Source organism: Ceratotherium simum, chromosome 6 (assembly GCF_057802395.1).
Source record: "Ceratotherium simum simum isolate JZ-2026a chromosome 6, ASM5780239v1, whole genome shotgun sequence".
NCBI lineage: Eukaryota > Metazoa > Chordata > Mammalia > Perissodactyla > Rhinocerotidae > Ceratotherium > Ceratotherium simum.
Genome location: NC_141905.1, coordinates 31,695,463 through 31,817,358, shown reverse-complemented (window position 1 = coordinate 31,817,358; position 121,896 = coordinate 31,695,463). Strand labels below are relative to the sequence as shown.

At 49.9% G+C, this 121,896-nt stretch overlaps 2 protein-coding genes and 1 pseudogene across 3 annotated transcripts; 1 reads left to right on the top strand and 2 right to left on the bottom strand.

The window, feature by feature from the left end:
- The first annotated feature begins 671 nt into the window (after window positions 1-671).
- Window positions 672-53,532, top strand: TSPAN15 (tetraspanin 15). Of its 2 annotated transcripts, XM_004427037.2 has the most exons (8): window positions 672-857; window positions 28,589-28,774; window positions 30,049-30,123; window positions 41,793-41,888; window positions 44,484-44,600; window positions 50,489-50,536; window positions 51,965-52,081; window positions 52,695-53,532. In XM_004427037.2, exons 1-8 carry the CDS (start codon window positions 762-764, stop codon window positions 52,842-52,844), a joined length of 885 nt encoding a protein of 294 aa, XP_004427094.1. In that variant the 5' UTR covers window positions 672-761; the 3' UTR covers window positions 52,845-53,532. The 2 variants fall into 2 exon arrangements, with proteins under 2 accessions (XP_004427094.1, XP_087289077.1); XM_087432951.1 differs by lacking the exons at window positions 28,589-28,774; window positions 30,049-30,123.
- A 27,504-nt stretch (window positions 53,533-81,036) lies between these two features.
- LOC101405861 (small ribosomal subunit protein uS2 pseudogene) lies at window positions 81,037-81,908 on the bottom strand (annotated as a pseudogene).
- A 23,092-nt stretch (window positions 81,909-105,000) lies between these two features.
- Window positions 105,001-106,599, bottom strand: NEUROG3 (neurogenin 3). Its single transcript, XM_004427036.3, has 2 exons — window positions 106,457-106,599; window positions 105,001-106,295 (listed from the first exon to the last, which is right to left on the bottom strand). The coding sequence occupies exon 2, from the start codon at window positions 106,292-106,294 to the stop codon at window positions 105,668-105,670; it is 627 nt and encodes a 208-aa protein (XP_004427093.1). The 5' UTR covers window position 106,295; window positions 106,457-106,599; the 3' UTR covers window positions 105,001-105,667.
- Between the last annotated feature and the right edge of the window lie 15,297 nt (window positions 106,600-121,896).

Sequence of the window (121,896 nt, the reverse complement as noted above, 5' to 3'; positions counted from 1 at the left end):
GGCCACTGACCTGGGGGTGTGGCAGAGGGCTTCTTAGAGGAGGAAGCCTCGGGGCAGGGTTGGGATCTCACCAGGCAACAGAGAAGGGGATTCCCGGAGACTGCTTGGGGAAAGACAGACAACAAGCGACGTGTTACAAAAGGAAACTCGGGGCCCCAGCTCCATAAGGGCCCCTTAGCCCCACCGTGGTCTGCTGCACCTTCCGAGATGCGGCCCTCCGCCCCCCTCAGGCCGAGCAACTCCACTTCCTTATTCCATTCACGTCTTGCCCACTCTTGTGTACATTTTTAACACCTTAGTGGTTAATTCCTGCCCTTTTCCCCGAGTCTTTCCTCTTGACAACAGTGGAAAGCGCGTACTTCTATGGATCAGGCACACTCGCTCTCTCCCTAGCGCTCCTCACTACACACTCTCCCATGCCCTTCTCCTCGCCATTAGCACAAGCGTTTCTAGAGTTGCTCGCGACCTCGTTTGCAAAGCCCTCGCCCCCTCCCCTCCCTTCGCCTCCAGCGGGTCCTGGGTCGAAGCCCCGCCCCCGGCCCGCCCCCTCCCAAGGGCTGGGCTGTTGCCTCACGCCCATTGGCCGCTGGGGCTGGCTGGTCCCGGGCCGGCGCTGTGATTGCGGCTCGTCGATGTCAGTCCCCGAGCGAGCGCCGGTGGCGGGGCGGGTAGCCGGGCAGCCGGCAGGCAGCTGCAGGTGGGGCTGCTCACGACTGGGTACCTAGCCCCAGAGCCCTGGAGCCCCGCCGGGAGTGCCGACGATGCCCCGCGGGGACTCAGAGCAGGTGCGCTACTGCGCGCGCCTGTCCTACCTCTGGCTCAAGTTCTCGCTCATCGTCTACTCCACAGTGTTTTGGGTGAGTGATGCCAGTAGGGCCCCGGGATGGGAGCCGGTGCCTATACTCCCTTGACTGCCCCCATGCCGAGCCCGGGGTTTGGTCCAGACTTGGCTGCTCCAGGGAGGGTGCTGGGAGCGCACGCCTGGCTCCTCGCCCCACTCTCCCTTGGAACCGGGAAATTCTGGCGGCCCAAGCTCAGCCTGAATTTCAGCCGTCCGGTTGGGAGCATTAGAGCTAGTTGGCCGCGACGAAGGAGCGCTACGTGGCTCACCTGTGTGCACCTGACCAGCAGGTTTGGTCCTCGAGTCCCCTGTGCATCCGCTGGTGCGGTAGGCCGTGGTTACCGCGTTGGCAGCGCCCCCCACCCCCCACTTGCCGGGGATTGCTGAGTTTGCCTTCCCAACGGCCTGTGGAGAAGGAGTGGTCAGGCTCTGTGGTCTGGGTTGGGAGACCTGGACTCCCGGTCCTGTCCCCACTGTTTACTTGCTGATGCCCCTGAGCAAGATGCTTCCCCACTGTGCCTTGGTTTCCTCTTGGGTGGAAGGAGGATGTGCATGCTTTGTCCCTAGTGTGGCCAGGAGGATTCCACCAGACAACATCTGGGAACATCTCCTGTAGCTCCTAGGTGCTCAGTAACTATCTCCGGGCCACTGGGCTTTACTTCCTCTGTCTTGTTGGGGGGCAGGAGGAGGTGGTTGGACATGAACTAGGCTTCGAGTCCTGCTGCAGCCACTTTCTAGCTGAGTGATCTTGGGGAAGTTACTTCAACTCTCTAGGCTGTAGTTTCCGTATCTGCAAATGGAGATAGTCATTATACTCAACTTTTAGGATGGCTGTGGAGATTAAATGAAATAGGCCAACTACAGTACTTAGCACAGGGACCAGCCAAGAGCTCAAGAAAAGTGTGAGCCATTATTATTGTGGGCAGGGAATCTGGGCCTAATGGTAAGCTGACCCAAGAGACTGGATTTCTTTATGGAGATTTCAGACCAGGCTGGGCCTGCTCCTAGAAATGAGGACATCTTTCTATAGGCCAGTGCTAGCCCTGCCACTCTAGAATAGTCCTCTGCCCCAGTATGCCACAGGGCAGGCTTGCCAAGGGGCCTGAGGGGGGGGTCACCGACACCCATCCTCCTCAAAACACACGACACTCCTTGTCTCCTTCTCAGCCTCTCATTGGGTCTGTTCTGCTAGCAGGAACTGCTAGATCTGCCATCGGGCTTGGCTTTCCTTGTGACCCCTCTGTGGTGTGACCGTGCCTGGTGGTCAAGAGATCCAGATTCTGGTCTTGTTCTGTTACTGACTCACTGGGAGATCTTAGGCAAGTCACTTCCCTGTTTGGGGCTTCAGAGCTGTTAATTGACTTGCTCGGATCCTAGTCCAGTTGTGACTCTAGGTAACGTGGCAGAGAGATGAGCAGGGTGTGTGGGGGCCAGAGGATGGAGCACGGACCTGTTGGTGGAAGCTCCAGGGAGGCAGAAGGTTGCATGTGGAGTTGGGATGGGGTGATGTGAGCTGTCATTCAGTGATTCTCTCCCATAGTAGCATCAGAAGCAACTGGAGAGTCTTGAAAACACTACAGATGCCTGGGCTGTGGCATAAGTATTTAGGTAAACTTATTCAAGCTCTCCAGGTAATGCTAGTGTGTAGTCAGGGTTGAAAACTGCTGGGCTAGGTGGTCTCATAGGCGCCTTGATTCTGATTCTGGAATTTTTTTTGCCTGCGCCTTGCTTGTCTGGCCTCCGGAGCTGTTCTCTCTGTGGGTCCGAGTTGAAAGAGGGAAGGCTAAGGTTGATGGGTGGGGAGGTGGGAAATACGGGAAGACCAGGAGTGGGAAGGTGGGGGTTACGTTTCTGGCGTCACCCCTTCTCTTGGTACGTAATCACTGACTGATCTCTTAACCTCCTTGCACCTCCATTTTCCCATCTGATACCCTGCCCCACAGCTCACCGGATTGTTTTTAGGATTGGTGATGGGGGAGATCGTGACACGTGGGCGAGCCAAGTGCTATGCAAAAGAAAGTTATGCAGTTAAGACTGAACTCAAATTTTCAAGGCCTTGTTCTGTCACTGTCCCCTGCAGCCCCGAGGGAAGACCACCCTCTGGCCCTTGCTTTCCTTCTTGCGGGGCAGGGCGGGACTCAGAACTCAGAACTCAGAATCCTTCCTCTCCAGCCACCTGAGATTGCCTTACCAAATCCTTTGCTTCCCATCCCTGGAGGTATTTATGCTTAAAAATCTCCCCACCCATGCCAAGAACTCAGCCACCTGCCGACTCAGCCAGGGCAGCTCTGAGGTGCCAGAGTTTGACTGCAGGGCAGAGGCCCAGTGTGAATAAGTAATTTGTCCTAGACCAGGTGTGCTGCTAATTGAAGCCATTACAGCATTATCTCTGGTGCCATCCCTGGGCAGGGGAGTGGGGTCAAGGGTCACTTGCTTTATGAGCCCCAACCGCTAACACTTTCATCTCTGTCTTTAGGTCTGGAAGGGGCCTAAGTTTTACCATAGCCGTGCACTTTCTGTAAGACTTTTTGCTTTAAAACTTATTATCAATAGGAAATGCAAGGACATTGTACACAATTTAAAAGTACAAAAGAGTAGTCATCAATGACAAGCCTCCCTCCTACCCCTCTCCCTGGCCTGCCCTGTCTAGAGGAGATCTTTCTTAGCAGTTTCTGTGATTCTTTTCTGAGATAATATCCTAGGCAAAGGATGCCCTAGGCACAAACGTGTGCGTGTATTATATATATTCTTTCTTTTTCCCACATAAAGAGGCACACTATACACAGTTCTGCCCTTACCTTTTCACTTAAATTTAAATCCAGGTAAATTTTGGAGCTTTGCTAGGGGCGGCCTCGTTCTGTTTGATGGCTGCATAGAATCCACTGTAGACTGTGCCAGAGTTTATTGAATCAGTCCCCAGCTGGGGAACTCAGGTTGTTTCCAACCTTTAGTTACTGCAAACAGTGCTGCAGTGAGCATCTTTGAGCGTGTCATTTTGCCCATATGTGTTTATGTCTGCAGGGTATTTTCTAGAAGTTGAATTACTGGGTTAAAGGGTAAGTGAATGTATAATACACATACAGAGATGCACCCATCATCAGTGTATACAGCTTGACGAATGTTTACAAAGTGAACACACCTGTATAATCAGCCCCCAGGTCAACCAACAGAATGGACAGCAGAAGCCAGAAGCCCCCCTTGTGCCCACTTCAGTCACCACCCCTTCCCTCCAGCGGCAATCGCTATGGAACGTCTAATAGCATGGAACAGCTCTGGCCGTTTTTGAATGTGCATTTAAAATTTTGATAGATGTTGTTAAATTGCCCTACATAGAAGTTATACCAGGGCTGGCCCTGGTGGCTTGGCGGTTAAGTGCGTGCGCTGCGCTGCTGGCGGCCCGGGTTCGGATCCCGGGCGCGCACCGAGGCACCGCTTCTCCAACCATGCTGAGGCCGCGTCCCACATACAGCAACTAGAAGGATGTGCAACTATGACATACAACTATCTACTGGGGCTTTGGGGGAAAAAAATAAATAAATAAAATTAAAAAAAAAAAGAAGTTATACCAATTGTAATATTATTTACTATATTTCTCTAAACTGACTCACTTTATACTTAAATTTATTTTTAAAAGGAGGCTTTATATGACTACTGCCAATGGGAAACCAATATTCCCTCATCAAAAATAGCAGGTAACGGTTATAGTAAATACAGTGCAGGGAAAACAGATGTTATTAAATCCTAGCTCAGTATTGTGGTGCTGTAGGCTGTGAACCTGAGGCCTGCCCTCTTTGACCAAAAGGCAGGTTGGCGAGTGTTTGAGAGGCTTAAAGACAAACTGGCACCGAAACTGAGATTTGCTCCTTGGAAGGATCAGAAGGGAGTTGAGCAATGAAACTTTTCTCAGTCTGTGATTCAGTGTGAATTGGACCTTGAACCGTTTACAACCATCTCCTCTCCCACACTTGGGGGCCCTCTTGTTTTCAGAGGGGGACCTTGGGGCCCAGAGAGGATGTGTGTCAGGGTCACTCAGCAGAGCTGGCACGAGTGCCCAGGTCCCCTCATTTCCGGTTCACTGTTCCTTCCAGTAGGTGGCTGAGGATGTCTCCAAGAGAAATGAGCTCACCCAGAGGCACTGGAGCCTTCTCTTCCCGCCACTCGGGGTGAATCATTCCGACACCTGTGCCCTCAGTCCACTGGGGACACACCTCTAATTTTAGCACTGACCACAGGGTATCCTAGAGATCCGTTTACACGACGGTTTTTCCTTGCTGGACTGTGGGCTTCTGGAGGTCAGGGCTGTAGTGCATTCATATCCTCTTCCAAATGCTGGTCTGGGGCTGGGCACACAGTAGGTGCTCAGGGAAGGCACTGGGGTAGTCAAGTCCCACCCTGTGTCTCGTAAGCAGGGATCTGAGATGGGGCACCTGCATCAGAGGCTGAGCTGGGCGTGTAGCCAGCAGTGGTCAGGTTTGCTGAGGCCTTGAATTTGCAAAGTGGGCTGGGCTGATCCTGGCAACACTGGCTCCCTAGAAAGCATCAAGCCTGTTGCCTTGACGATGAGGTAGGGTTTCCAGTTGGGTAAGAGTGTCAGGGCTTGGGGGTGTTGACTAATCAGGAAGAAAAGGACTTATCGGGGTGAGTGGAAGGAAGTGGGCACGGGTAGGTGGGGGAGGTAATAAGGGTCAGAGGCAATGTTAACTCTTCCTCGCCTTCTCCAAGGCTGGACCCCCTTGTCATAGTTGGGCCTGTGATTCTTTATATTTTCCTATAGTTTAATGGTTAAGAGTATGGAGTCTGGGCCTGGCTGCCTGGGTTTAAATCCCAACTCGGGCACTTATAGGTTGAGTGACTTAGGCACTAACTTCCATGTGTCTCAGTTGCCTTATCTGTAAAATGGGTGATATTAGAACCTACCTGATAGTCGCTGAGACCATTAAATGGATTAATATATAGGAAGAGTGTAGAGCAATGCCTGGCACGTGATAAACACCACGTCAGCTACTGAAGGGTTAGCCAGTCTTTTCCTACCTTCCTCTCTGTTCTTCTAGGTGCTTGAGAGCCGTAGACTGAGAATTAGAAGGGCTCTTAAAGGCGCCTCTAGTGTGACCTTTTCATTTTACCGAGGAGAAAACAGAGGCCTGGAGAGAGGAAAGGAGTCACTTGAGACTCCACAGCAAGTTAGTGACAGACCGAGACCAGGACCCAGGTTGCCTGAGTCCAGTTTCTTCACTGGGTCACCGTCAGCTTTACCAGCCTCCCCCCCTTCTCCCCTCTCTGCTCCCCATCCCTCTGTCCCCCCCCCCGCCCCCCCGCTGTGGTCCCTCCCTGGTGTCAGGGCTCAGGGTGTGGGTGGAGGACAGCTCATCTGGAAGGAGCCAGATACCTGGCCTCTCAGTTAAGTACTAGATGAAGCCAGATGGAGAAGAAGGTAGATTTGGTTTCCTGCAGGAATTTCTAACTGTTGAAGAGAGCCTTATTGTTTTTGTGAAAATAATATGTGCATATAGTAAACAGGAATTTCAAGCAATTCAGGTTAAGTGCAGTGAAGACAGTAAAAGTCACCTTAGATTCTACCATGAGAGAACCACTGTTACATGTCGGTAAACACCCATTCGGACATCTCCGTGTGCATATATGTACTTATTTTATTTCTTTAACTTTTTATTGTGCTTGATGCATCAGGCGGGTCCGTTTTCCTCTTGTTCTAGGCAAGCATTTCACAGAGAAAATAGTGAAACTCAAGCAGCGAGTGAGGCTGCCTTCATACTGGAGCAGTGGTCACCGTGGCTAACAGGCTGTCGGAGATGATCTGGAAGCAGGGGGACTGGGCTGGGGTCTCAGGCACATAGACGTCCTCCCCCTCCCCAGCCTGGCCACGGGGCCTCTAACATCCAGACAATCAGGAAGGCAGCTCTGGAAGGGGTTTGGAGAACCTTTGACGCACTCATTTTCTGGATGAGCAAACTAAGACGCTGAGAAAGTTTCTTTGTTCTTAGTCTGGGCTTCTGTGCGTGATACCCTTTCTTCCTGTCCGAGAGGGATTGTTTTAAGTTGAGGCCTGGATTGGGACCTCGCTCCCTTCGCTTGTTTATTCCTGAGAAGCAGGAGTAACGACCTGCCTTCCTTCCTTCCCCTGCCCAGTGCCCCTTCTCTCGGGGTGACTCACAATGCCAACCTGGGGTGGGGCTCAGAGTAAATCAGATAAGGGACTGATAATGAAATTTTTGTACCTGCTGGCTCCACATACAGGGGAGAGCTGTCTTCTAGGCAAGCTGGGACACAAGAGATTGGAAAGATACACCTTTCCCAGAGAGAACCTTTGGATGTGAGTGGGTTTGAATCAACATCTTAGTGGAAGGTGGGAGAGTCGTCTTGACCTGCCATTCTCTCCAGGGTGGGGATGGTTCATTTGCTTATTCAGTCAACAAATAGTTATTTGATGCCTGCTATGTATGCCTGGCACTGTGAGAGTTACTAGGAAACAACTATGAACAAGACAGGCTTAGTGCAGGCCTTGGAAGACAGACCAGGAAATAAACATGACTTGTGATAGGTGCTAAAGAGGAAATTAGGGAGCCAATGGGAAGAGATGGGAGTTCCTACTTTAGAAGGTGTGGTCAAGGAAGGCCTTCATGAGGAATTGACATTTCAGCTGAGGCTCAAAGGGTGAGAAGGAGCCAGCCATAAAAAAAGCCTGTAGAGAGCACTGCAGACAGGGAACAGTAAGTGCAAAGGCCCTGAGGTAGGCAAGTATGGCTGAAGCAGATGAGGAAGCCTAATAAGAGCTATGCTGTAGGTGGAGAGGGTGGCAGGGGCCTGATCATATGAGGAGTTTGGGGTCTAAGTGAACAAGAGGGGAAGTTTAATTGTCAGGACCTGATTGATGGCAGTGTCATCTGGAGACATAGGTCAAGTGCTGGTTCTGCTGTGCCCCTGGGTAAAGGACCAGCTCTCTGAGCCTCCCAGACTTCTCATCTGTGGATACCCTAGAGAGCTGTGGGGAGGCTCCTGCAAGATAAGAGACATGAAAGTACCCAGCACACTGTAGGGCCTGGTGTCCACAGGAGGATGGAGACTTACCTGGGGAGCCTTGCAGAGCTCAGGGGGAGCTGGGACATAAGATGTGAGGAGAACTTCTGGAATTCATCTTGTCAGAGGAGGCTACTTTCTGCTGGGGATGCTCTGCCTGCCTGGAGCAGCTGGCTGTGGCCATGCCCTTGGACCGAGAAGTCTGACACCTTGGGGGTGCACGTGGCATTTTCCAGGGGTTGGGTCTTTCCCACTTCTTAGTTCCTGGGCTTTAGTGGGGCACCAGCAGAGTCTGAGTGTCACGTGATGGGCACACAGGCCCAGGCAGGCTGTCCTAGAAGTATCCTGCAAGGCTCTGAGGGCTGGTCCCAGCACCTGGAGAATCTGAGGAGGCCCAGCTTTATCAGGCAACCGGTTAGGAGACCGAGCGCTTCTTGGTTGATGGGTGAGGAGCAGGTCTGATTGGCTGTGTGACCATGGGCAAGTCACAGCTGACTCTGTGCCTCGGTTTCCTTGTCTGTGGAAAGGGGGTTGTACCTCCCACAAGGGCCAGGCTTGCATGGGGCGATGCCTCCAGGGCTCTTAGCGGAGCATGTGGCGTGATAAGCATTAGCACAGATGCCTGGAGGGGTGGTAGCACCTGGCAGGACCCGGCAGCTCCCTGGGGGGCGCGGGAGGAGACGCCGTCTTACACCTGCCTCGCCGTGCTTTGCTTCCCCTCTTCGGATCCTCAGAACAACCCTGTGAGCAGGCGCACAGGGGCACGCGTCCCATTTTACAGCTGAGGAGACTGAGGCCTTAGGAGGGCACATAACTAGCACAACCCACCATTTGCATCCACCCCCCAGACAAGAGCTCTTTCAGTGTGGAAGCGGAAGTGGTACCTGCCGTGTTTTAATTTTTTCCAAATGAGATTTTCTCATGAACGGAGGCATTTGCATCTTGGCTGGCAGGGAAGTAAATATTTGCCCAGAGGGTAGAAGGAAAACAGCCTCGGCCTGGTCGGGGTGCAGGGCCCTCCCCCTTCCTCCTGGGGAGCCCGTCCCTGGGTGTGGCGTGTGGCCTGGGACAAGTCACACAGCCTCCCCAAGCCCTTCCTGTCCCCTACCAGAGGACGGCTATGCTGGGTGCAGCATGGGACCCTGCGGAGGGGCTTGGGATCAGGCAGTCCTGTGCACCCATCACGTGCCGAACAGTGTGCTGGGCGCTGGGGGCCCAGAGATGGAGCAGTGTGCTGGACCCCAACCCACCTCGTACAGATTGGGGTGAAGTCTCCTGGCTGAAGCGGAGTGGAGTGGGGGGCTGGCCTCTGAGGCTGGCACCGAATTCTGAGGCTGGCTCACTTGCTGAGGTCAAAAGACAGGACTCTAGGCGAGCGGGCCTGGACTATGGCTTGAGGTCTCCCACTCTGCAGGATTTTACAAAGATACACGTCCAAGCCCCATCCTCAGAGCTGATGCCGTGGGTCTGGGGTGGGGCCCAGGCGCCTATAATTTTTAAACTTCCCCTGATGATTCTAACGTGCAGCTGGAGTGGAAACTTCAGCTCATGGCGGTACCCATGAGGAAATTCTGACGGGACTGGCCCGGTTTCCAAGCCGACTTTCTCTCCAGCTGAATCCTGAGTGATGTGCTGAATCTTTTCCCCGCCTCACCAACAATCTGGACAGTCTCCGTGGGCTGGGGCAGTCAGTGTGCACGTCTGGGAGGGGCTCACCTCCCAGGGAGAGAGCCAGCTAGCCAGGGGGGAGGGCATTGGGGGGTGGTTGGCAGGGCCCAGTCTGGAAGGGCTGGGGGAGGTGTGTGGAGACCACCAGCCTGGGGATGTGGGAGACCATGTGAGAGGCTGGGCCGGGACTGGGATATATGTCAGAGGAGGGAGTGGGGTCCACGGTTCTAGAATTTTGTTGTCCATTGGCTATCTTTACAACATCCTTTTATCTGCTCTAAAGGCAACACCTCTCTGTAGTTAACTTTGTCACTTGAAGAAGTTTCTACAGAACCAGACTTAAGTTTCTTGAGTGAGGGATTCACACACTTGGGGGTGAGCTGTGATAACGTTTCCCCCTTTAATTATGTCTCCAGTTTGAGAACTACCGGTGTGTAGGCATCATGTTGGAAAGCTGGTTTGTGATCTCTCAAGTATCAGCGACCTGCAGCTCTGACCCCGTAGGAGAGGTGCCTCAGGTGGTGGGGAGACAGTTCCAGATAGGTGAGATGAACTTGCTTGGGGTCGTGGTGATGAGCTCGTGGCCAGTTAGTGGAGGGATGGGGACTTGACTTCTGACTCTGACAGGTGAGCTCTGTGGTGGGTTGAATGGTGCCCACCCCCAAAAGATATGTTCATGTCCTAGAACCTAGGAATATGACCTTATTTGGAAAAAGGGTCAGAATCTTGGAAAAATGAAGTTCAGAATCTTGAGATGAAATCATCCTGGATCACTTGAGTGTTTTAAATTGAATGGAAAGTGTCGTTATAAGAGAAAGGCAGAGGGAGCTTTGAGACAGACAGAAGAGAAGATGGACACACAGAGGGGAAGGCCATGTGAATGCAGAGGCAGACTAGCCAAGGAACGCGGGGAGCCACCTGAGTTCGGCGAGGCAAGGGCCGATTTTCCCCTAGAGCCTCTGGAGGGAGCATGGCCTTGCCACACCTTGGTTTCGGACTTCTGGCCTCCAGAATTGTGAGAGAATACATTTCTGTTGTTTTAAGTCACCCAGTTTTGATAATTTCTTAGGGCAGCTCCAGGAAACTAATGCAAGCCCTTTCTGCTTCACCAGCTTGCCTCACTAGGGAGAGGCCCATTGAGCAGGAGCCTGACACTCCCTCTCCCTCCTGTGGGCTATGCTGAAGACTGAGGAGGAGATGGGGGTGGAGACAGGGAGGCTGGCAGAGCTGAGGCCAGTGGCCCCGCTCCTCCCGTGGCCCCGCCCCCACTCGTCCCCTGTCTGCTCACGCAGGTCAAAGGCTGTGCTCTACAACTGGTTTCTTAGGGGCTTCCTCTCTGCAAGGAAAGCCTGATGGAAAGAGGTTAAAACAGAAGGGAATGTGAGTTAGCTCTCAGGAAGGACTTCCGGGTTCTGAAACTAGTTAAATTGAAACTGCTTGTCACGGGCTGTAAAACATCTGGGACTCCCTTAGAACCTTTCAGAACAGGAGTGTCACCCATCACTGGGGCAGTTAGGATGTGGCTTGGAATTCCAGTTGGGCCGAACTTCGAAGGGCCATGAAGGGCATCTGGTGCAACCCCTTCCTTTCAGAGGGAGGAAAGTGAGACCAGACCACACAGCAAGAGCCTCAGGTTCTAAAACTCTGAGGCCAGTGGGACAAGATCCATCATTCAGAGGGGAGGGGACCATGGGCACTACTCAGTTATTTCACCCCAGTGTCATCCTCTCCAGCTGGGACGTGGATGTCCCCACTGTAAATGGTCCTGGGGACAGAGGCCTGACGTGTGACTTATCACAGACTGGCCTGTACTGCATGGCTGGAAAGAACTCAGGCAGCAGGAACCCCGGTTCACGCCTCTAGCTTAGTTGTGCTCAGCCCCAACTTGGGACTGCTGTTCGCCTGGCCCTCTGCTGGGCCCGAGGGACAGAGAGGCCTGCCCCGTCTCTGTCCTTTGAGAAGCTGGCACTCACTGAGTCCTAGCTGTGTGCTCAGGACAGCTGCAGTCGTTTGTGATGGTGCAGGGTGGGGCAGGCCAGCGGCTCCCGGGAGGCCCAGTCGGGGACACTTAGTCAGCAGTGGAGAGTGGGGCTCTGGGCTCCCATGGGGCGGCGGCGGCCACTTGCCTCTTCCCATCCTCAGGGAGAGTGGACTCGTGATCTGAGCAGAAACAAGGGGAGGACAGGAGTTGTTCAGGGACCCACAGTCCCTGAGACAGGAGTGGGACCTCTTTGCCTCTCTTCCTTCTCCGCTGCGGTCTCCCCCGGTGCTCGCCTCGCTTGGAATACAACTTTCCCCATTACAGTTAGAAACCGCCCCCTGCTGCCTCTGTTTAGTCTGCTTGTGTCTGCTGCTTCTTCCTCTTTTGTCTTCCTAAAGCTAACAATTAATGGCCTTTCCTGTTTGCTGGGCTCTGAGCTGAGTTGTTTTCTAGATGTTCTCTCATTGAATCCTCCAGCAACCCTAAGAGGCAGCTCTGTGATTGCCCCATTCTACACCAAGGTGGAGGGAGGCCCAGAGAGGTCAGGGAACAGGCAAGTGAATGCAATGCCTCACTATCTCTTCTGGTCAACTTCGCAGTGCCTTCCTGTCCCAGGTGCTCATCCCTGGGAGAAAGACGTCTTTTAGAGAGGTGGGCTGTTTGGGGATGGCTTGATTGTTCATTGGTTCCATCATTTAGTCACACATCTAACATTTCCTGGGCATATGGGGGCTTGCTGGTTCTCCCCAAGGCTCTGCTAGTGGAGCCAGGGCCCTGGAGTGGGGACCAGCTTCCCGGGACAGGGGCCCTAGGCTCCCCCAGGCAGGTGGGCTGACTGACACCCTCTGTGGGAAAGGAGGGAGCAGACCCAAAGTGGCACAAGGAACCACGGCCAGGTCCCCACTGGGCTCTCAGGAGCTGCAGGAAGGCAGAAATGGAGCCAGCATCGCTGTCCTTCCAAAACAGAGGCTATGCCAGCATGTGAGAACTCTTGGTCCTGATGAGGGCAGGCAGATTGCAGGGGGAGAGCACTGGCCTGGGAGTCTGGAGACCCGGGCACAGCTGCTGACCGAAGACTGATGTGACCTTGTGGGAGTGACAGCCCCTGTCTGGGCCTCAGATTCCCATCTGCAAAATAAGGGGGTCGGGCCAGAACAGCGTCCATCTGCTTAGTCCTTAGGTCCACAAGATGATTTTAGGAGGTCCTGGGGAACATTTTAAAATCTAATATATATGCACTAAGTGTAATGTGTGTTAAAGAAAATAATTGGTACCCAAATCTATAATTTCATAGACATTGATTAGGTTAGGTCAGGGCCATATTTATTTTAGTAAGAAAAATCTATCGATTTAAAGAAAAATAGTGGCACCTCCCGGTCAGGTGTGGGCACTTAACACAGTCTTGGTATCTGCTAACTTTTAAAGAAAGAATGGCAGTTCTCATGTTATAGCGCCCTAGAGCTCACAGAGGAGTTTTCCCATCTCACAGGGTCCTCTAGGTGGCCACTGGGCAGGTGTTACCATTCCTGTTGAACAGCAGAGGCAACCGACACTCAGAGAGGGAAGTGGTCTGTTCAAGGTCGCACAGCTCCTAAGAGGTGGAGTGCCTCAGCTGGCCTGTGCTCTCTACTGGGTCACACCAGCCCAGCCTCAGGGAGCGGTGGGTCACCGCGGCCTTTACCTGCTCTCTCAGCTGGCACTTCCAGCACCGGGGTTTCATCATGATGTTGGTGTGATGTGTGTGTCTTCTCTTGTCCTAATTTTCTTAAAGCAGAGGAGGAGGGGACTGAAGGTGATGAGTGACTCCCTTCCTCCAGGTCTCTCCCCGATGCGCAGGGAGCCCTTGGGGTCCTGTTTTCTCGTAGGCTTTCTTGGATGTATAATAGGTAGGTTCCCATCACAGCCTATGTTTAGCCCCACTTCACAGTTAGCGAAACATCTGGTTAGGGCTTTAATTCCAGGCCAGAGGAGGCTGCCCGCCCCGAGCCTCTGGTGAGTCGGCTCCTGGCTATGGCAACTGCGACTTCCCAGGCCAAAGGCAGCCTCGGACCTGTAAACAGACCTCCTCTTGGAAGAAATGGAACTTGGATCTTGCTTGCTTTCTCAATTTTTTTATTGTAAAAAAAATTAAACCATAGAAAAGGTGAAAGAATGATACCATGAATACTCCTATGCCCACCAACCAGAACCAATAATTGTAACATTTGGCCATGCCAGAGTAAGTTTCAGACATCTTGACAGTGCACCCCAAATATTCCAGGATGCATCTCCTAAAAAAAAGAACATTCTTGGTTATAACCACAACACCCTTATCATGCCTGAGAAAATACCAAGTCCATATTAAAACTTCTCCAGTTGTCCCTAAGATGTTTCTCACTGCGTTTAAAAAAAAATCAGGATCCAGCCTCGCAGTTCATGCATTGCATTGGATCTCATTTTAGCAAAAATATGAGGGGTGACCTCTGAGGCCCTGAATGTTCTCGAATCCTGGGGAAGACGGTCGTGTGTTACTTGCCTGCATTTGCCTGATCCACCAAGACCTACTAGGGCTTTACCCTCTTGTTGCTTAGAGGAAATTCAGACAGCGGGTAGGGAAAGACTTGCTGGTCCTGGAGAGGATGTGGAGCTGCGGGGCCCCTCTCAAAGCCTCTTGGCATTAGAAGGAGAGCCGGTCGGTGGCTGGAAGCCAGACTGGGACTCCCTGAGAGCCCACCCATTATCACCACCTGCACACGATGGGCCCTGTGCCAGGCGCTGGGGGAAGATGCTCTAAAGAGCTGCCCTGGTGTTGCTGGGTCATAGACGCTCTGTTTGCAAACCACCAGTATGTGCGTGCCGAGCCGGCTTTCCGGAAGTCAGTGTGCTCTGGGAGGTGTGGGGCAGAGCCTCTTTGTTCCTGGGCTCCGATGCTTGGGGTGTGTTTGGGGTGAGGCCGGGAGAGGCCCCTTCTCTCATGCAAGATGGAGAGCCCTAAATCAGGAGGTGATAATCACGCTGCGATAGGGGAAATGGACTTTTTAAAAAAAAATTTTAAACCCACAGAAAAGTTGAAAGAGTTCAAGGAACACCTGCACGCCTTTGAGTTACTGATTGTTAACAGCTTGTCCTAACATCTCTCCACATCTCTCTCCCTCATCTCTCTCTCAATAAATACAACAGTTCTTTTTTGGCCAACTCAGCTGAAAGGAAGCTGCAGCCATTGTGACGTCACCCTTCGATACCCCAGCATTCAGCTTTCCAAAAAGGGCATTCTCCCACACGCTGCCATTGTCCATCTGAAAAAAAATCACCATTAAATAAAGCATCGTCTATGTAGTCCATGTCCAGATTTCCCCAGTCATTCCCCAATGTCCTTTGTGGTGGATATTTTACCCAATCCGGAACACACTCAGAGCTCACACGTTGTTCTGGCTGTGACGTGTCTCCTGAATCTCCCCCAATCTAGACTCTCCTCACTGCTTTTGGTTCCTTTGAATCCTCCAGGCCTGTTGACCCGCAGAACATCAGTGTTCTGGATCTGCTTCACGGTTTCCTCGTCATTGGGTTCGGGCCACACGTTTCCTGCATGAGTGCACAGGGGATGTGGTGGGAGGCCCGGGATACCATGTTAGGAGGCACATGATGTCCGGCCACCCCACTGCTGGACCTGCCAAGCTTGACCATCAGCTCCCTTCATTGTAAACATACATTTCTTCATGATAACAAATGCCTAAGCTGTGAGGTGACACTTTGGGCTGTGTGAATATTCTGTTTGGAAAGCAAATCTGAGCATGTGACTCCCCTGCTTAAATTATTTCAGTGATTTCCCTATTCCAACCTCAGAATGCATTGAGTCTGCCCGCTTCTCGCCCCCTTCACTTGCCCGCCCGGGTCCGGGCCACCACGTCACCTTGTGGTAGATTCCTGACTGCTCTCCCTCCCACCTCCATCCCCCGGTCTGCTCTCAGCACAGCAGGCGGAGTGACATTTAAAAATCAAAGATCGGATCACTCTACAAACTTGTAGTGCCTCCCACCCAGTCATAGCCAAAGTCAGAGTCCTCTCCACAGCTTGAAAGTCTCCGCCTGGTCTGCCGCGCCCTGCCCCTGCCCTGTCACCTCATGTCCTACACTCCCCCTCTGTCTCGCTGTAGTAGCGATTCCTTGAACACACGGGCACATTCCAGGGTCTTGGTAGCTGCTTGGACATTCGTCCATATTGTCTACCACGTGGATGGTAGAGAGGCATTCCCTCTTTCAAGTCTTGGCTCAAATGTCACTTTCCTGGCTAGGCTACTTGAAATGACAGCCTCCTCCCCCAGCCTCCCTGGCCTCCTTTCCTGTTTTTTCCTCCATAGCACTTATGACCATGACAGACTATGTGTTTTTCTTGTTTGTTTCTCCCTAACTAGCTCCACCAGAGCTGGGATGTTGATGTTTGGTTTGCTGCTACAGCTGTGCTCCCTCCCCCTCCCCCCCTTCCTAAAACAGCTGCTCTCAAAGTGTGCTCCAGGGCTCCTTGGGGGGACCCTTTCAAGGGTCCAGAAGTCAAAAAGCCATTTTCATCATAATACTGAGATGTTATTTGTCTTTCCCATTCTCATCTCTCAGGAGTGCACAGTGGGGTATTTGAGGGCATGTGATGGTCACGGGGCTACAGACTGATGGAGGAACGGCTATGGGAATCCAGCTGTCTTCCCGTCAGCTGTTAAATAGCTGTTAAAATATTAACGTTTGCAAGAATGGAAAGCTACTCTTCTCAATTTGGTTTTTTTTTGGAAAATTTTTAATAAAAAATATACTATTTATGTTAATATGTAAATCTATTATTGTTATTTCTAAAGGAGTTAAATATTTAAAATGTCTGTTTTAATTTCTTATATAGTAAATAATTGATAGATATGCTATCATCCATAAAGCAAAAGCTCTAGGGTCCTCAAAATTTTCTAGGAGGGGGCCAGCCCGGTGGCATAGTGGTTAAGTGCACGCATTCCACTTTGACGGCCCGGGGTTCACTGGTTCGGATCCCAGGCGTGGACCTACTCACTGCTGTGGTACTGTTAAGTACTACCTGCCACGCTGAGGTGGTGTTGCACATAGAAGAGCCACAACTCTACAACTATGATACACAAATATGTACTGGGGCTTTGGGGAGAAAAAAGAAAAAGAGGAAGATTGGCAACAGATGTAGGTGCAGGGCCAATCTTCCTCAAAAAAAAAAAAAAAAGAAAGAAGTTTTTAAGAGTGGAAAGGAGTCCTGAGACCAAAAACTGTGAGAACCGTTGGGTTAAACAACCTCTCAGTAAAGAGATGTTGAATGAATGAATAAGCTTTTTGGTTTAATCTGAGGGACCTGGCCTTGGTGGTCCAGCTTCTGCCAGCTTCCCTGGCCTCCTCCCCACCCACATCTGCCTGTCCTTGGCTCCAGCTATGCTGACTGGCTGTTCCCATGGCACCTTCATGGGCATCTAAAACTTCCTGTCCCCTTCAAGAATTCTTGCTTGTCCATTACATTCATTAAATGACCTTAGTTCAAACATCACCTCCTCTGGGAAGCCTGCCTTGATCTCACCAGTCTTGCCCATGATTTAGTGTCTCCTCCTGTCTGGCCCCTCTGTACCCTCAGTTATGTCTACCCCAATGTTTCCCCAGCTCTGCTGCATTTGTTGGTGTGCAGCTTAGCAGACTGAGCTCCTTGAGGGCAGAAATGAGGTCTATCTTTCTATTCCCAGTGCCTGGTACATATTAGGCACTTAATACTTGTATGTTGAATCAGTGAGTGCTGCTTGGGAATAGAGAATAGGGACTCCCCTTCGCCTGAATTATCCTTGGACCAAAGTGCCCCTAAAGGGGAAATGGTTTCTGGCATCTGATATGAGTCTTGAAATGTCAGCGTTACAACAGCACCACCTTTCCCAGGGAGGGAGAAGTCACGTTTACTGAGCACCTGCTGGGGGCAGGGAACTTCCGCGTGGTGTCTTGTTTCAGGGGCACTGTGGTTTGTTAGGCCACTGTGAACGGGCTTGGGCCCTGACCACTTTCCGTGTGGCTTCTCTGGGGACAGTGTGGTCTGGGAGCTAAGCCACCAAACTTCTGTGAATTTCTGGGACCAACGTATTTGCATACTATGTGCAGACTGTGAAGTTGTTGAGGTCGGAGGGGTTATGTGTGGTGTTGGGTCCTGCCACCATGCCCTGCGTACGATAGGTAATAAATACCTGGAATTATCTGTTCAAGGGGTGTAGTTAATACTATAAATATCAGTACCATTGTGGGCTCTCCGTTGTTGACTTCGTAGGTGATCAGAAGTGGAGAGAGATCCCTATAGCCGGGGTGATCCAGGAAGGCTTCCCAGGGGAGGAGGACTTTGAGCTGAGCTTTGGAGCGTGGATATTAGCCCTTTTTGCCTTCATTATTTCCAAAAAACAGTTGGTCTGCTTCCCACGGCTGCTGTGGGAGCCAGGGCTGTGGGTGTGTGCCTTGATTGAGGCAGGGCTGGGAAGGGCATCTCTGTCCCCTGTATGGCCTTTCTCATGCAGAAGTGTGACATCCTGGATTAGGTAGGAAAGCAGAGGCAGAGCTACGGAGGGGGACTGAGGAGAGAAGACTCACGGCTGCCCACGGTCTGCTGATGGCCAGGGTTCTAGGAGGGACTGTCTGGGCATAAGTTTCCAGGGACTCCGGGAGTAGTGAAGGGATCCTAGGCGTTGTCTTGGCCAACCCCCTCCCTTTTGGGGAAGAGACTTGCCCAAAGTCGCATGGGAGCTAGTGACAGAGCTGGGATTACAGTCCAGGGCTCCCACGCCCCTGCAGTGCTGATTCCAACATAGGGTGCTGCCTCCTTTGCCCTTTGCCCCTGTGGAGTCATGAGCCCTTGGAGGGGGCACTTTATATTCTGTAAGGCCCTCCACATGCCAGGTGCTGACACTTGTGGTCTGATTGCTTCTCTACCTTCCAACCCTAGTTTAGGGCAAAGGGCTCACTTCAGATGGGGGATTTTGTGCCAAGAGGGAAAGAATGAACCAAGGACCACATATATATAAAAAGCAATCTGATTCATTTTTTCTTAGATATAAAACTACATCTAACTTAAAAAGCAAGAAACATGAAACACTTAGTGAGCCCTATCGTTACCACAGTCGTGTAGAAACAGCCCTTTATAGATGCCCAACTCAGCCAGGTGTCCCCTAGGAAATGCTCGTCCTTACTGCTCTCTGCACCTGCTGCTGAAATGTCCTTCATTTCTTCCTGCCTCCTCCCTGGCCCACTGCCTGCTCCCCCCGCTGCCTCCCGCCAACTACCCTGTCCCCCCACTGCCCGCTCCCCCCGCTGCCTCCCGCCCACCACCCTGTCCCCCCACTGCCCGCTCCCCACTGCCTCCCCCAACTACCCTGTCCCCCCACTGCCCGCTCCCCGCTGCCTCCCGCCCACCGCCCTGTCCCCGACTGCCCGCTCCCCCGCTGCCTCCCGCCCACCACCCTGTCCCCCCACTGCCCGCTCCCCCCACTGCCTCCCGCCCACCGCCCTGTCCCCCCATTGCCCGCTCCCCGTCCCCCACTGCCCGCTCCCCCATTGCCAGCTCCCTTCAGGCGGCTCCCTTCTGTAGTGCAGATTCTCCTCTCAGCAGCCCAGAGGATCAGGGAGAGGAGAGAGCACAGGGCGCGCCCTCCTCCCCACACCCCATCCCTGAACCTCCTCTTGCCCTCATTTGGGCCCCGTGGGAATAACTCCCATGCTGTCTCTGGGAAAGGCCCCAGGCCGGTGGAAGAAGGAGAGATGCCTGGCCTAGCTCCTGGGGATACATGTGTGCTCTGAAAGGCTGGGATTTGAACTGGAGGCCATTGTCTAGGACAAAGCCAGCTTGTCACCTCTGTGAGTCGGTGTCTCCTTTTAACGGGTCTGAGAGGAGAGAGAGAGAGACCTGGGCCATCTTACCCACTGCTGCTGGTGGCCTGCAGCTATGAGTGGTGGAGCCTTAGCCGACTGGGTGCTGCGGGCTGCAGGGGAAGGCACTCGTGGGCCAGAGGAAGGAGGCAGAGGGTGCACTCCTGAGTGGTTACCCCAGCGGGAAGCACCCCCCACACCCACCCTGCATAGCTCTTCACCCCTAGGGTCCCCAAGCCCATATCCCAGAATCCCAGGGTCCATTCCCCATTCCTAGCCTCTCAGCTAGAGCTCCAACCCTAGGCCTAGGGCATGGCCAGCAGTGGCCTGAGCTGGAGGACTTCCTGTCCCCATTGCCAGGGCCACCAAGTCCAGGGAGCATTCCTGAGAACACTGGCTTTTGTTCTGAATGGCCTCTGGCTAATGAGTCAGCCTGGCCTGGGGGCTGGCCTGGAGCCTACCTAGGGCTGAGGTCTGGGAAGATAATCACCCAGATGCGTGAGAACACAGCCCAGGGAGGCTGGTTCTGACTCTCTCGGTTCAGACACATGGAAGTGGGGGGGCGGGGTGTGCGGAATGGAATGGATGGAGAGAGAGGAAGAGGTCCAGAGAGGGAGGGGAAAAGAAAACCAGGAGAGTAGTGTGTTGGGTGGAGATGATTTACTTTTGGCTCTTCTTCCCTTGGCTGTTTCCATGGTTTTCAGATTAACCACGAGTCACTCTTATCCTTAAGCTTTGGAAGGCTCTGTTCTAGAATGGGATCACCAGAGTTTCTTTTCTGGGCTCATAGGCTTCTGCAGCAATATCGTTTCTCAGATTCATTCCTCCAACAGATATATGGGGCCACTCCCTGTGCTCATGGAGGGTCCAGTGGTATGCAGTCAAAGTCCTGTGCATCCTTCAAGGCTCAGCTCCGATGGGCCTTCTCTGATTTCCCAGGAGGAGTAATTGCTCTGCCTCTTATCTCAGAATATCCTGATCAGTTATTTGTTGTGCCACTTCCTGCCTGTCTGCCCCCGAACTCTTGCTAAGGGGAGTCCAGGCTGGGTCGGCTCTTACTCCCAGTGCTTTATATGTTTGTGGTGGTTCTTGATTAGAAATTCCACTCTGCCCTGGCTAGGTTAAACAGCTGAGGCTTGCAAACCTCCCAGCTTAGCTCTTTCACAGCCTGGAATGTGCTGTGTGCGTATGAGAGTCTTTTAAATCAGGTTTCCATAACCACTGGTGGCAGGACGGGTAGCAAAACAGACTGGTGTGCCCACTTTGCTTCCTAGAGAGGTTTGTTTTCCACCCCTGGACCTAGCTGGAGAGTCTGATCAGGCAGGCCTGGGAAATACTTCCAGAAATCTTTCCTCAGCTCTGCCCCGACAGCCATGGAAAAGGTTGAGGGAGGTAGGGAGCACTATTATTAGAAAAGTCATATTAAAGAAGATATAGATGAAGAAGGGATAAACCAGGCTTATGGGCAGGAAGACCCACTAAAGATGTCAATTCTCCCCAAAGGGATGCGGTTCTGGTCAGACCTCAACAGGTTTGCTTCTGGAACCTGATAAGATGATTCTAAAATGTATGTGGAAGAGTCAAGGTCTGAGAATATCCAGGATACTTCTGAAGGAGACAGGAGGGAGGGGCTTCACCTGCCAGGTGCCAAGATGTGTTATAAAGCTACAGTCACTGCGAGAGGGAGGTTTATTTAGGGATAGACAAATTGACCGATGGAAGAGACAGGGAGCCAGAAACAGACCTAGGCATATGTGGAATCTGAGTGTATGACAGTGAGGCCACAGCAGATCAGTGGGGACAGAAAGACTGGTTAATAAATGGTGTATATTATGTTACAAACAAAAGCAGCCTGTGTCAGAGAATGTCCTGGGCCAAGGATTGCAATTAACCAAGATCTCTGTACTTGCTGTCCAGTTTTTTAGAAAGAAGTCCAGGGTCAAGGCAGAGGTGACTGCAAAGTACCAGTGACAAAGACCGGGGACTGGCTCCTTTGCTGGCTGTAGGAGGCAGCTTCTGCTGCTTTCCCAAGGGCTGGCTTTGATTTGGGGTTGAGAGGAGCCCCATTCCTCAAGCACTGGCTGCCTGGAGTTAGGGCTGGGGCCAGGTCAGGGGCACCAACATCCGGGGCCCCAGAGCTTAGAATATTGCCCAGTGGTCCTGGAGGTGGGTCTGGTGCTCTCCGGGGGAGACAGAATGGGCCTGCTATCAGTTTGGGTTGGGGGCACCGCCAGGGCCTTCTGGATGTGGTCTGCCCTGCTTTTCTTAGAGGCAAGAGGACTGAGACAACAGGAACTGGGCTTTCTTGGGGCACATGGGTAGAAGAGATTGTTTTCTGAATGAAGTCGGTGAATATTAATTGACCTTCTCTAGCTAGTGGGGCGGATGATTAGGGCACATGATTTTTTTTGTTTTGTTTTGTTTTGTTTTTTTTGTTTTTTAATTTTTTGTTTATTGCAGTAACATTGGTTTATAACATTGTAAAAATTTCAGGTGTACATCATTGTACTTCTATTTCTGCATAGATTACATCATGTTCACCACCAAAATACTAATTACAACCCATCACCACACACATGTACCAAATTATCCCTTTCACCCTCCTCCCTCCCCCTTTCCCCTCTGGTAACCACCAATCCAATCTCTGTCCCTATGTGTTTGTTTATTGTTGTTATTATCTACTACTTAATGAAGGAAACCATACAGTATTTGACCTTCTCCCTCTGACTTATTTCACTTTGCATTATACCCTCAATGTCCATCCATGTTGTCACAAATGGCTGGATTTCATCGTTTCTTATGGCTGAGTAGTATTCCATTGTGTATATATACCACAGCTTCTTTATCCATTTGTCCCTTGATGGGCACTTAGGTTGCTTCCAAGTCTTGGCTATTGTGAATAACGCTGCAATGAACACAGGGGTGCATGTACCTTTGCAAATTGGTGTTTTCAAGTTCTTTGGATAAATACCCAACAGTGGAATAGCTGGATCATATGGTAGTTCTATCCTTGATTTTTTGAGGAATCTCCATACTGTTTTCCATAGTGGCTGCACCAGTTTGCACTCCCACCAGCAGTGTATGAGAGTTCCCTTCTCTCCGCATCCTCTCCAACACATGTTGTTTCCTGTCTTGTTAATTATAGCCATTCTGACGGGCGTGAGGGGATATCTCATTGTAGTTTTGATTTGCATTTCCCTGATAGTTAATGATTTTGAACATCTTTTCATGTGTCTGTTGGCCATCTGTATATCTTCTGTGGAGAAATGTCTGTTCAGATCTTTGGGCACATGATTTTTTAATAAGGGTGGTCTCTACCTTCTGAAAGGAGCCACGCGAGAGTAGACAGGGCCAGCAACCAATGAGAGACGCTCTAGAGCTGTGCTGTCCAATACGGTGGCCACTAGCTGCACGCGGTCAAGTTTAAATTTAAATTTGAAATGAAATCAAGTTCAAAATTCAGTTCCTCAGGCACACAAGCCACATTTCAAGAGCTTGCCAGCCACACATGCCTCGTGTCTACGGTACCGGACGTTAGCGTCATCACAGAAGTTCTGTGGGCAGTGCTGCTCTGCTATTGGCACTTTTGTATTTTGCAAAACATTTCAGACCACTTGTCTCCCAGGTCTTTGTGAAAACCCTGTCTGGAAGACTTAACTGGCAGGCCAGACAGACAGGTTTTGGTCATGAATCCTGACTCTGCCTCTCGTGTGTTCTGTGTCGCTCAGTCTTGTTCAGCCTGCTCTGTAAGGTGAGGCTGGTCGTTTGTGGGATGTGAGGGGATGTGAGGGGTAAGGGAGATGATGCAGGTGTAGCCCTTTGCAGGATGCTGGTGTGGCAGGATCCTCTATAAATGGCAGCAGGTTTGACTATTTTACAGGTGAAAAATGAGGCCCAAAGAGAAGTGACATGGCCAAGGGCACCGGGCTAATAGACGGAGGCCCAGAATGCCAACTCGCGTCTCTTGTCCTGCCTCTACTGCCCCTTCCAGCAGCCTGGTCTGCACAGGGGAGAAGCTGGTACAGAGCGTGCTGAGGAGGAGGTGGCTGTCTGTGGGGCAGGCTCGGCCCAGGGCCAGGCGGGGTTGGCCTGGGGCAGAATGGCTGATGGATGCAAAGTCCAGGGGTTCTCAGCCGGAAGCAGGGGCCCTGTCCCCAGTCTTATTTAAAATCTCTCTCAGGCCTTGGAGTTGAGCTACTCCCCACATCCTTTCAAGCTAGAAACTCAGAAAAGTGTTTTGTTTGAGCCCAACAGAGAGTCCTGGAGCCTCAAGTGCCCCATGAGATAGTTTCAGAATGGAGCAGTTTGTGGGGCCCTCAAGGAAATGCCAGCTCCTCCAGGAAGCCCATCCTGATTTTCTGACATTCCCTCTCTCCCCCTTACTTTTGTTCGAATTCCCAGAGCCCTCTGTACCTCTCCATGATGGGAATTACAGCTTGCTTCCCATAGCCAGGGGTTCTTCGCCTTTTTTGTGCCAGAAACATTTCAGTTAGAGGTTAACAGAAGATGTGACTTTTTTCTCCAACCCCAGTTCAGAGACCCCCTGAATTCTATCTGTAGGACTGTGGGAGTCATTTCTAGCCTCTCTTAATCTCCCTCCCCCAGTCTTCCCCTGTATCTAGTCTTGTGACCCCAGGGCCTTGAACACAATAGATACCTGGTGTGTGCTTTTTGGAGTGAAAATGGGCCTTGCAGGTCCCCTCAAAGTGCAGACTTGCCCCAGCCGGGGGTGAGCTGGTGGGGACCAGTGACCAGATGCTTCCTGAAGGAGGAGACACAGGTGCTGGAATGCCTCACAGGCCTCCTGCTTCCCAGCAGCTGCGTGGAGCTAGGCCTCTCCCTGCAGAGGAGGAAGCTGGGTCCCATGCTGCAGGGCTCAGGGGATGTTCAGGCCCCTTTCATCTGGGCAACAGGGCTCCTGTGCAGCCTGTTGAAGGTGCTACATGGCTTGCAAAGCTTGGAGATTTGGGCCTGGTCCGTGGGCTGCCAGCAGCATATTCTTTCTCTCTTTGGCCCCAAATGGGCATGGCTGTGTGCCCCCCGCCCCCAGTACTGTTTAGCTGAAGCTGTCCCGCTTGACAAATGGGCCATTTGCTTCCTGCACTGGAGTGGCCGGCCGCCTGGTAAAAGGCTATAATTAGCAGAGAAGAGCAGATGGGATTGCATGCTGGCATCAACAGTTAATTTTGTGCTCAGATGGAAACATAAACTGATGTCATCAGAGAAGTAAATATCATTTGGAAATCTTGAAGTTCCTGGGAAGGGTTACGCCGGCCTTTCCCCATGCCCACTGCCCCGCGAGCACTTGAACAAGGAGCCCAGATCAGCATGTGCTGTGTGGGGAGCCGCCTCAAGGGTTGCTTGCCAGGCTGCTCAGAGCCTGGGGTGGCAGCACATCTGGTTGGACCAGGAGAAACGGGCCTGCGACGGCTCGGTACACAGTGGTGGGGGAGTCGGGAGGCTTGCCTTGGTATTTGCCACGGTAGCTTTCCCTATGGCTTTAGTGGTTTGGAAATGTTGCAAGGCTGACTAGCAAGGAAAATGCAATGCTTTGCAATGGAAGGGAGATCAGACCAAAGGAAGTTTTGTTTCCTGCCAGCAAGGCTGTTCTGGAGTGGGTCCCTGGGGCTCTGGGGAGCTTGTAAAAATAGAAGAAGCCACTGACTGCCTTCGTGGGGAGGACTGGGGTCAGTGCTGCTCGGAATTGGGGCCAAGGACAGCTCTGGTGTTTTGGAGATGGTTTCCAAAGCAGGGTACCTTAATCCAGAAGCATAGCCTTGGGCGGGGATGATGAAGGGGGAGGCTAGGGCTATGGGAAGACGTCAGGGCCCGTGTCCATCCTGCCTGAGAAGGTTTTTTGTTTTTTTTTTAAACAACAGGAAGCATAGAACTCTCAAAAGTATATGGAATCAATTCTGAAAATATTAAGGTGTTATCTTGTTGGCTCAGTGACAGCATGAGAAGCACATTTTTCATCAAGATAGAAGATAAAACCCCCTGTGTTGCCCTCAAGTACACGGCATCCTTGCGTATTTAGTTCACCTCCCTCCCGGGCTCTGAAGACTTCACTTCTCTGTGAGACGGCTCTGTTCTCATAATCCTCAGGCCTGGGGTGGAGGGGTCTCTGTGCTCTGTGTCGGGTTCATGTTTAGGGTTGAGTGAGCAATTCCTTATAAGTGCAATAACTCAGAAGGGGCTGGCGGGGGGAGGATTTGGCTTTTAAAGCTGCTAGCCCTAGTTCTCAGAGGACCCATGGGGCTTAGGTCGCCTTGAACAATGATCTCACCAAGTTCTGGGTTTTGGAGCGTGAACTGACCTGGTAGCCTCTGGTTAATCTTTCTCTATCAAAGGTAGATTTTATTTCCTGTGGTCACTGTAGACAGCTGTGTGTATGAGTGTGAGTGTGTGTGTGTGTGTGTGTGTGTGTCCTGCCTTATAAATTTTAAAATTTACCCAAGTGGGTATTTTTGATGACATCATTTCACTCATGGTTTTCCCGATATGGCCAACTTGTCAGTAAGTGGCTCATGGCAGAGTTTGTCAGTGCCTCTAGCACGTCCTGGCCAGTGTGTACTGACTGGAAATGTGTTCCTTTTAGACTGGGGGTGGGGAGGTGGATCTCAGTAATCCCAGATTATCTTTTCAGACTAAGGGCATGGCGCTTAGCCGTGAAATACAGCCAAGCGCTGGGCCCGAGGGAGATGGCTCCCTGGTAATCCTCTGTCATCTGGTGTTTCTAAGTCTGCTTGGTCTGTCTGACTTTTGGCATCCCCACCACTTGTCAGAGCTTAGGGGGAGCAGGCACCCCCCCTTTGCCCAGGACAGTCTCGGGGCTCTTTAGAAGGAAGTCAAGGCAACGTACTTTGAGGGCACATTATAGCCAGTTTAAGGACCAGTCTAAGGGCCAGTGAGTAACGGGAGTGGCGGCCCCCTCGGTGTTCCGGATGTTGGCTCAAGAGTAGCTATGCTCCTGGCGTATCTTGCCAACATCTTGTCTGTATCATCCCTCACTTCCTTTATTCGGACCTTAGCTGACAGCACCAGGTTCTGGTTGCTCTCCCACACTGCCTTCTGCGCGGTGGAGAAGTCCAGTGTTTCTAAAGATTTGTTGCTGCCCTCGGGAACGTGTGGCCCGGAAGGTCAGAATCATGGAGGTGTTGGCTCAAACCCAAGGGGGTCTGTTGAGAGGCTCAGCTCGTGTCCATTCAGCAGACATTGACTGTAAATGCCGATTGGACTTCCTAAACATCAGGACTGTTCTGGGTGCTGGGGATGCCTGAAATAGTTGGAAAATCCCTCCTGGCATAGAGCTTATATTCTTATGGGGAAGACAAACCATTAAAAAATAAAAGGACAAAAGGTAGTTTGTTATACTGGTAAGTGCAAAGGAGAAAAATAAAACAGGAAAATGGAATTGGGAGTTTCAGGGGAAGGAACTTTCTACTTTTATTTATTTTTATTTTTATTTTTTTCCCTTTTTGCTGAGGAAGATTCGCCCTGAGCTAACATCTGCTGCCAATCTTCCTCTTTTTTTTCGTGTGAGCCTCCACCACAGCATGGCCATTGACAGATGAGTGATGTAGGTCTGTGCCTGGGAACCAAACCATGGCTGAGGAAGCAGAGTGTGCTGAAATTAACCACTAGGCCACCGGGGCTGGCCCAGGAACTTCCTACTTTTAAGTAAGATGGCCCCTTGCTGAGCAGGTGACAGTTGAGCAAAGACAAGAAGGAGGCGAGGGAGTGAGCCATCTGGATGTCAGGAGGAAGAGCATTCCAGGCAGTGGGAACAGCCTGTGCAAAGGCCCTGGGGTGGCACACTTAGTGTGTTCGACCAGTAGTGAGGAGCCCTGTGCAGCTAAAGCAGAGCGAAGGAGAGGGGGATGTGAGAGGTGAGGTCAGATGGGTCACGTGGGCCTCTGGCTGTGATTAGGGTTGTGGCTTTCACTCTTGGTGCACAGAGAACCAGCCTGCTCTGATTAGGTTTTACCTGGTTACTCTGGTGTGGAGAATGGGCTGAAGGGAGCCAGTTTGGACACTGTTGTGAAATCCAAGGGTGATGTGGCAGTGTAGCCCTAGACTCGTCTGAGGGTTGGGGGTGGTGTCAGCTGATAAAGCTCCCTGAAGATTTAATATGAAAGTTTTCAGGCTGAGAGAAGAAAGGGGTTCTCCAAGGGCTTTGTTGCCTGTTTTTTCTAATGGGTGTGATAGTGGTCATCTTTCAACAGTTAGGAAAGTTGATAATGAGGAATTCGACTTATAGATCCCCTCAAAATTCTTCCTGTTCCAACCTTTGGCCTTCCCGATGGTCATCCTGAAAATAAATTCTGTGTTTATGGTGCTGTGTGAAATGCCTGTCCCTCTGAGCAGTACTGAAGTGTCCTTTGGGGACCTGCCTGTGTAACATGCGTCCCAGTGGCCTGTGCTTTGCAGGTTTATAACGTTTCCACTTTGCTTATCTCACCAAAGCCTGGCAAAAACCTGTGGGGCGAGCAGGGCAGAAACGAGTGTGTTCATACCCATTTTTCAGATGAGAACACAGACTCGTGTGGTCAGATGCCTGTCCAAGGCCCAGGGTTAGCAAGTGGCAGAGCTGGGACCCGAACTCAGGTTCTCTGACCCTCTAACCAGTGGCATTTCTCCTGACTCACCGGTATGTTCCTCTAAAGCAGCATTTCCAAGTAGGGTCTGTATTAGTTTGCTTGGGCTGCCATAACGAGATACCACAGATTGGGTGGCTTAAACAACAGACATTTATTGTCTGATAGTTCTGGAGGCTGGAAGTTCAAGATCAAGGTGTTGGCAGAGTTGGTTTCTTCTGAGGCCTCTCTCTTTGGTTTGTAGGGTGTGTGGTTTCTCCCTGTGTCTTCACGTGGTCTTCCCTCTGTGTTTGTCTGTGTCCTAATCTCTTCTTATAAGGACAACAGTCATGTTGGGTTAAGGCCCACTCATATGACCTCATTTTAACTTAATGACCTCTTTAAAGGCTCTATCTCCAAATATAGTCACATTCTGAAGTACTAGGGGTTAGGACTTCAGCATATGAATTTTGTGGAATACAATTCAGTCCATAACATTTTCCCTCATATGGGGTCGTCTGAGGTGAGACTGCCAGTGGCAGGCAGCATAGGCCCCAAACAAACTCTTTGTAGGAAAATCAAGTGACTGCCAGTCCTTCTCCTCTCTCACTGCCTGCTTTCTTGCTAGCTGATTGGGGCCCTGGTCCTGTCGGTGGGGATCTACGCAGAGGTTGAGCGGCAGAAATACAAAACCCTCGAAAGTGCCTTTCTGGCCCCGGCCATCATCCTCATCCTCCTGGGGGTCATCATGTTCATCGTCTCTTTCATTGGCGTGCTGGCTTCCCTCCGTGACAACCTGTGCCTTCTCCAAGCGGTGAGTGGCCCCACGCACCCCTCAGCCAGTGGGTGGGGCGTCCTTGGAGTCCCTAGGAGAGGCCCTGGGCCCTCGGGCAGCCCAGTGTTTCCAGTTCTTGCCGCAAACCAGCCTTGTAGAGGGTTTGCTGGATCAGCCTGTCTGTCCATGTCGGCCCAAGAGTGCCCAGGCCACCTCCACTTCTGTGTACGAAGGCTGATTTGAATACTCTTCTTCTTCCTTGAACCCTGTGTGGGTCTGGACCCTCAGTTGGAAGTGGGAGAAACCCACACTCAAATGAGAGCAAGCAAAACCAAAAAAAGTGGTTATTGGTGAGTCATTAGCTCATGTAACCCGCAAACCCACACTGGGTCCTGGGGTTTAGATGGCGCTCTTGGGCTCTCGCCCTGCCTCTTGCCACCTCCCAGCTGGATGCCTGGCATTGTCCTCAGGCTCTCTTTGAGACGGTTGTCAGGAGCCTCAGGCCAACAGAGTCCTTATAGCTCTTGATCCCGGGGCATCTGTCCTGGCAGCTCTGGCCAGAGTCCCAGGACTCTGATGGGCCTGCTTGGGCCAAATGCCTGCCCTGGGGTCAGGGCGTGGGGTTGGCCACATCTGCCCCCCTTACTGTGGGATGAAGGATGGCTCCCCAAAGCTGGGGGTACCGGGGAGGGGGATCCATTCACTCTGCACCCATGAGTATGTTTGACCTTGTTGTCCCCCGACATGGGAAGTCCCTGAAAGCCCCGCTCAGTAGGGCGTTGGTGCTGCCTGAGGCTGGAAGTTGCTGCCATTAGTTTGGACAATGCCTATTCTGCCATAAAGGAGGGGTTGGGTGGGTGCCTATCTTCTAAGCCTCAGACATCCCCCCATCCACTCTGGGGCTCCGGGAAGCCACTTCTGAGGGGCTCTGCGGGCAGAGCTGGAAATGCTGCCCCAACCTGCCCATCAAGTCAGGCCCATCCCCTCTGGGTCAGCCGGAGCGAGGACAGCCCTCCTCGTGGTGGTGGGGGGCAGGGGTGTATTTTTCTACCTAGAGCCCACTGAGGACCCCTGGGACAAACCTCAATAACAGTCTGGCTGGGACGGCTGAGTCACGTTTCCTGACCACCGGCTCCAGAAACGGGCTTTCCCGGGGAATGCCTGTCTGCGTCCTGTGTCCTCACGGGAGGAAGGGGCGAAGGGCTGGGAGCCCATAAGAGCTCCCACAGAGATGATTCTACTTACAGCGCTTGACCTCGGAGCAGTTGGTGCTTCCCTGCCCCTCTGGCTGAATCTCTGGTTTTGTTTTTCAGTTTATGTACGTCCTTGGGATTTGCCTCATCATTGAGCTCATTGGTGGCGTGGTGGCCTTGATCTTCCGGAACCAGGTGGGCCTGTGACGCCTTTATCAGCCACGTGTATGTTGAACGCCCACTTGCCCTGGGCTGTAAACTGGGTGTGCGCAGAAAGCAGGGTAGATAATTCACCCTGTCCATCCTGCTGGGGAGACGGGCACAGAACAAGTAAACCAGAGAACAAGAAAACAAAACAGCGTGGTAGGGAGTGCCTGGGTGGGGGTGGGGAGGACAGTCATGAAATAATGAAAAGGAGCCTACCAGGTGAGGCTCGGAGGGAAGAGAAGTCCAGGCAGAGGGAACCACTGAGGCAGAAAGGAGCTTGGCAGGTTTGTGGACCAGTGTAGAGGCCGCTTGGCTGAAGCCGGTGAGGGATGGGGAGGGGCTGGAAGGTGAAGTTGGAAGGGCCAGCCAGAGTAGATCACGTAGGACCCATAGGCCATGATTTAGGAGCTCAGAATTGTTGCTAAAGGCAGTAGGAAGCCTTTGGAGAGTTTTATGCAGGGAAGTGGTATGATCTGATTTCCATTTTACTCGCTACTGAGTGAAGAATGGACAGTAGGGAGGATGTGGGGAGACCGGCGGGGAGGCTGTGGTGGTCAACCAGGGAAGAGGAGATGGTGGCTTGGACCGAGGTGGAGGCAGTGGGCCTGGACAGGAATGGCTGGATTTGGTGTATGTTTTGGAGGCAGTGCCAGTAGGACTCTGTTGTGCTGGATGTAGATAGGGGTGAGGGCAAGAGAGGGGCTGAGAGGGTGATGCCTGGCGTCTTGGTCCTGGAAGGGTGTGCAGAATCAGGGCCCCTGTGAGCCAGAGTGGTTCTCAGGGCTCCTGGTCTCCAACTCCTTCTGTCATAGGCTGTGAGTGCCTCATACTAGCTGTGTGACCTTGGGCAAGTCACTTAGCCTCTCGGACGCTCAGGTTCCTCAGGGGATCACGATTCCTAGCTCATGGAGTTTGGGGTTAGGATTTGATGAGAGAATGCATGTGAAGAACCTGGATTGGTTCTGGTCCCTAGTGGACCCTCATTACACATTACCTCCTCCACTCTGAAGCCTGGAGATGAGAAAAGACTTGCCCAAGGTCCCACAAGAAGCTAGGGGCTGAACGGGCTGACTTCCAACCCAGGGCTCCGTCACTCCTCCCATAGTCTTATTCCTGTGTCTTCCTCCTGGCTTTGGTGTTGGAGATGGGGCTGAGGAGGAGGGCATGTTTGCAGAAGCTCAGTTCTCTCTGTCCACGCCCCTGCCTCCACCCCTGCCCACCCAGACAGCTTGGTTCCTGGTGCTCCTGGGCATCGCTGTTGGGCGGGTGCATCAGGGCTGTGGCCAAGTTGTCTTTCTTGTCAGAAGTTGAGCCCAAGGCAGCAGGCGCTACCCCAGACACTGGGTTGTGCAGAGCCCTCAAACATCCCAGCGTCTGACTCCTGCCAAGCTCTTCACGGGTATAGCTGGTATGCTGGCTCAGGTGGGAGCGAGGACCACCTGTTCTGCCTGGGCCTCCTGTGGGTGGGCCTTAACCACAGGCCTGTCTACACCCTTGGAATCCAATGGTCTTCTTCCTGTTTTATGAGCCCCAAGAGAGGGGAGGGGAGATTCCCATCATATCAATGGAGTCATTGAGGCACAGAGAGGTCAGGAAGCCCTCCCAAGAGCACAGAGCAAGACAGAGGCAGCTCAGTCTTTTTTCCACCCCACCCCCCACCTTTATTGAGGTATAATTGACAAATAAAATTGTAATATATTTAAAGTGTACAATGTGATGATTTGATATGTGTATACACTGTGAAATGATTACCACAATCTAGTTAATTAACACATCCATCACCTCACATAGTTTTCCTATTAGCAAATTTCAAGTATACAATACAATAATTATTAACTATTATCACCATGCTGTACATTAGATCCTCCGAACTTATTCATCTTATAACTGAAAGTTTGTACCCTTTGACCCACATCTCCCTTTTTCCCTACCCCTCAGCCCCTGGCAACCACTTTTCTACTCTCTGGTTCTATGGATTTGACTTTTTTTTTTTTTTTTTCTGATTTTTAAAAATAGATTTTATTTTTTAGAACAGTTTTATATTCATAGCACAACTGAGCAGAAGGTAGATATTTCCCATATACCCCTGCCCACACACACGCATAGCCTCCCCCATTATCAACATCTTGCACCAGAGTGGTAGGTACATTTGTTACAATTGATGAACCTACATTGACACATCATAATGACCTAAAGTCCACAGTTTACATTAGAGTTCATTCTTGGTGTTGTACATTCTATGGGTTTGGGCAAATGTATAATGACATGTATCCATTACGGTATCATACAGAGTATCAACTTTTTTTTTTAGATTCCACATATAAGTGATACCATTCATATTTGTCTTTCTCTGCCTAGCTTATTTCACTCAGCATAATGTCCTCCATGTTCACCCGTGTTATCACAAATGGCAGGATTTCTTTCTTTTTTATGGCTGAATAATATTCCATGTGTGCGTGTATGTATGTGTGTGTGTATATGCAATGGCTATATATATATATATACACACACAATAAATAAATATAAATATATATATCTCTCTCACATTTTCTTTATCCATTCATCTGTTGTTTACACATCTTGGCTGTTGTGAATAATGCTGCAATGAACATGGGAGGTCTCTTGAAGGCAGATAGCTCTTTTAATAGTCATTTCATTTCCTTTGGATATATACCCAGAAGTGGGATTGTTGGACCATATGGTAGTTCTATTTTTAATTTTTTGAGGAAACTTCATACTGTTTTCCGTAATGGTTGTACCAGTTTACATTCCTACCAACAGTACACAAAAAGATTCCATTTTCTCCTCACCAACATTTGTTACCTCTTGTCTTTTTGATAAGAGACATTTTTATACATGTGAGGTGATATACCATTGTGGTTTTGATTTGCATTTCCTTGATGATTAATGATGTTGAGCATCTTTTCATGTACCTGTTGGCCATTTGTATGTCTTCTTTGGAAAAATATCTATTCAGGTCCTCTGCCCATTTTTAAATTAGATGATTTGTTTTTTTGCTATTGAGTTGTATGAGTTCTTTATATATTTTAGATATTAACCCCTTATCAGATATATGATTTGCAAATATTTTCTCCCATTCTGTAGGTTGCCTTTGCATTTTTTTGATTGTATCCTTTGCTGTGCACAAACTTTTGAGTGTGATGTAGTCTCACTTGTTTATTTTTGCTTTTGTTACCTTTGCTTTTGGTGTCAGATTCAAAAAATCATTGCCAAGACCAATGTCGAGGAGCTTTTCCCCTATGTTTTCTGCTAGGAGTGTTACGATTTCAGGTCTTACATTTAAGTCTTTTATCTATTTTGAGTTGATTTTTGTGTATGGTGTAAAGATAAGGGTCCAATTTCATTCTTGTGTGTGTGGATATTTGATTTCCCTAGCACCATTTTTTGAAGAGACTATTTCTCATTGTGTATTCTTGGTGCTTTTGTCGAAAGTTAGTTGACCATATATGTGTTGGTTAAATTCTAGGTTCTTTAACCTGTTTCCTTGGTCTGTGTGTCTGTTATTGTGCCAATACTATACCGTTTTGATAGCTATAGCTTTGTAATACAGTTTGAAATCGGGAAGTGTGATGCCTCCAGCTTTGCTCTTCTTGTTCAAGATTGCTTTAGCTATTTGGAGTCTGCTGTGGTTCCATATGAATTTTAGGATTTTTTTTCTCTTTCTGTGAAAAATTCCATTAGAATTTTGATAGGTATTACATTGAATCTGTAGATTGCTTTGAGTAACATGGACATTTTAATAATGTTAATTCTTCCAATCTGTGAACAAGGGATATGTTGCCGTTTACTTGTGTCCTCTTCAATTTCTTTCATCAATGTTTTATAGCTTTCAGTGCATAGCTCTTTCCCTTCCTTGGTTAAATTTATCTCTAAGTATTTTATTCTTTTTGATGCTATTGTAAATACGATTATTTCCTTAATTTCTCTTTTGGGTGGTTCACTGTTAGTGTATAGAAACAACTGATTTTTTGTGTGTTGTTTTTGTATCCTGCAACTTTACTGAATTCATGTATTAGTTCTAACAGTTTCTTGCTGGAGTCTTTAGGGTTTTCTATATGTAAGATCGTGTCATCTGCAAACAGACAATTTTACTCTTCCTTTCTGATTTGGATGCCATTTATTTCTTTTTCTTGCCGAATTTTCTTGCTCTGGCTAGGACTTCCAGGACTATGTTGAATAGAAGTGGTGAGAGTGGACACTTTAGCTGTGGGCTTGTCATGTATAGCCTTTTTATGTTGAAGTACATTCCTTTTATACCTAATTTGTTGAGAGTTTTTATCAGGAAAGGCTGTTGAATTTTGTCAAATGCTTTTTCTGCATCTATTGAGATGATCATGTGATTTTTATCTTTCATTTTGTTAATGTGGTATATCACATTTATTGATTTGTATACATTGAACCATCCTTGTGTCCCAGGGATAAATCCCACTTGATCATGGTGTATGATCCTTTTAATATGCTGTTGAATTCAGTTTGCTAATATTTTGTTGAGGGTTTTTGTATTTATGTTCATCAGGAATATTAGCCTGTAGTTTTCTTTTCTTGTAGTGTCCTTGTTGGTTTTGGTATCAGAGTAAAGCTGGCCTTGTAAATGAGTTTGGAAGTGTTCCCTCTTCAATTTTTTGGAAGAATTTCAAGATTGGTATTAATTCTTCTTTATTTATTTATTTAAAAAAATTTTTTTAAAGCCATTTCTTTTTTTTTTTTTTAATAATTTTTATTTATTTTTCCCCCCAAAGCTCCAGGAGAAAGTTGTATGTCATAGTTGCACATCCTTCTAGTTGCTGTATGTGGGATGCGGCCTCAGCATGGCCGGTGAAGCGGTGCGTCAATATGCGGCCGGGATCCAAACCCAGGCCGCCAGCAGCGGAGTGCGCACACTTAACCGCTAAGCCACAGGGCCGGCCCTAATTCTTCTTTAAGTGTTTGGTAGAATTCACCAGTGAAGCCATCTGGCCCTGGATTTTTCTTTATTGGTAGAATTTTGATTACTGATTCAATCTCCTTACTCAATATTGGTCTGTTCAGATTTTCTATTTCTTCATGATTCAGTCTTGGTAAGTTATATGTTTTTAGGAATTTATCCATTTGTTCTAGGTTATCCATTTTGTTGGTGTATAATTATTCATAGTAGTCTCTTATGATCCTTCGTATTTCCGTGGTATCGGTAGTGACATCTTCTCTTTCATTTCTGATTTTATTTATTTGAATCTTCTCTCTCTTTTTTTTTTTCAGTTATTCTAGCTAAAGGTTTGTCAATTTTGTTCATCTTTTTCCAAAAACCTACTCTTAGTTTTGTTGATTTTTTCTGTTGTCTTTGTAGTCTCTATTTCATTTGTTTCCACTCTGATCTTTGATATTTCCTTGCTTCTACTAACTTTGGGCTTAGTTTGTTCTTCTTTTTCTAGTTCCTTGAGGTATAAAGTTAGATTGTTTATTGGTGATCTTTTTTCTTTCTTAATATAGAAAGAATCACTATAAACTTCCCTCTTAGAACTGTTTTTCCTGCATCCCATAAGTTTTGCTATGTTGTATTTCTGTTTTTGTTTGTCTCAAGATCTTTTCTGATTTCTCTTTTGATTTCTTCTTTGTCCCATTGCTTGTTTTTCCAATCTGGTCTTGCTACCTACTTTTGCCTTTTCCTCTTTTCTGCTTTTCAAACCATCTGCGCTGAGCTGGCAGCTCCATGGTATTGGTTTATTTTTCAGCAGCACTGAGGGGAGAGAGACGGTTATTCCATTTGCCCAGGGGGATTCTTTTCTGTGCAGGCAGCAGGGCTCCTGGCCGGCCCATGGCTTCCCAGAAGTTATGGGTTAGTGCTTTCCTGGCTGGAACCCAGGTCCAGTTCATGGTCAGCAGCATCAATGGTTTTTAATAAACAGTCCCCTAAATGAACAGCAGTTCTGGTTTCTGGTTTCCAGCATGCTTTCACAAAGGCAGGCTGGGCTGATCTATCATTTTCTAGTGCTCTGTAGGTCAACGGGGACCATGACACCACTCTCTTCCCAGTGAGGGAGCTGAGCTAAGATGACACCTCCAGGGGCTCTTTAGTCCTCACAGCTGAGGACGCTGTGGGCCTGCGTCTAGGGGTGAGAGGGCACCACAGGGTGAAGTGTGTTCCTTCACCTTGGATGGGGTGTCCCCTCACGGGGCCCTGTCAGGGGAGGGTCTCTGTGTAGCTCAGGAAGGACCCTCACCATCAGGGGTCTCAGCTGTTTGGAGGCTCATGGTGGGCTGTGCTATCAGATGCCTGTGATACATAATTAAAAATAATTTAAAAATGAGATACAAAACTATAAGTGCAGTAAGATCTCCACAGTGAAAAAAATGGGCCTGGAAAACTCTGGAAGGAAATAGAAATATTAACAGATTAACTCTTACTTCCTCTAAGGGATGGGGCTAGGGTGATTTTTATTTTCTCTTTTATATTTTTTCCCTAGCTCCCAAATTTTCTTTTTATTTTTTTATAATCAAGGGAAAAATACCTTGTAAAGAAAAATAATGTCACTTCCAACTCTAATACAGTGCAATTTTGTAAAACAAGAGATGGGTCAATGGTGAGGATAGAGAAGGAGCACGCTCATGCTAGCTATTGATGGTGGCAGGAAGGGACAGTATAAGGTGGAGAAAAAGGTGAGGAGCAATCAAGGTCAGCTTCTGGGAGGAGGTGAGTTCCCAATTCCATTTTTTCCTCACTAAGAGGAGAAAACGGATTTCTCTGAGCCACACTATAACAAGTTCAGTCTCCAGCCCCAGAAGCTACCTGTTAACTCTAAGAATCCACTTGTGGTGACAAATAAGGACAAATCATCAGGCTAATGACTTTACGCTAGATTCTCAGGAAGGTGCATAGACCATGACCACAGCCAGGCAGTGAAATATAAACAGAGTCCCAAGTGAAGGAAGAAACTCTCCATCAACCCCGACCCCGGGTGAGGTTTCTGCTGACAAGAGTGGCCTGGCGGTCAGACTGAAGCAGGTTCTCTGCTTATATAGGGTCAAGTGGTCGTGTACTGGGGAGCAGAGCACAGAGCAGGGGCCCCAAGGGCCTGGGCATTAGGAGCAGGAGAAGTGCAGCATCCTGGCCCCAGCCAGTGGGAGGGGAACTCCAGGGACCTCCACAGCTGTCTGGGTCTCACCCCGCTTGATCTGCTATCACCCCAGCTTGTTCCGGGGCCTCTCTTGAGGGTGTCAGGGGTGGTGGAGGTGGGCAGCTCTGGCCATGTGTTCCCAGCCAGGCAGAGCTGAGAAGGGACGCCCAGAGAGCACTGGGCTGTAACTTGTACATCTGTACCACATCCCAGGCCTCCTTCCCTCTACCACCAGGGCAGGGGAGGAGTGGCCTCTTTCCTGCCCTTGATCAGAGGTGCTGTGGTCGCACTCAACACCAGGTCCAGGGGCCATGGGCAGCACCCAGCCTGTTGATTTCATCATGGCACTGGCACCAGCTGGCTCTGGGCATGACCCTGAGGTCAGGGGCAGGGAGAGAGGAGATGGCACCATGGCCTGCTTGGCTGACATATACATGTCCTTCCCACCAGAGCAAAGTAGAGAAAGTTCTGCACGGATCTCGCCCGACTCCCACAGCTGGTACGCCGCACTGTGGACAGCCATTGGGAGTGAAAGCAGGAGCCCACAATACCTGGGCAGCTGAAGCGTGGCCCTCCCCCACCACGGGGATTAAACCTGTGACTTCTGGGTCTGAGGAGGGTCTGGCAAATATTCTAAAGAACCCTGCAGGTTCCATCCTCCTCCCTGCCCCCTCCCTGGGGTCTCCTCGACCCTTGTTGTCAGGCTGGGCCCATCCCAGGGCCTGGGATCCCTGGGCGGTGAGGACGAGTCCCTACCTTCTAGGGGGACTGAGAGGAGCCGCCAGATGCTGGCTTAGCCCAGGCACAAAGGAAGGAGGGAAGTCCTAGGCTGAGCATCCGCTCCACGTTATGAGAACCAGGCTGGCGTTGGTTCCCGCTCAGCAGCCGGGCCTCCCTGGCCTCGGGTCTCAGGAGCTGGTATGGAAGCTGCCAGCAGGAAACCAAGAAGGACAGCGCCATCCCCGGGGTCCTGGTGGGAGCTCCAGCTGCCGCCCCTGCGCTCCTCCTCCTCTCCCTGCTCCTCCAGCCCCCCATCCTGGGGGGCTGCTGCCACATGCCCCCATGCCCTTTGATTCCTCATTCATTTAAAAACACTCCAAGCACCTCTACAGAGAGGAGTGACGCTGAGGCTTCGCATATCTTTAAAACTAGATTTAAAAGAAAAAAACTAGAAAGGATAGTTCTTTGTAGCTTGAGTCTGGTGGCTTAAAGAACATGTTCTGAAAATCCTGTGGCCTTTGACGTTCACTTACCCTCTGCTTAATTTAGCTGGGCCACGCGGCCTCCGAGGCCACGCCAGCCGTTCATGAAAGGTGGTTTCCTAGTTCTCGTGGCAGCTGCCCCTGCTGGCGTGACCTGGTGTAGGCAGGGCGGGTGTAGGCAGAGGCAAACTGGTGTGTTTGGCCTCTGGCCGCAGCAGAGGAAGCCAGAATTCTCTCTTCTCTGCTGTGCTCCCACAGGGCACGGCCTCTGAGTGGCTCCCCCAGTCCCTCAGAACGTAGCTGAACACAGCGTGGCACTGACAGTTAATTAATGAACTGCCCAACAACCCGCCTCATCGGAGTTCTCACCCATCCCTGCATCACAGCCCAGGAACCACCTAAATGTCCTACACGTCTCTCCAGTACACTCACACACACTCTCTCTCACACACACTCTCTCTCTCACACACTCACTCTTTCTCTCACACACACAGTGCCAAAGGCAGTGCACACTCGCAAGAGCCAACATGACCCAGAGAGGTCCCTGATGGGAAGTGGGGGCAGCTGCAGCCCGTGGAGCTGAGACCATCTGTTCTTCCTGTCCATTCCAAGAGGCCTCCAGTGGGGCCTCCCTTCCCCGCAGGGGCCCACTCGGCTTACCAGATGGAAGGCCTGATTTTCACAAAGAGGCCTCTTGGAGTCAGGGCCTTTGGAAACTGCTCAGAGACTGAGGTAGTTTGGGGAGAGAGGTCAGGGCTCCTCACCAAAGAGGGAGGGAGAGCCTTTCCCATTGGGCACTGGGCATCCCCTCTGCTGACCCTGCCCTGGGCCTCCTGCCCTCATCCCCCCCATCCCCCATCCCACCCCGCCCCCCATCTCCAGCTCTGAGGGAGTCCAAAGAGCTTGTGACCCAGTAGGAGGGCTGGAAGGTGACCTGGTGGAGGGGCTGGGAGGTGGCCGTGGGCTGGGATAGGTGCAGAGGGACATGGTGGTCCAAGACTGTGTCTGCAGTGCCTTGAGAGTGGAAGGAAGCCCCCCATGCATGTGGCCTTAGACATGTCCCCATCCCTGGCATCATCCCCTGCACCTCAGCTCGGCCAAGGCCCCCCTGCAGCATCCCATTCAATGCCGTGAGCTCATTTCTTTGCCCTACCCTGGGTGGCAGACTGACCCCACCCTGACGTCCTGTTTCTTAGACACCCCATCCGTGCCCCAGAACTTGCTGGTCTGTCCCTTCATCACCCAGAGGAGCAGACACCCACGGTTAGAAAGGCTTCATGACGTGGGGACCTCTGGGAAGGGTGGGCCTGAGGCCAGGCGGGTCCCTGCTCTGCCCAAGCCATGTGGCCAGCAGCCATTTCACCCAGCCCCTGCCCTGGGATCCAGCGCCAGACCCGTGCAGGACCAAGGGCTGGTGAGTGCAGAGCCTTTCAGAGGGGAGAAGGGCTGGCCCAGCGCCTGCGTCTTCTCTTTCCTCCCGAGGTTGACGTCCAGCCTTCCTCAGCTGCCAGGTCTGCTCCAGAATGGCTGTTTATCATCAGCAGAGGGTTTTCCTTCTGGTCACAGAGACAAGTTTCCCTGAGCCAGTCTCCTTCATGACCATGGCTTTGAGCAGTATGAGCGTTGGGAAGGAGGCAGCTGTGGCAGGCTTTGTTCCCCTCTCCCTGATACGGGAGACGGTTTGGAGAGATGGTACCCAACTGAACCTCGGGTTCTTATCTTGGCTTCTTAACGTGTATCAGGCTGGCAGTTTGGCACCTTGGTTCCAGCATCTCTTTGCCAGTGACCACTGGGGTGACCACGGACAAGTCACATCACCTCTCTGGGCTGCAGGGTGTTTGTGAGGGTCCCAGGCCAGGGGCCAGCGCTTGCCCTGGCAGTTGTCTCCATTGCAGTAGGTCTTTTGGACAAGAGTTGGGGCCTCAGTTTCCCTTGGGATTAGCCATTTTCCACCGATGACTTGATGGGTATGAAGTGGTCCCATAGGGTATGTGTCTCCTAGGAAAAGAAAGATCTCTAATAAGAATACCAGGACCTGCTATGTGCCCAGTGTCCTGCTAAGTGCTTTTGTAGCTTTGGCTTGTTTAAATCTCACCACATCCCTATGAGGCAGAGGATGGTCCTCCCCACTTTGCGGGTAAAGAGATGGAGGCTGGAGGTTCAGTGAAGTGCCCGAGGCCCGGCTGGCTGCAGGGCCTGTCCTTGACCAGGAGGCTTGACGGCTCCTCTCAGCCCAGTCTTTGATCCTGGGAGCTGGAGGGTGTCTTAAAGATAGGCCTGCGGGGTCGGGTCACAAATGGGAAACTGAGGCCCAGAGAGGGGAAGTAGCCGTGATGGGGCCTGCAGTGGCAGGTCTGGGCGTGAAATTCAGGGCCCTGTGGTCCCAGTGTACTCGCAGGCGCCTCCCCCGGGGATTGTCTGGCTCCAGAGCCGAGAATGCCCCCTTTGTGCCAGCACAATCTCTGATGATACATGGGCCTCCCTACTCTGAAAGGTCCGATTGTCGCCGTTTGCGTGGAGCTGGGCTGCCCACCCTCCCGCCCCCGCCCCTTCCTGCTGTGGGGCCTTTTGTGCTCCCAGGTTTCAGCACAACAGCCGGGCTGTTGATCCAGAAAGCCCAGTGTGACTGGGAGAGGGCGGTGCGCCAGCGCTCTTCCCGGTGGGGATTGTCCCGCCTGAGCTGGGAGATGGGCCCTTTTGTGTGGCCGAGCGCTGCAGTGGAGAGAGGCCTGTGCGGGAGGTCAGGAGACTTGATCTCCAGGCCTGGCTGGGCCCCTAACCAGCCTGCTCTGTGACCTGGGGAGAGTCAGGCCCCCTCTCTGGGCCTCAGTTTCCTTATCTATCACACAAGAGGTGGGATAGTAGAGAAGAGTGGAGAAGAGGTCTGGAGGGCAAAGGGAAGATTCAGCTCTGGCGTGTCTTTGGGTGGGAGAAGGAGCACCAGGCCAGGAACTGGGGCAGCTGAGTCCCCGCCCGGCCTGGCTGCTTCAGAGCTGTGTCCCCCCGGGTGGGGCCGCACCCTCTCCGGGCCTGGGCTGTCTGATTTGTAAAGGAAATGGGGTGGATCACTCCTGCTGGGACATGGCAGAAGGACTCAGGCATCTGATGGGCACTGGGGGCACGGAGAGGGCATGTGGGCAGGGAGGTTGTGGGTGCTGAGGGTGGGGAGTGGAGGAGGGGCTCCATGCAGGCGGGGGTGGGGGCTACTGGGGCATGTAGGCACTCTGTTCCAATCCAGACTTCTGGGAAATCTTGGGTTGGACTCTGGGGGTGTGTGGTCATCTTTCTTTTACTATTTCTCTTTTACTATTTCTCTTCTTTTACTATTTCTCTGTCTACATAGACCATCGACTTTCTGAATGACAACATTCGAAGAGGCATTGAGAACTACTATGATGATTTGGACTTCAAAAACATCATGGACTTTGTTCAGAAGGAGGTGAGCCAGGTGCTTCAGGTCAGGGATGTGCCTCCCACGCCCTTTGCCCCCCACTTGGGACACTGCTCAAGATGGGGAGGGGGAGGGGTCACGTGGCTGATTCATTCCTAAAGCAGGTGGCTGGCCAAGTTGGGAGGCAAGGTGGGCCGTAGATGGCCACCAAGAATGGGAACGCCGGGTCCTGACCTTCTCAACCAGTCCTCTGCCTATATGCCTGCCCAGAATATCCTGCCCTACCTGTCCCTCTCTGGTTACGTGGGCCCTCCCCTCTCAAAAAAAAGAACAAGGTCAGGTGTAGCTACAAGCCACCCTGCAGGGTCCCATCGTGCCCCTCTCCAATGGGCAAAGATCCTCCTTCCTTGAGGTGTCCCCAGTTCACCCAGTTCAAAGTCCCCTATGTCAAATCCCTTCGGTGACGGGGAGCTCACTCCCTGCCAAGTCAAGGGCAGCCGGATGTGGAGAGAGCTGTTCCCTGATTCCATTTCCCCCTGCATTGGGGAACAGAACAAGACTGCTCATTGTGCTCCGTGATACCTCTTTGAATGTGAGGATTGTCATTTGGGATGCCATCCCTCTCCCCAAGGTCCACCCAAGCCTGTTGGTGCAATAATAGTAGCAGTTGCAGGGCCAGCCTCTGTCCTCTGTGGCCTCTATTTATCAGTCTCATTTAGTCCTGGGCCTCAGGTTCCTCATCTGCATCGGGGGGATACTAAGGGTCCCTTCCTCTTGGGGTCGTGGTGATAACGCCTTGGCTTATTCAGAAGGGCTTAGAGCAGAGCCAGGCACGTGGTAAGACCGTGAGCATCAGCTGGAGGGACCCTCATCGTCCTGTTCTCTCGGTGAGGACTAGCAGAGTTGGAGGGCCGCGGGCCCCCTCAGCCCTGGCAGTGCTTCCTGGGACATGACCTTGGGGGCCTCAGCTGGCCTGGTCCGCCCGTGCTAGCCCTCAGTGGGGACCAGCATCTCACTGCACCCAGGACCACCCGCTGTGGCCGCTCCCTTGGCTCAGGCCTTCGCTGTAGTCACAACAGGTGCAGCCTCTGGGAGGCCCTTCCCTGCCAGAAATGTGCCTGCCAGCTCAGGCCGTTGGGTGGAGCGAGATGTTTTTATTAGAACCAGCCATCAGCAGGTGTGGGGACTTTGTTTCTCCTGGCGTGGGATGGGGGTGACTCATGCTCATTGGGCACTTGCTTGGTGCCAGGCCCTGTGCTGAGCGCTTCATGCACGGCCTCTCTTTGTAACCCTCAGCTCAGCTGTGCAAAGCTGGCTTTGCTCTTCCTGCTTTACAGATGAGGCTCTGAGGCCCAGAGAGGCTGATCGACCTGCCCGAAGTCACACAGCTAGGAGAGGTGGTGTGAGGATTTGAACTCTGGTCTGCCTGATTGCAAAGCAAATGCCCTTTGCACTGCACCCTAGAGAGGCACCTCCAGGTCCCAAAAACTGATAGCCTAAAGGGCTCTCTGGCGACTCTGGAAGGGTGTCTGTTTTGTGTTTCTACTAGGACCTCCAACCGTATCACTTCCCTGGTTAAACCCTCCAGTGACTCCCCATCACTCAGAATACAGTCCCAGCTCCCTGCTTACTCTGGCAGACGAGACTTTTCGTGGTCCGGCCTGTGCCCCCCTCAGCCTCTTCCCCTCCACTCTCACTTGCTTTGCTCCAGACACGCTGGCCTCTGCACCTGCTGCTGAAATACAGCTTGCTTGTTTCTGCACGGGGCCTTTGCACGTGTTGACTGGCTTTTTCCTGTTCGTGTTTCACATTAAACGTCATCTCCTCAGCAGCCTTCCTGAGCTCCTAACCTAACGCCGCCCCTCCCCACTCCTTTCCCCGATCTTTCCGTGTCCCTGGTTTGCGGCACTGCCTCACTGACCTTTCACGTAGTGGTTACTCTGGTCTCCCGCTACCAGAACCCGTCCCACGTGGGCAGGGACTGTGTTGCTTTGTTCCCCTCATCTCTCCAGTGCCCAGAACAATGCCTGGCACACACCAGCACCTCAGTAGGATAGCTGCTTCCCCAGGTGTTGGCACCGGTACGGGAGAGATGCAGGGAGGAGCTCAGCTAAGGGGGCAATGACGTTGGCCTCACCATCACTTCGGTCTGAACCCAGGGCAGGACGTGGGGTGCGTGAGCTCCTTTGCCAAGGGCAGGACAGGCAGAGCTGGGGCTGGGGAGGAGAAGGTCAGTGTGGTGTGGGGGCCCCTGGGTTGTGGGGCTTCCGTAGAATCCTAGTCTCTGGGACCTGAAAGGACGTTCTCAGTTCGAGCACCTGCACTGGGGATGTGAAGATAGAGTCCGGTAGTCAAGGCAGGACTTGCCCTCCAGTGTTGAGTCACCACCCAATCTCCCACCAAGAGGCTGCCCAGCCTTGCTTTCACGCCTCTCTGGTGACAGGGTGCTCACTCCCTCCCGGGCAGCCACGCCACTTTTCGAGAGCTCTGACCTGACGATGTGCAGCCTCATGAGCTCCCTGTAGCCCCCTGCCGGGGTGACCCACATCGCAAATCGCAGCGTCTCCTGGCAGGGCCCCTGCGTGCGTCTGCCCGCGGCCTCCGCGGTGACACAGCTCCCTCCCTGCTTGCTTCCTCTCTCAGTTTAAGTGCTGCGGCGCGGAAGACTACCGAGACTGGAGCACAAACCAGTACCACGACTGCAGCGCCCCTGGACCCTTGGCCTGCGGGGTGCCCTACACCTGCTGCGTCAGAAACACGGTACCCATTGCTCCTGGGCCGCCCGGCTGGGCAGGCACCTCTCTGTCTCTCAGGGCAGGGCTGGTGGGCAGGTGGGGCAGGCAGGAGGTGGTGGTCGTTCAGAGGCTTCCTGAGCCTCAAGGGCTACAGAAAGGGGCAAAGCTGGGCCGGGGCGGGGGAGGTCTTCTCTTTACCAGGAGCACTAGTTAACATCTACTGAGCACTTACTGGGTCTGGCCTGCTCCAGGTTCTGTAATATTAACTCCTTTAGTCCTTTCCACAGCCCTGTGAGCTGGGTACTATTATTTTACCCCTGTACAGAGGAGGAAATTGAGGCATCAAGAGGGTGGGTGCCTTGCTTAACGTAGATAGGGCTGGGATGAAATACAGGCAGCCGTCATCAGAGCCGTGCTCTGGACTGCTGGACAGGCCAGGCGAGGAGTGGGAGAGGCTTCCAGGCCAGGGGTGCTAAGCAGGGGCGGCCGGCTCTGCAGCCTTAGCTGGAGGGCAGAGCAGGGCCTGCACTTCGGGCATCTCTGGTGGACTTGGGGCTTGAGGTCCTGGTGACGATCAGCAACAGGGCACTTGGAAGGGGGTCTGGTGACATAAAGCCAGCCTCCACCTCTCCCCAGCAGGACCCTCTCAGCCCTGGCACCTCCTTAGCCCCTTGGGAGGCTGTCCTGTGCAGTCACCGCTTATGAATGAGAGGCCTCGTCAGTTCTGTGTGTTTGACTACTGTGTCCGAAAACTGCCTGGTTTCTGGATTGGAACGAGGCAGGGAGCTTTGCTATTACTCATGCCCCGAGTAGTCATGGAAAATTTCTCTTCTGACGTCTCCACCATTCTGTGCCCACTGCCGGATTCTGTAAACCAAGCAGCTGCCGGTGGGGGCTGAGGCCTCGCCCATGAGTCAGGGAGCCAGTGCCAAGTGCACTAGCCCTAAAAAAGGCCGGGCCAGGATGGGGGGTGGTTTGGAAATTTTAGCTGCCATTTTAGGGTAACTCTCTGGGCAGGGGGAGTGCTGGGGAGGAGCCCAGGGTTTTCAGAGAAGCCTGTGGGGTCATCCTGAACTTTGTCACCCTGGGCAGTGGCACCTGAATGTCCAAGCCCCACTTGTATTTATTCATTCATTCAACAAATATTGACTGAGGACCTGCTATGTGCCAGATGCGGTTCTAAGTTCTGGGGGTCCAGCAAACACACAGAGAACTCTCTGCCCACACAGAGCTGACGTCCTGGTGGGGAAGACTGACAAACAAAATAAATAAGTAAAAGAGATAGTATGTTAGAAGGTGATAAATGCTAAGGATAAAAATAAAGTGGGGCATGGAGGGTTGCACATACTGAGAAGGGAGGTTCTCAGTCAAACCCTGCAGGAAGTGAAGGGGTAAGCCATGCGTATCTGGGGGAGGGGCACTCCTGACAGCGAGAATAGCAAGTGCAAAGGCCCTGGGGTGGGAATTGCTCTGGTGTGTTGGAGAAACAGCACAGAGACCAGTGTGGCTGGAGCAGAGTGTGGCGGGGTGGACAGTAGCAGATGAGGTCAGGGAGGTCACAGTTGCCCTGAAGGCCACAGTCAGGATTCTGGTGTTCCCTTGACTGTAGGGAGTCAAGTGACAGGGCTTCAGTGGCTGAGTGGCAGATATGACTTGGGCTTTACTGGGATCACCTTGGCTGCTGTGGGGCAGAGGTGGGCGCAGGGAGTCTGGTTAGGGGCCGGTGCAGTGGTCCAGGTGTCACAGGCCAGGGTGTCTGGGAAGCAGGCTCTGAGATGCTGGTTAGTGAGCGAGGTTTAGCAGGAGGCACTGTCAGGATCAACACCTGTAATGGAGGTGACAGGAGCAGGGCTGGGCAGAGGTGGAGTCAAGCAATGATGCGGTCTCAGTGGGAATCTCTACTAAATCTGGGGTGATCCCTCAGAGTTGTCCCGTGCTGGGGCAGGGTGCCAGGCCTTCACACCCCACACTGCCCAGGCGTTGCGTGAGGACAGTGTCCCACCTGGGAGGGGACTTGACATTCAGCAGAGAAACAGAACCAATAGGGTGTTTGTGTGTGTATGCGTGTGTGTGTGTGTGTGTGTGTGTGTATGTAAAGAGATTTATTATGAGGAATTGGCTCTTGGAATTATGGAGGCAGGCAAGTCCCAACATCTGCAGGATGCGTCCACAAGCTGGAGACCCAGGAGAGCCAATGGTGTAGCTCCAGTCTGAGTCCGAAGGCCTGAGAACCAGGAGAGCTGATGGTGTAGCTCTTGTCCGAAAGCTGGCAGGCTCGAGATCCAGGAAGAGCCAAGGTTTCAGTTCAGGTCCGAGGGCAGTCAGGCAGGAAGAATTCTCTTTTACTCAGGTTTTTGTTCTATTCAGGCCTTCAACTGATTGGATGAGGTCCACCTACATTAGGGAGGGCAATCTGTTTTACTCAGTCTACTGATTTAAACGTTAATCTCGCTGAAAAATGACCTCACAGAAACACCCAGAATAATGTTTGGCTAAATATCTGGGAACCACGAGGCCCGGTCAAGTTGACACATAAAATTAACCACGTGTGACAATTAACCATGTGTGACAATCACCACAGGGGACTGACAGCTAAGAGCTCCTGCCTGCAGTGCTCCCAGCAGCTGCAGGGGTTCTGGGCAACTCCTCACAGCGTCCACCACACCAGGTGGGAGAAGACAGAAGCTTAGAGTTGGGTGGTGGCAGTGGAGGTGGTAAAACATGGTCAGATTCTGGCTGTGTTTTGCAAGTAAGCCAAGAGGATTTGCTGACAGATCAGATGTGGGAGGTGGGTGAAAGAGAGAAATCGAGGAGGACTCCCAGAGTTTGGCCTGAGCCACAAGAAAGGCGGAGCTACCACTGCTTGAGAGGGGAGGACTGCAGGGAGGCAGGTCTGGGGGATTGGGAGCTCAGCGTGGACATAGGGTGTTTGAGAGCCTGTGTGGCATTCTAGCATCCGGGGATGTCAAAGAGGCAGTTACGTAGAGGAGTCTGGAGTATGGGCGAGAGGACCAGGCTGGGAGTATAGACACGGATGCTATCTGCAGAGAAATGGAATCTAAAGCCGGCATCTGGGTGGAACATCAGGGTGAGGAGGTGACTTTCTGCTGGCTGGGTTATCTCTGGTCCTGTGTTACAAACTGCTGGGTCCTCCTGTGCCGCCCACACCTGGATGACGTTCTCTAAATGTGAAAGACAGTGTTTCCTTCCTGGGTAGAATCTGTTCCATTTGTGTGTGAATCTATTTTACACTGTCTCATTCCACCAGGATCTGAATGAGCACACAGGAAATACACAGAGTAAAAAACTAAAATTAAAAAAAAATAAGGTCATGGAAAATATATTGTAAAATAAGAGGGCCAGGTGATGGAGAAAAATATAAAATACTGATATGTAGGCCTAAAGGGCTTATGGAATCACTGGAAATGAGCCTCATCTTTGGTGGTTTAAAGCTTCCTGGCAGCCAAAGGAAAAAGGGAGATATGATTTGTTACACTGCTACTGTTCAACAGAAGAAAACATACCAGTTCTTCAGGGAAAGTCGCGTTTTTTTTCCTGAGATGTCTTATATCTGGCTTCCTATAGAGGATTTGGATGGGAGTTAGAGAATTCTTCCTGCTCGATTGCCTTTAGACTTGACCTGAAACATCAGCTCTTTCTGGGTCTCAAGCCTGCTGGCCTTCAGACGGGAACTGTACCATCAGCTCTCCTGGTGGTCTATAGCGGATTTGGAGCACCATCACCTAGAGTGATGCCCCCGAGCCTGTTGGTGTAGAGGGCAGCCTGCTTCTGCATTAAAGGGCCTCAGACTGCTGGGCCTGTTGCACTGTTGTGTCGTTTTTGTGAATATGCACTCCCTTATTGCTGGCTACTCCTTGGGGGCCTGTCCCTGAAGGCGTTTCTCCCCCTTCCCATCAGCTGCTCAGACCCCAGATAACCCGCTCCTCTGTCCTGTGTCAGGGTGAGAGGAAGCACATATGAATGACCCTGTGAACTTTGCTGTATCCATCTTTGGCTGCTCGGGAGTCCCCTTTCTGACCTCCTGCCTTGTGGCCCTGTGCCAGATGGGAGAGGCCACTGCACAGCTGGTCTCGGGGCCTCTGAACCTTCAGCAGAGCCTCTGGAGAATATTGCTGCTGTGGTCAAATCCAGGCAGGACTTACCTTTGGAAAGCCCATGGATGCATCTTATGCCCCTCCTGGGAGGGGGGCTCTCCTGGCAGGGGGAGGCGAGTCTCCCCGGGGCCTAGAGAAGGGCTCTGGGCTCTAGGTGTAAGGGAGGCCTTTGCCAGCTGTGTGTCTGCCCCCTGAGGGCAGGGGCTGTGGTTCTGCCTCCAGGGCTAGAACCACAGTGAACAGTGAAGTTACTCTTGTACACACCATATAGTGTACTTATTTAAGTTCATTGTCTGTCTTCCTTTCTAGAATGTAAGTTCCATGAAGGCAAGGAATTTGTCTTGTTCTTCTATATAACAAATATCTAGAACAGGGATTGGCACATAATTGGTGCTCAGTTAATACTTGTTCAGTGAATGATCGAATGAAGGAACAGACGAGGTAGAAAGCCCCGTTCCCATCATGCCCTCATGCACCTGCTACCAGGCCTGACCCTCTCCATGAGGGTCATGTTCATGGCCTGGACGGGCCACAGGCACTGGCTGATGCTCAGTGGATGCCGGGTGACACTTGGTCTGAGGGCACCTGGGGACAGTCTAGAGTGAGGGGGGTTGATTTGCGCACACAGCAGCCCTGACATTTAGGCTGATCTGGATGATGTCCAAGGTCCAACTGCTCTTCTGGAAGGAGAGTAGACGCCCTTCCTTGCCTTTCCGGAGGCAGGATCGTGCACACAGTCTCTGCAGGCAGCGTTCCTGTGCTCTCCTGTGCCTGGCCCTGGCATCAGCACTTTACATGTATATCTCAGTTTATGTTCAAAACAGCCCCATGGGGTGGGTTCTCTGGTCACCATTGCTCTATGGAAGAGACCAGGGAATCCATTCATTCATTCAACAAGTACTTACTGCGTGCCTCCAGGTGCCGGTCCCTTGGCAGCACACCTAAGGCGAGTCACAGAGCTCGTAAGTGGCAGAGCAGGATCTGGACCAGGCAATGTGATGCCAGAGTCCACACCGGCACTCTGCTGACACCTGTGGCACCCTACCCCACAGCAGCTTCACTTAGATGTGGAGGGGTGGGACCAGGCCATCTAGCTTTCTCCCTCTTTATAGAAGGAGGAGATGCACAGGGGCACAGGTAGTGATGGAAGTGCCCTGCCAGCCCTGAGACTTACACCTGCTGGGAAGGGATTGATGGGGTCTAGGGCCCACTGCAGCTTTCCCTGCGCCAAGGTTCATCTGCAGCTGCGGGTTCCTGAGAGCAACTCTCTTCCCAGGAGGGACCTTCAGCAGCACCTCCACTGATGGGTGGCAGGCTGCCGGGGCAGCAGTGTGCTCAGATGCCCCGGCCTTGCCCTCAGGTAAACCACAGCTGGCCTGCATCCTGGCTGTGGTCTGAGGTTTTCCTTCATAAGAGCCGGTGAGCAGAAACAGCCCAGCCCTGCCCTCTGAGACAGTGCATAACCCCGTCAGCAGAGCCGTGCCCCTGGCGAGGCCGCAGCAGGGAACCTGGGGCAGCTTTTCTCCGGATTCCTAGGCTGCCGCTGGTGGAGGACTGGTCCCCCACCCAAGTGCCATGGAACTGGTCCTCCCACCTTTCCTTCCTGGGCATTTCTTGGAGGGGGAGTTTAGGGTGCAGACTCAAGCCAGCCTGCCCGGGTTGGGAATCTCAGCTCCATCCAAACTGGACAGTTCAACTCCCTGTGCCCCAGTTGTTTTCATCCATACAATGGGGAGAATAATCGTTTCTTTTACAATAAGCACCGTGAAGTGTTCGCTAATATACACTTCTATTTCAGACAGAAGTTGTGAACACCATGTGTGGCTACAAAACTATTGACAAGGAGGTAAGGTCTTTGAAATCTCTTTCCTCCAGAAAGGTTGCTCTTCTTGTCCCATCCGCAGGGGATTGGAGGGGTTCCTGGGAGTGGGGTTCCTGGATGCTGAGATTTCCCAACATTCCTGGCTGTGAATAGGAGCCAGGGACTGCTGGGGTTTTCCACCCCTACCCAGTCAGGGAGCCAAAAATCCCCTGGGACTGGGAGAGGCCGCCTGCCGGGGTTTGCTGAGCACCCACTGTGGGCTTGGGTGTGTGAGGCATGCCCAGGTGCCCAGCCGTGCTCAGCACCAGCCTGCCTTTGCCCTTGGAGCTGCCAGTTTGCAGATGGCTCACCCTGGCTCCCTTAGCCTGGGACCCCGGAGTCCCTGGAGGCGGAGAGCCCTCTGGGGGATTGCACCGGGTCAGCTTCCTGGACAGCTCCCCAGGACTAGGAGAGAAGCTGGGGGGGTGCTGAGAAGGGGGCTAAAAATAATGATGACATGAGATGCCACTGAGTAGTGGTTCTCTGAGGTCTCCAGATCAACAGCAACAGCACCCCCCAGGGACCTGGAAGATGTGCACATTCTTGAGGTGGGGCGGAGCAGGTGATTCTGACTCATTTAAGTTGGAAAGCCACAGACCAGCAGTGGTTCTCAACCCATAGACCCAATGGCCAGTTTTTATAATAAACATTTAGTAATGTCCTATTTATTATCCCAAAATGAAATTCACAGATAATATAACCTACCAACATACCTAATTTCAAAACAAGTAACATCATGATCTGAGGTAAAAGGAGAAATAAAACAGTTTACAACCATATGACATAAGTCAACTGTAAATCCTCAGGCAATGGATACAGTCAGCAGAGGACACAGTAGGGCAGGTGGGGGTTTGCTCTGACAGGGCCGGCTGATACCTGGGGGTGTAACGTTGGCAACTTGTATGCTGTGGGCGTTATTTTTGCCATTGACATGTTTTTTTTTAAATGGTGAACAGTTCTTGATAAAGTTATGAACAAAATAAAGTATTATCATTCCTTAATTTACATAGCCGTATTTTTGCAAAATTCAATGTATAGTAAAAACACGCAGAAAACACTTTGGTTTTTTATGTCCCCGGAGTCAGGCTTTTGGCCAAGATAATCATGGACTGGTTTTCACCCACACGAATGCCTGGGGACATCTGAGACGCAGGCAGGGCAATTGTTCGTGGAGCAGGATTATCCTTAGCTCTGAAGTCCCTCAGCCTCCAACCCAATCGCTGTGACAACCGAAAGTGCCACCACCACGTCCCCAGTGCTCTCTGGGAGCAGTAGTGCCCGTTGAGACCCAGTGGTCTAGAGCCACCTTCCCACATTGCATGTGAGACACTGAGGCCCAGAGAGGTTGAGGGACTTGCTTGGACCCTAAGTGGGGACCAGGCGAGGTGCTCAGCCAGCCTCCTTCCCCGGCAGCGCCTCAGCGTGCAGGACGTCATCTACGTGCGGGGCTGCACCAACGCTGTGCTCATCTGGTTCATGGACAACTACGCCATCATGGCCGGCCTCCTGCTGGGCATCCTGCTCCCCCAGGTGGGCTGGTCCCCCCTCCACCCGGGGAGGGGAGCTGGAAGTGTGGGTGGTGGGCAGACTGGGTTCAGATAAAGTGTGGCTTGGTGATTACAGAGTGCGGAGAAGGTACAAACGGGCGGGGTGAGGAAGGCTCTTAGACCAGCAGCCTGGGCTCACCCTGGGAGGGCTGGAGGGCCAATGGCAATAGCATGGCTTATAAAGCTTTTCCAAGCGCTTCACAGGCACTGTCTCCTTCAGTCCTGTGAGGTGGGTACTATTATCATGCCCATCTTACAGAGGAGGAAACTGAGGCTGGGCAAGGTTAAGTGACTTGCCCAAGGTCCCCCACATCATGAGTGCATAGCTTGGGTGAAGACAGGAATCCCAGAATGGAGGGGCCTCTGTTGACAGGACACAGGGAGGGTCTCTGGGATTTCCTGGGAGGGGCAGAGCAGGGCCCAGAGGGGGCTGCTTGGGTCTTGGGGGTGCTGAGGGGAAGCCTGTGCTCTGGGCTTTCCTGGGTCACTGGTGCCATGAGTGCAGTGACTGACTGCTGGGTGTCTGGGAGCTGGGACCACCCGAGAGGCCGCCCAGATCCCCAGCAGGCTCTCACCCGCCTGCCCCTCCTCCTCAGTTCCTGGGGGTGCTGCTGACATTCCTGTACATCACCCGGGTGGAGGACATCATCATGGAGCACTCGGTCACCGATGGGCTCCTGGGGCCCGGCGCCAAGCCCAGCGTGGAGGCAGCCGGCTCGGGCTGCTGCATGTGCTACCCCAGTTAGGGCCGCCGGGCGGCGGCCGCAGCAGGACCACGCCAGGAGAGCAGCGCTCGGGCCGCGGTGAAAGGCTGGACGGCCCGTGGCCCTCTCCCACTCGGCACGGACCGGAGCCCAGCCCGTTCGCTCTGGGGGCCAGCTCAGGCCTTCCGTGGCCGCTGCCTCTCTGGGGGGCGGAGGAGCCTGAGGCCCCCCCGGCTCCAGACTCCGTCCCTGCCCACGCTGCTGGGCGTGGGGACAGGGGCGTCCCTTCCCCAGGCCCGGGCCGCCGGAGACCGGGGAGCTCAGCGCCCAGCTCGGGGCCCGTTTCATTCCTGGCAGTGCCTTGGCCTGTGGTGGTTATGCCCCTCTGAGGGCAGTTCTGTAGAGATTTCTAAGCAGGGAGGGAGGAGAGCGTGCGTGCCCTGTGGTGACGGAGGGGAGGGGCGGGTGCAGCCCCCGGGGCCCCCCAGTCTCTGGGCCACGCCCCAGGGGCCAGGTTGGGCCCATTTCTCAGGCTTCCAGGTGCCTTGAGCCCTCCCCAAGGGCTGCTGCTTTGCTGACCCTGTTTTTATGTGATTTTTGTAACATTCATTTTGTACACGTTAACAGGAGTTTCTGACTAATCAGAGCAGGTGTTTGCCACGTGCACCGCTCTTGCGCCTCCCAGCCAGTTTATTAATCAAACAATAAAGACATGATTTTTTTTTTTGGCTTTCATTTGTGTTGTTTGGGTGGGGAGGGGGTGAGGAAGACCTCAACTCGAGCTCGGCAGCCCCTTGTTGGTGCAAGGACTAAAGGGGGCCACCCTGGGGCCAAATTTGGGATAATTTGGGACACTGAGGCCTGGGAGGATCAGCAGCTGGCCCGAGGCTGCCTGCTCCCGGTTTGGAATGGCCTCTCCCGTTCTTTGGTGTTGCTACTTAAGGAAATGGCTTTTCCCAGCTGTTCTTGTGGGCTGGGCCTGGAGCCTCCTGGGCCTGCCCTGCTGCTAGGAATTCGCTTGTGGGAAGCCTCAGGGGAGAAGGCAGAGGTGATAATGCCTATTTTACAGACGGGGAAACTGAGGCCCAGCCACCTATGGCATGAGGCTCCTCCTCTGAAAAGTGGGGCAGCCGGGAACTAGGAAAGTCAGGGGTCCAAGAGGGAGCAGTGCCCACAAATCCACCCGCGGCTTTAGAACCAGAGCGACTCTCCCTCCTACAGTAAGCAGCTTATTGTTCCAGGAACTGGGACTGGGCAGCACGCCACTCCATCCAAGCAAAGCTTGGTGCTGATCGCCCCCTGCTGGAGACAGCAGGACCTGCATGGGTCACTCCCCGCCCACCCTCCTCAAGCCTTCCTCTCCAAGACCCATGTTCTAGATTTTCTGTGAGGTTCTTAGTAGCCAGGGCAATAGAAATATGACAGCACGAGCCCCAAAGCTGAGGAACTCCATCTAAGGGTGTCAGGGAGCTGCCCATCACACCCAGGAGTGAAGTAGGGGGATGCTTGGTCTGCCGTGTGGGCAAGCCTGAGTTGTCTGTGTGGGAGAGGGCAGGAAAGAGATTCCAAAAGGATGGAATAATGCAACAATGGCAAAGACATCAGCGAGCACACTCTGTGTCAGGAATTGTCTAAACATCTTATAGATATTAACTCCTTTAATCCTCACAACTGTATGTGGTAATTTTTGTTATCGCCATTTTATTGATGGAGAAACTGAGGCACAGACCTGTTAAGGAACTTGCCTAAGGCACATGGCTGGTAACTGGCAAAGCCGTGACGTGAACCCAGGTGGATGCTCACTGGGCACTCAGCCCTCTGCTCTGCTGCCGCTGTTGCCGCGTACGGACACATGGTACTAGGCATGCCAAACCAGGGACAGCTGCAGCCCCCTCCTGGGGTGAAGTGGCCATTGCAGCCACTGCTGGAGCCTCTGCCTGCTCCCCATTTTGACCTCTGGACACACGGCCAGGTCAAATTCTGTGTCTGGCTGGTGGCCTCGTGGCTCTCTGGCTCAGGCTGTTCCCTGGATTCTCTCTGTGCTCAGGGGGGAGGCAGCCGCCTCTGGGGCAGCAAGATGCAGAGGCACTGAGGGGTTGGGGGTGCACTGAGTCTACTTATCCAAAGTCACATCACCCTGGAACCTGGAAACCTCAGGTCACCTCGTCCTCCCTCTTTCCACGACCACGCACAGACACCCCTCTCCCTCTCCCTGCTGCTTGGGTGGACCGGGGCTCCTGGGTTGGTGCCCACAGATGCTGCACTCCAGCCGACACTTTTCTTTGTTTCTAAGCCTCGGCCACTCACCTCTCCAGAAAGCAAAACGGAACACGTGGAGAGGACTTTCAGTCCTGTGGTTGGGGACACCCCTGCTATTGCATCCTTTCGTGCTTAAAAGCCAACGACATCATCATCAACAACATCACCTTGACCCCTTCACTCCCAAGGATGGAAGAATGACCCTCAAAACCAGTCCTTTTCCCAGAGCATGGCACACAGAAAATGATGGTATTGGTACAGCCCACAATATTTGTGAAACTAGAGGAGATTTGTGGGCTTTGATTTTGACTTTTTGTTGTTATTGAATTATAAGAAAAACAAAACGTGTTAAGAAAGACTGGCTTTGTATAAAAATTCCAAATACAATATTCCCCAAACTCATTTTTTAACAGTTTATTGAGGTATACTAGACATAAACTGCATGTATTTGAAGTGACAAATATATCATTAATGAAACCCTCACCACAATCACGATAATGAACACATCCATCACCCTAAAAAATTTCCTCTTGCCCCTTGGTAATCCCTTCTCTACAGCCTACCCCACTGCCCCTGCCCCATCCCCAGGCTATCATGGATCTGCTTTCTGTCTCAATAAATTACTTTGTATTTTCTAAAATTTTACATAAGTGGGTCATACAGTTTGCAGTCTTATTTTTGTGGCTTCTTTCACTCAACATGAGTATTTTGAGAGCCATTCATTTCGTAGCATACATCAATAGTCCATTCCTTTTTATTTCTGAGTAGTATTCCATTGTATGGATGTACCATGGTTTATTTACCCATTCACCTATTGATGGACATGTGTATTGTTTGTTGTTGTTGCAAATAAAGTTGCTGTGAACCTTGTGTACATGTCTTTATATAGACATATACTTTCATTTTTGGGGGGTAAATATCTAGGAGTAGAATGGCTGGATTGTATGGTAAGTGTATGTCTAACTTTTTAAGAAACTGCCACAGTATTTTCCAGAGTGGTTGCATGATTTTGTATCCCCTGCAGCCATGTAGAGTACCAGTTCCTCCACATCCTGCCAGTATTTGACACGGTCAGTCTTTTTAATCTTAGTTATTCTAATGGGTGTGTGGTGATATCTCATTGTGGTTTTATTGTGCATTTCCTTAATAATTAATCATGTTAAGCATCTTTTCATGGGCTTATTCACCATCCACACAATTTCTTTGGTAAAGCGTCTGTTCAAATCTTTTTAAAAAATTGTTTGTTTCTTTTCTTATCACTGAGTTTTGAAAATTCTTTATATATTCTAGATACAAGTCCTTTACTAAATATACAATTTACAAATATTTTCTCCCTGTCTGTGGCTTGCCTTTTCAGTCTCTTAACAGTGTTTTTCAAAAAGCAGAAGTTTTTGCCTTGATGAAGTCCAATTTATCAATTTTTTTCTTTTGTGCATTGTGCTGTTGGTATCATGTCTGAGAAATCTTTGCCAAACCTAAGGTCACAAAGGTTTTCTCCTGAAGTTTCTTTTAGAAGTCTCACAGTTATGTAAAACTATTCCATTTAGATCAATGATCCATTTTGAGTTAATTTTCGTATATGGTGCAAGGTATGGATTGAAAGTCATTTACTTTGTATATGAATATCCAAATGCACCAGCACCGTTTGTTGAAAGACATCCTTTCTCCACTGAATTGCCTTTGCACCTTTATTGAAAATCAATTGTCCATATACGTGTGACTTTATTTCTGGATTCTGTATTTTGTTTTCTTCAATGTTGAATAGAAAGTGTGAGAGTAGACATCCTTGTCTTGTCCCTGATCTTAGGGGGAAAGCATTCAGTCTTTCATCATTAGGTATGTTAGATGTGGGTTTTTCATTGATGCCCTTTATCAGGTAGAGGAAGTTCTCTTATATTTTTAGTTTACTGAGAATTTTTGTCATGAATCGATGTTGGGTTTTATCAGATCCTTTTTCTGCATCTTTTAAAGTTTGTTAATATGGTGAATCATGCTGATTAATTTTTAAATGTTAAATCAACCTTGCATCCCTGGAATACGCCCTATTCACTCATGATGTATCACCTCTTAATATATTGTTCGGTTTGATTTGCTAAAATTTTGTTTAGAATTTTTGTACCTCTGTTCAGGAGAGATACTGGGCTGTAGTTTTCTTATAGTGTCTTTGTCTGGTTTTGGTATCAGAGTAATGCTGGGTTCATGGAATGAGTTGTGAAGTGTTCCTTCCTTTTCGATTTTCTGAAAGAGTTTGTGTAGAGTTGGTATTATTTCTTCCTTAAAAGTCTGGTAGGATTTACCAGTGAAGCTACCTGGGCCTGGAGTTTTCTTTGTAGGAAGATTTTTAACTATAAATCTACTTTGTTAAATGGATATAAGGCTAATTAGGTTATTTGTTTCTTCTTGAGAGCCTTCTAGTTTAGCCCTTCAAGGAATTTGTCCATTTCATCTAAGATGTCGATTTATTGGCATAAAGTTGTTCATAACATTCCCTCAATATCCTTTTAACATCTGTAATCTGTAGTGATTACATCCTTCTTATTCCTGATATTGGTAATTTGACTTTTCTCTCTTTTCCCTAATAAGTCTGGGCAGGGATTTATCAATTTTATTGATCTTCTCAAAGAACCAGCTGGATCATTCTCACGAGTCTATAAACGAGCTATTACCATTCCCATCTGAAAACAAACAGACAAGCACGCCTCTCTTGATCTTACTGCCCCCTCTAGCCACCGCCCCATTTCTCTCCATCCCTTCACAGCAACCACTTTGAAAGAGTAACCATACTCTGTCTCTGATTTCTCTCCCCTCATTCACTCTCGAACCTCCCTAATTAGACTCTTGTCCCCATCCTGCCACCCAAATTGCTCTCATCAAGATCACCAATGACCCCCTCGTGGCTGAGTCCAGTGTTCTCAAGTTGGTCTTTACCTCCTTGACTTGTCTGCAGCACTCGGCCAGCTGATCACCTCTCTTCCATGGGAGGCTTTCTTGTGTGTCTTCCAAGACACCAGCCTTGCCTGGTTTCTCTCTGACTTCTGTGGCCACCCCCTTCTCAGTCTCAGTTGTCAGTTCCTCTTCCCCAGTCTCTTAGCATTTCAGGGCCTCATCCGGCTTTTCTGTCGGCACTCACTCCCTTGGTGACCTCCTCCAGCCTCATGGTTTTAAAAACCCCCCAAATGACCTTTCTCCCTTAGACTCACACGTCCAACTGCCTACTCGACATCTCCACTTGGATGGCTAAGAGAAGCAGACATCTCACACCTAAAATTTCCAATATCATTTCCTGATACTGCTCCCAAACGTGCACCTGTAGCTGTCTCCCGCATCTCGGGAAGCGACCACTCCATCCTTCCAGTTGCTTAGGCCGAAGACCCTGGAGTCAGACTTGCCTGTTCCTTGAACGCGCCGGGCCTTTGCATCTGTTGTTTCCTCTGCCTAAAGTGCTCTGCTCTCAGGTGTCCGCATGGCTGGCACTCAGTTTCATCTGGTCAAATGTCACCTCCTTGGTGAGACCATCCTTGGCCACCCTCGATGAAACTCTGTCTCCTTCCTTAATTCCCTGTCCCCCTTCCTGGCTTTGTTTTCCTCTTAGCACCTATCACTATGTAACTGCTATGCACTTTACTTATCTGCTTTATTTTCTGTCTCCACTGTTGGAGTGGAAGCTCCACGAAGGTGGGAATTTCTGTGTATTTTGCTCACCACTTGTCTTAGCTTGGGTTCCCCTGAAAGCGGATCCTGAGGCAAATGCTTCATACAGGTAATTTATCTGGGAAGTGATCCCAGGGAGCAGGAGTGAGGAATGAGGGGAACTGAAACAAGGAAGGAGAGAGAGCTAATATAAGAAAGCATTATTGCATCAGCCTCCGCAATGGGGTTGCTGACTCCCCTGGGACCCCATGAAAAAGCTTGGGAAATGGGGACGAAAGAGGGGAAACGTTTCTCCGTCAGCTCCCATTAATCAAGAGTGGCCCCACAGGCGTGAACTGCCCTGCTCTTGAGGTTGCACACGCATGCGTACCGAGCAGGCACGTCCAACCCTGGCCTCAGAGGAGCCCCAGGGCAGGCTGGACCAAAGGCACTGCCCCGTCCCATCTGCTCAGAGAACTAGATCCTGCAGCCCTGGGTGGAATAAGCCATGAGGCCAAGAGGATTTGGAATGAAGCATAGAGGTGTCTGGTCCTTACTGTATCCCCAGCACCTAGCCCAGTGTCTGACACACAGTAACAGATCAGAGTTGTTGAATGAGGGAAAAGAATGAATGAGGGTGAGCTAGGGAGATACCATCCACGGGGAAATAAACCCCAAGCAGCCCCTAGCACCAGGCCAGCCTTTGTCCCAGATGACCCAGGGGATTGGTGGAGGGGCCACTGCACACAGCCCAGACACTAGGAGGTTCTGGGGCCATGCTGGGACCCTGGGATGGACCTGAGCTCTGGCCTCCCGATCCCTGAGAGGACAACCACTTCTTTGGGTGATCTCTTTTCACTGTCCCACAGAGTCGATCAAGTAACAACTGCCCCCTTTTCCACGCTCGTTGTGCACTGGCTCTGTGCCATCTCTTTTCACCCATAATGGTCCATAATAACTATTATAGAAAAGAAACTGGGATCAAGACGGTCAAGGAACATGCCTAGGGGACCCCATCTAGTAAGTGGTACAGCCAGGATTTGAACACGTCTGACTACAAGGCCCTTGCTCCCCTGCATTGTGCTAGCCAGGCCTTTGAGGTCCTATTTACCATTCTGGCCTCATCCTGGACCCTCGCCCCAGTCAGCAGGTCCCTGGACTTACCCAGCTCATTCTTAGCTCACACAGTTCTACCATCATCTCACCAGAAAGATCCAGCTCTCAACTCTTCCACATGCCTCCCTCACCATCTCCTCAGAGTCTCACTTCAGTTCTGTGTGTGGATGGACTTATTTTAAGATCATTGCACAGATGACAAAAACTGAGGCCAGACTAGTACGTTGTATGCCGAGAGGCTCTGCCAGCAACCCCAGAGCCAGGCTCCTTCCAAGCCCCTGCCCTGCCTACCACCCTCCTGGGGCCTGGGAACCACCCAGAAGTATTATGGGGCTGCTGGCTCTGGCATGGGATCTTGGCTCCCCACAGTCTGTGAGCTCTTGGACGGAGCCTGATTCGCAGTCCCGAGAGCCCAGGAGGGTAGAAGGCACAAGGCTTGTCATGGCTGCATGTCGCCACTAGGTGGCGCTGCCGGCCCGCTGCTTGGAGCCCAGCACGCAAACCCCACCCTCTCCCGCCACACCCCCACTAGACGGGGCCGCTCCGGGGTGGCAGCTGGAGTGTGGCCCCCACCCCTTCCCTCAAAGGAGCGGGCCACAAGGTGAGGGAGCCTAACATACCACGTACCTGTATATAGTAGGCGCTCAATAAATAATCGCTAAATGAAGAACCATTCTAAGAAGTTGGCATAGATGAGACTTTTCCATCCCTATTGTACAGACCAGGAAACTGAGGCCAGATACTAATAACAGTAATAGGTTACTATTATTGGCTATTGTTAGGTTCCCCTGTCGAGGGGGTGTACACCCTGCTTAGCACATTTTATTCTTCATCCTATTTAGTCATAACCATGATGAGGCAGGCGCTTTATTATCCCATTTTGCAGATGAGGACACTGGCTTAGAGAGGTCGGTTACTGGAATAGAGGGAAGAGGCAGATTTGAAGCCCTCCACCCACATCTGTCAGGGTCACCTGTTGGTTCAGTGCCTCCTCTTCCCGCACCCCAAACCGGATCCCAGGTGAAGTCCCCCTACCCTGCTCAGCAGGCACAGCCTCAGCCCCGGGCTTCATGCAACCACCAGAGGGAGGCCCTGGCCTTTAGACAGCCACAGAAGGGCCTAGAATGAGGCTGAGGAGGGTGGCAGGGACTGAAGTGCCAGAATGAGACAGCACGGGCACCTGAGCTCTGGGGGCAGTGACTTCGTCTGTGAAAGGAGGATAGTCACCCCTACCTGGGCGGTTACTGTGGGGTGACATGAGACCATACGTGTCATGTTGTTGCTCTGTGAGGGCTCAGCACCCAGCCCTGCCCCAAGCCCTCGCCCCTCGCACTGAGCAGGCCGACTAACCAGCAACAACCGGAACATAGTGCTCATGGAATGTATTGTCTATTTTACTGATTTGTTTTGCGTATTATCCGTCTCCCCCACTGACAAGAGGATGTTGCTCTGCTTCGTGTGCTGCTGTCTCCCCCGTGCTTAGATCGTGGTGCCTGGTGCACAGTGGTGCTCCGTAAGCAGGTGCTGACAGAGGGAACGGAAGTGGCCCGGAGCATGGGGCACCTGCACTGGGCCGGGCCCCTGGGACTCGGTGGGCCCCTTGTGTCCCACGTGCGCACTCCGAGGGCCAGCTCAGCGTGTTGCACTGCTGTACAGGCTGTCAGCCTGGGTGAATCTTTGTGCTCTCTGGGCCTCTCTCTCCTCCTCTCCAGAGGGAGCTTCTAAAGGTTTCCAGGTGTGATGGCTCAGGGGGTGGCCATGCCAGATGTAAGGACGCCCTTTAATGCCACCTGTCACCCTGCCCATGGCTGGGCTGCCCCCTCCCGCTCCCCGCTGCTGTCCTCTCTCTGCCTAAGTAAACATGTCATGGCCGTCCCTCCCCCTTCCAATATCCAATGAAAAACCCAGTGAAATCGCTGCAAATAGACAAATATCTGCATCAACTTCAGAAACTCAGCCTATGCTTGAGCAGCTTCCAGCAAGGACCCGGATGAGGGCACCGTTAGCAGGGGCAGGGCGGGGCTCGGCCTCCCGAGTGGGTTTTTATGACTGGCCTTAGCTGTCCTCCTGATGCTGACTCGGGAGATGCTGGGGAGCCTCTGGAACAGGCAGCGGAGGGCCTTTCGGGACCCTTTGGACCCTGCTGGCAGCAAAAGTGGGTCTCAGAAAGCAACTCCAGTGAGAAGAGCCACCCAAGGTCTCCCTTGTTGCCTGGAGGACTAGAACAGGCTCTCACACCCAGAAGGGGAACCAGCGTGTGGAGAATATTGGCCAGGGCTTGGCTGGGTCCCACATACCCAACAGCTCCCACCTTAGGTCTGTGAGGAAGATCCCACCAAGGTCTGAGTGTCCTATGTGGGAGCCGGGGCCATCCTTGCATCCAACAAAGCCCCATAGATAGAACCTTTCATTAGAAGAGGAGTCACCAGCAGAAAACAATGGGCCTGTGGGAAAATATGCAGCCAATGGGGAAGGAGGACGAGAGGGCGAGGGCTGCAGTCTTATGATCATGGTAGCTCAGGCACCTCACAGGTCGCAGAGTAGGTGCTCAATAAATACTAGTTGAATGAATACGTTAACTCGAGTATAACCTGCCTCAGCAACAGATGTTACTGCAAAATTAGAATACTTGCACTTCAGGCTCTGTTTAAGGTACAAGAGAATACTGCTCCTACTAAGTAAGGGCAATTCATGGTAAGAGACAGTGGTAAAGCAAAAATACAGTCACTGTATTACAATTTGCATTGGATGTGATAAATAGTAGACCTGACCATGTGAAAATCAAATGAAAGTACAAAGGACCAGAGGCAGAAACATTGCCAGGATGCTAAGGAAAAGGATAAGGACAGGGCATTACTGAGGACACAAAAGGACGGGGGCCACGGAAGCCTTGCCAGACACACACACACACCTGCACACACACAGGCACAGAATAAAGGAAACAGAGGCAATAAAGTCATAAAAGAAGTAAACTCTTGATTGAAAAAAGAATAAGATGCAGTAAAGTTAAAAATGTGGAAGTCTTATGGCGGTTCTTCCTAACTTTCGTCAGGAAAGTTACATAGTGAGAAAGTGGTAATACGTATGAGTTCCCTGGGTAAAGGGAGCAGGCACTCAGGCCCTGGACTTGGGGGACGAGAATCTCAGCCGCCTTGGCCCACCCACTGCTCACGGCTGAGCCCTAGAGACACTCACACAGGCACCCTAGGAGCCGTTCCAAGGATGTCCATTGGCGCACTGTTTATAATAGTGAAAAATGGGAAACCTCCTAAGTGTTACCAAAAAGGAGTGAGGGTAGATAAACGGTGGTATGTCCTGCAGCGGAATATTATACAGCACTTAAATGAGGAACCGAAGCTCCATGGACCAGAGCTTGGGGGCACAGTGTTGAGTGAAAGAGCTAGCTGTGTAACGATACATAGAATACCACATCATCACATCAATTTAAAAATATGTTGCTTATGGATAGCAGTTTAAGAAGTAAAGTATAAAAAGAAGGAATGGAGGAGATATATCAAATTCATGAGACTCTGTAAGGGGAAAAGGGAAATGGGCCTGGGAACTGAATGGAATTTGACCATATCTCTACAGTTTATTTATTTGTTTAAAAATTGGAAACAAAAAATGTTCAAATGTGAATATTTGTCCCTTTGGGATATCCATGGATGAGAATTATGTTATTCTCCGTAGCTTTCTGTACTTCTCTTTTTGGTTGGTTGTTTTTTGGTGTCACTTTTTATTATGGTAGAATACGCATAACATTTACCATTTTACCCTTTTTAAGTGTATGATCCAGTGGCATTAAGTACATTCACAATGTTGTGCAACCATCTCCACTATCCATTTCCAGAGCTTTTTCATCATGTTAAACAGAAACTCTGTACCCATTAAACAGTAATAATTCATCCCTTCTCCTCACCCTGTTAACCTCTGTTTCTGCTTTCTCTCTCTGTGAATTTGCCTATTCTAGGTATCTCATATAAATGGAGTCGTACAATATTTGTCCTTTTGTGTCTGGTTTATTTTACTTAGCATAATGTTTTCAAGGTTCACCCATGTTGTAGTGTGTATCAGAATTTTATTACTTTTTATGGCTGAATAATATTCCATTGTATGTATAGTTTATCCATTCATCCATTGATGGGCAGTTGAGTTGTTTCCACCTCTTGGCTATTATGAGTATTGCTGCTAGGAACATTGGTGTACAAGTATCTGTAAAATTACTAGGTTGTCTGGTAATTCTATGTTTAGCTTTTTGAAGAATTGCCAAACTGATTTCCACAGTGGCTGTATTATTTTCCATTCCCACCAGCAATACACAAGAGTTCCAATTTCTCCACATCTTTGACAGCCCTTGCTATTTTCTATTTTTTGGATAATAGCCATCCTAGTGGGTGTGAAGTGGCATCTCATTGTAGTTTTGATTCGTATTTCCCTAATGACTGGTGATGTTGAGTATCTTTTCATGTACTTATTGACCATTTGTATATATTCTTTGAAGAAATGTTGATTCAAATCCTTCACCCATTTTTGAATCAGGTTGTTCATTTATTTGTTGTTGAATCATAGTTCTTTATATTCTGGTTATTAATCCCTTATCAGATATATGATTTGCAAATATTTTCTCCCATTCTGTGAGTTGTTTTTTCATTCTCTTGATAGTGTCCTTTGATAACAAAAGTTTTTTAATTTTGATGAAGTCCATTTTATCTATTTTTTCTTTTCTTGCCTATGCTTTTGGTGTCATATCCAAGAAACCATTGCCAAATCCAACGTCATGAAGACTTTCCTCCATATTTCTTCTAAGAATTTTATAGTTTTAGCTCTTACATTTAGGTCTTTGATGCATTTTTGACTTAATTTTTGTATATGGTATAAGGTAAGGGTTCAAGTTCATTCTTTTGCATGTGAATATCTAGTTTTACCAACATCATTTGTTGAAAAGACTGTCCTTTCCCCATTGGATGGTCTCGGCATCCTTGTGGAAAATCTATTGACCGTGTGTGAAAGCATTTATTTCTGGGTTCTCTACTCTATTCCGTTGGTCTATATGTATATGTCTAGTGCTAGTACCACACTGTTTTGATTACTGTAGCTTTGTAGTAAGTTTTGAAATCAAGAAGTGTGAGTCCTCCAACTTTGTTCTTCTTTTTCAAGATTGTATTGGCCATTTGGGGTCCCTTTTCTGTACTTTTTACCTTGTCAAAAGAAAGGGAATGGGGCTGATGGGTAGATTCAGGATTCACTCTACACTAGGCAAAATTTTAAGAAGGAAATCCACATCCTGGTGGATGTTTTAAGTGCCAGAGACAAAGAATGCTATAAGAATATAAACAGAAAATAAAAGTTAGCTGCAATTAACAAAATTAGGCCCCACTTGATGGTTCAGTATTAGGAGATTTAGTAAGATTATGTCAACAGATCAAATTCAATACCCCTTTCTAGAAGAAGAACTCCATCCTCATGAACAACATAAAATAGTTGTAAGTCTTTATGTACCAAACTACACAGCAGTTAAATAAGCACAGTAAAAACTTCTAAAAATACAAACAGAATTAAAAAATGGGCAAAAGACCTGAACAGACATTTCTCCAAAGAAGATATACAGATGGCCAACAGACACATGAAAAGATGTTCAAAATCACTAACTATCAGGGAAATGCAAATCAAAACTACAATGAGATATCACCTCACGCCCGTCAGAATGGCTATAATTAACAAGACAGGAAACAACATGTGTTGGAGAGGATGTGGAGAGAAGGGAACTCTCATACACTGCTGGTGGGAGTGCAAACTGGTGCAGCCACTATGGAAAACAGTATGGAGATTCCTCAAAAAATCAAGGATAGAACTACCATATGATCCAGCTATTCCACTGTTGGGTATTTATCCAAAGAACTTGAAAACACCAATTTGTAAAGGTACATGCACCCCTGTGTTCATTGCAGCCTTATTCACGATAGCCAAGACTTGGAAGCAACCTAAGTGCCCATCAAGGGACGAATGGATAAAGAAGCTGTGGTATATATACACAATGGAATACTACTCAGCCATAAGAAACGACGAAATCCAGCCATTTGTGACAACATGGACGGACATTGAGGGTATAATGCAAAGTGAAATAAGTCAGAGGGAGAAGGTCAAATACCGTATGATTTCCTTCATTAAGTAGTAGATAATAACAACAATAAACAAACACATAGGGACAGAGATTGGATTGGTGGTTACCAGAGGGGAAGGGGGGAGGGAGGAGGGTGAAAGGGATAATTCGGTACATGTGTGTGGTGATGGGTTGTAATTAGTATTTTGGTGGTGAACATGATGTAGTCCATGCAGAAATAGAAGTACAATGATGTACACCTGAAATTTTTACAATGTTATAAACCAACGTTACCGCAATAAACAAAAAATTAAAAAAAAAAATACAAACAGAACTTTAAGAAAAAGAACTAAAAAACTGCACAATCACAGCGGGTGATCTAAATACAAAGCTTTCAGAATTTGACAATTCAGTAGACAAAAATAGGCAAGGAAGTGGAAGATTTGAATAATTAAAATAACTAGATCATAAGTAGATGTATATAATATATATAAATGTATTTTATATGTACGTATGTATGCATCTCACACTTTGTCTCATACAAAAATATATGAAACACTAACAAAAATTTGTTGTTTACTGGTCACAAAACTAACCTTAATAAATTTCAAAAAGTAGAGATTTTATGGGCTATATTCACTTAATTCATTGGAATGATAGTTCAATAATGAAAAGATTATTTTAAAAAGATTATAACTAATTGAAAAAAAAACCACTTTTTGTTTTTTTTTGTGAGGAAGATCAGTCCTGAGCTAACATTCATGCCAATCCTCCTCTTTTTGCTGAGGAAGACTGGGCCTGAGCTAACAACTACTGCCAATCCTCCTCCGTTTTTTTCCCCCTTTTGCTCCCCAAAGCCCCAGTAGATAGTTGTATGTCATAGTTTCACATCCTTCTAGTTGCTGTATGTGGGATGCCGCCTCAGCATGGCCGGAGAAGCAGTGTGTTGGTGTGCGCCCGGGATCTGAACCCAGGCCGCCAGTAGCGGAGGGCGCACACTTAACCGCTAAGCCATGGGGCCGGCCCCAGGAAAAAAAAAAAAACCACTTTTTAAATAACCACTGTATCAAAGAGGAAACAAAAACCAAAATTTAAAATTATTAACAAAAGAGGAATAATTATATACAACTTGCATGATAAATATTTAAAACTCTTCCTCAGAGAAAATATATAGACTTAAAGATTTTTATTATTCAGAATAAAAGACTTAAACTAAATTAAATAAGTATTCAACCTAAGATAAAGAACAATAAAAGAAATAAAATAAAGAAGAAAGTATCAGGAATTTCTAAAAAGATAAAAGTTGAAATAAATAAGTAGAAAACAAAACTATAGTTAAAAAAAAAGGATTAATAAAACCAAACTTTAGCTTTGATAAAAGATAAAGGAGTTAGCCCCTGACAAGCCTGAATAAGATTGAGAGTGTAGGGGAGAAGCAGCTAAAACATACAAGATTAGGAACAAGAAATATGGTATAACCACGGATGTGAAAGAGATGAAAAGATTCATAAATAAATATAATGTGCAACTCTATGGCAATAAACTTGAAGAACTAATGAAATGAATGATTTTCTAGAAGGGTATAAATTACCAAAACTAATCCAAAAAGAAAACTTGAGCAGACCCGTAATCATATGCAAGTTTAAAATGTGATTAAAAATCTATGACTTAGTACAACTAATAATAAAAAGACAAATAGCACAATTAAAAAATGGGCAAAGAATCTGAATAGACATTCCCCAAGGAAGATGCACAAATGGCCAATAAGCATGTGAAAAGATGCTCAATGTTATTAGTCATGAGGAAAATGCAAATCAAAACCACAATGAGATGCCACTTCACACCCACTAGGATGGCTGGAATCAAAAAGTCAGATAATAACATGTGTTGGTGAGGATATGGAGAAATTGGAACCCTCATAACTGCTGCTGAGAATGTAAAATGGTGCAGCCACTTAGGAAAACAGTTTTGCAGTTCTTCAAATGATTAAACGTAGAATTACCATGTGACTCAGCAATTCTACTCCTAGGTATATATCCAAGAGAAGTGCAGACATATGTCCACACAAAAATTTGTACATGAATGTTTATGGCAGCATTGTTCATAATAGCCAATAGGTGGAAACAACCCAAATGTCCACCAGTGGAAGAATGGATAAACAAAATGCGTTACATCCATAAAATGGATGTTATTCAGCCATAAAAAGTAATGAAGTTCTGACACATGCTACAACATGGATAAACTTTTGAAACATTATGTTAAATGAAAGAAGCCAGTCCCAGAAGACCACATAATTATGTGATTTGATTAATATGGAACGTCCAAAATAGGAAAATCTATAGAGACAGAAAGTCAATTAGTGGTTGCTTCAGATTAGGGTTGGGGGTACGGGAGTTAGGAGGGTGATAGCTAAAGGGTATGGGGTTTCTTTCTGAGGTGACAAAAATATTTTAAATTGATTGTGATGATGGTTGCACATATTTGTGAATATACCAAAAACTATTGAATTGTGCACTTTAAATGGGTGACTTCTATGGTATGTTAATTACATCTCAATAAGGCTGTTAAAAAATCCATGATTTATGGGGCCGGCCCGGTGGCGCAAGCAGTTAAGTGTGCGCACTCCGCTGCGGCGGCCTGGGGTTCACCGGTACAGATCCCGGGTGTGCGCCAAGGCACTGTTTGTTAGGCCATGCTGTGGCGGCGTCCCATATAAAGTAGAGGAAGATGGGCATGGATGTTAGCCCAGGGCCAGTCTTCCTCAGCAAAAAAGAGGAGGATTGGCATTGGATGTTAGCTCAGGGCTGGTCCTCCTCACAAAAAAAAAAAAAAAAAAAAAAAATCCATGATTTAGAAATGCATCATGAGTAGATAATTTTATGGTTGATTACCATATTAATAAGGCAGTACTAGCTGCTGTAACTTCCCTCCTTATCTCGGGGGCTTAACACAGTGGAAGTTTATTTTTTACTCACATAGAGATCAAAACATGTGTTCCTCATTGATGGGTGGCTGATTCCCAGTAATAATTCAAGAATCCATGTTCCTTCCATCTTGTGTCTCCACCATCTTCAACAGATAGCTTTCAAGATCATTGCAAAAGAAGAAAATGCAAGGAGGATGGAAAATTGGAGGTTTTTATGGCCAGGACTACAAGGGTCTGCTTTTGCCCCATTCTCTTAGCCAGAACTTAGTCACATGGTACCCTAACAACAAGTGAGCCTGAGAAATGTAGTCTAGTGTGGGCCCAGGAGGAAGAAGAAATGTTGAGTTCTAACCAAATTTTAAAGAACTGAAACTTCTTGTTTTTCAAACTATTCCAGATTATTGAAAAAGATTGAAAACCACTCCAATCCACTTTATAAGCAAGCATGACCTTAATAACAAAACTTCATGAATATGGTACCAATAAACTATAGACCAATTTTACTTAAGAGTATAGATGCAAAAATTCTGAGTATACAAAACTTAAAATTAGAAAATCTGTCAACATAAGTAAAGAGTAGTTTAAAAGACCAGGATCACATAATTCTATCAACAATTGCTAAAAATACTACTGATAAATTCCATAGTTATCCTTTTTTTTTTATGAGGAAGATCAGCCCTGAGCTAACATCCATGCTAATCCTCCTCTTTTTGCTGAGGAAGACCGGCTCTGAGCTAACATCTATTGCCAATCCTCCTTGTTTTTTTTCCCCAAAGCCCCAGTAGATAGTTATATGTCATAGTTGCACATCATTCTAGTTGCTGTACCTGGGACGCGGCCTCAGCATGGCCGGACAAGTGGTGCGTCGGTGCGCACCCGGGGTTCCGAACCCAGGCTGCCAGTAGCAGAGCGCGCACACTTAACCACTAAGCCACGGGGCCGGCCCCACAGTTATCCTTAATAACAACTCTAAGTCTAACACAGGAATGCAAAGACAATTACTAGACATGAGAAAGGCTTGGAGTGGAATAAAAATTGTTCAGGACAGCAACAATAGAGATGAAGTAAAGCCCTGCTCCAGATAAAAATAAGGCAAGGGAAACAGAGCTAGGAAATCTGAGTAAGCAAGATGCCATATTTTTGACACTATACAGAAAGAACAGGAGAGAGAGAGCTATGTAGTAATAAAAAGTATCTTGAATGATGCCTCCTTCTAAAAGTTCAGGAAAACTAACTTTGCATAAAAATAAACAATCAAGAAACAGTGAGCTCAAATCTTACTCCAATTTATTATTTAAAAAAGGAGAATAATGGGTGGGACAATATTGTTATAGGCAGTGAGAGCATCCCAGAGAGACAAATCTACAGCAAAAAGTATACTACCATAACCTATTATCTCAAAGTGGTAAAAATTCGTTAAGAAATTCATACAAAACATGCAAGAGTAACTTAAATTAGAATGAGAAAATCCTGAATGTGGTGACAGAACTCCAAGAAAGAATTAGAAATAAAAGGAAAAACACCACTTCATAAATTAAGACTAAAACTGAAGGCACATAACAGTGAATAAACAACAGATACTGCGTTAAGAGAAACAGAAGGTGACAAACACCGAAGATGGCAAGGAAGTTCCAACGTATCTCTAGAGCAGAAAACTAAACTAAGGGAACAGAACAAATACTGAAAACTATTATTCAAGAAAACTTTCTTGAAATAAAAAAGATTAGAAGCTATGTATTGGAAAGATCACATCACATATCTGAGAATATCAACCCAGAATGAACCCCACCAAAGACATACTCCAAGAAAGTTACTGGACTTTGGAGACAGAAGAATTCTCTCGTCGTCTAGGCAAAAAAGTCGAGTTAGAAGGGAAAGAAAATTAGATTATCATCAGACTTTTAGACAGCAACACTTTACGATGGAAGAAAATAGAGTAACATATTTAAGATACTCAAGGAAAGAAAATCTGAGCCAAGGATTTTATATCCAGCAAAACTGACTTTACAGTACAAAATCAGAGACAAACAGTTATCAACATGCAAGAACTCGGAGGATATTGTCCCCATGACCCCTTCCTAAGGAATCTACTGGAGAATGAGCTTCAGACAAGCAGAGTGACCAGCAACGTCAGTGTAAGGGCAGATGGTGAACGTTGAGTGTACAGTTATTTGTGGAATGCACTGGCTGTATGATCTGACTGTGTAATTATAGTGCAGTCTCCAAAAATAATGGGAGCAGGAGGAGAATGGGAGAGCATAGGAAAAAATATTTTAAACCATTTTCAATAATCATATCAGTGGTGGTGGTATAAGTATTGCTATTCTGATGCTGTTTGTGTGCAGAGTGGGGTAAAGCAAATGAGCATTTATGGGCTGTTCTGATCCTTGCATCCCCTGTGTATTGGTGACCGGGAATCTTGACATGAAAGAAAGGAGATATGGACACAACACAGAAGTTAAATAGAGGCTCTGTACTACTGCATTTGGACTGGAAGACCCAGTGTGAACTATTGAGGCATTTCATCTTAAAATATTCATATATGTTTTATGTATATTTTCTAGCTTTGTCCTCTGACAAGACCTAGGAACAACGGCCAGCCCAGCAGTAAGTATTCCTAGGACCCAGATTACACTGTTGCAATACCATTTCCCATGAAAAGAAACCAGGGTTTTGGAGGAATAGAAGATGCCTAGTTGGGACAGGAAACATATCAGATGGGATTGGAACACCTTGTCATACTAGATAGAGAAGTTATCCAGCTACTAAGCTTGTGTCAAAAGGACCCAGGAGCCAACTTGCAGAGGCTCCCACTGGTCAAAACAGGACAATTTGAGTTTCATTGAGGATAATATCTATAATGGATTAAAATCTATCATATGTTTAACTCATGAGTTCATAATGCTAAAAAAAAAAAAAAAAACAACCCAGAAAACCAATTTGTCTCTTTTGGAGGATGACAGAGGAACAATTCATTGTCTCAAGACCTGATAGATAAAGGGAAATAAACAAGCATTTATGCTGCTTTTCTTATATGAATAGTACCATGGAGTAACCAAATAATAAACGAGAGGAACTCTTGCTTTATAAAATTATTGCAGCTGATAAAAGGAATATCTGGTGTAATTTGAGGGCTTCCACCCACTTCCTCCTCCACAAAACATTTTTCCCATCAGGCTGCTTGGTGTCTAAAATGCTTCCCTCAGAAACCAGCCCAGAGTACAAGGCACCAGAGCATTTAAGTGAGGCTGGCACATGCCCCACAGGATCCACAGATGTGGAGACACCCAGAACATGGTCCCCAGGAGAGAAAGCCTAGAGCCTGGTGGGTATGGTGGGCTGGGGTCAGTCAGGGGACGGCGCTCAGGACATCATGGTGGCCAATGAGGATGGGAGAGACCTGGAAACCAACCTTCATCCCACTTCAGAAGAGGGCAACCCCCAGCTGCATGGTATGTCGTACTGAGGCATCAACCCTCCAGTCAAGAACTGCCTCCACCAGGGAACCTGTCCTGATTGCACAGTTCTCCTCTTCTGGCCTCCTGCCCCTACCCTATAGAGCTGGGTGTATATTACAGCCAGAAGGATTCTAGCACAAGTGGCAATGAACCAACACATTGGCTGTTTACTGGGAGCCAGATACAGTTCTAAGCATATTGCTTGGTTAACTCTGCTTTAGTTATTCTTTGCTGTGTAACAAACCATCCCAAGACCTGGCGGCTTAATTATCCCTCACGTTTCCACGAGATGACTGGGTCCAGCTGGGCAGCTCTGCTGCTGGTCTTCCTTGGAGCCTCTTGTGCAGCTGCAGTCAACTAACAGGTGGACCTGGGGTCATTTGGAGGCTGAACTGGGATGCTCAGATGCCGTGATGGCTGGTCCTCGCTCCCTCTCCACATAGCGTCAGGGCCTCTCCTGGAGCGACCTGTGCAGGTGGCCCCTCCCCCAGCAGGACAACTGAACTTCTCCCATGGAGCTCAGGGTCATGCCTTCCAAGAGGGGGAAGCAGAAGCTGCTAGTCCCCTTAAAGACTAGGCTCGCAGCTGGCGCAGCAACTCTCCTTCCACATTCTACTAGCCCCAGGCCAGGCCAGGGTCAGCGTCGGAGGGGACCGTCCAGAGCTGTGGATCATTGGTGGCTGTCTTTGGAGACCAGCTACTACCAAACCCGTTAGATCCTCCAACAGTCCCTTCAAGGCAATTGCTATTACTACCCCCACTTTACAGATGAGAAAACTGAGACATAGAGAAAGAATAAATTGAATAAAGGCACAGACATACTGTAGTGGGGCCCAGAGAGGGAAGTCTTGGAAAGTTTCACTAACGAGGGACACTAGACCAATGGGCAGGCATCTTTCAGGAGAAGAAGTGGGGTGGTGGCTGGGGGGCAGCAGTCCAGCACTGCAGACACTGACATATGAAAAACACCATGGCACACGCGGGTCTTTGCTGGGGCTGAGGCATGGGATGGAAGGAAGGGGCCAGCGGCGGCGGGGCTGGAGTGGTGAGCAGGGCTACATCATGCTGCGGGATTTGGACCTGAGGGTGAGGGAACCACCGAAGAGTTTTGAAGCAGGAGGGCGACATGGTCAGGCCTGTGCTGTTGCCCATCCCTCTGGCGGCTGTGAGCAGATGGAGTGAAGGGAACAGGGGGACGCAGGGGAACCAGATAGGAAGCATATTAGTTGCCAGGGCTGCTGTGACAAAGTACCAAACACGGTGGCTTACCTAACAGAAGTTTACTGTTTCACAGTTCTGGAGACTAGAAGTCTGAGATCCAGGTGTCGGCAGGGCCGTGCTCCCTCTGGCGGTGTTAGGGAAGGGTCTGTTCCAGTCCTCTCTCCTGGCTTCTGGCAGTTTCCGGCTGGTGGCAGCATGACTCTAGCCCTCCCATGGCATTCTCCCTATGTGCTTGCCCTTTTTCTGAGGACACCACTCATACTGGATTAGGGGCCCAACATGCCCCAGCATGACCTCATCTTAACTAATTTATCTGCAACGACCCTATTTCCAAATAAGGCCACATACCGAGGGGTTAGGACTTCAGCATACGAATTTGGGGTGGGGGGTCACAATTCAACCCGTAACAGGCAACTCGGGTTATAGTCCTGGCATGATCGGATGAGGGCCCAGACTAAGAAAGTGGTGTGTGGATCCTGGGAGGGGACTGTCTTAGCCTGGGCTGCCATAAAAGGTGTCACACCTTTAAACAATAGACACTGATTTCTCACAGTGCTGGAGGCTGGAAGTCTGAGGTCAGGGTGTCACACTGTCAGGTTCTAGTGAGAGCCCTCCTCCTGGCTTGCAGATGGCTGCCTTTTGCTGTGTCCTCACATGGCTGAAAGAGGAAGCTCTGGTGCCTCTTCTTCTCCTTAAGAGGGCACTAATCCCATCATGGGGGCTCCACCCTCCTGACCCCATCTAAACCTAATTGCCTCCAAAGCCCCCACCTCCTAATACCATCACACGGGGGGTTGGGGTGTCACTATATGAGTTTGGGAGGGACACAAACCTTCAGTGCATAATAAGAAAGGATATGAAAGACACTGACAGAGGGGCCTTACAGGCTTGGTGATGGCTGGATGTGGGCAGGAGGAGGAGGTGGGAGGTGAGGATGCTCCCAGGACCCTGGCTTTTCTGAGGGGTTAGTGGTGGCCCCTTTGATGGGCAAAGGGCTGACAGAGGAGCGGGAGGTTCGTTTCAAAGCTGTCGAGTGGTTTTGGGCACAGGCTCTGGAGCCAGACTGCCTGGGTGTGAATCCGGACTCCCTTACTCACCAGCTGTGTGACCTTGGGTGGGCCCCTTAACTTCTCTGTGCCTTGGGGGAAGTGACTCCCTCAGTCACAGGAGTGTGAGGGTGATGATCCGTGTACAGTGGACGATGGAGAGCCTGGCCGTAGTAAGCCCTCAGTCACGTCAATCATCATCATCACTATGATCATACAACCAGACAGGCTCCACAGGCAGCTGGGATGAAGGAAATTCTGGTTCTGGAGAGAATGGTCAGCCTGAGGGTTGAAGTAGACTAACTCACCGAGGAGGAGCGTGCAGTGTGAGGAAAAGAGGAGCGAACTCGGTGAGAAGCCTGAGGGACGACTGGCCCGAGAAAGCAGAACAACGAAGGGGGAGAGATTCCAAGTGAAGGGAGTGGGTAACGGCATCTGATGCTGAAGAGACTTGGAGGAAAATGAGGACTGAAAAGTGTCCCCTGAATTTAGCCAATAGAGGTTCTTAGTGACCTTGGTGAGGACAGTCCCCTGGAGGAGTTGTGAGCAGGAAAGTCCCATCGCTGTGGATGGAAGAGAGGCAGGTGGTGGAGTCAGGCACGGGCTGGAGGGCTTGAGGCCTCCGTGAGATGCGTGAGATGACAGCATCTATTCCCAGGAAGGAGCTGCATTTAGATACAGGAGGGAGAAGAAATGAGCAGCAGAACAGGACCCTTGAGGACGAAAAGGCCCAGAGCACACAGCTGTGAAGAAGAGGAAGGGCACAGCCTCTGCTGCAGGATCAAGTGATCGAAAATTCAAAGGAACAGGGCTCAACAAGACAATTTCTCTGTTATGCTGAAGAAGTCTGGAGGAATCAATCTTGGGCTGATTCAATGAAGTCAGGTACCCAGATTCTTTCTATCTACAGCATGAGTTTACCTCATGACCAATATGGCTGCTCCTGTTCCAGCCATCATGTCCACATTCCAGCTAGCAAGAGAAAGGGATCAGTGTTCAAACCCCCAAGGAAGAGACCCAGAAACACACTGATCACTTGCACTTACATCCCATTGGCCAGAACTTGTACATGGCCACACTTACCTGCAGGATGTGTCCTGAGTTCAAGGGGAGCACTAGGAGGCTGGGAGCCTACAGCCGACGAGGAGGACTCTGGATTTTACAACTTTAGAGTGAGATGGCTCTGCATGATGCCAGGCTCCAGGGTGTGGGCGTCCCAAGTGAAACAGAAGTGACCGTCCTGGGCTGAGGCACAGAGGTGCAGGTGAATTTTCCAAGGGGTGCTGAAGTTCCCCAGAATAATGACAGACCTTGAGTGGGAGGAGCCAGTGTGATCCAGGTGCAGACATCCTCGTAGTACGGGGTCACAGAATGTTCTGTGATGACCGTGACCGATGTCTGTGCACCTCAAAGGAAGAGAAGATTTCATACAGAGGCGGAACAGTGATGATGGTTGGGAAGCTCTTGGGGTGTCAGAGGAGCCAATGCTCCCCCTGCCCCCAGCAGACTCTTCAGTGGGGGCAGTGCATGATGGAGAGGATATCCAGGAAGGCTTTGGGGGGTGGGAGGGTAAATTGTGGGGGGAGATCAAGGGAGAGGCCAAGTGGATGGAGAAGCTTGCAGCTGCCGTCTGGTGATGAGAGGACCAGGAGGTGGGATTAGCTGGCTCCAGAGTTCCAAAGGTGGTTTTGAACCCCAGCCAGTAGTAATCCAGTCTCCACTCACAGCCCCTGCTCCCCACTAAAACAACCCACTCCATCTTTTCTCAGAAAGTTCTTCCTTGTGCTGAATCTTCACCTGTCTCCTGGTAATTTCCCGTTCTATTCCTCAAGGTCCTGGGGGACTGGGCACCAGCTGCCCAGAGTGGCCCCTCACCATCCCTGGATGGAGAGGGAGTCCCCTAGAGCCTTGTTACTGCACAAAATGGGGGTTCTCTTGCCCGATGCACATAAAGAGCCAATTATTATGGCATCAGCCTTTGAGAAAAGAATACAGCTTTATTGCAAGATCGATCTGCAAGGAGACGGGGGCATATGCGTTCAGATCTGTCTCCCCGATCCAGGGCTTGGGGCACGATTCATGGGATGAAGGGCAGGGCAGCCTGAAGTGTGGAGATGAATGACTGAAGGTGGGAGAAGTGAGGTCATTGATGATCTGCACAAGCGTAGTCGAGCTTCATGGCTCTTCATAGGACACATGTTCACAAAATGGCGGCGTCACCATGATCTGAGGTGGAGTTTTTAGCTTCTTGACATCAAAGGGTCAGCTGTCGGTCATCCGGGCAGGCCCAGTTGATGAGTCAGTGGTCTTAACCAGCCTGAACTGGACAAGGAGTAGTTTCTCAGTCCCTGAAAAACCCCTGTTAATTACTCTCTTGACAAGATGGGGTCAGTTGACTGGTCCTGGAGGGCCCGTGGTTGCACCCTCAGTTCTGCAGACGCACGGATCTGTGTCCTTGCACTTCAGCTGGGCTGTGACCAGAACACTTGGAGTGGGACTATCCTGGTCCTTGTTTGAATGTTAATGCCATGAAAAATTGTGTTTGCTTTTTAAGCGGTAAGCTGAGCAATTAAGAAACACAGGTTTTGGGATGAGGCAGAGGAGGGTTTGAAACCTCTCTTGGCCACTTGTCAGCTGTGCAGTTTTGAGCAAGTACTCACGCAGTGTGGACTTGTTTTCACACTTGAATAGTGAGCATAAGGGGAAGGAGTTTATCTTTCTCCCTTTGGGGGGCGCCTTTTGAGGTTACAGATTCATATGACTGTCTTTCCATCTCGTTTCCCCCCATTTTTTCACTTTGCCCACAAGGTCCCGGGGAAGGACTCTGGCAGACGTCCGAATACATTGTGAGCCATGTCGTCGTCCCCCAACCCCCACTGCGATCTTTCCAACTAGGGGCCCTGAGAGCCAGGAGCAAGCGCTTGTCCGTGGTTCCAGCTGAGGTTGGGTAGCTCCAATTAGGCATCTGTGTGGTCGGCTCCAGCACCTACGGTGATCTCCTAGGGGAGGTCAAGGTATCCGTCCTTCTGTCCCAGCATCTGCCCTTTGCAGTCTCTCTGAGTCTGCTTTACAAGTGCCCTAAAGTCTTAGAACTTAGGGAAATTCCCCACATGGGGGAAGCCTGCCCCCTTCCCACTCTCCTGGCCCCTCCCACGTACCCACACTTTGGGGCGAGGAATACTCTTAAAATAAAGTTCCTCTAGTGCTTACTTGCTGGGGGTGGGTGGTGGCGACCTCAGAGCCTCAGAATCCAGCCCCAAGTCCCAGCCCTGTCAGGGCCACTCCTGGGCTGGGCACGCTGGTAGGGGCAGAGGCGAAGGGGACATTGTCAGGGAACCGCAGCTGCCCGGCTGGAGGCTGGGAGCCCTGAATAGCTTCACAGCTCTGGGCCGGCTTGCTGAATGGGGGCTTGGCCCCTCCCTGGCAGTGGCCCGGAATAGATGACATTTTCATTGCAAACTAACAAGGGGAGAAATCCAATTACCTTACAAAGGGGCTCATGAAGGGGCCTCATAGCCTAGAGAGAGAAGGGGAGGGGAAGGGAAGAGGGGGAGATGGAAGGGAGAGAGAATGTGTGTGTGTGTGTGTGTGTGTGTGTGTGTGTGTGTGTGTAGGGAGGCTCCGCCCAGCCAGGAGGAGCAAAGCCCTCTGCCCTAGGACAGGCCTGGAGGCAGGAGAGGTGGAACGGGGTGGGGGTGGGGGGGCGCTTATGGGGGATTTTTAATTCACTCCACTCTTCCGGAGCCAGGCCTCCTTCCTTGGAGCCGCGTGGGTGGTGCAAGAGAGGCCCCAGCCCCCCTGGGCAGGCCCCAGTCCCTCTGAACCCCACTCTCAGCCTGTCAGACCAGGGCTGCCAGACTTGAATCATCAGGCACTCATTGCACATTTTTTTCCTTTCACCACATCCAGCTAAACTGGTAATCCTTTTTCTTTAAATTTATTTAAAGTGTATTATTTAAGTTTAGTATTTAAAAAGGAAAGTTTATATCCTAATTGCAAATAGAAAAAGTAGAAGCTAATTCTAAAAAGAAATATAATTCAAATAACCCAATTTTGTTAAACCTCAGCTAGGTATTGGGGCGGCCAGGGCGGTTGGAGCTGGGAGCCCCGGGGCTCTCTAGGGATGGGTGGGGTGGGAGTGGTAAGGGAGGGGGCGTGGTGTTAGCAAGTGTTTGCAACAAACCCAGACTTCTCCTGGGCCTAATCCGGGAAGAATAAGAGGATTACAAAGGAACACCTCTCTCCCCCAGTGGTTCTAACAGTTGCACCAGCAAGGCTGTGCCTCTAGGCCGTCCTGGGCCTGGCCCTGGGCTAGTGCACAGCTTCAGCCTGGCTGTTCTTACCCTTGACTGCCCACTGCTTAGCAGGAAATAGGGGCAAAGTGGCAAAGTGCATTACTGGCCGGCCCCACTTCTGTGCTTTGTGGGGTGGTCCCGGGGAGCCCCGAAGGTGGGAGGAGCCCGTGGGAGGTAGAGGGTGATGGTGTCCCAGGGCGACAAGAAAGTCCAGTCTCCCTCTCTCCCTCCCCCTCCCCTTCCGACTTGGGAGGAAGGGCCGCAGACCCCCTTGGGAGGAAATTAGCATTTGCTTCCTCCAGCCCAGCCAGAGCAAATCAGCCTTCAAAAGCCGGCCTGCCTCAAGGCCACTCAGCGTGCCCCTTTGTGGCTCCCTCCTTGTCCCCTCTCCCCCTGCCCCAGCTAATTGAACTCTCCTGCCCAGAACACATGAATGGGAGTCTCCCGAGGCACAGGGACCTGGGGGCGTTGCAGGGATTCAGGATTTTAAAGATGCCCTGCCAATGCCCTCTCCAAACTGGGCACCTTACCAGCTTCTTCGGTCTCTTGGAGGCTCTTTGAGGAGTTTTGGCCCCAGGGGAGTTTAGGCCCAAGGATAGGACAACACTGGCCTCCACCCCCAACTCTGGGGAAATTCAGGCAAACTTGGAAAGCTGAGTGATGGGCGGTGCTTGCTAGGGGCTGTGGCTCAGATTAAGCCCCACCCACTGACCACGGGACAATCCCAGACCGCTCTGGGCTTTGGGGACTTCTTGCTCTCCTCTCCTCCCTCAGGCCATCCTGCTCTCAGAAAGGTGGAGAAGAGACTAGGCAAATACAAGTTTGATCCAGAGACCCAGGGGCACCCCAAGTCTTGGGGGTGGGGGTGTCTCCAGTCAGTCAGATGCTTGGGGAGGGAGGCAGAGGGGGAAGCCCAAAGTGGGCATGGTCTGCACAGGTGGAAGCAGACAACGAAGCTTCGAGAAGGCAAGAAGAGACTAATCATCACCAATGAAGTAGAAGCTAGCATTTCCTAAGCATTTACTCTGCGCGGTGCCGGACACTTCACAGGGGTGGTCTCCTTTAACCTTCTCTACTACTCTGGGAGGTGGCTGCAGCTGGGTGACTGGCTTAAGAACACCAGCTAGTCAGCTGGCGGAGCTCACCCTGTATTTCCTTGCCATCCACCCATTGCCAGTCCCCATTCTTCACTCCTTATGGTATTCGACCCTGTTGAAAGCCCCACCTTTTTGTACTCCGTCTTTCTCGGTTTCTAGGACATCACTTTCTCCCTGGCCTCTGCCTACTTCTCTGAGATTCTGTGTGCTTCTTCCTATGGGCCCACACAGGTCTCTGCTGCCAGGGTTGCGTGTGTGTGTGTGTGTGTGTGTGTATACACACACATATATATATTCCACAAAGTCTCTAGACTACAGGTGCCCTCTGGAGCAGTGTAATTTGGCAGTATTGGTCTCATCCATTGAATGTGCCTAGGGTTCATTCCTTAGCCTGCTCATCTATAACCAGTCTCATTATTTTAATATTAAAATGTCCCTGATGACTCCCAAATTTATTTCCATCCCTGACAAATCCCATGGCCTATAAGACACATCCGCCTGAATATCTCAACTCAGAAACACAAGAGACCATCAACTGAACTCATGTTTCCTCCAAACTTTCTTCTCACCACAAAATTTTCTGACCCAGGCTCCCAAAGTGGAAACTCCCGGGTCCTCATTGATCCACCTCTGTCCTGACACCTCTCATCCTCCCTTCTGACCAAACCTCCACCACACTGCATTGTCATACCACCTCAACATCCAGTCACCAAGGTGGTTCTGCTCTTAAACCTCTCTTGGGTCAGCATCCTCCCTCATTCCCTAAGTCCCATCATCTCATACTTGACTATTGAAGTTGACTCCTAACAAGTGTCACTGCTCAGTCTTTCTCCTGCTGTCAGAGAGCCCTCTAAACCCAAATCTTCACATAGCAGTCTCCTTGCTTAAAGATTTCTGTGCCATTCCCTCACCAAAACTCATATTACTTGCTCTTCACCTTCCACATTATCTAACTTATCTAAACACGCCTCTTCTTTTTATATTTATTCATTCATTTATCCAACTAATATTTATTTATTTTGGAAACTATTTATTTTCCATCAAAGTTATTTCTATTTTCTGTTTAGGAGATTGTGGAAGAACAGCTTAAGACCACTCAGTGGTAGTGCCTACCCATTCAGTGGCCTGAGCAGTGGGATCTGCAGGCCAGTCCTCAGTGGCGGGCTGAGGGTCCAGTATTCAGTAGGGACTTGCTGGATGGGCACAGAGGGCCCCTGTATGCCTCAAACTCTCAGGTTGAGTAGCAGTAAGTTCAGGAGCTGGAACAGTCCATTCACCCTGAAACTCCTCCTTGGTCACAGCCTTTTCAGCAGCGGCCTGCTCTCCCTTTCGATCTCTGTGTGATCTCTGTAGAAGTAGAGATCAGGCAGACCTCCCATGGGTGTTCACGGGAGATGGTGCCATGCATGTGCAGAAGTTCCCAGGCCAGTATCCACCATATCAGACCTGCTGAGTGAGCTCCTTTGTTATTGCACAGGATGGCAATGTCCACATAGTGCAGAGGAGAGTCTGTGTTACACAGAGCAATGCAGGCAGGTTAACATAAGATGCCTCTGTGAGAGGCTGGTGGCCAGCCCTGGGATAAGTAACCTTCAGAAGACATGGCTCCTGGAAGGCTGCCTGGATCTGGAGAGTGAAGGTTCCAGGAGTGAAGCAGCCAGCAATAGGAGTGGCTCCAGTAGCAGCAGCAAACTGCAGCACAGCCTGCTGGTCCATATTCCTGGATGATAGGACACTGACATCAGCTGGATTTTCAATGGCAACAATGCATGAGCTGCCAGCAGAAGCTTCTCTCAGGTCCTCTTCAGATTTATAACGTAGATGCCATCACTTTTCCTTTTGTAGATGTACTGTTCTATTTGGAAGTCAAGGCTGGTGCCAACTAAGCGGGCTCCTCCTGAAAAGAATATGAGGACATCCTCCTTCTTCATTTGCAGGACATCAAGGGCTCCAGACATTGTGAAACTTTCCCTTTAAGTTATGGTGGGAACCCAGAACAATGCTGTATGGACCCTTCTATGAGTAGTGCAGAAAGGCCAAAAAATATTTATTTGATGTCAGCTATGAGTCAGGCCATGTGCTCAGTGCTGGGGGAGATAAAAATGAGACAGAGCCTGGTACTGCCTCCAGGGAAGATGGAGTCTAGTCTTCATGCTGTCGCATATGCAATTCTGCCATGCAGATATATCCTTTTCCATCTGGAAAATACCTACTCATAAATAGGAGATCTTATGTTTTCTTCCCACACACCAGTGGATCATCTTGTGCAGCCCTTGGAGTACACACAGTGCACTTTGAAGACACCTGGATCAAGACCCAGGAACAGGACTTACATAGTCAGATTTTGTTGTTGTTGTTGAAAGTGACAGAAAATCAACTCAAACCAGAAAAAAAGGGAATTTATTGGCTCATATAACCAGGAAGTGCAGAGGTGGAGCTGGCCTCTGGGACTGAAGGGATGTCATTCGTGTTGCCAGAACTCCCTCTGCTCCTCTCCTCAAGCCTTCTGTCCTGATCTCTTTTACTGCAGAGATGGGGAGAGGAGTAGGATGTGGCTGCAGAAATCAGTAGGCTTACCTCTATCCAGACTAGTGATACCCCAGGAAAAAAGCTTTTATGTTCTAGCATCCATGTAAAAATATTAGGGAAGTGTTATGATTGGCCCAACTTGGATCATGTACTCATCCCTGAACCAATAACAGAGGCAGAGGGATAAAGAGCTATGACTGGCTGGGCATGGATCACACACTCATCCCTGTGAACTAGAGGGCAGAGCACTGTGATTGGCAGCCCAGGCAGAACCACATGGAATTGGAGAGGAGCAGTTCTCCAAAGGAAAGGCAGGGCTGTGACCAGGAGAAGGAGGAAAAGGATGTAGGGCAGACAAAAATTAAAAATGCCACGACAGAGAGTGAGGGGACAGAACTAGATTCCTGATCCAGGTCCTTTCCATTGCACCACACAGCCTTGTAGCTAGATGGTCAAACAGAACATCCCTCAGAGCACAGGTATGATCCTAAAATAGTTCTCCTCGTTCTTGCTCATCCTTGTACAAGAATTGTTAATGGTAGAACATTTCCTCACTCCTGATATTTCTCTCTAGACTTCTTCCAGTCATAAGGGAGTAACAGGGGAAGACTTACCTAGAAAACTGGACAAAACGTATGATATAACATTTTTAGACGATAGACAACAGGCGGCACAGGATTGTGATCCTGGAGAGAAGAAAGACAAATGAGGTGAGTCCAAAAGCATCCTGGCTTTCTGCCCGGAGGTGATTTCTGATCTGTGGTGCAGGGATGGGGAACCCATACAGAGCCTGATGATCTTGTGGAGTTGAGGAGACATAGAACAGAGTTCAGGAAGTTGAGGTGGCTAGGATTTGCAGGGCAGAGTAATGAAGAGAAGAGATCTTTGCAGAGAGCATCTCAGAAATCTGCATAGTATTCACTTGAATCTTGGGCTGAATACAAATTTGTGCATGTGGTGAGTGAAACTCCTCAAGACTAATCGAAAAACAATGTGCAGGGAAAAGACAATTATGGGAAATTGTAAGACAAAAAGTTCTCAGAGCTCACACAGGATGATGAATCATTTGAGTCCCTACTAGTCAGGGTGGAAAGACATTGTTGAATATGTGAGACATCTGTATATTTGATGAGAGATACCAGAAGGGTCATATTTCGTAGTAGGACTAAACTATCTCTAGAATAAAGGCTACTCTAGTCCTACATTTAAAAAGCTTAAAAATAAGCCTCTAAAAGATCATCCTGCTCTTTTAATGGCATGCTGGAGCCAAGTCCAACCCTCTTTAAAGGACTACAACAAAATCCATTACTCAGCAGCATAAATATACATTGTGCAGCATTCAATCAAGAATGAATAGAAATGTAAAGAAGCAGAAAAATGTCACCCATAACTAGGAGAAAAATAAATCAATGGAAATATATTCAGAAATGACAGAGATGATGGAATTAGTAATCAAGTATACTAAAATGTACACTAAACTTACAAATGTACTTATTATGTTCAGTGATTTAGAGGAAAAGATGAACATGATAAGGAAAGAAATGGATGATAAAAAGACCCAAATGGATCTCCTAGAGATGAAAAATACAATATTTGAAATGAAAATTTCACTGGATAGGATGAACAGCTAATTAGACACTTCAGAAGAAAAGATCAGTGAACTTGAAAACATAGCCATAGAAACTGTCTGAAATGAAGCTAAGAGAGAAAAAAGATTGTGAAAAAAGTCAACAGAGTCTCAGTGACCTGTGGGCCAATATCTGGTCCTCTGACATACATGAAACTGTAGTCCCAGAAGGAGAGAGTGGAGATAGAAAAAAACATTTGAAGAAATAATGGGCAAAAACTTTCCAAATTTCATGAAAACTATAAACCCACAGCCCAAGTAGCTCAATGAACCCCAAGTAAGATAAACACAAGTAAGATCACACCAAGGAACGTTACAATCAAATTGCTGAAAACCAGCGATAAAGACAAAATCTTGAAAGCAGTCAGAGATGTAAAGACATATGCACCCAGGAACAAAGATAACGATCACACAGACTTCTCATCAGAAACTGTTCAAGCCAGAAGACAACGAAACTACTTCTTCAAAGTACTGAAAAAAACAACAACCGTTAAACTAGAATTCTCTTCTCAGGGAAAATATCTTTCAAAAAAGAAGATGAAATGAAGATTTTTTTTCATGCAAATTAAAGGTGATAGAATTTGTTGCCAGCAGATCTGCTCTATAAGAAATGTTATAGGAAATTCCTCAGGATAAGGAAAATGATATCAAGTAGAAACTAGGATCTGCCCAAAGGAATGAAGAGACTAAGAATCGATAAATATATGGGTAAATAGAAAATATTTTTAAAAGATAATTGTATAAAGCCAAAGAATGCTATATTTAGAGATGTATAACACGTGTAGAAAATGTGTGACAACAATGGTACGAAGGATGGAAGGTCAGAATGGAAGTACACTGTTGTAAGTTTCTTATATTATACATGAAATGGTGTAATATTATTTGACGGCAGACTATGATATGTGATAGAAGCAAGCATATTGTAAATCCTAGAGCAATCACTAAGAGAATAACAAATATGGTTACTAAGCCAATAGCAGAAGTACAATGGAATCTTGATGTTTCCTTCTGTGTGTGGGGATCCCCAGCAGCCTAACGCACCTGGCCTCTCTGCTCTCTCTCCCTCATTCTGCTCCAGGGAATAGTGAGTGCCTTCCCTGACTGGTGAATCAGGCTCAGGTGGCCCAGCCTTTTTCTCTGGGTGCAAGCGACCTGCAGAGAGCACGCATCTCTGCTGTGCCCTTGTGAGTAGGGGAGGCTGGTGATGGTGCAGTGTTGCCTGTGACTTTGTCGATAAGTCTGACTCCTTCTAGGTTTCCACGTTAGGGAGCCCACTTGCCCACAGCCATGAGCTGTGTTCTTCAAAATCCGCTTCATCCACGGTAATTGTGGTATTTGGTCTCTGTCTGCCTTGCTTCTTTGTCTAATTTCTTAATTGGTTTAGAAATCAGTATTTATTGAGATACTCCCCCTACCACATACCACAGTGGTGGCTTGCCAGTCATCTCCCTGGCAGAGCAAGGACGCTAGACCCCTCCCCTACCTGCCTTGTGCAGTTGACCACAGGGGCTTGAACACAGACTCTTGGAACAGAGAGGAAGCACTGGTGGACAAGGAGAAGACAGCGTGGGGACTGGAACCCTGGGCTCACAAAGGACTGAAGGTGCCTCAGGTGAGCCTGGCAGAGAGGGAGGGCCTTGGCTCTCCTCCCCTCTCCCTTGCTCAGAATCTCCAATGGCTCCCAGGGCCCCTCAGCCAGGCAAGTTATGGCAAAGGCACAGGCTGGGGGCAGGAGGCCTGGAGTTCTTGCCCAGCTGGGCCACTAACTCACTAGTGACCTTAACCAATTTATGCTTCTCACCCCCGTGTGGCCTTAGTTTCCCCGTCTAAAACCAAAGGGTTATGCTAGACAATATCTAGTCGTGGCTCTTCTGGCCTCTATGGTTTCTGTGTCTAGACCAGAGACTCCAGCCTAAGGCTACAGTCAGGCTTATTTTGTTTTGCCTACACTGTATTTGAATTTTATTTTCCACTTAGTTGCTAACATTGGGAAGATTTCACATACAAATCTGAATTTCTAGCTTCTCTTGAAAAATTCGAAGTCTTCATTGCTCCATAGAAAGAATATCTGGACTTAAGTGGTGTCTGGCCCCTTTAGGTGTATGTGGCCTCTCCAGGTGACCACAGTCCACCCTCAGCCACTACCAGGCATGCATGTTGCCTGCTGGCCCCTGCAGCACTTGCTCTGGGGCCTCTGCACAGACAGTAGGGAAGCTGCTGTGTGAACCCAGGTCTCTGGACTCCCAGGCCAGTGTGATTTCTGCTATATTCTGTGGCCAGTCAGGCTCTGCCCAGATGGGACAAGAGAGGGGAGTGACAATATTTCAGAGCTGCCTGAGTTACATTAAGGGAAATTGGACTTAGATAGTGAGGGGGGAGAGACGCAGAACTTCATGGGCTCAGTGGGTCCCTTGTGTTCCACTGTGGACCCCAGTGCAGGAAACACAAGCAGAATCAGGAGGTCCCCTGGCATCTTCCTGGGTCCTCTTCCTCCTGCCCCCACTAGTGGCTGAGCCAAGAGGCTGGAGTTAAAGTCCCTCCCCTACTGACAGATTTACAGATCTTCCCCTTCCCCCCAACAGTGTGGTTCAATCATTGTCAGAGGCACAAGGTCAGGTCACCAGCTGGCTGCCCCACGCAGAGGAGGCCAGTGGTGGTGTTGGGGTGGGGGAGCTGGTGGGGGTCCCCGCCTTCCATCACCACAGCCCCAGGTCCTGCACTCTCCAGCCCTGGGAACCCCTGTTATACTCCAAAAGGCTCCAAGGGATGCTGAGAATCCGTAATCCTTAATCTCAGCCCTGCTAACACCCAGGCCCAGGGAAGGCTCAAGGGCTATGGGGTCAGACTGATCTGGACTTGAATCCTGGCTGCCCACCAGCTATGTCCACCAAGGTAAATTACTGATGCTCTGAGCCTCAGTTTCTTCACCTGTCAGTTGGGGCAAATAATAACCCCTACCTCTGAGGGATGCTGCAAGGATGCAATGACAGAAGGAGTGTGGAATGGCAACACTTGGTAGGCTCTCGATAATTGTCCATTTTCTCTCCCTCCCCTGGGCCCCAGGCAGCTGGTCTTGGGAGTTCTCCACTAAGCGGCTAAGTCTCAGTGTCCTATAGGTGGACACAATTGTCTAGATATGATACACTTTAGCTTTTAGGACAGAAAACTAGAAAGGAGCTTCTACTTTTTAATGATTAATTTCTTAGACTAAACACAATTTACAAAGGCTGACCCTGTGCACCTCTCTCAGTCCCCACAGCAATCGTGTGAGAGTGATATAACTATCATCCCCATTTACAGTTGGGAAAACTGAAGGGCAGAGTGGTTCAGTGAGTTGCTCAAGGTCACAAAGCTGTGTGGGAGGTGGTCTCTGTTGTCAGCTTAGGTTTGGTCATGGGGCAAGGCTGTACCCTCCTGAAAACTCAACTAACGTAGTGGGGGAGGGTTGCCATGGCTGAGGGCAGGCTCTGGCTGCCTCCATCTCTCATCCCCCCAAAAATGTGGGGCACTTGTTACCCAGCCCTTTGCCCCACCTGGAATACTCATGCTGAATAGCCACGTCCCTCTCACCTTTCAAGGCCAGCAGAAATTTCACCTCTTCTGGGAAGTCTTCTCTGACTTATCTCCCCAGAAGTTTTCTCCTCCTCCGCCCTGATTTCCATGCCACTCCCAGGGACTCACCTCCCAAGCTCGTGAGTTCCTTACCTGCCTGTTCAGCAACTTTTCTTCCTGGGCAGAAGGCTGGATGACAAACCCCTGGATAGTGCCATCCATGCTAAATTGGCCTCAATTCCAAACTCTGTCCTCAGGCCACCCTCTCCCCCTCACCCCAGAGCAGGATGGACAATCTACAGGCTCCAATAAACACGGGTGTAACCCTTTAGCAATATGTATCAAAAGCCTTAACAAGCACATACCTCTGACCTAACAGTTCCACTTCTAGGACATTTTCCTAAAGAAATAATAAAAAGATATACATATAAAAATGTTCATCCCAGTGTTATTTACAAAGGGCAAAAATTGGACACAACTCAAATATCGAAAAGGGAATTTTTGGTTAAATGTAATATGATGTTGTGCCTGAATACTCAGAATATATGTAGCAATTAAAATGATGAAGTAGGTCTAGATTTCATTGGCACCAAAAGATGTTCATAACATATTAAGTGTAACAAGGAGATTATAAGACAAAATGTATAGAGTGATTTCTCTCTCTCTCTCTTCACATACGTGTGTGTGTGTGTGTGTGTGTGTGGATAGATAGAGAGTGATAGATAGAGATATAATATCTATCAAATGTTAACAGTGTTATCTCTGGGTGGTGAGGTTAATAGGTGATTTATAATATTTTGCTAATCTGTGCTTTTTTGCAGTGAGTTACGTGGGAGATTGAAGAAACAAGAAAAACATTTATTTTAAAGCTGAGCTCCACTGGTTGGGCTCCCGGGGCCTCTCTATGGGCCACCCCCGTTGGGGAGACTGAAGGAGGCCAGGTGAGGCCGAGTGAGACTGGGGAAGGCGGGGCAACAGGGGCAGAGAAACTGGCTCCAGCTCACCTCCAGTCTGGTCTGAGCCAGGCTGAATGACATCGGGTTTGGTCCTTGGCCTGGGTCGGGCACTCAATCTCCAGGAGGGACCTTGTCGGGCCAGGTGATGGTCCCGCCCCAGCCTGCACCTGCTCCATTAATCTTCCCTGTCCTGACCTGGCCAACAGAGCCCACTCTGTCTGTTGACCTAAGAGGAGGGTGCCAAGGGCCCAGGGAGGGGCTCCTGCTCCATACCTGCCGTTGCTCAGCAGCTGGGTCCAGAGCCCTCGCAGGGGGCCAGGTTTGTCAGAGCTGATGGATGAGCTGCAGGAAGGCTGCTCTCTGTCCTGCCACCATCGCCCCACCTCCCCTGGTCCACACTGTTCCTTTGAGCTATAGTCCCCTAGGCAGGACGGCTAATAAAATCCAATCTGCACATGTCCACGAGCCACACACAGACTACACGTTTCCTCATTCAAACCTTCCCTAAGCCCAGGAACATGGCAAATCAGATACTAACGTTTTTATAGATGAGAAAATGGAAACAATTAGCAATTCAAATGACAAGGTAGATCTATATTTCATTAAGATTGAAAAGCGTTTGTAATATATTAAGTGAAATAAGCGTAGTATGACAAAAATAGAGTGTAACTTTTTCTTCATATATAAAAGTCTGAAAGGATAGCCACCAATTGTTAACAGCGACAGGGCTGAGATTGAACCAGATCATTGGGCTCAAATCCCATGCTCATTTCACTGTCTGTCATTGCCTCTTTGTCCTGAGGTTCTTCCCTCCTTCAAAGCTCCACCTCCTCCAGGTGGCCTCCTGGGAATCCTCCTTTAACCTGGCTTGGGCCACCTCCATCCTTCTAGAAACCCTCTCGTCTGACAAGCCTCAAGGCTGGGCGCCATGCCCCCTGCAGCGCGTTTGCATCCACCCTGGTATCTGTATTCTGAGAGTCCCCCAGCTGGTACCAAGAGGTCTCCCCTCATCTGCCACCCTACTAGATAAGGCCTCCCTCCTTCCCGTCCTCTGGCATCATCCTGATGGCGCCAAGTCGAAGACTCAAAGCTCGCACATGCCATTCAAAAGAAAGGCCCACAGCTCCTCGCTTAAATTCCGTTCATTCTTCTTTTGCATGCAATCCCACTGAGCTTGGACAACTGGCTCCCCAGGCCATACGTGATGGGGGCAGCAAACTAGAAAGTGGATGGTCAGCTGCCAGAGCCAGGCAATCTAGAGTAGCTAAGGACCAGGACGGCAGAGAGAAGAGCTCAGTCCCCGCAGCAGTCCAGAGTCATGTGACGGAGAGGTGACAACATCTCTGGGGCTCCGGGAGTGCATGGAACTGGGCCACAACTGACATTTGTCATGGCTCCCTGATCCTCAGGACAGGTGGGCGTGGGAGCTGACATTTGCTGAGCTTTGACGTCTGCCACACGCTTGACCGACGGCACGTGCTCTGTGTAAGGAGGCGCAGAAGATGCAATATTTTTTACAAAGTATATTAATTTCCTGGAGTTGTCATAACAAATTATCACAAACTGGGTGGCTTAAAACACAAATTTATTCTGTCACAATTCTGGAGGCAAGAAGTCTGAAATCAAGGTGTTGGCAGGGCCCTGCTCTCTCCTAAGGCTCTAGAGGAGAATCCTTCCTTGCCTCTCCCAGCTTCTGGTGGCTCCTGGCATTCCTCGGCTTGGGGTTACATAACTCCAGTCTCTGCCTCTGTCTTCACGTGGCCTTCTCTGTGTCTCAGTGTCTGTTTCTTCTTCTTGTCTCTTATAAGGACTTGTCACTGAATTTAGAGTCCACCTAATTCTGGATGATCTCATCTTCAGACTCATAACTTAATTACATCTGCAAAGGCCCTTCTTCCAAATTAGGTCACATTTACAGGTTCCTGGTGGGCATATCTTTTTTGGGGGGGATGGGGTCATTGTTCAACTTACTATGGGGAGATTCTTATCTAAAATATTTACAAATTTTTTAAAAGTACCACCTTAATGTTTAACCAAATAAACCCCAGTTTCTGGTAAATGTTTTTATACAGAAAAGCTTATTTCTTGAGCAGGTCAGGTGCTTAAGGCCTGGATCTACCTTGAATTCCCAGAGAAGCCACCACAGAGCTCAGGGCACATGGGAGGAGCCCGACCAAGCCCAATGCGATGGACTGGTTCCACTTCCTTTATATCCCTTCCCCAAACCCTGAGTGGTACAGTGGGAAACTGGAAAGGGAAGAGGACAGATCATCAGCCTTTGAATTGAGAGGTGGGAGTTCAAGACCCCCCCTGCTCCTTGCTCCCTGAAATCTCAGCCTCGCACTGCCTGTACCACGCCCTTCTGATCCAAGCTGGCCTGGCCACGCTCTCCGCTCAGATGTTCCCTGTCAAGGAAGCCACTCCTGCCATCCTTCCAAAGGCATATTTTAAAATTGAAATACCACTGTATTCATTAATTAAAACTTTCAAATGATAACATTTCCCTGTAGTTAGAAACTAGTACAAGCTCAGTGCAAAATGTAACAAGATTTAGAAATGAAAGAAAATTCTGCAATCGCATTATCTAGTCAATAAATTGGTGGATATCTTCCCAGATTTTTTGCAGAGCATAAACATACATATATTTTTTGCTCAAATAGTTTCATACTGTACCTCTAAAAAATGTTTGTCATCTTATTATCCAGATTTTATAGATATTTTGTGGTGGAATGATCTGCAAGTTTCCCTGTCCACCATCTTGCTGAAAATCCAGGGTTTTTTTCTACTTAGCTATATATTGTGAACATTTTCCCATGTTAACAAGCATTATTTTACAACACAATTTTCAGTGGGGCATAGTAGCCCATTGAGTGAATATATAAATAATCTGATCTGTCCTCTGTGGTTGAACATTTCCTTTGTGTCTAATTTTTTACCATTATAACAATGATGTTATGGATATCTTTGTCGAAACATTCTTAGGCAATTTCTGATAATTTCCTTGGGAGGAATTTCTGGGCCAACAAGTTTGACTATTTTAAGGCATTTGATAATACCGCTGACAAGAAAGGATGGGTCAATTTGAAAAATAGTTACAGTAATATCAGGACATGAGAAAGAATTTTAAAGTACAGAAGGACAACAATCGTGACAACAGTGACAACAGCTGGCATTCACTGATGGTCTCATGCAGTCTCCTGCTTTTATATGTTATTATATTGTATGTGGTTATACTTACTGTATACTGTATTATACTGTAGATCCTATATTTAATCTTCATAACTATCCTATGAGAGAAGTGCTATAATTATCCCTATTTCACAAACGACGTTGAGGCTTAGAGAGGTTGCCTAAGGTCGCCAAGCTGGTAGGTGGCAGATCTGTAATCTAAACCCGGGGAGCCTGACCCCAAAGCTGTGCTCTTGACCACGTGACTGCTACGACCTACTAAAGAGGTAGGCGGCTCTCTCCTCTCCATGGAAAGCTTGGAGGAGAGACATGAGCTGCAGCGAGATTAGGCTATGGTGTGTGGGCTGGACCAGAGGGAGAGGTGACAGGGAGACTCCAGGCAGGGACCTCTGTTAGGCTGGGGCACCAGTGCAGTCAAGAGTGAAGGAGACAGCAGGGTGGGAGAGGCTGAATGGGTTCCACAGACATCGCAGAGTAGAATCCACAGAATCCACAGGGCCGAAGTGAGGCTGGCACCCAGGTTTCTAGCTTAGGCAGGTGGGTGGCTAGTGGCTAGTGGTGCCATTCATAGCAGTGGAGCCTCAAGTTGGTGGCCTGGGCCAGGTCACAGAGGACTGAGGGTGTGCTTGTGAATCTGACCCGCCCCTCCTTCTCAGGCCCATGTAGCTCCATGACCAGAGCCTACCTCTTTTTTCCTGTCACTTACTCAGGGCCTGGCACATAGGCGACACTCACTGAGGACTGAAGGAACCAGTGGTTGTTAGTGCCGTGGAGTTGATTCTGACTCCTAGCAGTACACTCTGCTGAAACCTGTCTACCACGGTGACCCTGCTGGTATTTGAAATGCCAGTGGCATAGCTTTCAGCATCACAGCAACACACAACCACTACAGTATGACAAGCCACAGTAGGACAACCGACAGATGGGTAGCGTGGTTCCCTGATTGGGAAATGAACCCTGGCCACAGTGGTGAGAGCACTGAATCTTAACCACTAGACCACCACAAGATCCCCTGTAAACCCTCCTGCTCCTCTAACTCCCGTGTTGTGCCAGATGAGATGCCCATTGCCAGCTCCCTCCCTGCTCTATTTGCCCTGCCCCTGGAGGATGGCGGGGAGTAGGGGAAATGTCTCTCCTTTCCCCCCAGCATTGATTGTCTTACAAGGGGAAATTGCTGTTAAGGGGTCTGACTGCTAAACACACACTCCTTTCTTACCTACCCTCCCCCGGGTGTCCCCTGGTAATACCCTGCGCCTGGCAACAAAGCCATGGCCCAGAAGGTGGCTGATAAGAGGTCCAAAGAGTAGGGGGCAGCCTGGGGCCCACATTTCTGCAGTTAAATTTCATTAAAAACATCACCACCACCACTGAATGCCTACGATGAGTTAAGCATTCCAGCGTCACAGCGGTGAACTGGACACGGCCTTGCCTTCAGGCTATGACCCTCGGCCCAGACAGTTAAGAGTCATAAAAGGGGAATAAATTCAGTGCCACGGGGACAGAGGAGTAGCCATCAACCCTGTGTGGGGAGTCTAGCCTGAGAAGCTGGGACACTCGGCTCTGGACCCTGCTCCGCCACTAACTCTGTGTGACCTTGGGCCAATCTCTTCCCCTCTCTGGGCTTCAGTTTCCACGGCTGTGGAGCCAAAGGACAAGACTCAGGGGTCCCTGAGGCCATTTCCAGCCAGGGCATGAGGCAATTCTGTTCTTCCATCCCAAGTCCTTTTTAGCTGCTGCTGTCTTTTTGCTCCCACTTTTTAAAAGCAATGAGTGAGAAGAGGCTGGGTGGGGGCGGGGGTCAGGGACTGTAAAGAAATTCCCAGACTGGTCTGTTGCTTTTTTTGTGTGGACGGAGGAACTGGGGAGTGCTGGGGGAGGGCGGAGGGGAAGGACAGGGATGGATGAGGAGGAGAGCGGAGGGTGCACGGAGGAGACAGAAGAATGAAATAAAGGCAATCCAACAAAAGGAAGTGAGAAGTGAGTGACAGGTCTGTGGCTGCAGGCCCGAGGCCGGCCAGGCCTTTAGGGGGAAGAATGGAGACAAACGAGCTGGATTTTCATGCTTGGTGGATGGTGAATGAAGAGCATCTTTTAAAACCCTATCAGGAACTCTTTGGATTGTCATTAGATCTGGGGAAGGGAAAAAGACGGAGGGAGGAGACTGCTGAATTTAGTCCCCTGGGTGTGAAAAGCTCCTGATTCTCTGCTGGCGGCTGGGGAGCTTCGGCTGGGGGGCTTTGGGCCCTCTCCTCCAAGGTTTCCGTAAATTATTTGTTATTTCAAGGCCCTTGAAATTCAGTGGTGGGCTCTCCCTGCTCTCAGTGGGTGACACCACACTGGAGCTAGGAGGAGGAGGGAGGGCTGGGGTGAGACCAGGTTTCTAGCTCCTTGTAGGGTGACCAACCATCTGGGTTTGCCGGGGACAGAGGACTCTCAGAGAGAAAGCTGGGAAAGTCTTGGACAAACCAGGATGGTTGGTCACCAGACTTTAGGGCAGGGCTGGTGGGGAGGGCGGGGTGGGGAGGGGATTGACTTGCCCAAGGCCAGTCCCACCAAGCCATGGAGTCAAGGCTGGCCTGGTCTTGGTCTTGGCCTTGGCCCTGGCCTCCAGCAGATCTGGGAGAGAGGAGATTCCAAGATGGGAGGTTTTCTGTTTGTTTGTACATTTTTGTAAAAGATGACTGGAAGTATTTGAATATGACTGGATATTAGATTATACTACAGAATTGTTAATTGCATTAGGTATAAAAAATGGCTTGGTGGTCATTTTTTTTAAAACATCCCATCATTTAGAAATGAACACTGAAGTATTTACAAGTGGGATTATAGATATCTGGGATGTGTTTTAAAATATTCCACACACCAAAATAAAAGTGTGTGTGCAGGATGGGGGTTGGGGCAAATAGATGAAACAAGGTTGGCCATGAATTGATGGCTGCGGAAGCTGAGTGACGGTGCATGAGGACACGTCATTCTATTCTCTCTACTTTGTGCATGTTTGAAAATGTCCAAGGGCCGGCCCCGTGTCTTAGTGGTTAAGTGCGCGCGCTCTGCTGCTGGCGGCCCGGGGTTCGGATCCTGGGTGTGCACCGACGCACCGCTTCTCCGGCCATGCTGAGGCCGCGTCCCACATACAGCAACTAGAAGGATGTGCAGCTATGACATACAACTATCTACTGGGGCTTTGGGGGAAAAATAAATAAATAAATAAAATTATAAAAAAAAAAAAAAAAAAGAAAATGTCCCAAATCAAAACTTATAAAAGGAAAAGTCAGTGGTGCCATGTAGCAGGGGTTAAGAGAAGCAGCTCTAGGTCAAGGGGGCCTGGGTTCAATCCACTGCACCTCTTAATGGGTAACTTTAACGTGTTCCTTCTTTGCTCTCAGCCTCAGTTTCATCATTTCTAAAATGGGAATAATAATTCTGATCTCATAGACTGATTAACAGAAAGCGCCAGGACTGTGCTTAGACATAGCAAACCCTCAGTAAAAGTTAGTTGCTGTCAGAAAAGGGAGATTTAGTGGGGGAGGGGAGGATGCCCTTTCAGCCCAGGGAACCCTGCAGAGCTCTGATCCTGGGGGTGTGGGTGATTTCCTGGAATAAGTCTTTCCTGGAGAGGTTAGCTACTGGGGCTAGGCCTAACCTAAACAACGAACCCAGATGGACCGCCTCCCTTCCCATGCCCTTGGCCTCCCTGGAGCACCCTGCCTGCCCCTCTCTTCTCTCAACCTTTTGTGTTTGGCAGAGCTTGGTGTTCTCCCCACCTCCTCCAGGAGGTCTCAGTGCTGTGCTTGTGTCTTCACGCCTTCGTCTGACCAGTTTTCCTCTGGTCTGTGTCAGTCAACCATGAATTGCAAGAGGGCAGGCCTTCGTCTCCTTCTGGGGTCTCCCTCACAGGCTAAGCACAAGAAAGCATGAGAATATGCTAGTTTGCATGTAGGGACAGCACACACACTCAGGCACACATGCACACACACACACAGAGGCATGTGCACACACACATGCAACTTTCAGGCAGGTATGTTGGCACCTGCTCAGAAATGGGATCAGCAGCAAAGAGGTCAGAAGGCCTAAAGACACAAGGAGAAGAGGACAAGGGGGCCTGGTCTTGCTGGTCCAGGGCTTCATGGTGCAGAGCTGAGCAGGGCTGTGAGCAGCAGAGGCCGGGGGCCATCAGCACCTGGGGCCAGGTCCACTGCTGAGGTCTGTTTTCTCTCTCCTGGGAGAGAGAAGTGATGAGGCACTTGCCTCCATGCCAGGGGACTGCACCAAGAGACCTGGATGTTGGAGACCAAGAGACCAAGAGTCCTGCCAGACCACAGCCACTACTGGTGGTGCAGCGGCAACAAGGATGGAAACAATAAAAGCCACTATTTACTCTGTGCCTGGCACAGGTGCTGAGCACCTGTTTTGTGTTATTTCGTTTAATCCTGACAATTACCCTATGAGAGAGGTAACATTGCACCCTTCTATAGTTGAGGAAACTGAGGCTCAGAGACTCTAGGTCACTAGTTGAAGGTCACACAGCTGGGAAGGGCAGAGCTCGGGTTTGAACCCAGAGTGTCAATCTTCAGAGTCAATGCTGTCAGCTGCTACACTCTATTATGCAGTTTATGCTGAGCAAAAAAGGATACTGGGGAAGGATTTATCGTTGAAATTGGATGATGTCTAGGATTTGCTTCACAATAATCCATGGAGGTAGTGCAGGGCGAAGTGGGAAGTTGTGTGGGTGAAATATAATTGGCTCTGAGTTGATAATTGTTGAATCTAGGTGATGGATACATGAGAATTCATTATGCTCTTCTCTTTATTTTTGAAATTTTACATAATAAATTTTACTGGCTCTGGGTCCTACCCTGGCTATACCATCACTGGGTGACCTTGAACATGTTGCTGACCCTCTGTATGCCTTCATTTCCCCACTAGGCCTTGCCCCATCTGTTCCAACTCATTGCAGGATTGCAATGCTGCTCAATCTATGTCCAGGGAATAAAGGTTGTCACATTTGGATCTGCCAAGACATAAGTCTCCTATTTCTAAGGGCAGCCATGGACCCCTTCTAACTGAAGATCACTCTTTGCTTCCCACTCTCCAGAAAGAGTCTGGCAGAGCTGCCTGTGTGTTTGGTCTGTGTCTGGACTCCTGGAGTGGAAAATATAAGTGTGTGTATGTGTGTGTGTGTGGTAGGGAATGTGCATTGCACTGCTCATTCCACCTGTGTGGGTCTCCTCTTCTCTTTCAAGTCACCACCTGTTCATTCCTGGTTCAAAAGGGGCCTCGGGGCCCCAGGCAGAAGGGTGGTGCCCAGAGGCTGGGGGAGGCAAATGAGGCTCTGGGCCTCCCAAACACTGAGGATGATAAATGGGGTCCGAGTCTTTCAGGCTTCATTATAGAATCGCCATGGGTTTGCCCAAACCATGGCAACCGATTCAAGCAATGATTAACCTAATAAAGCAGAGGCAAAGGGGAAAAAGATGCATTCAAGACCCCAAGTCAAGCCCTGGTTCTCTAGAGGCAGTAAATTTCCCTTCAGTGGGTACGGTGTCCAGGCCCCAGACATCCTAAATCTCTGCCTCTGAGAGTGGGGGTGGGGAGGCCTGTGAAAGCAGTAAATGGATGTCAGAGATCAGCGGAGGTGGCTTAAATGCTCACTGAGTGGTTCCCCCCTCCTGGGCCCTTCTTGGAAGGCAACCCAGCACTGGGGTACATCTGCTTTAGCCCCAGGAGTCAAATCACCTGGGCTTTTTCCTTTTGAACCCTGGTATGTCTATCTGTCTGTCTCTGGAGTGTGGAAAGCAGGCAGAAAAGGTTCTGCTACTGCCAATGTGATGGGCAGCCTCTAAGATGGCCCCAATGATCCCTGCCTCCTGGTATATGTGCCCTTGTGTAATCCCCTCCCCTTTGCTGTGGGATAGATTTAGTAACTTCTTTCTGGAGAATAGAATGTGGCAGAGGTGATGGAATGTCACTTTCGAGATTAGATTACAAAAAGACTGTGGCTTCTGTCTTGGGTGTCCCTCTATTTCTTGTTTGCTTGCATTGAAGGAAGCCAGTTGCTATGTTGTGAGCTGCTCTATGGAGAGGCCCACATGGCAAGGAACTGAGGAAGGCTTCTGGCCCAAAGCCACTGAGGAACTGAGGCCCTCAGTCCAATGGCGCTCAAGGAGTTGAATCCTGCCAACAGTCAGGTGAGTAAGCTTGGGAGTGGATCCTCCCCCAGTCAAGCCACCAGATGAGACCACATTCCCCAGTGACACTCTGACTGCAGCCATGAGACACTTAGAGCCAGAGGCACCCAGCTAAGCCACACTTGGATTCCTGACCCACAGAAGACCCACACAATAAATATTTCTAGTTTTAAGTAGTTAAGTTTTTTTGTAATTTGTTAAGCAGCAATAGATAAGTAGTACAGCAGAGGTAGTTTAGCTGGTGATGATGTTAGGGTAGCAGGAGCCTCAGTTTATTTCCATAGTTAACAGGCTGGGTGCTTGGGCAAGTCACATCACCCTTCCCTGGTTGATGTGGGTGAGTCAGTCCCGGCCCATGCCTCCTTCACTAGCCATCTGTAGGCATAAGATGGAGGTGCGGTGGGTACAATAATGAGTTCTGCTTCAAATTGCTGGCAAGCACATGAAGTGTATGGACATATCTGTCACCTCATTTGAATCCTCGTAAAACCCTATGAGGTAGGTGTGGTTTTCTCCATTTTTATAGGTGGGCACACTGAGGCTTGGAGAGGCTAAGTAACTTTCACAAGGTGATAGAATTAGGAAGTGCTGGAGTTGAGGTAGATGCCAAGCTCCATGCTCTAATGGACCATCGCATGGGGGGATCACCCACACCTGACTATTGGCATTGTTACCAGTGCTCTCAGAAACAATGATACTGTTGTGATAACCCAGTCTCGCCTACTCAGATGGGGCATCTTCTAAACAGATCATAGGAGACAAAGAAAGGTTATTTTGGTGCAGAAGAGGGTATGAGGCAGGAAGGGTAATGAGTCTCTATGTAAATTATTCATTTATTCAATAAATATTCATTGGCCTTTATGTGGTAGCCAGTCTGTGGAAGGATAGAAATTTCTAAACAAATAATTGAATTGCCTTTCATTCGTTTAGTCAATTCACTTACTCAGTTCATTCCAAAAACATGTGGCATATGGTTGAAAATGAGTGCTCATTGGAGACATGAAGATGGACACAGCTCCTGACCTTGAGAAGATCTCAGAGACCAGTGGAGGGTGCAGATGAACAAACAGATAATTACAATACTACTGGAAAGTGCAAAGATATTCATATGCTCAATATATTATGGGAGCAGGAGTAAGGAGAGAGGAACAGTTCAGAGAAAGCTTCTGGGAAGATGTCTGTGTTGGAAATTTGGGAAGGGTAAAAGGGAAAGAGAGTTTGGGCAGAGAGAGCAGTGTAGGAAAAAAGCACGCGAGGGGTACCTGAGTGTGTGTGAGAGGAAGACTTCAAGCAGTCAGTATTTCAGGAGGGTTAATGTCAAGACAAGCAAGGCATTGTGGAAAAGAGGCTGGTGCAGCAGGACTCTGGGTATAGGCATAAGTGATTGATTATGATAAAAACAAAAAATAATAGCATGTATAATCTAGTTTAATCCTGACAACAATCCTGTGGTGGAGACTGCTCATTACCCACCAGAATCCATTCTTCACTTCTTCCTATGCACACAGCCCCTTGTCTAGTTAGGTGAGGCCATGTGATCATGTTCTCTGTGTGAAATGTGAGCAGAAGTGAAATGTGCTGCTGCTGAGTCTAAGCTTTAAGACTGTGGGTAAGGCTCCTCCATGCCTTATTTCCCCTTCCCACTAGCTGGGACGCATGAAAATGCAGCCTCAACCACGTGGATGGCAACCACAAGGACCTAGCAGCTGGTGGAGGAAGAAGATGGAAGAACCTAGGTCTCTGAATGATGTCATGAAGCAGAGCTACCCAGCCACTTGGAATGCTCACCTCAGATTGAATTATTGGTGAGCTCATTATAGCAGCCTGGCTTTACTCTAACTTAAACCCTAAAAGGTAATATTATTATTCCAACTTTACAGATGAAGAAATTGAGAGAAAGGTTAAGGAACTTGTTCATGGTCATACCGACAGTTAATAAACCAGCTGAGGATTGAATCTAGATTCATATCACTTTATAGCTCCCATTACACCATCCTTCCCTGTTGGAACATGGGCTTTATCCCAAGGATAATTGGAAACCACTTGAAGATTTTAAACAGGAGAGTGACAATGACAATGTTATACTTGCATGTTAGCTGGGAACTCTGGCTGCAGCATGGAAGGCACAGTGAAAAGTGTTGAAATTAGAGGTATGGAGATCAGTTAGGCAGTCTCTCCATTTGAGGGATGAAAGCCTGAACTAGGGCAACAGTCATAAAGAGGTAAAGGAGAGGCCAGATTCAAGAAACAGTGAGAAGGACAAATCAGCAGGACTTAAGGGTTAATTGGATTTGGGTAGTGAGAGAGAAGAGTGAAGAAGAACCCTAGATTTTTAGTGTGGATAACTGGGTGATGCTACTTAGTGAGATCAGGAACAGGAGGCAGCATTAGTTTGGGGTTAGGGTAGAGGAGATCCATTTTGGACATGTCTTGTTTGGGGTGCCCGAGGGATAATCCTGGAGCTCAGGAAGGGTAGATCTAAGCTGGGGAGGGTTGCCAGGAAGCAGTGGGTGGCCCTGGGCCTTTGTACCAGTTTGCACTGCACAGAGGTGCCGAGGAAACTCAAATTCATACAAAAGCACCCCCCCCAAAAAAAAACCCGGGAGAATTTGAGACAAATGAAGATGCTAATAATAATAATTACCATTTATGGTGGCTTAGCCTTCACTAGAAAAGCAAGCACATTTAGTCAGCCCAATTAAGTGGCTACTACTTATTGTCCCAACTTCACTGGTGAGAAAAATGAGTGTCAGTGAGGCAAAGGGGTTTAACTGAAAATCATCAGTTAGTGGTTGTACCAGGTTTTGAATCCATGTCTGTGTGATTCTAAAATAGGTGTTCTTAGCCACTCTTGCCGCCCTGTGTCTGCATTCGGAGGACTTCCTTTTGCCTTTGTTCTTTGAATAACTAAAACTTCATTGTAACCCAAAGAACGAGACCCCTGTTGAGGGCAAAGTTCCAAACCAGTTTTCCCAGTTAGAGCTGCTGCAGCTTAAACTTCCAATGTTGTTCCACTTCAGACCTCTCAGGTGCTGTCAGAAATTCCTAACCTGGGCATTCAATTCTAGCTCCAAAAACAAGGGGGTGTTTTACCGCCTAGAGACAAAAGGGCCTTGCTAGGGTCACACAGTGAGTAGCAACAGAGTCCATGCTTTCCCCACCACATCAAGAAAACCTGACAGCCTTCTGGGTCTACATGTTGACAGCGGGCTCCCTAGGTGGGCAGACGAGGTTGATGGGTGGCTTTCTGTACTCAGAACGCCACGTTCCCGGGAGCCTCACTCTCTGAACCAACGCGGTCATTTCAGCACCATGGTCAGGGGCGCGCCGCAGCCTTTCAGGACCCGACCGGGTTAGCCAGGCAGGCGGCGTCTCCGTCCGCATCGGCCCTGGCATCCTGGAAGCAGAGAGCGCAGACAGGAGCTTGGAACCTCACCTAGGGGTCCAGAGAGCGGCCAAAGCGCAAAGGAGCCTCTTGGCCTTACAAGACCCAGAGGACCCGGCTCGAACCAAAGCGCAAACAACTAACGACTGCCCCGGCACAGAGGAAAGAGCTCTAAATTGAGCCAGGGTCACAGTCAGAGCTTGCTCCAATAACTCACCGAAGGTTGAGGGCCTTGGGCAAGTCACCTACTTCCAAGACTCTGGGTCTCTGTTTCCCTGAGTGTGACCATCCTGCCTTGCCCACCTCAATAGCTACAGGAGGGTACCTGAGAAAAGAAGTGTCCTGCCTCAAGGTTCCCACCGTCTGTGCTCTCTGCCTTTGAAGGCAGAGCAGGCGGGTAAGGTTAGCTAGCGGCCTCTCACTACTTTTCTTGAGCGCCGTCTGCAGGTATTTTAAAAAGGGGGGAGGGGGAAAGGAACACAAGAGAGAATATTAATTACATGATGGTAAAAATGTAATTATAATCTACCCAGCATTTGTTCTTCTCCACATTCTCAGCAGAATCAGCCCCCCCCACACACACACTCCCCACACTGTCCCTAGTGCCAGGGCCTGAAGGATCTTTTCCACCGCTTCTGGTCGTGGGGGGCTGTAACTCCAAACACTGTAAGCATGACCTTCTCTTGGGTGCTCCGAAATCCAATGAAAGAGTGTAGGGACTCCCTCCAACTTCTTATGTGAATTAGCTGAGGCTCAGACTTGTCCAAGGTCACACAGCCAGGTAGAATGGCCCGTGGAAGAGAGGAGGGGCAGAGTGCGGCTGTGGGGTCGCCTGCATCCATGGCCCAGCCTTCCTTTGTGCCAGCCCAGCGGCCTGGCTCCCAGACATTAGCATTCCAATGGCCCTGGGATGCTTTGTCCTCCGACTGTGGCTGGCTTGGGGGTGGAATGGGGTGGGGGCAGGGCACCATAAATCTACCTGCTTGTGTGTGTGGATGGGGGTGTGAGGGGGTGGCGCAAGATTCATGTGCTGTTTTTCTGGAAGCCAGGCTTGGGCTCAGACAAAGGCAGAAGAGGGGGAAGAAAGATGTTCAACTGGAGCGTCTTTCCTGCTCCCACTTGGGACCCTGTCTCAGTTTCAGGGAGCTGGGGCGCAGGCAACGACCTCAGACAGCAGGCGGCTCCATAGCCATACAAGGCCGGGTGCAGTGGGCAGGGGCAGACTTCCAGCGGAGATTGCCAGCAGGCTGGCTGATTTTAGAAGCCGCTGAACGCAAAATGCCCATGTGGGGTGCGGGGCGTGGTGGTGGCGATGCTAGGCTAGTTGTGTGCGCCACTCACAGAAATGTTTCCCAGCCATTCCTGGTGAGAGGCTCTTTGGAAAGAGGCAAGGAAGAGGTTTCCCTCCTCAATGCGATTCCACACATTGCTGGAGCTCATCTGGGCACAGGAACCCTAAATTTTGCAATGATTGAACCAAACCCTAAGTTTTCCTCTGCCTCCTCCTAACTTGGAGAGTAGAGTTGACAGAAGCTCCAGGGTTGAACACAAGGTGGCAGCCCAGCAGTTGAGTTGGTTAAACTTTTTTTTTTAACTCGTTGGGCGGAGGACCAGTCTGTGTGTGTTGGATGACTAATGGCTCCTTAATAAACACCCTTGAAAGCAGGAGACAGACTGGGCAGTGGGTGCCTCCACCTGCAAGGCAGTGCCAACAGACACTCTTCCAGCTTCAGGGGGTCATTTGCACCAAGGGAGCCCCCTGCCTATTTGAACAGTACTTCCCACAGCCTTTCACAGGAAGAATGATCTTTCTGCTTAAGGAATTCCCCTCCAAACCTTTAATCCTGGCCCAAATGCCACAAGCTTCCCAATCCAGCCCCAGGTAACAGTCCCACCATCTATCCTGTGGCTCGTACCTCCACCCAGCACCAAATTTTTTCACCTTGAAAGATTTTGTCTATATACTTGCTACTGTCCCAGGAGAACAGAGATGGACTTTCCTACTTTTTCTGTCTGTCCACACCCCTGCCCCCAATGTCCACCAAGTAGCAGGCGCTGGCTTGGTCTGTGCAACTCCTAGCTGCTGACACCTGCCCCCAGATGGTGCCCCAGGTGGAAAGTTGGCTGCTGCAGAGGTTACCAATAACGCATTAATCTCCTCCTCCCAGATTAAAGCAGTGAAATGAAACAACACCTTCCTTCATTCGTTTGTTTACCGCAGGCCCCCTCCCGCCCCCAAACCCAGCCCCTGATAACTGAGATATAGCTCCTCCAAGCTACTTTTAGGAACCTGGGAGTAGAGGAAAGAGGAAAAGTTCAGTCTGAAGAGGGGAGGGCATAAGAGACAGTCACAGAGGCGTTAACGCCTGCAAAGCCGCCGCCTTTGCGCTCTAAGGAGCTGGAAAGGGGGTCCTGGCCCCTGACCGTGCCTTGCCCCACTAGGGCTGGCTCCATTCTTCCCCTGGTGCCCCGGGCTAAACAAGGAGGCCTCTGGGATTCAATTCACAGAGTAGGCCCACTCTCCGTTTTCCTGTTCCCCAGCGCCAGGCAGACTCTGCGGATTCTTACAGCTTGGACCTGCTTCCCGGAGGTCCTGGGGGTCCCGGAAGCCGTGGAAGGGCGCTCCAGCAGCATCCCTGGGACAAGTTTCAGTCCCTGCCGCACACCAGTCCTATTCTACCTTGGGAGAAATAGAGAACGCGTGGCTGGAAACCTTGAACAGTATCTTTATAAGCTTTCAATCAAGGCTGCCAGGTGTCCGGGGGTGCCACAGATTCCAGCCCGACCCCCCACCTCCTCTGCTCCCCGCCGCTCAGCCCCACAAATCATGACGCCGCGGTCCCAGCGCCGGTGCCTAAAGTGCGCTCAGAAGATGTATTAGGTCTCTAAGCACTTTGGGAAAATTCCTGGGATGCCCAGCCCGCCGGCAGTATTTCGGAGGGCCCTGACCCTGCAGCCGGGATGTTACTCCTTTCCTTACTCAAATGCAACCAAATCCAGGCTATTGGCATAGAGGCTAGGGCCAGCAGTGCCAGTGAGCGGTCCTACTTGGAGACTTATCTTTCTTCTAAACCACTGTTTGGAATAAGACAAGTCGCTGCCCCATAAATAAAACAAGGAGGCTGGATCAATGATTTCTTAAGAGCCTTCCGGCTGTTACTTTCCAAGAGTGTATAGCTGACTTGCCCTTGGAACGCAATCTTCCCAGCTTCCAGCCTAGTGCTACAGTCTCTTAGTCCAGGCCCAAGGAGGGTCCCCAGACCCGCACAAAGAGTCTCATCCCTGTACTTGGACAGAGCACCCCCTACTCCCCCCCCAACATAACCCACCCTCCCCACCCCACCCCTGCTGCCTCAGAGGCTGTTCCTCCTCTCCACACAATCGAGTTACCCTGCTCAGTCTTCTTGAGGGTCCTTTTTTATTCGCTCAAAATCTCGTTCACCAGTCCCTAAATAATCTATGTACAAAATATAGACTTTTCCCTCTGTGAAACCTCATCAATAAATACGACTGTGTAATACAGGGCAGGGGATCATATAATCTACCATACCAAAATTCATTTTGAAAGATATCATATAATTTACAAAGTGATTTTTTTTTTTTTTTAAGACAAGCGCGGTCCGGGACTCAGGGGGGCGGAGGAGGCGCACCTGGAGCCGGTTGGCGCTTTCTCAGTTTACAGCCTGGTCTCCCGCCCCCAGGAGGGCAATGGCTCCGAAGGAAAGTGCACGAGGAGAAGGCAGAGGATCGCCTTCGTGGATTAAGGCAGAGTGGAGCGGCCTGAAACCCGGGACTTGATAGGGACCAGAGGAGAAGGTCAGCGGCGTTTCTGGAGAAGAGACGCTGGGCGAGGGGAGCAAACGCTGAGAGACCAAATATTGGATTAAATCTCATTGGGGGAGGAGAGGTAAGAGACAGACGGACAGAACGACAGACAGACTTGAGCGAGGGTGGGGTGGTGGGAGACGGTGGGCATTTCTGGCTGTGTAGTGCTATCATTCTCGTCTTCTTTGCATGAGATATTGGGGTGGCGGCAGGGAGGGGGCCTAAAGGCGCGCAGCCTGCAATGCCCATTTGCGCCGGCCGCGGCAGAGGGTTACAGTTGGCGCGGCGCAGAGAATCAGGGGATTGAACCCGCCTGCCACCTTTGCAGGCGCCTGGGCCCGCCGAGGGTCAGCGAGCCAAAGGCAGGAGAAGCAAGTTCGCGTGAGGGCCGCCGCCGCGCACCCGGGACGGCCTCCATCCCTTCCCTCTCTCCCAGCACCCACCGCCTAGCGGCCGACTGGCTCCTTCATAGAAAGTCTGAAAAAGCCAGGGCGCCAGGGCGCAGGCAGGCAGGGGAGGCAGGCGCCAGCAGCCCGGGGCACTCCTCCAGGGAGGTGGCGGGGCTCAGGCTGCCCGCCTGGGAGACCGGGGAGTAGAGCGAGCCGTCCGGGCTGCCCAGCTCCTCGCAGGCCGGCGCGGGCGGCTCCAGCCCGTAGAGACTGTGGTCGGCTATGCGCAGCGTCTGCGTCAGCGCCCAGATGTAGTTGTGGGCGAAGCGCAGCGTCTCGATCTTGGTGAGCTTCGCATCGTCGGGGAAGGTGGGCAGGACGCCGCGCAGCGCGTCCAGCGCCGAGTTGAGGTTGTGCATCCGATTGCGCTCGCGGTCGTTGGCCTTCTTGCGCCGGCTCCGTCGCTGCTTGCTGAGAGCCAACTCGCTCTTGGGCCGGCTGCGCCCGCCGCGCCGAGCCCGGAGCTTCCTCGCGGCCCCTCGGCAGTTGCCTCCTTCCGCCTCGGCGCAGTACCCCCGCTCGCGAGTAGGGCTGGGCGGAGCGGACGCGACGCAGGTCACTTCGTCGTCCGAGGCGCCCGGGAAGGGCTGTTCTGTCTCGTGGGTCACTTGGACAGCTCGCGCACCCGAGGGATGAGGCGCCATCCTGCGGCGGGGTAAGAGGTACGGGTAAGCATAGGTCGGTCACCTAGGCTCAGTTCCCGATCCCGGGGCCAGGTAGGAAAAAACCGAGAAAAAGCCACCCCGCGCTGGATCAGAGGACGCCTTTTCCCCTCCGGCCGCCACTCTGCGGCCTCCAGGTGTTACCTTGTTCTCGAGTGCAAAAGGGTAGAGAGCGGCTGGCAGCAAGAGCAGCGGTGAGCTGAGCTGGTCTTTTCGTCTGCAAGTTGAGCTGAGACGCAGGCGCCGCTGCCTGGGAGTTCCCCCAGCTCCAAAGAAGAAGAGAAGCGCAAAGCGGAGTCCGGGCCTGTGTTGCTCTCCCCTGGCGCGGATTTCCTGAACCGCAAGTCGTGTGCCCCTTGGCACGCTTTATCTGCTCGCCCCGGGCCAGGAGCGTGCCTGCCCCGCAGCGGCCCGCGCCACTGGCCAATCAGCGCCGGGGCCGGGGGCCCGCGCCACGCGAGCCCGCTCCTCCCCCGCGGGGCACAGCTGGATTCCGGACAAAGGGCCGGGGTCGGGGGAGGGGAGCGTCGCTCTGTTTGCTTTCTCCTCGCGGGCTCTGTCCCAGCAACTCTCGGTTCCTCAAAGAGCCTCGCCCAGTGAGAAGAGCCTCGTCTGGCTCGCGTCTGGCGCCCCAGACCTCTTTGCTCATGGTCTATCTTTCCTTGGCATCTGTCCAGACCCTCTCTTGGTACCCTGAAGGGGGCTTTGGAAAGTCTGTAGAGTAGGTTAATTTCCGTGTGTTACAAGTGGGGAAATTCAGGCTCAGAGAGGGAGGCGGCTTGCCCCAAATCACAGGCAAGAGACTGCACAAGGAGCCAGGTGTCCTGACGACCAGCTTGCAGGAGTGACTAATTTTTGATGCCAACCTGCTCTCCTGCACTATGGGTCAGGTTAGGAAACACACATAGGGTGATGTTTCACTGACCCTCTCCATTCTGGGAGGGAGACGGGGCGACCACAGAGAAGGATCCTACTGTGTCCTTGCCACTTAGAGATCTTCGCCTGGGGGTAAGGAGCCCCCCACCGTGTCCTGAGAGGACGCCCCCCCTCCTCAGATGGAAGCGCTTAGAACCTCTCCCTGAATCCCCCCATCTGAAACCCAGGACGTGTCCATCGAACCCCAGAGAGGGAGGGTGGCTGTAGTGGGACTCCCAGGGGACATTCCACCCCTACCAGTCGTGGACAGTACCGTAGCATTCAAGTCAGGGCCTGTGGGGGAAGAGCTCAGGTGAGAAGGGGTCAGGAGAGGGCCAGGAGTTCACGGTGAGCCCTTGTGTCTTTTAAATGCCGGTGGTGTGCTGGTGCTAAGAGAGGCAGATCAACTCTTTCTCTCTTTAGTCCTCCTGTCCAATTACAGGCGGGCAGGAGCGGCCAGCGTTACCTGGTCCAGCCTCCTGGACCTGGTATTAGGCAGAGATCAGGCCATGAGAACAGGGCAGGGACTCTCCGAGGCTCTTGTTAGCACCGTCTGGAAATCTTTCCAAAGTGAGTCTGAACACACTATCTGTCTTTTCTTCTCTGGCCCCTCCCTTTTGTCCCCGCCTCGGACACCCCGTGGTCTTCTGCTTCCGGTCGCTCAGAGTGAGGGGTCTCGCTTCCGCTCCGCTCTCTTGACTGCAACATGCCTGGGGGAGGAAGCTGAGGTGGGGAAGACTGGGGCCTGGGTTAAGCCTCTGCAGGCAGCAAAGGCTTCATTTTTTGGCAGATCCAGATACCCTGAGCCTCCCAGAAGCTGTGGAGGGGGGCAGGATCTGACCAGGAAACTGAGGGGATGGGGTGAGGGGACGAGGTAAGTCTGCATATCTGCCCTAATGACGGTCTCTCAACACCGCCCAGGCTGCTTGGAGGGTGAAATTACCTCAAAAGCAGAGGGAGAGGATGGATATGCTGGGGACCCAGGGAGAGGGGGCTCTAGGGCTGTGTGGGACTGGGGTGCTGTCCTCCTGATTTCAGCTGGTGGGCCGTTAGCAGAGGCTCCTTCCCTTGCCTCCTGGAAATTGAAGTTGGGGTCAGGCACAGGACCAGCAAAGGGACCCCGCCGAGGCTCTTGGGTTCCACATTTTGCTGCTGCTCTTCCCTTAGGCCACGACTTGCTCCAAACTTGTCTTCTGGTCATAAGAATGAGAACCTGAGGCCCGTTTTACAGATGGAAAATTCCAGTCTCAGAAAGGGGAAGTGACTCACCCAAGGTCACACAGCAAGTTCTATCAGAACCATATAAAACTCAGGTCCGAAGACTCCTAGTCCTAGAGTCTCTGTTGCACCAGCTGCTTCTCCTTGATTGGGAGAAAATATTTTTTCAAGGCAAAAACAGATACCCCAAAATGTAGAAAATAGGAGAAATCCTGGTTCTGTGAGGAATGACAGGGTCAGAGTAGAAAAGAGGGAGCGGCCCCATCTCCCAGTGCCAAGGGGAGCCAGTCTCTACTCCTGGTCCATCTCTCTACTTTCCTGCCCCATAGCCCAGCCTTGCTTCATTTCTATCCTGCAAATTAGAGACTGAGAGAGGAGATCGGAAATATGTTTCCCTAAGGCTCTGGGACCCAGCCTGGCTCCATGGAGAGAACCTGGCTATAGGGGGTCAAAGCACCCCTATGGGTCCCTGGAAGCCTGAAGAGCAACCCACAACCAGGAATGTCATCGGGCAGAGGCCCTCAGATGACAAGTGAGGACAGGACTCGCCTTGGCTCAGGCTTGCCTCCAGCAGCTAATGGGAGCTGGAGAGGGGCGCAGGGCGAGCTTCCTGCACCAGGGAAGATTCTGGGGATTCTTGTGAACCTTCTTGACTGAGAGAGAATTCTGAGGCCCGCTTGGAATTCTTATCCAGCTTCCCCAGAGCCCTTCCGGCTCAGAGCTCTCCAGCGCTGGCAGGCCACCACCACTCCTGCTTTGCGCAAAAAACAGGGCGAAGAGCGCGCAGCAGCGGGGGCAGCGGTCTCCTTGCGGCACGCAAGAATTCTCCGCAGCCCTACTTCTGGCCAGGAATGTGGGCCGGAGGTCGAGGATTCCAGGGGGAGTAGCGACCGAGGATCCATGTCCTCCCTCTCTGCTGTAGGGGACGCACAGACCCCTCTCCAAAGTAATTCCTGTGCTTTTGCCGACGGAGGCGCAGGCTGTGACAACTCAGTGCGCGCTGGCCGCATTTGTGAAACGGCTCTTCCGGCGGGGAGCAGAGTCTGTTCCTGAAGCTCCGGGCCAGCCAACGCCTCTAAGGCCTCCGGGACCCCTGCACCCCTCGACTCTCTGAGACCTAGGCTTGTCTGGAGACTGAGGGGGCCCAGGGGAGAGGCGACAGCCTGACGCCTGGAAAACGCGGGCGGATTGGAAAAGAAGGAAGGCAGCGGTCTGCCTTGATGCCTTCCTGTCGGCGGGGGGAATCTTAGCAGTGCCGGGGGGCTCTTTGAGACAGGAGCGGGAGGGAGGGGGGGCCATAGGAGGCTGAATAGCTAATGGCTTGCCAGATGAGGGGTCTTCTTTCTCTCGCCTTCGCCTCAGCTCTGAAAGAGGGGAAGACAAAAATCTGGCTAGCGAGCTGCCGGGGCTGAGACTGGCCACTTCAAACAGCCCTTCAAACAAAAGGAGACGACGAAAAGAAAGCCCCACCTGTCTCCAGTGTTTGCTAAAATAATAATAAATAGATTTCGTTTAATAAATAATTACAAGAGATTGTAAAGTGGAGTGCTTTGGAAAACATCTACTGCGGGAGTCCCACAGCCAGCCGTCACCTGCTCCCAAGGCGGGCAACTTTATTGTCAGGCCACCCCCCAACTAGTTCGCCTCTGATAAACTCTCCCTCGTTTTCACAATGACTGTTTACTCATAGTTAGCACAATATTACCTTTGCCGTGATAAACCCAGAGGGGGGAGACCTGGCCCCTGGCCCCTGGGCACACCTGTCCCAGAAGCTGACACATGGATTTGGCACCGAGCAGGCCTCCCCCCGGGGGCCGTGTACATTGGCCCAATTGCCACCCATTTATAACAGGTTGGCTGCAAGGCCTATCTCGGTCCTATTTGTCTTCTTTTATTGAAAGCATATGGTCTCCAGGGGCTCACCAGCCCCATATTTCATCTGCCGGGAGCTGGGGCGCTTCCGCAGGCTGGTGCTGCCCGGCGCGCTGCTCCCCACCCAACGGCTGCTGCGCCAGCTGAGGGGGATGGTGGAGGTGGGGTGGGGAGAGATAAGGCGGGTTCCTCATTCGCTTTTGAGAGAGGCCATTCCCTCAGAGACTCCCCCTCCCCGGGCTCAGGGACCTTGTGCGCTCTTGAATGGGTGTCTGGTTCTTTTTCTTGGGTAGGTGAGAGGGCGCCATATGCCACCCCCCAGGGCGCACAAGGGAGCTCCGGCCCAGGGAGTCCTCGAACAAAGGGAGGAGTGGGCTCGGGACCTCGGGAGCGCCCGAAGTCTTTATTTCCAGATCCTCCTCCCTGCCCAGGGCCGCCTCCCCCCCGGGCGTCCGTAGCTTGCGCACAGCGCCTGGAAACAAAGTGTCCACATTATTCCCGCCGCCGACAGGGACAGTGAATGCGTGAAAAGGTGCATTGCGCACCAAGACACCTGTTGAAGAGGCGCCTCTTCTCAGCGCCTGTCTCCGCTCTGCCTTCGGTCAGGAGGGAGTGGGGGGTGGGAGGGGGAGAGATACTGTGATTTGTGGCGACATATGTTGAGCAGATCGGTGTGTACTCTTCACAGGGACACACGCACCCTCGCTCCCATACACACCCCGCGAGAAGGAGCAGCTGCTCTCCTCACCTTCTCCCTACATAATACCTGGGCCAGGCGCTTTGGCTTCGCCTTTTGAGACTCCAGCTCTCTCCCACCCTCTCTGCCTTCCACCCCCACCCGCGGCCCCAATCTTGGCAGCTTCGCTGCAGGACTTTATTGTCAAATTTAACAGATGCACGTTTGTTCCCAGCGCCCGGTCTCAAACACACATGCATACTACACACGCGCAGGCATCCACAGAAAACGCGACCGATGACACAGATGCGGAGCGGGAGACGTCCATATGCCCGGCTTTGCGCCCGCCCCGGCTGGGGAAACAAACAGGGCTATGTGATTTTCCCTCCCCAGAAAGGAATAAATGGAAACTGCCGAGACTGGGAGGCCACCTCCTGTCGCCTCCAGCCTCGCGCTTGCCCTTTGGCGAGATGGCGCACCGCGCGGCGCGGCGCTGGGAGCCAGGAGAGCGCACCTCTGTGGACTCAGAGCGCGGACTGAAGGGCGGCAGGAAACGGGCCGCTGGGAGGAGCAGAGAGGGTCGGAAGTTCTGGAGGTGACAGTTGAGCGCTGCCTGACTTCTGGCCCCCGCTTGACCTCAGGGCTTCTAAACTCCTGAATGGTGAAGACGCCCTGGCCATCCCGGGATTCGCAGGAGTGGATATCCCCCTGGGGCGCACTAGGGGCCGGCCGGTACACCCGGAGAGGTCCGTTTGGCACACTTCTGCCCGCATGTCTCCTAGGTGCGTCGGATGCAAGTTCCTGGAGCTGGGCTTTGCTAACATAATGTGTCGGGAAAGAGCGCTGGATGGGGCATGGGGGACACCAGCCTGGCTCTGCAGCTATCCCTGTGCCACCCTGAGCAAATTATTTCACCTGGGCCTGTTTCCCATATATTAAAGGAAAAAGCTGTGGAGGAAATACTTTGTAATTTTCTTTTCAAGTTTTGCAACATTTGGAAGTCTTGGATATCAAAGGGCCTTAGGCTGTGAGTGGAGGAAACGCAGAAAGAGTGAAACTCCCTCCCACAACATACACCCACTCTATTCCCAGATCTGAGTTTCTGGCCGTGGGTCTTTCACCAACAGTGGAGGGGCTGGGGGGAGTGATGATAGTGGGGAAAGGCAGGCACTGAGGGATTTAGGAAGTCACCTCTGTCCCTTCCATCTTTCAACTCTTGAGGCACATGCAACCTTTGGGCCACTGTGACACTCAGTGACAGGTCAGGCATACCTGTTGACACCAGGCTTTCAGTCCTGGGATGGAGTTGGGACACTGGGTGGTGGGCATGTGTCTCTTGAGCCACTTCCTCTCTCCTGGGCTGTTTCTGGAGACAAAGGTGCCCCTCCCACCCTCACTGAGAGCTCAGATGAACTCTCCTTATTCCAAAAGATGGGGGCAGCCTCCCTCAGCCTTACGCAGATTGTCCTTATTTTCTGAGGGGTATTGACTGAATGTGGTCCTGACGTTTCTGAGATCAGCTGGCCAGGACAGGGGGCATTCTCCTTTGGGAGAAGTCTCCTCTGCAGAAGTCAGGGCTTGCGCTGCCAGGTGAGCCCTCTGCTCCGTGGCCCCTCTGTTCCCCAGCCCTGATGCCCCCTCCCACCAACCCCCAGCCCCATGGGGATTCTGTCTAGGCAACAGCAGTAAGAACCAAAGGGTGTCGGGACTGTTCTGAGTTGGGAGTGAGGGCAGGAGGAATCTGACCACCTCACCTCCTTGGGTCACGGTGGATGAGGTACTCACCCCCCCTCCAGCTGTCAGACTAGGAAGGTGGGAAGGAGACAGGGGTGGAAGTCAGGTGAGTCAAGAACTAATTCTAGATGAACTCAGTGGAGAAGCAATAGTGGAATGCAATGCGGGTTTCCACGCAGGACTTGGTGACACTAACGTCCACACAGAACGTGGAAGGCAGCAGACCACTCTCTCACACGGCCTGTGGGGCTGGCAAGTGATTTTTCTTATCCCCGTTTTCCACGTGAGCAGTCTGAGGCTCAAGGTCACAGAGTCTAGACTGGAGCTCCACTTCCCTTGTGTTCACTCCAGCCAGCGGGCAAGGAATCTTCATTCTGTCATCTTCCCAGCCCCCTACCCACTGCCCGCACTCCAGGATCTTCATCCTGCCACCCTCTGAACCACCTTTGGAGGTGAGCAGGGCTCAGCTGGTGCTTTGGGGGCACAGGAATGGAAGGATTTTGGAGCAATAAATAATCGAGACTTTTCCCTTCTCGTGCTCTTCTCTGTCTTCCTGAGGCAGGGCCAGGTCGCATGACCTTGGGAGTGAGCGTCTCCTTAAATTTTGTGTCCAAGGCACTCACCTGCCTGACCCCAGCCCCAGCCCTGCTGTGGGGGCAAAAAGTTTCATATTTCCCCTTACTTAGACCATAAAGCAGGTGGTCCCATTTTTTTGGATTATGTGGCACTATCAGAAAACTATTTTAGGCACACCTTTCAAAATATGTTAGCTATTCACTATTCTTCACATATTTTGTACAATATAAACCATATGCAAAAAATGATTCATTATGAATCATAGATGTATTTCTGTACCAAGCAGCACAAGTAGTGGAAAAGGCAAGGAGGTTTTTTTTTTTTTTTAAATTTTTTGTTTATTGCAGTAACATTGGTTTATAACATTGTAAAAATTTCAGGTGTACATCATTTTACTTCTATTTATGCATAGATTACATCATGTTCACCACCAAAATACTAATTACAACCCATCACCACACACATGTACCAAATTATCCCTTTCACCCTCCTCCCTCCCCCCTTCCCCTCTGGTAACCACCAATCCAATCTCTGTCCCTATGTGTTTGTTTATTGTTGTTATTATCTACTACTTAATGAAGGAAATCATACAGTGTTTGACCTTCTCCCTCTGACTTATTTCACTTTGCATTATACCCTCAATGTCCATCCATGTTGTCACAAATGACTGGATTTCGTCGTTTCTTATGGCTGAGTAGTATTCCATTGTGTATATATACCACATCTTCTTTATCCATTCATCCCTTGATGGGCACTTAGGTTGCTTCCAAGTCTTGGCTATTGTGAATAACGCTGCAATGAACACAGGGGTGCATGTACCTTTACAAATTGGTGTTTTCAAGTTCTTTGGATAAATACCCAACAGTGGAATAGCTGGATCATATGGTGGTTCTATCCTTGATTTTTTGAGGAATCTCCATACTGTTTTCCATAGTGGCTGCACCAGTTTGCACTCCCACCAGCAGTGTATGAGAGTTCCCTTCTCTCCACATCCTCTCCAACACATGTTGTTTCCTGTCTTGTTAATTATGGCCATTCTGACGGGCGTGAGGTGATATCTCAATGTAGTTTTGATTTGCATTTCCCTGATAGTTAGTGATTTTGAACATCTTTTCATGTGTCTGTTGGCCATCTGTATATCTTCTTTGGAGAAATGTCTGTTCAGGTCTTTTGCCCATTTTTTAATTGGGTTGGTAGTTTTTTTGTTGTTGAGATGCATGAGTTCTTTATATATTTTGGAGATTAAGCCTTTATCAGATGTATGGTTTGCAAATATCTTCTCCCAATTGTTAGGTTGTCTTTTCGTTTTGTTGATGGTTTCCTTTGCTGTGCAGAAGCTTTTTAGTTTGATGTAGTCCCATTTGTTTATTTTTTCTATTGTTTCTCTAGGCAAGGAGGTTTTGAGCCAGCCAGACAGTCTGGGTTCCAATTCGGACTTCCACATCTAGCAGCTGCGTAACCTTGGCCTATTGACTCAACCTGTCTGAGGTACCTCCATGTTCTCACCTATAAAATGGGGATAATAATTGAGTACCTACGTCCTGGGGCTTAAATGCTCTAACTCGTATAAAGTGATCAGCATCAGTATGTAATAGATGCTCCATTATTTATGAATGCAATATGATACATACATTATAAAACATACCTCCAAAGATATTTGCAACCAGGAAATAAAAATAAATATAACTAGAGGTTCTAATGTGTGACTCTTCTTGTCCTCCTCCCTCCATGCAACCCACTTTGAAGACTGCTGTCTTAAACCACCACTATAACAGATCATCAACAGTTAGGACACAGGTTTCTAACTGAGCAGCACTTTCTCAGCCATTATGATTTCTCATTAGACCAGTGAGGCAGCGTGGTCAGCAGTCAGCATCCCATTTTACATATGAAGAAACTGAGGCTTCAGAGAGGTGATGTGACTCATCCAGGGGCACCCAATTTGTATCACGGAATGGGAATAAGAATCTAGGTCTTCTGACCCCAAGTCTGTGCCTCATCCACCCTGGCTCCCTGTTACACTGTGGGTCCCACTTGTAAGCTGGTTGTAAAACCAAGCCAGTTAGGCTCTTGCTGCACAAGTACCAAAGAAGTGGGTGCAGGCTAGTCAGTGAGGCCAGCTGGTGGTGTGTGCATATGGCTCCTTCACTCTTGTCCACCAGAAACGATAGCGGGCTTGGAGGCTCCTGGCGTGTGACCTTATTTTGTGGGTGAGGTACACTTTGCAGATGCAAGTGTAGAAGGGAGTACTTTTTTTTTTTTTTGTGAGGAAGACCAGCTCTGAGCTAACATCTGTTGCCAATCCTCCTCCTTTTTTTCCCCCCTTTTTTCTCCCCAAAGCCCCAGTAGATAGTTTGTCATAGTTGCACATCCTTCTAGTTGCTATATGTGATGCGGCCTCAGCATGGCTGGACAAGTGGTGTGTTGGTGCGCGCCCGGGATCCGAACCCGGGCCGCCAGTAGTGGAGCGCATGCACTTAACGGCTAAGCTACGGGGCCGGCCCCCTGAAGAAGGGAGTACTTTTACGCAGAGCTTCAAGTTTGCACAGGAAACTACAAATCAAATTCCTGCCAATGCATTTGCCCAGACCCCAATGTGGCCCAGGTCAATTGGGCACACCTTACCTCTGTCCCATAAATGTTTATGAAGGGTCATTATGGGAGGGTAGTGGCCAGCCATTCTCCACAGTCTCAGAGAGTAGACCCAGGGAAAGTGGTTGGAATTGGAAAAGCAGGGATTTAGACTGTTTATGACCATGTCTCTCCTAACAGATGTACATGGTAAGAGTCCTCTTCAGATAAGGTGTAAAGACTTCCCATTCTCTGGCCCGGAATGATGATGCAGCCTGCTTAGAGGCAGGGGGATGGACTGGATGACCCCAGGATACCTCGTCCCTTCCTGTGACTTTATCACCATGAATGGTTAGGATGACTATTCAGTTGTATAAAACACTCTTGGAGAGTCACCTGTCACAGGAGCTCTTCAGATCATGGGTAGAATTCGTTACTACAGTTCTTAACCTGAGTAAATTGGCATTAATACCAGTCTCCTGAAGAATCACAGCACAACAGCACAAACCCACAATGTGCTGGGTGTCGTGAGAAATACCAAGAACCAGAGGGTTAGGACTGAGGAAGACCTTCGCTAGCATGTGGTCCCCAACACTAAGTTGACAAATGATTGGGAACTGAGGCTCAGAAAGGGAATGTGTCTTGTCCAAGGTCACACAGCAGCCAAGTCTCTTTCCACTATTCCATGATCAAGTGCCAGAGCCCTTGCTCTGTGTTGCTCTCATTTGGTACCTGTCATTCTCTGCCTGGTATGTAGAGGTCCCTTGTTCTGTGTCTCCCTCAATAGAGGATGAGCTCCTTGAGGACAGGGGCTGTGTCATGTTGAGAATTTAGCAAGGATGTTGTAAATGGTGGGTCTCCAATAGAGATCAGCTTGATGGGCCTGGGCAGGAGAAGGTTATGGGAGATGTGGGCATTTGGGCAGCCAGCAGGAGGTTGGCAGGACATGGAATGAGTGGAAGGGGCTGATCAGACCAAATGGCTGCTGTAAACTCTGATGCAGGTGGCAGAGCCAAGTCTGTGCGGAGGATGGAAATGGAGAGGGGAGGCACATCTTTCCCTTTAAGTGCACAACCCAGAAGTTGTATACATTGTTCTGCCTGGAGTAGGACACGTGTATGAACTAGCTTGGGGGAGAGTTGAATGTTTCATATAGGTACAAGAAAGCATTGCCATTACAAATGTAGTGCTGTGTGTGAATGTGTTCTACAAACAGCAGCGGGCTCTGCAAATGTATGAGACCAGATTACTACCCATCTGAGTTGGGCAGTGAGAACTCAGAGTGCAGGGCAGGGAGATGCTATGGAATTCATCCCTGATCTTGTTTTTTTAGCCAGTCTTTGCTGGTCCATAATTTTATACCCCAGGCGATGCCGCAAGGACATCAGAGAAAGTCTGGAACAGAGGAGCAGGGAAAGACTTGGAGAAAGCAGGAGGTGATGGTCCTGAAATATTTAAATACGCAGTTTTTTTCAAAGCTGTGTCTTAGGGGAAAAAGCTGTTTTCATTTCTCCAGATGCGTCTCTGTCATTCCAACTCCAACATGAATCTCCTGTCTGAGGATGCCCACATTGCACTGTGTACAATCGAGGGGCTCATGCTATAGCAAAGAAGGTGAGGGAGTGGACACAGGATCATGGGATCCACTGGTCATTTCACATGTGGTACCTTTGAGAAGCTGCTGGCCTAGCAGAGCCTTGGAATGGCCTGCTGAAGGCACTGCTGAGTCAGCAAGGATGGGACAGCATCCTCCAGAACAGAGAATACATTTTAAGTTAACACTCTATGTGGTGCTGTGTACTCAATAGGGTGCTGTGTACTCAATATTCCTGGACTCGGAACACATGAGTCCAGGAACCAAGGGCGGAAGCAGGAGTAGCCCTACTTTCTATCCCTCTCAATGACCTTCTGGGGGAATTTCTCTTTCTGTCCCACCAATTTGGGCATGGAGACCCTACCAACCCAAAGGAAGAAGGCTTTGCCAGCAGATCGAGCAAGAGTGCAATTGAACAGCCTTGGCACATGAAGCTCCTTGAAGCAGGAAGATGAGACACCATCTTGGCAGAAGCAGTTGATCTCAATCCCTAGAAGGATGCAGGACTGTTGTTACACAGTGGAGGCAGGGCGTAATTGATTTGCTACCCAGATGATCCATTTGGGTGCATCTTGGAACTTTGGCAGTAAATGGACTAGTGTAGCAGCCACAGCCTGAGTAGTGCATGGTGATAGGGGCTCAGATCTCTCAGGGATGAGGGTAGGGTCATGCCATCAGGTAAACCACTGAGACCAGCAGAGATGCTCTCATGGGGGAAGGAAATGTAGAACGGATAGAAAGAAAAAGAGGGAGACTTATGTGTATCAGTTGTGGTCCAAGATTAGTTGCAGCAGCAGGTATTATTTCCTTCTAGCTGATGCCTTCTTTTTCTGAGTTTTCCCCCAAGAAATAAAAACCTCCCAGAATTCTTAAGAAGTTGCACTCAGAACTTATACAAAGAAGCGAATCTGAGATCTGAGCAGTACAAGTGGGGAACTGTAGTGGATGCTGTGAGGCTCCATACAGACTACTCTTCAGCAATGAATGACTTACTCTGCTAGTGCTAGGAGTGCCTTCAGCTGTCAGGCCATTTCAGAAATTGCCTCAGCTTAATACAGTTGCCTTACCCAAGGTCATGTCCCCTTCTTGGAACAGCCTGCATCTGATGACTGGTCAAAGTGGCGTATAGAATTCCACCCCCTCACCCCAACTTGGGATAACCTCAAGGGCCATCCAGCTTCAAAGCCCCTCTGGGTAGACTGAGGCCTTTGTTGAGACCAAATCTCAGCCCAACTTCCCCATCTTCCCAGCCCTGGTTCCTTCCTTTCCTTTCCCATCCACAGGTTTGGTCCTAAGAGAACTCTCTAGTAAACTTCCTGCATAGTAATCTCCACCTCAGAGTCTGCTTTCTGGGGAAGCTGACTTGAGACATTGATGTGCAGATTTAGTGTTTTGGAGATAATAACAGAACCACTAAAATTTTAGAGCTGGAAGGGATCACAAGGATTATCTAGTAATAGCTCAACCACCTCATCTTATAAATGAAGACCCCAAAGTTCAAGACAAGACTGTGACTTCCCCAAGGTTAAGGGCTAGATCTAATTACTCCCAGCCTTCTGCTTGGCCCAGGTTATCGGAGGGTTGGCTTCCTGCTTTGACTTATTATGACTCCTTTGAACTCTTGGTTTAACACAGGGGCCAGCAAACTACGACCTGCCACCTGTTTTTGTAAAAAAAGTTTTACTGGAACAACCATGCTCATTCATTTGGGTGCTACAACAGCAGTCACAGTTCAGTAGTCACAACAGACTTTATGGTCCACAGTTCCTAAAATATTTGCTAACCGGCCCTTTACAAAAAATGTTTGCTGACCACTTTTAACAGATGAATTGGTCAAAGTCTAGTCAGAACAATAGAAAGTACTCTAGGTACTTCAATTGAAGGAATTTAACATCGGGAATTGGTCAAGCAGATGTTGGAAGCGAAAAACACTTGAAGGTGAAAAAACAAGAAGGTTGCATCAACGGAACACAGTCTAATAACTACAGGAAGCACTACCACCTCCAGGACTGGGGGAACGAAGGGAAGTGTTGGGCTATTGGAACCTACAAATTCGGAGCAAGGGTTCTGTGAAGCCAGAGCTTGGAGCTCTGAGGAGGGGCATCGACTGGTGCTGATACCACTAAGGCGGTGTGATGGGACTGGTGCTGAGATTGCCAAAGGAAGCTGGAAACTTCTTGCCTAGAGTCAGTTCCTGCTGTCAGGGCCACTGCTGGGGCGATGCTGACAGGAAACGCCAGCAAACAGGGAGAAGCAAGTCCCTTCTCACCTCTTCCTGCCTCCCTGTCCCCCTCTAGTGTCTCCTGTGGTCAAAACTTTACAGGAAGTCAGCAGGCAAAGCAGGTATGTGGTTTGCACTGTTAGTCCCAGCACAGCAGAGTATAGAAGGAGCTGAGAAACGGAAATGCAACTACCTGCCCTGTAGGCAAGGATGACGTCAGAGCCACCAGTTAGCTATGGTCTCAAGCTCTCCCCGGGCCTGGCATCACTGGAGAAGCAGGAATAGGGTGCCGGGAGAAGTAAGCCTATGCCCCATAGACTCGCCCTGCACAGGCCCTGGAGGTGCTCTCCTGTTTGTGGGGAAAGTCCCAGGGAAAATGGTTAGACTGATAGGTCTAACTGAGTCAGAGATGTGCTTTGAGGCCTGTTGGGACAAGCCTATGTCCCAATAAAGAAACATGCTCTTCTGCCCCACGTTAAGTCTTGCCAGGTATACCTGCTTCTTTCACAGCTCAAGTTCGTTTTATGAGTCTTGTTCTGATTCATCTGACTGGGGTTGTGTGTCCGTCTCTGAACCAATCACTGAGACAAGAGGAATGAGATGCTCTGACTGGCTTAGCCTAGGCCACATGCTCCATCCCTAGAACACCATGTATGAAGGTGAGGAGGGGAGCCGAGAGGTCCATTTCACCTGAACCACATGGACTCAGAATGGGGAAGGAGGAGTTCCCCGTAAGTCAAGTCAGTGTGGTGTTACACCACTAAAGTCCTTTATCAGAGGGAATGCTCAATGCCCTGATAGAGGTGTGAACAGACAGTGGCAAGAACACAGATGGGGCAGAGATGGTTTGTCTTCAGGCTGGGCAGACAGTTCAAATCATAAGTTCTACTGGCAACATGTGGGTTATTATAGGATTTGGCCAGAAAGTCCAGATGTGCCTGGTGGGACCCGGAGTTCAGATAGACTCACATGGTAGAGTGGCTGATCGGGCGATCTCAATGTCAGGCAAGAAGGAGGGGGTGGAGGTGAGGGGGCTAGAGCTAGGTTGCCGACTGTTTGTTGGTGGGGGTGCTGTCAGAGACTGGATTACGGAGTGGATAGGTGGAGGGGCAGGACAGGATCCCAGTCTTCAGAAGGACTTTGTGGAAAGGCAGGACCCCAGCATGGGTCAGGCAAAGGAACACTGGCCTGGGAAGCCACATGTCAGACTTGGGTACACTTGGTGACTCCACAGGTGGCTGGCTGTGTGAAGAGAGATTATAGGATGAGGAAGAGGACCCAGACTAGCAGGAGCAGGCCCTCCAGAGTCAAACAGAAAAAACATATGGCTGGACTACCATGAGCTGACCTGGCTGTGCTGGGCCAAACTTCCCTCCTCTCTACCAAGAGATGTGGTGACGTCCCAGCAGGCTGCAACATTCCTGGAATAGTCCCCTCAAATCCCCTCCTTGACTTTCCCTGGCTCTGCTCTGAGTTTCGGGAAGCTGACCCACACGCTCTGTGTTTCCTGGGCTCCCGGGAGAACTGGCTTGTGCCTGGGATCAGCCAATGGGAGACACTGGTGGGAGATTGAAGGGTGAGAGGAAGAGAAACCAGGCTAATTTTCACCTTTCCTGTCTATCTAAGGTGGCATCTCCAGCAGCAAATTTACCAATTAAATTTTTTTTACTTCTCTTTCATGGCTCAATTCTTTCACCACTATGCACGATGTTATCGGTAGGTTTTTCACCGATGGTCTTTATCGGGTTGAGGAAGTTTCCTTCAATTTCTAGTTGAATTCAGAGATTAAAACTTAGAGTTTTAATCACGAATGTATGTTAAATTTTATCAAACATTTTTGTGCATCTATTGAGATGATTGTATAATTTTCCTCCTTTATTCTTTAATGTGGTGAATATATTGATTGATTTTTTAAAATGTTAAACCAACCTTGCATTGCTGGGATAAACTATTATCCTTTTTATGTATTGCTGTAATTGATTTGCTAATATTTTGTCAAGGTCTTTTATATCTAGGTTCAGGAAGGATATTAGTCTGTAATTTTCTTGTATAACCTTTATCAGATTTTGTTATCAGAGTTTTTATGGCCACATAAAAATAAATTGGGAGGCTGTGCCATTTATCGATTTATTGCCTATCCACTCCAAGTCCATCCTTCTTTGCCTGCTCTGTGATAAAGGAGATGGTCACGTAAATATTTCTCCTTT

Coding starts and splice junctions, on each gene's coding strand:
- NEUROG3 (XM_004427036.3), bottom strand. CDS start 106,294: ATGGCGCCTCATCCCTCGGGTGCGCGAGCTGTCCAAGTGACCCACGAG.
- TSPAN15 (XM_004427037.2), top strand. CDS start 762: ATGCCCCGCGGGGACTCAGAGCAGGTGCGCTACTGCGCGCGCCTGTCC. Junction 41,889..44,483: donor TGGACTTTGTTCAGAAGGAG/GTGAGCCAGGTG, acceptor TTCCTCTCTCAG/TTTAAGTGCTGCGGCGCGGA. Junction 50,537..51,964: donor ACAAAACTATTGACAAGGAG/GTAAGGTCTTTG, acceptor CTTCCCCGGCAG/CGCCTCAGCGTGCAGGACGT.